The following is a 144,179-nucleotide window of genomic DNA, read 5'->3' on the forward strand; positions in this document are numbered from 1 at the left end:
TCATTCCAACAACTTCAAGGCCTTTAAAAATATTTTAAAAAAAAAAAAATCTGTACATCTTTCCCATAGAAAATTTTGTGTTGGAAGAGACCTTTAAGAGTCATTTAGTGCAATTCTCCTGTACTGAGCAGGGATATCTTCACCTAGATCACATTATGCTCAGAGTCTCATCTAGTTCAAAAAGAAAAGCAGATTTAGTTAAGACACTTACTGTGTGGCTCATACTTAACTAAATAAATAGATATCCAGGAACTTGTGTGCATACACAGAGGCTTCCTAGGTATGCAAGTAAGCCAAGAAGCATGTTCAAAACAGACCAAGGAATTCAGAAGAAGAAAGGTGTCTAGGTAAACATATGAAGGTAACAGTAGTGATAAAGACTATTTTGGCATCTGGCCCACCAAGGAATAAGACAAAACATTCAAGAGATCTGAGTAATACTGTTGACATCACAGGATATAGTCATACTCACAAAAATGAAGTGCACTTAAGCCCAGCCCTTCTTTAATGAATATATACAGTTTGGTCAGATAAATTAGACCCTACATCCACTGAAATAATCTTTCCCTGTCCCACCTCTGTTCAGCAGTTGGACCAGAGATACTTCCCTGCATCAGAGGCTTTTTCAGCTCCTGCAAATCCCTGCTGCCAGGAAGCTGTGTTTATTCCACTTATCCAAATATTGCTTCATTTACTAAAGCTGGAAAGAACTGAGATTACCCCAAAATCATCCTGGCTAAGAGCATACAAGACAACAGATGCAGAAAACATGGGAACAGCAGCTTTCCAGCTACAGTGGCTGTAATGAGGCCATCTCATGGCATCAACCCAGCCATTTTCCCTCTATCCAGAATGCTGCCAGGCCTTATGATGACAGGACAGAAGGTGCTCTTCAATGGCCAGATAAAGCCTCGGGTGGAAAAGGCAGCTTAGTTTTAAATAAGAATTAAAGAATTTGCAGATATGCTTCCATGGGTGAGGTTTGAGAGATTTGCTGACGTGCTTGGACATACAGCTCATAAATAATAATGCCAGTTTTAAAGAGAAGAGGCTAGATTAGGGAATTAAAGCAACCTTCTGAAAAAAATATGATTCCTGGAGCAGCATAACATACCTTGCCAGGTGCAGCTCAGTCCCACTGAAGTTGCTCATCTCTAGGACCAAAAAAAAACCCCACACCACCACCAACCACAGCTTGGAAGAGGTTGGATACTACAACATATATATGAGCTGATGATGTATCCAACACACCCATCTCAACACATCCATGAAGCACCAAAACACCTTCCACTCACTTGTTTTGCCTCATACAGCAGCAGGAAACCTTGTGGTATTTGCTGCTGTCCCAGCAAAGGTTGACAGCATCTTTCACCTTTCAAATCACCCAGACTATTTTTAACCTGGTAGCCCCAAAACAAAGACTTAAACAGAAAAACCCATACACCATGAACTAAGCTATACGGTGACTTCAAGGTAGTAGATGCCCCATCCCTAGAAAAATTTAAGGTCATGTTGGATGGGGGTCTGAGAAACCTGACCTAGTAGATGCCCCTACTCACTCAGAGGGATTGGACTAGAAGAGCTTTAAAGGTCCCTTCCAACCCAAACCACTCCATGATCCTATGATTCTATATTAACTGGAGAAGTCTTCCACTGGATCTTAAGAGATATATCAAACACCTTTTTCCCCTTACACAACTGAAATGTCTAACCAGTACTAGCCTGACTCTACATCTCATGGCATCCCACCATGAGTGACTCCTGTTATGCACAAGAAGACTCCATAAGCAACAATTAAGTTGTATCATAGGAGAGGCAAGCCCCTCACAGATGAGGAGGAAGGGAAGGCTGAAAGCAACATTTGCCAGGCTTTGCTGTCAGATTTTCTTTTAATCCTAAAAGCCAACGATTTTCATGGAAAATTTTAACTAAACCATTTCTTCCCTCACTTTTGGGAACATTTTCCCCTTCAGGAGAGAGAAATAAAAGATTATCCTAACTCTAGCAACACACTGCCTGTCCACAGCCAGTCTTTCTGGTTGCTTCCTTAGGCTGGTCTGAATCAAAGATACCATTCATCCATGACCCGCTCCCGCACGAGACCTGGGCATACTGATCCACCATATACTGGTCAGAAAGGACATAAAAATAAAGCAGATGTTATTAGCATTCAGAGCACACATCCACTTGCTAACCCCCCTTTCATAGCCTTGTGTATGCCTTGAATCAGAGGGCTAACAAGACAGAATGCTATGAATAAACTCTGTATGAATAAGGTATGAATTCTCTCTATGAATAAGGTCTTGGAGTAAGTGTTCAAAAACCCAGTGCCACCCTGAAGCCTTCCAATACAGAGAGGAATAAAGGCAGAACAAGAGTGGCCCAGCAGTGCAGCAGCCACAGCTTGCAGACCCTCCTGCCAAGGGCAGCCCACTAGCAGAGACTGTCCTGCCTAGCAAACACACAAGATCCATCAGTGGGTAACTGGCCTCCCATCTCCAAGTTACCTGCTAAAACCTTAATAAGCCTGACCTAGATGAAATATTTGCATTCTATATATCTTGATAATTCATCATGTGACATACCCAAAGCCCTTCATGGTTCTCCACAATCCATTACACTCCCTATTGCCACTTGTAAATTTCCCCCACCTCAGTATTACAGCAATACAGCCTCATCCCCGACCTGTATCATTTACAGTTACTGACAATTAACAAAATGGTGGTGCCTGTAGCTCTGTTGGTGCTCTACTTGATTCCGACCTTCTCCCAAGGCCAGAAACCTTGGAGCCATCCTTGACACTCAAGCCTTCTTTCCCTCTCCTGTTTTCCACATCCATGAATCTGCTTGTCGCCACTTCCAGATCATGGACAAAGCCCATCCTCACCTTGACTCTGCTGCTGCTGAAATCTCTATCCAGACCATAATTATTTCCCATCTCGATTACAGTAAATTCTTTCCCCATGTTTTATTTTTAGAAACTAAAACACAAGCTCTCTAAAGTTTAAGCAATCTAGATCCCAGCTCCACTCCCCTTCCCAGAAGGTGGGCTCACAGCCCTGACAGAGCTGCACAAGGGTGAGGTTGCTTGTCCTCACCAACAAGAATTGAGCTGCTCCATCTGCCTTACAGGGTAAGGACTCCCACAGGTGCTGGTGCCATGCAAGCAATGTCCTTCATCCCTTCACCCTTGCCTTCCCTATGGAAGTTTCTCCATGTGCTCACAGCTCTGGACAATTTGCAACGGTGCCAAGCTAGAGAGGATGTAAAATCATCACTCAGGGAAATGAATGAAAATTAGATTAAAGTTTAAAAATAAAAGAAAATCACAAAGCCTGGTCTCAATGATTGAGCAAGGATTCCCACTGGCAACCTGCCCTCACAAGCAGTGAATCCATAGGCACAAAGCAACAAGGCAAACCATGATAGTGGAACACATACAAGGCTTTGGTGAGCACACCTGGTTCCTTGATACTGCTTTAATAACAAAACCTCACAAGATATATACAGAAAATGAGAATGAAATGAATATGGTGACTGAGAGACTCCAGGAGAAATGTGAAAGGATTCCAACCACTAGTTTCACAGGAGGACACAGAAAGAGATGAGGGCAGAAGTGGGAAGAGTGCTGGTGACATCCCAATGGGTCTTAAGGAGTCTGTGGGGAGGTAGCCCCGTCCTTTGCTTCCCATCCTATGCTCACAGTCTAAGAGTGATTAATGGCTTAAGCAGGGATCGATCCAGCTTGACGAAAAGCATGGGATTTCCATTTCTTTAAGAGGGGCCACCTGGAGAAGCTGAAATTTAGAGGACCTGAAGTAATTGCATTTCTCTGTCTTTTCCTTGCATTTTTAGGTACTGATTAATGTAGAGCTTGGGCAGCCCAGGGAAATCAATAACCTTAACCCTTAGGAAGTGTTTGCGTTTATGTAGAAGATACTGGATGTGTGTGGATTGGTTGGGGTTTTGTTGATTTGTTTGGTTGGGTTTGGGGTTTTTGTTGTTGTTGTTGCTTTTTGGTTTTCGTTGGTTGTTTTTTTTTTTTTTCCAAGTGAGACAGAAAGTTGAAGGGGTCTGCCAAGTCCAAGCTCTCTGCTCCTGTGGTTTTGGGGGATGCTGGGGAATGGAACCCCCCCTTTCCCATGACTATCCCTCCAGGGTTACAGAATGAGAAAATTAAATTAAAATTAGACCAAAATAGGATAAAAAAATAAAATCAGAAGCACATGGTGTTTTGGTAGGGGGCTCACCAGGAGTGCCACAAGCGCCAATGGTACAAAGCAACACAGCCTGTCCCCGCCGCAGCATCTTTCACTCGGGTGCAGACAAATTGATTTGCAAAGGTTGAGGCTGGCAGCTCAGCCTGCTTTGCATAGCCAGCGCTCCTCGGCCACACAATAAAAAGTAGCCTGGCAAACAGAGGCACGCAGCGGGAACTGGCCGGTTCAAAGTCCAAACCCCACACCCCCTCACCCCAGTCTGGTTTGAAAGGTCACTGTGTGTCTGGGAAAATAGTCTCAGGATACGATCCTTTATTAAAGGTCACTATTTTTCAACGGCACTTAACACACGCTTGCACACAAATTGAGGCTGGAGGAAAAAAAAAAATAAAAAAGGGGAAAAAATAAAAAGAAGGAAAAAAAAACCTGGGGGCTGCCTCGCATTGTACATTGTGCTCACAAGATTTATGTCTTGTGGTCACCAGCAGTAAACACACACTGCTTCAGTATTAAAGTTCACATTAATCCACCGATTTTTTTTCCCCCTCCTTCCCCTCCTCCTTTAAATCAGCCTCTCTCTTTGCAAGGCAAACAGTGGCAAGGCAGGACTTTAACTAATCGCTTTTGTTTTTCCTCCCTGCTCTAGGGGTTTTACCTTCCCATGGGGGTTTTTTCCTATGTTTTTGTTTGGGTGCTGCGTTTGGGTTTATGCCTTTTGTGGAGATTTTGCTCCGGGGGCTTTGTGTTTTAACCCAAGGATCTAGACAACTTATTTCTATGCAATAAAGCAAATGGAGTATTTATGCTTTAGTACAGATATGGAAGGAGATTGTTTAACAGGTTGTGTCTTTCTTCCCGAGTCCTACAATCACACGTTACAGTGAGAAATACAGTGATTAAAACCAGAAAGTAGAAAGCTTTTTTTGTTTGTTTTATCTTTGTGCATGAAAATACATTAAAAGCAAAATAGTAATTCCTGTTTTACCCCCCAAGTGACAGAGATTTAACTTAGTCACACGCACAAAAAAATAATCTTTAAGTATTTCTGCTTTGAATTAATAGAGGAAGCAATTTAAATTATTACACTGAGAGTTTCTAAATCAATTTCTACAAGTACTGGGTAAAAAAAAAACAACCATGAATTTCAGCTAGGAAGCGAATCACACAATATTTTGTGTTTCCACTTTGCTAAATAATAACTAAATTTTACAAAGCTTTGCCAATACCATATTTCCAACTGATCAAAAGCCCATTAGTTTTTCTGATTAAAACAGCCAGGAAAACACACACCTGAACTGTGAACTATTCTAATATCGCAAACATGAAACTTTTTCTGTCAAGTACAGACTAGCAAAAACTACAAAAATTGCACAGAGAGCACTGATATCCTGTCACAAAACAACTTCATTCCCTTTGTGCATGGGGTTTGCACCTCTCCTGGTCTGAGCTGTTAAGAGAGAGCTGCCTTGTGATGCCTTCAGCATTGCTCCCTGGTTATTGACTGGGCTCTGTTAACCCAGCCAGGCTCTAAAAAGGGCTAGAAAAAGCACCAAGTGGGGAGGTAAAGGGGAAATGAAAAAAGCAAGGTAGAAGTGAAACCTTTTGAAACAGATGAGCCCCAGAAAAAAAAAAAGAAAAGGTTATTTTCAGAGGTTATTGTGTACATGGGGTTCAGTCATCTCAAAGCCTCTGGGCAGAGGATGGGAATTTATAGGAGCTGTAGATATACATACATACAGAGAGAGAGATAAAAATAAGATGAAAATACACAGATAGAGGTTCAAACTCCAAGGTCCCATGTCTCACCTCTGGAGCAGCTTTGTTTCCCACAATTCCACTAAAGTGCTGCTCAGGATTGGGAACAGGTGTAATTATCTACCAGGTGCCTTCCCCTTTATTGTCCTCCCCAGGACAGAAGTGGGTGGACTCAGGGTCAGCATCTTTGCTGCACATGCCTTTGCAGAGTATTTCAGTGGGGTGTGATTAAGTGCAAATTCTCTGGCACCATGTGTCACAGCATTACTGAATGATAGATGTTGGAAGGGACCTCTGAAGATCATCTAGTCCAGCCTTACAGCCAGGGCAGGTTCATCCAGAACAGCATCCAGGTGGGTTTGGAAAAAGCACTTAGTGGAGGACCTGGAGGTTGCACCTATTGGTGCAGAGGCTGGAGATCACCACACTCAGGCACATGTAAACTCATGGTAGAGCACTATGAGCCCCTCCATCTCTGTAAATGAGGCTTTTAGGACAGCAGAGGATGAACAATTAAGGTTCAGGAAGAAGCTGGAGAACCATTACTGGAAGATTTGCTCTTCCTCCCCTCACATCATCTCCAAGCTTGATTTTTTTTTTTTTTTTTTTTTTTTTTTTTTTTTTTTTTTTTTTTTGGTGCCTTGTTCCCTCTTCCACATGCCCTGTGATTTATTCCTGGGCTCCAGCATTGCCTACAGTGACCTGTGTCAGTCATGTGATATGCAATGCCTGGCTTAGCATGATTTGGGAGGCATTATTGGTGTCCCTTCCCAAAATTGAGTGAACATGATGGGTCTCTGTCAGGCAATGCTGCAAGTACCATCAGCTACCAAAATGCCATGAGGTCAGCAACAGGGAAAGATGTGGAGAGCCACAGTATCCCCTGCACACACCAATACAAACCAATGAGTACTTTCCTATAGCCCCAGCACCAGGAGCCATGGGACTTAGATGAAAAAGTTGTTGGATTTATTTTTTTTTTTTTAATTCCAGCAGATTTGGTTTGCTACAACAACTAAATTATTTCTCAATCTCCTGAAAAATCTGCTCCTAATCCTTAGGACATTTCCAAAGAGAAAGTGTCAATAAAAATATTCTTCTCCTGTTAAGAAGACCTTCTAGCACCTTTTTGTGCATGCCCTCCCCAAACAATGACAACTTGGTGGCCTCAAACATGGACCACGCAAGAAAGCTGACACCTGATTGAAACCTCACTGATGTCAGGATAATCATGACCATGTCTGCCCCTCTGCAGTTAGTGGCCTTTCTAGCCAGCCTCCATGGGTGCAAACTCCTGTGGTCTTAAACAGAAAGAAAAAGGACCCAGAAGATGCCAGCTCTTCAGCTCACTTGCCTTCCTCCAACAATCACCAGCACCAGTGGGTTGGTACAGCAGTCATTACATCAAATTTGAGAACCTTTGGGTGTGGTGTGGAAAGGACCTGTCTCAGAAATGCCCAAGCAGCAACATTTGAGGTGCCCAAGCATTCTGCAGTGAGACAGGGTGAGCTAACCCACCTGGGTACAAAGAGACAAATCCCCAACCTCTTGCACAGCTCTTCTCCAGCAACGATCAATAGATGCTGACATAACCTTGTCATGTCTCAACAAGGGTACAGCAGCTAAAATGCCTTGGGGATGGGCAGCATTGCTCATAGGGATCTTAAGCAGGATGCAATCAGCGACTGCCAATCCTCCCTTGATCCCCATGCTGCTTTTAGCATCCTCTGAAGCAGTTCTGCATTGGCAAAGCTCAAGCCTCCTTCAGACCCTGGTGCAGATCATTATCATCAAGGCAGTGAACAATCACCAAGATACCAAGAAGAGCATCTGTGCCAGAGGAGAAAGGTGCCAGAAGCAGGCACCAATAGGAGCATTCATGTCCCTGTGCCTCCAAAGTCTCCCCCACCTCCTTCCAATATCCTTTCCACAAGGATGTTGCCAGTGCCAGTTTGGTTGTGAAGTTGGAAGTCCCTGGGTATTTATGAATGGTGCTTGCCTACCTGGAGCAAATCTGTTACAGACATGAATCAGTGTCCAGAGCTGGCCTAAAAATCCCAAAAACTTGGCAAAAGCAGAGCAGAGGTATTTGGAAAAATGAGGAAGCCTTCTGATAAACCTTAGCACCACCAAATTTGTTCCCCATTTTTTCCTCCCTTGAGACACACTGGCTGCAGGGAAGGGAGGATGCAGTGAACAACCCAAAATATCCCTCTATCTGGCTTTAGTGGGTGAAGCCACCTCAGCCTCAATTACAACAGTAGCATCACACAATAAATTGCACCAGGGACATTTACCCTGGATATTAGCAAAAAAAATTCTTACCCAAAAGGATTGACAAGCCGTGGGATTGGCTGCCCAGGGAAGTGGTGGTGTCACCATCCATGCAGGTATTCAAAAGACATGTAGAATTAGTGCTGAGAAACATGGTTTAATGGTGACTTGGCAATACTGGGTTAGCAGTTGGACTTGATCTTAAAAGGCCTTTACCAACCAATATATGATTCTATAATTCTAAGAAAAAGCTTTATCCTTAAAATCACTAAAATACAGTCTACATACCCAAACTGGGATCTCTGGAGGGAGATGCATAACAGCCCAGAATTTCACAGTTTCAGCAGAAATTGATTCAGAATGAAAGTATCCTGACAGACAGCCAATTAAAAGTCTCCTCCTTACAGGTCAGTATTGCTTCTAGTAACGAGTGAGCCTCTTGCATCCAGACCAAAAACCTGCATCATCTATCTTTTCCCATTCTTAGGCAAGCAAGTAGTTCTGAGTGAATCTGTAAAAGCCTTTCACTATTTGCATGGTGCTTTAGACTTCTGCTGGTGCTTTCAACAACAAACAAACAAAAAAAAACCACATAAAAATTCAAGCAAAGAACAAACAAACACAAACCACAAACACCACACTCCTACCTGACTCCTCTAACCTGAATTTAGAAAGAGACAAAGAAAATTTGGAAAGGGACTGTGCCTGCCTTGTCTCGGTTGCGGTGTGGTGGTTAGAAGAAGGAACTACAGGGTTCTGCCCTGTTTTCTGTCCCAGTCCAGGGACATCAGCCAGCAGCAGCCTTCCCAGAGCAGAGACAGCTTTAAACTTCTCCAATACAAGAGTGTGTTGCTGGAGGAGGGTGCATGCACATGAACACTCTCTTCCTCCCAGGAGGCTGATTTATTCACAGAAACACACCATTTTTCACTTGTTGGAAAGACTGGTCTTGATATGTAGTTCCTACAAGGGTTGGTTCCTCAGACACAAGCCAGTTACAAAGAAAACTCGGTCTCATTTTTGGCAGTAACTCAAGATCTTGGACTCATCACTTTGCTTCTCTGTTCCTCAGTTTCAGTTTTTGGTAACAACTTCTCACCCTCACTTAAAATGCTCAAAATTTGTTTGACCCATTGCACACTTCTGTCCAAAGATGCCACTTTTGTGTTAGAATATAAAGTATCATATGATGTATTAAATTCTGAAATGAAAAGCTCTACTTGAAATAAGCTTTACAAGGGCATCTTCCAAAGTGCTAAGAAGAAAGGAATGTTCCATCAGAGACATGGAGCATGACAGGATCTTCTTGCATTGCAGGTGAGAGGCTCGGTGAGCGATTCTCATGAGCAGATCCATACACGAGACTAAAAATTAATCAAGGGAGATAAGATCAGTGGATCAGCCCTGCAAATAAGGCAAAAGAAATGCTAAGAGCTGCAACTCTTGGGATTTGCTGGGGAAAATAAAGCTATTGTAGGATGTCCATTGCATCTCAGCAAATTGCAGGCAACTACTGAACAGGCTGAAATAAAATTATAACAAAAAGTGCTGTTCCAAATAACTAAAAGCTTAAGTTTTTTCTCATGAATCAACCTGCTTCTGGCATACATATTTCCAGTTACATAGTTATGAGCTTTTACACATTTGTGTTAACTTTATTCCATTCCCTTAGAATATGGGCAGTAATTACTCACTGGCAAAGATGACTTCAAAACCATCTGAGGTTGCATGCTCTTGTAGGATGGGGGAGAAGTGCTGTCTGAGGGAGCTTTGGGGTTTTTTTTAATCTTTCTGCCTCCATTTAAAAAGTACATTTCCTTAAGCCCCACTTGACTGAACACCAGATCTTGAGATGAAGCATCAGAAGCCAGTCTCTGCCAGAAACACAGATACTATAAATGGCCAAAGGTCTGATTTGGCATTAAGCAAGCCCTGAAATATCACTTTTAAATTGGCATCTATTTTCAGGCATGCTTCTACACCGCTGTAAGAGAATTCATGTCACGCTGTTGGTGCATTTTGCTGGCTCAAGCTCAGTGCCAGAGCCATGAAACTAAAAAAAAAAGTCCTCTCAACTTAGTGCAAGTCTGAGGTAAATGAGCACAGAGCCAGAAGCTCTATTCTTGGCGAGAAAAAAAGATAAATTTGCACTGCAAATCTGTTTGAAACAGCATCCACTTCTCCCAGCATCTTCTGTTTGAGGAGGCTGCTGTGGTCCAGCTCAGTCCCCAGCCCCTGGCAGCAGTATTCAGACTGACAGAGTTATGCCGGGGCCAGGCAGCAGCTTTTTAGTCAGACTACCAGCTCTTTCTCAGCTTTCACTGAGAAAGCTGAATGAGAAGCTAAAGTGCAACCCTTTGGGAGATACAAGAGATGTCTCAACTGTCATGGGAGTCAACCCAGTCTCCATCTCAGCACTGTTTTGTGATGCACTGGTACAAACCCAAGTTCCAGTCTGCACTCTTACTGTCCTGCACATCACAATTACCATTGCTGGAGTCTTCACTAGACAAATTGCTCTCAGAGCCACCCATTGCAGCCTGCACACACTGCCCATCACAGAAGACAACTTCCCATGGGTTCATATCTCATTCTCATCCCATGCTCCCACAAAACCTGTAGAAAGCCACTATGTAAGCCGCAATGTGAGTTCTTGACAGGTTGCTGTTAAATGTTTGCTAGCAAACAGGAGTGCTCAGTAGCTATCAAAAGCATTTCAACTTACTTTAGGTGCCTTGGTCCCACCTCCTAATTCTTTGGGATGCAGCCTTGTGCTTGGAGGTCACAGTCAGCATTGTGAAGTACCAGGATTTGTTTAAATAACTAACTTTGTGGCAATTTGCTACTCTTTCAAAGCAAACTTGGGAAGAGGGGGAAAAAGTTCAAAATCCTTAGTTCTGTATTAGGGAGAGGGCAAGAAAGGGGTTTTGTTTGTTTGAAAAGTACACAAGTCACTATTTTTCTCACAACAGCATGGAAGTTTTCCTACGCAGCCCTGCTGCAGACTCCTGACCTTCCCTAAGGAGCTGGCTCTCAGGGACTAGCCATCTCCAAAGTCATTAGCCCCTCCTTTAATTTACCAGTGGGGACCAGTTGTGGTAAGTCCTTTTATGACCAGTGATCAGGCAGGAAGAGTGAAGCTCTTTGGACACAGGAAGCAAATCATCTATTGCACAACAATAATTTCTGGTCACTACATCTATAAACTGCATTTGAACTGTCAACCTCCAGCAAGCAAGACAGTCCCCTGAGCCCCCCAGTTCCCTTTTTATTTTACCCAGTGACTCTCTGCACGTCTCAGCCCTTCCTCTCCCTGTCACTTTACGTCCCAACACTGACATATGGTTGAACCGTTATCCTTCCTCCACTTCCTTTCTCTTTGCTAAGTGTCCAGTAGCATTGCACAAAAGCACCCAACAGGAAAGGTCAAGCTGAGTTTCATGCCTGGGGTCTAGGATTATATCAAATTGTAAATGTTCCTCCATCATGCAAGCATTTCCCAGTTCCAGACTAGCCATAGTCAAAGTATTTTGGCTTGATTTTGTCCTAATTTTTCCTCTAAAAAAACCACTAAATAATTCCCATACTCCCATAAGAAGTACCCTGAACCTGAGCTCACCAGGTCTGCACAGACAGAGACCTACAGAGCTGCCCAAGGCAAAATTAAGACTCAAAAAGATCCTCTACATCTCAAGTTTATAAACCTAAAGAAACAAACCTGGAAAAAGCTTTGAACACTTCTAAATAGCTAGGAGAGCTGGCTCTGATTTTCCAAACTTTGAATGGAAATCAGCATAGAACAAACAAACAAAAACTCCTACAAGAGCACAAGCTGTTGATGAAAGTGTTTCAGATGAGATCCAACACAAAGGAATTTAAAGTCCATGCAGTGATGACACTCTAAACTTGCTGATATGTTTAAGTGGGTCCTAAGTATCTTGCAAACATTAATGAACTTATCTGTACCATCCTCTCACAGAATAAGCTATACACCAGGGTTTGGACCTTGGATTAAAACTTCTCCATGTCACAACCCTCAATTAAAATCAAGAATGAAGCCAACTTCTCCAATAAATGCCTTACCCACATGTAAACCCTGTTGAAGCAAGCTGAACCAGAAGCAAAGTGCTTCCATTTGAATTGCTTTACTTTTCTCCAGGTTGAGATCTTGCTCTCCCCACACTCGTCCTGTTAACTGAGATCTCCACAAAACGCTGATCAGAGTGATCCCAAAGCAGAAACATTAAGCAATCCTGCACAAGGAACACCCACTGTGTTTGCTTTCTCTACCTGCTTCCCCAACCACGCCTGGAGGTACTCCCAGGGGCTTTGCACCCCTTTGGACACAGATATCAGGATTTAAACAGTATGACTTCTCACGAGAGCAATTAAAGCCTTTCAGATCTTACCTGCGTTTCGTCCTCTCATTAAAACAGCTACTCAGATGTTCCTGAGCTCAGAAGAATGAAGATTCCAAGGAAACAAGTGACCAGATTTTTTTCTCCTTCCATAACAAATGAGGTGTTTAAACACAGATGCAGCTACTGTTAGGGCTGCTCATGATATAAAGGGACCATGATCTAAGCAGGATCGTCACTTCAGATTTAATGGGGTAATAATTGAAAGATCTCCACCCTGCCGTCAGGTCACTCAGTTGCCATGTTCTCCTTCCATGCAGGCTGAACCCAGATCGGGTGGCAGTTGGCTGAGCAAAATAAGCACAACCCAGTGCTGAGAAGGACAAGCTAAAAAGGTCAGGCCCGGTAAGGAAAACGTGGGTGTCACTCCCATCTTGGCTTTAGCTGGAAACAGCTCTTGGCTGAGGACAGGAACTCACCCCAAGGAAGTAAAGCAAAATACTCATGCAGAATTAGGGGCTAAACAGATACACTGTTTACAAAAGCTGTTTAAGATGCTAAAGGTACCCAGGAATAAGCATAAACACACATTCAGACTCAATCCTGGCCAGGCCTCCGGACAGGCCTCAGTAAGTCTGAAGCGGCCAAGCCTCTCGCTGCCCTCCGCCAGGGCAGGCCTGCCGGGCCGCAGCTGAGCAGCCAGAGCATCGCCTGCGTTCAGGGCCTGCTGCCACACAGACCACACGGGTGGGAGCGACTGCGTGCTGGGGGAGAGAGCGGCTGGACAGCCTGCTCCTCATCTAGGGAGATACAGGGAGAGAATAACAGATTACAGTACCCTGTGCCTCTCTCTAAGGCTTTCTAGTCTCTAGAGGGGTCTGCGGTTGTGCCAATCAACCCTAGGCCTACACCACCCCCTTCATCCTCCAGCCACCTGGCAGAAACTTCCAGAAGCTGCAGGAGTTTTGGCAGAGACTGAAGCACCTTTGGCACCTGCAGTGCTTCGTCCAGGTCCAGAGTCCTCAGCAAAGACAAGACATGGTCCGAAGGAGGTCACAGATATGATTAGAGGGCTGAAAAACCTCTGCTATGAAGAAAGGATGGGGGTTGGAGTTGTTCAATCCGGAGAAGGCTCAGTGGAGATGTTGTTGTTGCCTTTGAATACTTAAATAGGGACAGATCTTTTATCAAGGCCGGCTGCAACAGGACAAGGGGAGATAATTTAAAACCAACAGAGGGGAGATTTAGACTAGATAGAAGAAAGACTTTTTTTATGTTGAAGGTAGCAAAACACTGGCACAAGTTGCCCAGAGAGATGATAGAACCCCCATCCCTTGAAACATTCCAGGTCAGGCTGGACAAGGCTCTAAGCAACCTGATCACAGAACCTTAGAATCATTAAGGTTGGCATAAACCTTTAAGATCATCAAGTTTGACTGTAACCCAGCTACCATGACCACTAAACTATATCCTCAAGTGCCACATCTACACACTTCTTGAATACCTCCAGGGATGACGACCCCACCACCTCCCTGGGCAGCCTGTTCCACTGCCTCACCACTCTTTCAGTAAAGAAATTTTCATAATACCCAGTCTAAACCTCCCCTGGCACAACTTAAGCCCAGTTCCTCTCATCCCCTCACCAGTTACTTGGGAGAAGAACCCAGCATAGGCCTCATTACAACCTCCTTTAAGGTAGTCATAGAGAGCAGTAAGATCTGCCCCTTAGCCTTCTCTTCTCTAAACAACCCCAGTTCCCTCAGCCACTCCTCATATGGCATGCACTCCAAACCACTCACCAGCCTCCTTGTTCTTCTCTGGACACCCTCCAAGACACCAATGTCTTTTCCACTGTGGCACCCTGAACTGTGGGTTGAGGGCCACTCAAGCTGTGGCCTCACCAGGACTGAATACAGGGACACTATTATTTCCCTACTTCTGCTGGCCACACTGTTTTTGATACAGGCCACAATGCTGATGATCTTCTTGGCCACCTGGGCATACTGCTGGCTCATGTTCAGCTGGCCATCCATCAGCATCCCTAGCTCATTTTCCACCAGGCTGCTTTACAGACACTCTGTCCCAGTCCTGTAGTGTTGCTTAAGGTTGTTATGACCAAAGTGCAGGACCTGGCACTTAGTCTTGTTAAACCTCATCCCACTGGGCTTAGCCCATCAATCTAACCTATCCAGATCTCTAGTTGAAGATGTCCCTGTAGAGTAGTTGGACTAGATCTTTAAAAGATCCCTTCCAGCCCAAACCACTCTATGATTCCAGGTGTTCAAGTAACTGCTGTAGCAAAGGTCTCCTATAGCACTAGGAAAGAGGAAGCTACCTACAGAAAACTTCTGCAGCAAGTTTACTTGTTAAGTACTGAGAATACAGGACATACAATGTTGAGTCAGAATATTACAGGATTACAGAATGCTCTGGAAATACGAAACGAGCATATACTTCTTTATGTAAAAAGTTTAGTGTAACATTAAACCTTCAGTGGATAGTGTAAATATCCTGCCAGACAAAGCAAAGACATACAGCCACCAAGAGTGAGCAAGATCTGTCAGAGAAGGACCTTCCCAAAACTAAGGTCCAGGCTCTATCCCCTCTTCAAGCTGCAGACTTGTCCTCAGAGGAAATTCTTACATACCCCCTGACCTAGGAGGCATTGAATTGCCAAAGAGAACAGCTCAGGAGTGAGTAATGCCAGAATGATTTTCCCTTATCTTCACTAGAGAAGAGATTATTCCTCCCCAGTGTAGAGCAGCTTAAATAATGAAGACCAGGGGAAGCAAGATGTAGCACATGCGCTGTTTTAATAACTGCATGCAGGACACAGTGCATTTGCTTGGTGTTCTCAGCCTTCAGGGTTCTGATGGACCCCCCTGGCCAGTGCTGTATGGACATCTGAGTCTCTGCTTCATCATTGTCTTTTTACTATTGAAGATTTATTGCTGCTTGAATATTAGCATGAAGATCTAATAACTCTACTTACAATCATCTTAAGATGGAGAAAAGGCAGCAAGTACCTATTTTAAAATCTGGAAGACACTCCTACAGTAATCATGCCTGGGAAAGTTGGACTAAAATGCACAACATTTAAGAGGTGATCAGCCCTCAAAAGAAGGTGCTGTCCTTACTGCAAATCAGTGATCACTGGGCATACAAAACAGCTAGTGAGGAAAAAGCTGTGGCTACAAACCAGTGCTAGGGCTGTGCCTTCCATGGCCAGGCACTTCAGGCTTGCTCATGCAAACACAAACAGGTGGAAGCTGTCAGAAATGGTCAGTAGAGCATCACTTGTTGAGTAGCAGCAGATGCTTGCATTACCCAGGCATTGAAATAAGGAACAGATACATCGAGAATGCCTGAGCATCCCACAGGTAGTCACTGATAAACCAACATTTTGCATCACCTGAACCAAACAAATATGACAGTCATTAAGCTACTTAAAAGTAAATTTAAATAAAAGTTTGTACTTTAATAGTATCCTGGTTCAGATTCTGCTCTGTGTGGAGAGGAGCCACATAACCCTGCATAGCAGGTTATGAAAGCACCAGGAAGGCAAGGACAGGGAAAGAGCAACAGAAAAACAAAGCTCTTGCATCTTTCATGTAGAAAGACTGGATGGAAAATAAAAAGAAAGATTTGTGGTAAACATGGGCTGGTGAGATTGAGTGTTATTACTTAAACAATGGGCCTAATCCTGGAATGCGCTGAACATGTCTTTAACCTTTCCCAGCTGCTCTAGTCAGTGTTAACAGTGTTGAGAACCAAGGAAGACGCGCTTCGCACAAAGAGAGGATGCAGTTCAGACTTGTCAAAGATTTTCCCATTTAAGCTCCCCCTGACTGAGCAGGGACTTACCTAGGGACTGTCCAAATGGGTCAGCTTTTTCTTTTCTATAAAAATAGGGGGGAAATTGCTTAAGAAGCTGCATAAGAGTCATCATCTCACAGCCAGCTCTAAAGGCTATAAGCAAGGAAACTATTCTTTCAGTGAATATGCACTGAGCTCTCAAAGCACTGGAAAGAGCTAGAAACTCTTCTTATGCTACAGATACATTAGGGAGATCACGACAGTTGTAGGCATAGAAAGGGCCTCTGGGGATCATCTAGTCCAACACCCCTGCTAAAGCAGGTTCACTTTGAGAAGGCTGCACAGCATCATGTCGAGGTGGGTTTTGAAGACCTCCAGAGAAGGAAACTCCACAACTTCTGGGAAGCCTGTTCCAGTGCTTCAGCATCCTCATAAGAAAGAAGTTTTTTCTTAAATTTAGGTGTATTCCAGCTTGTGCCCATTGCTCTATCACTGGGAACCATTAAAAAGAAACTGAGCTCATCCTCTTGATCAACACCCTTTAGATATTGATAAGATCCCCTCTCTCTTTTGTCCAGGCTAAACAGTCCCAGGTTTCTCAGCCTTTCTTCAGAGAGCTGCTCTAGTCCCCTCGTCCTTATAGCCCTGTTGGGGCTATGCAGCAGTTCTCCATCTCTTTTGAACTGGTGAGTCCAGAACTAGACCCAGTATTCCAGATCCCACCTCACAAGGGCAGAGATGCAGTTGCCTAAGTAATAAGTGAACCCATTCCTAGCAAATAAGATATGCTATTTTATTTAACAGCTATAGAAGTCACAGATCTGTTGGTCAAGAGAAAAGCATCAACAGTAAGAAATTAAAACATTAACCTTCTACAGATCCAGGCAACAAAAGGCAAGACCCACAGCATAACTGAGGCCAGGCAAACTCCCAGTCCACCTTGGAAACATCAGTGGGTTTACTTTCTCTTTGGATGAGTTTCACCAAGAGAATCTTTGCAAAAAAACCAGAAACTATTGAAATGAGAAATGTATTTAAAAGATTAAAGAGACTTGTCCCTTCAAGCCAAAGCTCCACTCCTGGGAAAAAAGAATTCCAAAACCCTCACCAAAAACCCTTTATATTTAATTTGTGCTAACCTTCCTGAAAACTCAGCAGCTGCTAAAACTGGGAGGGCTGTAGCTGCAAACTCCACAAAGGAGTAAGATCATGGTTATAAGCTTCTCAACCCATCACCCATTGTGTGATAAAAATCTTCCCAAGCAGGCACTCTCCTTTACCCTCAAGCACCTTCTTTAATTGTGTCTTTGACTAAAAGCAAATTACTCTGCCTCATAATATCAAGTTTGATTAAGTTAATCTTGATGTGATATCATGAAATAATATTTACTGCTCTCCAATAATCTATGTAAATAGCTTCCCCTTTCACCCCAGCTGCACCAGATGACAGGTGATTCAGTGCTACAGCTCCACGTGCATATCTGTGGCCCGCACATACACCTTTACACTGCTGCAGAGCACCCGGTGGATCAAGCCATTGTGTTAATAAAACACCTGGCTTGATGATGATGAAGCCTACCTTTCTATTCAGCCAGCCTGCCCTGAAACAGTCATTTTAAGTTATATTTTTTTAGTAAAAAATAATTATTATTGTATTTAATGTTGTGTCCTGCTATTCAGTAAAGAAAGCACAGCACATAAAAGGATGGTGAGCTACCACAAGTCATTTCCAGCAGGCTGAGATATTGCACTTGTTGACCTGAACTGGAAACAAGCACACTCTAACAAATCACCACCACAGCTACTACTGCTCCTCTCAGGCTTAAGAAGAGCCTGAATTCAGTATAGACAGGATAAGGAGAGAGATAGGTGGAACCACACACAAGTAAAGAAGCTGCCTGCAATCACAAATGACTTGCCAAAAAGGAAGCCAAAGCCAGACAAACTACTCAAGGCCTTACACTAACAGCTGTGCTCAAAGATGTGTATGGTAAAAGAAAGTGACCTAAACTGTACCCTTAGAAACTGAGATCTGCAGGGGAGCTGAGCTCCACCACAGCTGAGCTATATAAACAAGCTACAGACATCTGTGTCTCCAAGGTGTGTCATAGTTTTCAGTAAACATGATGCTTGGAGACTTCCACTTGTGTAAAAGATCCTTCACCTAACCCAAGGCTTACATAGGGTCACAATAACCCCCACAAGCAGGTGGCTGGGGTTATAGGAAGAGGCAGGTAAAGGACTGCAATAAGGAGGGGGGACTGAACAGCTCTCACACTTTCCTCTGTGAACTGGGAGACCATGACAACTCTCAGGTTCTATTTGAGCAAGGTTTACTGTCAAGAATAATCTCCCCACCACCATGTGGACATCCTCTGTGGCACCAATCATCTCCCATCTCCATATCTCCAAGTGCAGAACCCAACTTTGCATGATTTCAAATAACATTTTTGATTATCATCAAGCCCGTCACAACCACAAACACAGCCACCATTACATACTCTGCCTCTGAGCAGCTTCCACCTGATCACCACTCAGAATATGCACTACTTTTTTTTCTTAAGTTGCCTTTTCTGGGCATGCATTTACAAGACAGGGCACTTCGGAGCAGGCATCTATTGACATGTGGGAAGGTTAGGAAATAAGCCAGGGGGGTAGTAGTGTGTTTTCATTTGTCTTACTTCATCTACAGCAGCTCACATCCCTTGATTCCTTCTTTTGAGAGTGTTTAAGGCTTGTATAAGATTGCTGGAAGCCTGAAATCCTTTATGTGCACAAAACACACAACATTGCTGCTAAGAGAGTTTTTCCTCCTATTAGCCCTTCTACACACTGCAATCCATATCTTGTGGAAAGTCTATCTATAACCACTCATAACTTGTCTTTGCAAATAAGGATGCCAGTTAGTGTCTGGTACAACAGTGATGCATACAACCGTGAGGAAGAAACCAAGAGAGGACAGCTGTCCCCTAGAAACTTGGAGATTACCTACTCATTAGTGCCAGACCATCTAAACAGCTACCAGATGGTAGCAACTTCCAGTCAATAATGTGACATGTTTTGCAATCACCAAATCCTTTTGCAAAAACAGGGCAGGACAAATCTTATCACCTGAGCACCTGGCCAAACCCATGAAAAAAAATGAACTGGAGAAGCTTGACAGCAGCTGTAGGCAGGGTTTGTCCACACTTGTTCAGCCCTGTAGCATGGAAGCGAGTCAGGCAAACATACATGGAGCTAAATCAGACTGGGTATGTTCAGACCTAACTGGGTGTCTTGGAGAAATTCACATCCCTCCCCTCTCACATTGTGCTCCACAGCAATGTAAGTTTAATGGATGCTGTCTGTATTTTGCAGAATATTCTTAGCTCTGTGGGTGAATGTTGTTACAGGCTGGATTTTGATCATGTCACAGTTAATCTAGTTAATCTAGAACAGCTCTCAACTTCAGTAAAAATCACTAGAAGTGTCCATCTTTCCACTGCACACAGATGCAGCACTGTGCAGGTAACAATGCATTAGTAAATCCAGCTGCAGGGAGGATCTGATCTAAGAAAGGCAACATCCAGCTCATGCAAAGGTTTGCAGTAAAGCACCATGTTTGATCTTCCTCCCAGCTCCACAGTATTTCCCATCATTTTGAATACCACACAGGACAGCTGCTTTAAACTGAGCATCTTCCCTTCCTGTGTGCACATGAGGAAATTTAACTGGATCACCTGAAAAGCAGTTGTTCAGAGCAAGCATAATCTCCATGAAAAAGCCTTGTAATACTGAAACCCTATTGAGTAAGTACTTTGGAATAAACAGAAGAGAAAGCTTCAGAAAAGCAACTGTGTCACAATTTGCTGTTTTTTTTTTTTTTTTCTTCTCCTCCTCTTTTGACTAAGGCTAATCACAGCCTTTCTGCATCTTATCTGCATGTTCTGACTTTTTATTTCATTGACCTTTCAGAACTCAAAGGACTAAAGCAACACCCAGTAAAGCCAGTAGAAAAAATTTCAACATCTTCAAGAAGTTTTGTATCAGGACCTCAGTGTGTAATCTATATATAAATACAAACAGAGAAGGGCACAACTATGTGAAGACAAATCCCATTGGATCTTCACATCCACTCAAGAAAGACCACTTGAAGAAAGGCAAATGTCAACTCTGAAGGGGGTTGTTCCAAACCAGGCTGTGGGGCACCAGGCTCAGAATATCACAGGAATGAACTCAAGAGGTCTTCCAGAAAAACCCAGGTCCTAACTGTGTAACTTGATTAGATGTTAGCAGCAATAGTGGGATCTCCTAATCAACAAATGTGTTGAACATGGGAATGAAAAACAATCAGGATGTTCTGTATATCTAAACAATGCTTCCTGCACATGTGCTTTGTACCCAGAAATATCTAAATATTAACTGCAATAGTAAAAGGTAACATACAGCTCACTGCAGACTCAAACTAAGCACAAGTCTCTAACTACTGCCTTTAGGAAGTTTTGATTTACTTTTCTCTTCCCTGATGAAATTTTAAAAACTTGGAAGGGGCAGGAAAAAAAGAGTAGCAGGGATGCTTTCTGCAATGTGCTTCTCAAAAAAAAAAAAAAAATCAAACTGCAAAGCCCCCCAAAAACAACCACAAAAAATTAATTATCCCAGATATCTCCTCCAAATAGAACACAAGAGCACCTCCCCCCCCCATAGAAAGCAGATAAAACTTTGCACACACCAATATTTGAAACCACTAAGCCAATGAAGATTCTGTGAAAGAGTACAGGCATACTTGACTTTTATGTTTGCCCTTTAGCATGAGTGGGTTTGGGCCACTAAAATTCAAGCTGCATCACAGTCACAAGGGCAGGTAGAGTGGTAGCTCCAAGAGGGTCTAATCCTGACCTCTGGGGAGCACATCACAGAACCTACCAGAACTCCCTTGTGACACAAATAGAGTTGCAGCAATAAAGACCCCTGCCTCACAAGCAAAACAGCATTCATGTCCCAAACACTGCATCCAGCAGTACTCTAATTAAAAAAGACTAGGTGCTTGGTTTAGGTGCAAAAGTGTCACTTAAGGTGGTACAGAGCAAGATGCAAACATCCCATTCTCTGCCAGTGTGGAACAGCACAAGCCCAAGTGTCAGAAATGGCAATTGCCCATGCAAAGGAAACCTGAGGCAGGGCCATGGAACAACCCCAGAGAAGCCCAGACTGTGCTGGCATCCCCCTTGTAGGCACTCAACTCCAGCAGGGTTGGGATCTTGCCCCATAGCTTCGGCTGCAGATACCTCCACATTTGTTGCAACACAAGGTAGCACTTATGCCAAGGTAGCCCCATGAAGACTCATACCACCAGAATTTCACACAGCAAACAATTGCTAGCCAAGCCATAAACCTCTTTAAAAAGCCACAGAGCTTCACAAAATCCTTCTCTTAATAGATTCTTTGCAACAGCCCTGCAGTTTCAGCAAGTGGCATACTGCAATAAAACCCATTCTCATGCTATTTCAAAACTCCTCCTCAACACTCACTGCTGCCCTGCTAGGGTTTTATTTGCCACCTTACCAGAACAAGGAGGATACGTTCCAATTGCACAAAACACGAACAGGGAGCCCTGGGCCATTTTACTGCCCACGCAGTTAATTACACCTTCGAGAGGCAGCCGAGGGTTGGGCGTAGAGGATCCAAGCTCTCCCATGGCTAGCAGAGACATGAAGACCAGTTGGCACCAGGATTCACATCCCACCAGTGCCCTGTATCATGCTGGAGAGGCCCAAGTTAATTTTTACAGATCAGGTATTCATAAGCCTTAATAAAAAGTGAAATTACACACACACAGAGCCCCCCAACTCCTAAAGCTCCCATACACCTGGACTAGATTCCCGCCCCCCCAGAGGTTGCTTTGATGCAAACTTGGCACACAAAAAGGTTGTTAAGCTTGTACTGTCAATGAGCTGAAGTTGCACCAAAGAACTTCAGATATCAGTGAGAACCTCTCCGATAGCTATAACCAGGTTTTGTGATCAGACCGTTTATTCACCACATTCCTCTTCCCTTCCCAAGATGCTTCCAGATGAACTTTTGCCAACCCTACTGAGCTTAAAGGCAAAAGTAATGCCTGCCATAGAGAAAGAAAAATAAATATTGGCCTGCCTCAAGCCTATATTTATGGTGCTTCTAAGCTCTGATTTTGGTGGTCAGCTCCCTTCCACTTCAGCTAGCTTTCTCCAAATCATCCCTCTCCCAATCATTCATCTCAGTCTCACAAAAAAAAAAATATGCTTTATTTGTGTTTTCTATACAGCATCTCATTCCAATGGAAGGTCAGCATGCCAGCACAATTTTCTTAAACCATGAATGTGGAGGGCTCAGCAGAATTAAGAAAAATATAACCCTTCTAAATGAGAAGAGCTACTTTATTAGCTGCTAATTGAGAACGACATGGCTCTTAATACTGAAAATATATTTCTAATAGTGTGGGGGATGCTAAAGCCCTTGTCAGCTTGGCCTTTAAAAAAAACCCACCACAGTAATGTAGTTGCTTTCTGCATACAGAATGTTATAGCCAAGGAAAAGAAAAGACAATGTGAAGTTCTTCTGAACTTTTACCTTGGCTGCTTGCCACTACTTGTTGAGGTTCATGTGTGCTTAGCTGTTATTGGGCTTGCCCTCTCTGGCAGCGGCTTGGGGAGTGGTGGGAAGAGATGATAGGAGAAAACGTTGTCAGCTACCCTAAGTCTATAATTGACTGACACAGCCACTTACTGAGTGTTACTGCTCTAAGAAGAGTGTTCAAGGTAAATTGGGTTACTTAGAGCAAGCTAAATCATGGGTTATTCACCATTATTTCCCTCTTTGTCCCTAACTGAGCAGACAGTGATCCAGCTCAATGAGCCATCTCATATTGTGGACCACACCGTTATTTCCTAGAGCTGTAGATCTGTGCCTTAATGTCTAGGAAACATCCAAAGAAACAGCAAGGAAGGAAAAAAAGGTCTAATGGACATCAGTGGAGCATTTGCCATCGTGGCTTTGATTTTAGAGTTGATCCTCTGCAGAGAGATAAGCTAAATGTTTAAGCCCCCAAGCTTTATGTTCGATGTGCTTTGGCTTCCAAACTAACACACAAAGTAACTCTTCCTAGATTGGAGATAGGTACCACAGTCTTTGTTAAAAGCTTCCATGGATATGTACAAGGAGGTTCCCAATGCTGAAGGCAATGGGTTTCCATCACAAGCTACATCCAGGGGTACTGAAGTCAAGGAAAGTTTTACCATTATCAATTTTAGACTTCTTTCAAGGGTTACTCCTCAAATAACATAAGCCTATATGGGGCAAAGTTTATTTTTTATTGGATGTCTAGAAAGAGGCATTCATGTAGTAGTTTAACCATCTAATCACCAGATAATTTCTTTGTGTTTGTGATTCACCTCAAGTGAGATCAGCACCCAAAATATTACTCCAGCTCCCACAGTTTCAATTCAGCATGCAGCTAAGCGTGATCCTGTTTGAGTACAGGATTTGAAATAACTTACCCACCCATGTTTTGAATTGAAAATCCACAACGAGTATAAGTCTAGAGGAATCTGATGGATTGAACTCAGATTTCAACACAATGCTTTATGATGTTATTTAAAAAAAAAAAAAAAACCACAACCACCCAACACCAAACTCTGAGGGAAACTTTTTTCTTGGGGCAATTCCTCAGGCTCACTGTATCACCAAGAAAAAGCAATTCATCCCAATCAGAGTTGAGACTCAGCCACAACATCTTGAAATGGATCCAGATCTGTTCCACTCCTCCTTCAGGGGTGCTAAAATATGGGGGTTTGCTCTGACCTGACAGACAAGAAGGGGCTGAGGTAGCATTCAGATGTAGGCTTTGCATCTCCACTCTCCCACAAGAAGGATGAGGTGTTTGCTCGAGAAGCACTGGTCATGGCCACCAGTGAGCTGCCTCATGCACTGCTCTCTAGGCTATCACTATGCGCTCATCCCATGCATTAAAAACATGAGTAGTTGTGCATTTCCAGACCTCTGGATACTTGCCTTCAGCTCAGTATCACTTTCCAGCCTCTATAAATCAAGCAGACCCCCTATTCCTTCCCTAATATTTTATGAACTGCATAAAGTTGGAGTATTTTTTGGCCCAGCAACCTCCATCTGCTATAATAAATGCTTCTGCTAATGTTGCTTTATTTTATCAATATTGCTAGACTTCTTAACGAGACTCTAAGCTCCTGACTAACAAAATATATTATCTGTCATACTCTATATTTATTTTTCCCGTGAGGAAAAATGATGCTTTATCACAACCAGAACAAGATGGCAGGTCAGAGCCCCTTAAGTGAAAAAACACATGGGCTGACCAGCCAGTCTCACATCCCAGTGGATTACCAGGACCCAATCACCACTTCCTTGGGCTGTGAGGTACTCCTGTAAGGGAGGCTCAGACAGGTAACACCCCCTTTCTCCCCAGTGGGAAACACCACCACCCACCCCCACCCCTGGCATATCACACAGCATGTTATGGATGAGTTTTGGAGAAAGACATAAATATCATCTCCAGCCAGGGTACTGCAAGGTTGGCTTGCCTTCAGGAAACGCCTGGTTGTATGCAGCAGCTGTGGTGCGAGTAATACAACAAATTCACTTACTGAATGACAACAGCTTTATTGGCAAGCCAATTCAATTAAAGCCACTGCAACCAACAAAGTCGCAGGCAGTGCTCGCCGCATAACGAATATGGAATCATGCCTGCGTTTCCCCAAGTGCCCTCAGCCCTCCCTGTCCCTCTGCATGAGAGGGAAAGGGATGAATGAATTAGGCTCAGATGATGGTAATTAATGGCTTGGCTGTCAGAGAGGCATTTTGTCGGCCCGGCAGTTGAAAGCTCCATATTACAGATAAAGTCCCAGCACTGCCCAGACAGGGCAACCCGCCTCCCAGAATGGCGAGAGCAGGAGAGGGGGCAGAGCTGCTGGTTTGCATTGATCAACGCAGCGCGGTATTGATAGGTAAATAATATGTTCATTTTTCATCTTTGCAAAACATATCCTTCGGGCTACAGTTACAGCAGCTCTGACATGAGCTTATTAAGAAAAAAGTATCCTTAATGCCAGGCTATAAACAAAACAAATACTCTTATAAAATATACATAAGAGTTCATTTTAGCCCTTGGTAAAGTAGATAAAACCTGGGCGTTTCTTCCTTGCAACGCTAGAAATACGCTACGGCAGCATTTGACTTGAGACCTCACACACATCACAGAATCCCAGCACGATGGGATTGGAATGGACCTTGCTTGAGAAGGGTCACCCAAAGGAGGTTGCCTAGGATCACATCCAGGTAGGTTTTGAATCTCTGCACAACTTCTGTGGGCAGTCTGTTCCGGTGCTCAGGCACTCTCACAGAAAAGAAGCTTCATGCTCAGATGGAACTTCCTGGGTTTAGTTTGTGCTCATTGTGGCCATCAATGAAAATAGTCTAGTCCCATTCTCTTGACTCTCACCCTTTAGATATAGAGAAGCATTGATAAGATCCTTTTTCAGTCGTCCCTAGGCTAGACAGCCGCTGATGTCTCAGGCACAAGAGAGATACTCCAGTCCCCTCAGCATCTTTGTAGCCTCTGCTGAATTCTCTGCAGTAGTTCCTGTCTTTCTTACACTGGGAAAACTGTACCCAGTACTCCAGGCATGGCCTCACTAGGGCAGAGTACAGGGTAAGGAGAACCTCCCTTGAACACATTCTTAAAGTACCTCAGGATACCATTGGCATTTTTGGCCACAAGGGCACCTTGTTGATTCATGATGAACTTCTTGTCCACCAGGACTCCCTGTTCCTCCTCTGGATAGCAGCAAGTCATTCCCTAACCTGTACTGGTTCATAGGGTTATTGCCCTTAGATGCAGGACTCTATACTTGCCCTCGTTGAACCTCTTGAGGTTCCTCTCTGCCCAAGTCTCCAGGCTGTCCAGGTCTCATTGAATGACAAAGTATCAGCCACCCCTCCCAGTTTTCTATCAGCAGTGAACTTGCTGAGGGTAGACCCCATCCTTTTGCACAGGCCACTGATGAAACTGTTGAACAACATGCACAAGACTGATTTTCTACCGTTGCTAAAATTACCCAGGTTTGATTGTCTTCTGTTTAGCCTGGAGAAGAGGAGGCTCAGGGGAGACCTTATTGCTGTCTACAACTACCTGAGGGGTGGTTGTGGCCAGGAGGAGGTTGCTCTCTTCTCTCAGATGGCCAGCACCAGAACAAAAGGACACAGCCTCAAGCTACGCCAGGGGAAATTTAGGCTTGAGGTGAGGAGAAAGTTCTTCACTGAGAGAGTCATTGGGCACTGGAATGGGCTGCCCGGGGAGGTGGTGGAGTCACCGTCCCTGGAGCTGTTCAAGGCAAGGTTGGATGTGGCACTTGGTGCCATGGTCTAGCCTTGAGCTCTGTGGTAAAGGGTTGGACTTGATGATCTGTGAGGTCTCTTCCAACCTGGGTGATACTGTAGCACCACAAGTCATTAAGTGGTCCTGCCCAGCTAAAATGACAGAGGTACTGCTTCCTCCAAAATTTCACTAAGGGAAGAATCAAGCCTTCAGTCCTAAGCTCTCAAAATATCTTGCAAGGTTTCTAATGTGAACTCATTTATGAATAAAGTTTTTAAAGCAATTTTTCAAATGGGGTACTGAAACCTGCTGGCAAACCTCTGTTGTGCTGACGCCACAGGGAGGTTTTGACAAGGCAGTGCTGGGGGGAAAGATCATCAGCCAGCCCCTTGCCTCCATAGGTATGTGGCAAGCCAGAGCAAGCGTCACATCTGAAGCAGGTCAGCTTTACTCTGGGCTGGTGGTACCCTACACTGCAGAAGAGAAGCCCAGGTCTCACACATTCTCTTTTTTTCCCTATGGAAAAAGGAAAAACTTTACAGATGCCTTCTTGCTCTCCTTTCCACACCCACACTTCCAGAGATCCAATGCCAGCTCAGAGGTGCTCAGTTACAGCCCTAAGCCCCACAGCCTTTTTTAATGTGGAGCAGAGGCAAATTGAATTCAAAGCAGCAACCAAGAAGCACAGGGTTCTTTCTGGCCCTTTTGTCAAGTTTTCCCTTCTGAAATAAAATCTCCTCTTTTTGAAGCATGCCAGTGTAATTGCCTGGCTGCTTTCCGTGTCAAAGTGACCAATGCTTTCTGCGCCTCTAGGAACGTAAAACTGAAGAAAACACTTATTTGGACATTCATTATGTCACTCATTGTACATTAAACATTTGTATCCTTGAAATAATGGCCTTGCTATTGCCAGCCACAAGATTCCCACTCCTCTCTTCGTTTCAAAGAGGAGGGCACTGCTGGTGACACCCAGCAGTTCGAGGGCTGTACCACAGCGGGAGATGTTTCTGACACCCAGCAGAAGACACATGCCTTCTCATTCCCAGACAAAACTTCAATATCTATTAAGCAGTAGACTGATGGCATTATCTTTAATCACTCCAATCAGAACTAATGAGAGCAGCTCAGGGTCCAAAGGAGTCAAAGATGATATTTCAATGGATGAGTGCTGACCTCACAATCCTTGCTGCTGGACTTACTCAAAAGCTTAAGTACACCATACTAGAGATGGGAATACAAGGGAAGAGAAAGGAGTAGCCAAAACAATTTCAACATGCCTTTGCTACAGAATCCCAGCATAGTAGGGGCTGGGAAAGAACCTCTGGTAATCTAGTCCAAGTCTTCTCCTAAAGCAAATTCGCCTAGAGCAGGTTGGTCAGGAGTGTCTCCAGGTGGGTTTTGAATGCCTCCAGAGAAGAGACTTCACAACCTCTCTGGGCAGCCTGCTCCAGTGCTTCAGCACTCTCAAAGTGAAGAAATTTGTCCATATATTTAGGAAACTTCCTGTGCCCGTTGCCCCTTTTCCTATTGCTAGATACCACTGCAACAAGATATTTCCTCTAAGCTAGCACTGCCAATCTCATCCTGGATCAAGCCAGGATGCTCTGGGGCTGGGTATATAGTGGGACTTAACAGTGCAAAGTCACACTGTTCTTGCAAGTGATTCATTGCCTGGGAGAAGTAATCCTGAAGCAACCTCCCACAAGGCTGCAGCCACCACCAGACATTTTCAAACCAGTCTAGTCAGTCATAGTGTGGGTTTGCCAAGAAAATGAATGGCCTCTGCTGGGGGTTTCACAGGGAAAGAGCATGGTTTGGATGGGAGGAAATAGACCAGGGCTGTGGTGCCTTCATGTACAAAGTCATGCAACCCTACCAAGGGAGAGATTATAAAGCTTGGTGGCATTGGAGACAAAACCTTGTGTCTCAAGGGAGAAAATGCATCCCTGGGGTTGAATCTCTTGCCTGGAGCCAAGCCTAGGAAAAGGGTGAATGGAACAAAAGGACATGGGACCAGAGAAGCTAGTCCAGCCTTGCTGTAGTACCAGCATCTGCTGCACTTTCTTATTTCACCTACACCAGTTACAGGCAGGACCAGCTGCAGAGGTCCCCAGCCTCAAATCCTGCTACCTACCTCCCTCCAGCCCTATGACAGTGCTTGCAAAAGTACTTAGGGAGGCCATTTCAGTGGCAAAATCCAGCAACCTGATGTATTTTTTGTGTCCAGTCACCACATTTGCTTCTGCAAGGTCTCCTGCTACTTGGTAGGGGGTGGAAGGGATCTCTGAAGAACACCTAGTCCAACCCTCCTGCTAGAGCAGGATCACATAGGGTAAATCTCACAGGAACACATACATCTCCAGAATGTCTCCAGAAGTGGAAACTCCACAACCTCTCTGGGCAGCCCACAACTCTTATACACAGGGTGGTTGTTCTCCAGATGGAGCAATCTACACTTGCCCTTGTTGAATTGCACTGTAACTTCCCCAAGGTAAAGAGGAATTAATCTGTCATGGTTTCATTCCTGACTCACCCTGTGAGGGAAATGCTAGTCATGGTACAAAGCTGCTCAGAGAGGTTGAACATTCCTTCCACTTCGTCATTTACAAGGGAAGCTGATGTCCCCAAGAGATGCAGTCTGGCAATTTCTGTTAGTTTAGAAATGCTTAAGGACCTCTAACAAACTTCAAACCCTCAAGATAAACATGCTAGAAATTTAGTCTTCTGCCCACTGCAGCACTAAAACAGTCCTTTCCCAAAAACACGGATTGTCAGGCATGGGAAACAAAAAATATCTTTGTGCCAGGATAAGGGAACAGTGCACCTTCTTGCAATTGATACGCTGGCATAAGCCATGTCCCCAGCTCTAAAGGTATGCCTCCAAAAAAGCACTGCACAATCTTGCACACTCTTAACACCCAATACGTTTCCCTTGCATTGATGAAGGGCTAAATCGAGCCCACAGTATCAGAGACCATAGAGGCTTTCCAGTAATCTAATGCATAGTCCATGCTAAGCTTTCCCCTCAGGCAAACGTGGGAGAAAGACGGTGTGATAGAACATGTATTGCAGATGCCATGCTGTAGGCACGGGGAGATCCTCAAGAGATAACATGTCCTTGCAAAGAGCTATGATTCTAAAGTCAGGGTTACTTTAAAGGGAGTAGAGCAGCTCCCTGGTGAACATCCAGTCCTCATCAGGAAAAACTCAAGGTGGTCACACAGGCGAGCAATTCAAGATGAAGCATTATCAAAGGCTCAGCATGAGCATGTGTGAAGTTCAATGGGAAGTACCTTGTGAAAGCCTTCATCTTCCACAAGCTTGACAAGGACGTCCTCTGTTTTCTCCCGCTTCCCTATACCCAGAGCATGCTGAGCATCTGCAGTAAGCTGGCACATCTGAGCACACCTATTGACAGTCCAGCAGCTTTTTTTGAGTCTAGATAGATGTTTTTTTCTGAGCCAGCCAAAGACAAAGACCACAAGCATTGGACCACAGGTCCAGCCAAAGAAAAAAAAAGCCAGCTCAAGCACAAGGCTGCACTGGCCAGTGCAGACCCTGGTTGAAGGCTGGTATCACAGTGTTGCTGGCCAACGCTGGGAACCTGACACATACAGCTCACTCTGTACAGAGGACCCTCTTGTGACATCCAGAGAGCACTGAGACCAGTCGAAACCTCTTACCACAGGAGCACCACCAGCTGCTTCTCCTTACAAGCTCTGCTCCAGCTCTTTGCTCCTGTCATGGGTTGAGGCAAATCTGCTGATGGGGTTCCACATGCACGTGAGGAAAAACTTTTGCTGCAAGGGTGCCAGGGTGCTGAAACAGGCTGATTAGAGAAGCTGTGGGGTCTCCTTCTCTGGAGAGATTCAAAACCTGCCTGGACACGACCCTGCTTTAGCAAGGCAGTTGGGGTAGATATCTCCAGAAGTTCCTTCCAACACCCACCCCCCCATATCATGCTGGGATTCTGTGATATCAATAAAGCTTCACAAAAGATAGACCTCAATCAAGCAGTGGGAAGGACAAACTCCTTCAGTCCAGAATTTGCACTGTGTTCACCAAGGATTTACTTTTTTAAACCACCACCGTTGATTTACCACCAGGCTGTATGTCACAGGGATCTAACCTGGTGCATGTGAACTGGTACATCAAAAGGAAAACTGGACATGAACCACTGGTGAAGTGGGAGCTGACATCTATTATGACCTCACTGGGAGTCCTGCAGTGTGGCATGACTTGCTGAACGCCACCACCCTGCCTCTTGTGCAACTGCTGAGTTTCAACAGCACAAGATTTTGGCAGAAGGTCATCAATAAGCCCTCATTACTTGACTCTTACTGAAAGAGATCTGCCTCAGCTTCAGTTAAGGGAAAATGGACACCTTACATGGCTTCTGCAAAGCTCTTCTTTGTCTTCACCTCTCTTGGCTCCTAGTTTCTCCCTATGTCCATCCACAGCCTGCAGACCCAGCATATAATTATGCATTAACCAAACATCCTCACTTCTCAAAAAGGAAATGTACCATATACATATGGTTTAGTCAAAGTTTAAAGGAATTCAAGGTCTGAGGCTCTGAAATTACAGGAGACATTTATAAAAGGCATTTTCTAAACTAAAATTCCCTGGGCTTTTAGCAATCCTCAAAAGGGGGCAGGGGGAGGAGGGCAAAACGAAAAGGCATGCTGAGGAAACATTAATTTTTTACATCAGGCTCTTGTGTGTGCCAAGTTAATATAAAGCCTCCTGCACTTTTACTTAAACAATGTGGGTAATGAGGGACCAGCTCACCAGGCTCAGCTCTCCACTGGGTTTGGCAGGGGGCTGGATTCCAAGAGGCCGATGGTTAACCATTGCGGGCTGAGCATCCACAGGGCAGAGCCAAAATACCCCAGCAATTAACGATAGGTTAATCGTATTTACTGCGGCTCTGGTGTTCCCAGATTCTCAGACAAAGGCTAAATTCAGGAAAACTTAAAAAGAAACAGATCTTCAGAGCTGATTTATTTGGAATGCAATTAGGATGAGGGAGGGAATCTAATTACCAAGTACTCTCGTTCTTCCCCCCAGCTGATTTAAAGAGGAAGCTCTCAGTGTAATAACCACTTTCTGGTTGACTTTACTTCTTAGCATGGCAGTTGTTGAAACAGCTTCAATGTTTTCCCAGCTGCATTTTTATGTCAATACTAAGAATGGGATGAAATGGTTCGGACATGTCAAAGGAGGGGAAAAAGGCAGGGGGAGGGGGAAGACTGAGGCACTAACATGAAAAAACACCCCCAAAATATTTCAGAGGAGCTAAAAATGCACCTGAGGCTGCAATGTGATTGAGGAGAGGCCAGAATAACAGGTCATACGTGTGGCTGTCCCTCTGCTTCCCAGAAGTGCACGTAGGAGAGCGCTGATGGAGTGCCAGGACGGTTTGCCCTCAGGTCTCTCCCATGCAGATACATAATTACAATGGGAACCAGTGGCACAAAACCTCATGTTTAGCCCAGCTTGGTGGGATGAGATCGTTAATCTGCAGCAGACAGGGTACCGGAAGGCACAGCCTGGCTTGGCACTGGGCGGGCAATAGCCTGGCTGTAAGCCCTGCATCGGCAGAGCTGGAGCTGCAGTGATTAATGCACATTAAATAGTAATAGGAACACAAATGCAAAGCATCTCTCGCATGCAAGAGGCTGCTCAGCTGCAGATCCTTGTGGCCACCCCAGACTCCTGTGGTGAGAAGCTCAACCAGCATGATGGAGTGTCCATCTACTGCAAAACCTCTTACAATTTTGTGCATGCACCTTTAATTACTGCACGTTATCTATTTCTCCATAAGCCTCGGAGCTCTGATTCTGAAAAGACTTAGATGAGTGTTACAAAGAAATGTGGCCCCTTCTTTGCTCTTGTTCTGCTGGTATTATTCTTCCAAGTATGGCAATACCTATGTGAGTGGATTCTTACCACTAATACACCCCATGAGGAGAGTGGAAATGGGGTGTGTTACTGGCCCCCACTGGGAGTGAAACCATTAACCTCTTTGGAGTTGAAGCGTAGTTCTGAGGAGCTGGTGGGGACAATAGGACCAAAGACACTTAGCAGAGGTATAGGGTGGGTTGCAGGCAACCGCTTAACGTTCTCTGGCAGCTGGGCAAAGGCAGAGCCTAACGCTGCTTGCAGGGAAACAAAAAGGAGAAAAAAAATCCAAACATGCAAGAAGACACCTTAAAAGCATTCCCACAGCCCTTTGCCAATCCACTAAATCCTGACCTGGAAGAAAACACCCCACCTTGTCCCAGGCTCTAGTGAGTCATGCCGAAACCTGCCGAGCAGTGCGGGGTGAAGGGCCTTGGCCCCAGGGACTCCCAGTAGGGCAATGGCATGTCCCAGCTGGGGCCATCAGCAGAAATCGTCCCCTTCCCAGCTATGCCTCCCTGTCTAAGGAAGACTCACCTCGCTGCACTGCAAGAAACACCACCCCAAGTAAAAAAAAAAAAAAAAAAAAAAAAAAAAAAGGGGGAAAAAAAAAAAGAGTCCTGCAGTATATTTCCAGGAGTCCCACTGATTTTGAGGCTACTTGCTGCTCTTTCCCCCTCCTAAATCCACCACAGTGCAACTCAGGAAGAGCTTTATCCTTTCCCTTGAAACAAAAGAAATACAGGTATGCATAAAACTGAGATGATATTGAGATAGCAAACAGCTTCTCCAGCTCTGGGACACATACAAAGGGAGGCTGGGTGGGGTTTTTTTTTGCTGGGTTTTTAATTCAAGGGGCTGTTTGGCAAACACTATTTCCAAACACAACTAGATCCATGCATGGGCACAGAACCCTATTTAAAGTCCCAGGAAGATTTTACAATCACTTTCATAACTTGCTCACCATTAGGGTTTTGCTTTCTGATACATCACCCCTTATCTCAGCCCAGCTGCAGGAGAGTGAATCTGAGGTGGGATGCAGAAATATGTTTGTTACTTTCTACACCGTAATTGCAAACCGCACTGAAGAACATCCTTCCTCATTTCACAGCTATGAAGCTGAGAAACCACAACTGCCTTCCCAGCGGTGATAGCTGCCAGCCACGGAGCAGCACGAGCAGGATATCCCCCGCACAGATGTTGGTCCCTGCCACCCATGACGTGGTTTTGTAGAAAGAAGCTGGGCAACCTGATAAAGCATCTGGGTCTGGAAGGATTTATGAGGCTCCTATTCCTAAATGGAGGGGAGTGGGATAGTTTGGGGGTGCACAACAAGATGGGTAACAGCGTGGAAAATGCCAGTATGCCTGGCTGAGAGATTATCATTGAGGTTTGGCCATGAGCTCTACATCAGCCTGATATTCACCCTCTGTCTTCCCACAAATTCACTTCATAAAGAACAACTGAAATTCCCTGTCTGTATCTGCAGCCGAGCAATTTTTTTTGCCAAGCACAGACATAGAATTCTTTAGGTTGGAAATGATCTTTCGAATCATAAAGTACAACTTAATACATATGGTTAAAACATAGCATGCTCCAGGTTCTCCTGTGTGAAAGAACTCTCATAAGCCACCTCTTTTTATAGATATCTGTGGAGGAATTTCCATAGTATGCCCTGCTCTATTGGAAAAGGGTTTAGGGTTTTATTTTGGCAAGTGCTTAACAGTATGTGTAAGAATTTCTGAGCCCTGCTTGGTGATGACCCCACCTAGGATTGTTGAGTGATTGACCCATCAGTACTTCAAGCCTAGCTAATTTAAGGCCCCATACAGCTGCCTAGCCAGTCCACCAAATCCATTACCTGTTTAATTCATGGTTACTAAACAGAGGAAGGATCTAGCATGTTTCTTTGAAGGGAGAAAAAAAAACAACCCAAAACACCAAAAAGCTACAAGCAATAGATTTGTATTTCTAGAGATTGGGCCAGCCCAGCTCCTGAGAGTGAGTATCATGTACTACTGCTTTATGGTTCTTCCTGACTGCATACATCCACATAGCTTTAACAAGAAGCAACATTCCTTCTAAATAGTTGTTTGGAAATAAGCATTTGATTGCCAGAAAGGTAATAGGAAAGACAGCCTTGGGATGAGAAACAGGTTTCAATGCACCACTCAGACAGAGTGCATTGAGATTCATCTGGAGACAGGGCTTTTCCCTCAACCGATTAATGCAACAGGAAAAGCCCTCTTATTTTGTGAGTCAAACCTGAGGCTGTGGCAGTGGTGTGGAAACGGAGCCCAGCCCCAAAGCCAAGCTGCAGGGCTGGAGCTAGCAGTCCCCATCCCAATTTTCATCTTTGTAATTGGAGAGATGTTCTACAGCTTCTCAAAATAGATTAAATCACCTAATCCCTGGGTTTCAAATTAATGTATTTACCTGGTCTCTCTGTTTTACTCAACCCTTGACCTCCATGCATTATATAGGAGAGCTGTGTAATGCCTGCTTGAAGGGCAGTCTTTCAGGGTAGGGGTTTTGGTTTCTTTTCTGTATTTGAAAAGAGAGTTCCAGCCTCCCAACGGCTCCAGCATGCAAGGTGGCTCAAGGTGGCTTTTTGTCCTCAAAGCTGTGAATTAAAGGTACCCCATTTTCTTTGCTTTTTTGAAAAACCTTAACCTCTGAACTGGGTGGAGAGCAGAGCCACTACTCCTATGTGCTCTCCCTTTGATCCCAGCTGTTCCCAGCTCGCATGCCAAATTCTTCTCCTGGCTCAAGACTTTAACTTCATGCTTCTGACAAGCAGCAAGGGCAAGCATCTTCCAACTTCAGAGAGGGAAGAGGAAATAATAATTAGGAAGAACTCCAGGAAGCAAGAAATGGCCAGGAAAAACAAACTCAGCAGATACAGTGAAGACTCGGATCGCTCCTGGCGTGAATAAGTGCCTCAAACAAAGCACCCAAAAACCCCATAGCCCATTTAATCAGTCTGTATGTTTTCTATAACCCGTAATGCTGCTGGCCACATCCTGGCAGCCAAGGCAGCCCAAAACCAAGATGCAATGCCAAAGGCAGGGAGCAGATTGCCAAGAAAATCCTCCAAACTCAGACGGGGTCCCAACTAAACACTTCTTCACCTACAGAGCACCAGTGTTGGCACCAAGACATGTTCAGGGACTGAGGCAGCTACTCCAGAGATTAAACTGCACTAAACCCCAGGGCAGGTTCAGACCTCATGTCACACCCTCAGAAACTCACCATGATGTGGCTTTGGCTGCTGTCTGCCCCTCAGATTCCAGTGTGACCACAAACTCTCCTGCCCACAATAAACACTTCCAATGTGATAAACACTTCTTCCAGCACCCAAACCACTGCTCTGTATCCTCAGCTCTGCCTTAGCTGCTTCTTCATGGTCTGACTTACTTTCTTCATCTTTTTAAGTACACAGCATGAAAAACCACACAGAGGCCAACTTCAGAGCTATTCCCACAAGAAAAATTAAATACTCATAATGCTTTTTTAAAGTGAATTGGGCCCCTTAATTTGCATCTTATAATAAGGATGTTATCATACTGGTTTATGGTTCAGCTCTTTAGTTTCTATCTCTCAGGGGCTAGATTTCCCCTCATGAGTTCAATAGATGTCTGTGAACTAATGTAATTTTTTTTAAAGGCTTTTCTTCTGCATTAACATTACCACCTTTATGAGTTCAAGGTTTTACTTGCTGTATTGTGAGGCATATTGGCATTCAGAGGCCAGGCATCGTACCCACTGGCATGGCCATGGCAGATGCTGCAACCTGGGGTTAGTCCTGGGCAGCAGGTGAAAAGCTTCCTCAACTCCTCATGCTGAACAGAGCTCTCCAATGTCCTCTGTCTCTTACACTTAGCTTAATTATAAAACATTGTCACTCAAATATTAAAATAATGTTTAACACACAGAAGGGAATAAGCCAGTCCAGAAAAATGCATAATTTCCACATGCCTGCCCTGCTCGTCGCATGCGACAAGCTCCACTCTTTTCCCCCTTTTTCCCTTGCCTGCTTCTTACAGTGATGATGGGAATGCACTTCCAAGAGCCTTTTACAAACATTTAAAAGCCAGAGGGGCTTTCCCCACCACCAGCCTTTCCAGGGATGCCCGTCCTCTGGTGCCATTGAGGAAGCAGAGCAGGGCTCAGAGAATATTTGTCCTCCTGTCCCTTTCCAGCCCCACATCCATACTGCAGCACTGGAGTCTCTGCAAGAAGAAAAACAGCAACAACTTGACTAAATCCCAGAGGACGTTTTTAAACTTGCCCAAATGAGGGCCTGGGGGCGGATGCTCAGCGTTTCAAAACAGCCGGTCTCCGAGGTGCTCAAACACGCCGCAGGTAGGAGCGATGTCGAAAATGCCAGCCCCTGCTTTAATATACCCTGGGATCATTCATCACCTCCACACCTTATTTTATATTGCCAGGTTCTACTTTTAAAAAGCTTTTCTCCCCCCTCCCCTTTAATCACTACAGCTGCAGAAGGTGCTATCTCTTCTGCAGGGGAGAGAGGGGAGGGAAAAAATTAAAAGGGAAAAAAAAGGGGGGGGGGGGGGGGGGGGGGGAACAGCACAGATTTTAGGCAGCAAAAAGCCAACAGGAGCAGCCAGGTGCTGCAAAGCAGCTCTCCAAGGGATGTTCTTCCCCAGAGCCTCCAAATGGAAAAGCTGAATCCCAGGGGACCATAATGGGATGCAGCAGGGAAAAAGGGCTCTTGGAAGGAGAGTGTATCCAAAAAAATCATTTTATCCATACCAGAATTCAGGGTTTGAAGGAGAACAGGGCAGGCAGACCTCAACATGCCCAGAGACAGGGGCTTTTCTGGACTTCAGCTGGGGAACAAGGGCTGCCAGAGGACAACCTCAGCTCACAGAAAGGAGACTGAAATGTCACAGGCACTGGGCTTTGCTCACCAATACAGGGCCGTAAGAGGAGGTCAGGGAAAGGACAGACTCTAACATAAAGGGGGAAAAAAAAAAGGTTTATTTAGGGCTGCATCCTCTCTTCCCTCCCTGCCCAAAGTGCCCCAGGTTTGCAAGGGCACAGCTATTTAGACAGTCTAATGTCATCCCTGTAGGCACTATGAGCTCTGCTGCAGGTACTCAAGAAGCAAGTTCCATTTTCTGCTGCCTCTAGGTGCATTTCACAGGAAGCTCTTGGCCACCAGCACCTTTGCCCAACCTCTTGTGCTGGCTGGGGTAGACAGCCAGAGAAACCCAACAGAAAGGGTTAAGCAGACTGAATGCTCCGCCTGTGCGCTTCCCACCTGGAGCTGCTTCCACAGCTGGGAAGCATTAAGGGTTTAGCATGCACTGGTGTAGGTGGTACAGCTTTTGGCCGCAGGCTCTTTGACGCATTGGTCTGGACAAGCTCTGGGGATCTTCTGCCAGCCCATAGGAACAACCCAGAGAGAGGCCACCTCTTGCTAAGGGGATTTGGGGCCAGCCTCTCAGCAGCTCCAAGTGGGCTGGGCAGAGGCCTTATTGCTTCATCTAGACTATCTAACTGAGGAAAAACTCACCTTGCCTGGATACTGGAGGAAGCTAGACCTAGCAACAACCATGCTGGGGGAGGCAGGGAGCTCTGAAGGTGTTACCTTTTCCTTGCCATTTAAATTAAGATGTAAAATGTGAAAATAACTTGAAAGGCAGTAGCCCTGTTTTATTAATAGCAAGTATTTATTAGCCTCCTTGATTTACAGTAGGTTTCTGAAAGTCATCAGTCCATCACATTCTTCAGCACAGGGGCTGACTTCTTTTTTTTTATCTTGGTCAACACAATATGAAATATAGATCTGAATACGAGAAGCCAAGTACAACCTTCATTTTGCATGCACATATCCCATCAATAGGAGGCCCATAAATGAGTCCTGTATAGCCCTTAGACACATGCATTTGCAGACATTGGAGGAGAGGTGGGAGCTTCTGTACATCACCACTAGAAACCCAGAGAGTCATGGAAACCAGGGAAGAGCTGTCAGGGATAGAGCAACCTCAGAAAGCATCACACACGCCCCAGCCACCAAAAAGAAAGGCCAAAATCCACCTTGTGATCTTGCTTCTGGGTCTTGACATCCATCTGTCCATGGACCCATCTCGCTGCAGTGTTTGAAGCTCACACAGCACAGACATGTCCACCCATCCACTGACATCCCTATTGCCAGATTCCTCCTCTTTCCCCCACTCTCAACTGCAAGGTTGTGCCTGTCCTGCTGTCTGCAGCCACTTCTGCCCACCACTACCACATCCCGCTGGAACTGTGGCTGAGCCAGCATCTCCTAGGGATCACACTGTGCTCATTATGGAGGGCCAGACGAAATTAAATTGGGGCCCACTGGTTCTGCCATCTGAACTTCATCACCGCTAAAGACGCAATAAAAGTAATAGTAACAATGAGCAAGCCTCTACCAGATGTGTAACTCTATCCAGTGAGATTAAGGGCCCTCTTTTGGGGTTGGGGGTAGGTTCTTGTGTTCCCACCTCTCCATCTTTCACTGGGAATAATCAATTAGTTAGACCCCTGTAGAAGATGAATGTTAAGAGTGTGACTTCTAGGGGGAGAGGAGGTTCAGAGGGTGTTGGGATGGAGAAGCAACAAGGGTTTCTCAACTTGAAGCAGATACAACATACAACTGAGTGATGATTCCTAACTATAGCCAAAATGGGAAAACTGGGAGTGGGAGAGAGCAGGAAAAAAAAAAAAAGATAACCAAATGAGGCACCACTCTCAATAGTGGGGGGTGGTTGTTTGACTCGCTCCTTGATAATTTATAGTGGGATCACATGAAATACCATAATAGCAGAGTGGGGAGTCCTGGAAAGGCAGCTAAGTCCAGTGGGTCCTCCCTCTCACCACCAAAAATCTACCAGTAAAGGCTCATCCCTGCTTTTTGCCAGCATCCAGAGGGTGCTGAACACACATAGTTAACAGAAGATGTGAGATGGAAAACAAAAGTCCCAGGTAAACAGCACAGTTGGTAAAATAACCTCCAGCAGCCCAGAAAGGATGGTGCTTCCCTCCGCCTTCCCCCAGAGCTCACAGTTGCACTGCCACCCACCACCATCACAGTATTTCTGAGCCCAATGCTGTTGCTGATCCCATTAATCTTAGTGAGACCCAACACCAAGCTGGGGCTGGAAAAAAACGCTGGATTGGGACTGTTGCTGGAAATCCTGTCCATCGGGGTTTAGATCTGTTTCAGGTTCCCTTCTAGAGAGGCTGCACTCAGTAAGTGACCTCCAACACATTTGTTTCATCCCTATCTTCACAGAATCACAGAATTAACCAGGTTGGAAAAGACCTCTAAGATCATCAAGTCCAATCTATCACCTAACCCTTCTAATTAACTAAACCATGGCACTAAGTGCCTCATCCAGCCTCCTCTTAAACACCTCCAGGGATGGTGACTTCACCACCTCCCCAGGCAGTCCGTTCCAAAGGCTAATCACTCTTTCCATGAAGAACTTCTTCCTAACATCCAGACTAAACCTGCCCTGGTGCAGTTTGAAACTGTGTCCTCTTGTTCTGTCACTGGTTGCCTGGGAGAAGAGACCAACCCTCACCTGGCTACAACCTCCCTTCAGGTAGTTGTAGACAGCAATGAGGTCTCCCCTGAGCCTCCTTTTCTCCAGGCTGAACAACCCCAGCTCCCTCTCCTCGTAGGGCTGTGCTCCAGCCTCCTCACCAGCCTTGTTGCCCTTCTCTGGACACATTCAGGCTCCTCAACATCTTTCTTAAATTGAGGGGCCCAGAACTAGACTCAAGGTGTGGCCTAACCAGTGCTGAGTACAGGGGCAGAATGACTTCCCTGGTCCTACTGGCCACACTGTCCCTGATACAGGCCAGGATGCCACTGGCCTTCTTGGCCACCTGGGCACACAGCTGGCTCATGTTCAGTCAGCTGCTAACCAGTACCCCCAGGTCCCTCTCTGCCTGGCTGTTCTCCAGCCACTCTGTCCCCAGCCTTCATGCTTTGTGAAAGTCCACAGCCCAAATGTATCACAAATCCAAAATATGTATGACTTTGAAAGAAAAATGTGTTAGACTTCACAAAAGACTTGCCCTCTGCTGCATTTTAGTGTCATGAAAGTGTGCTTAGAAATAAAAGACGACACAGTCAAATCCCCTTCAAGACTGAAAGTGGCTTTAAAAAAAAAAAATCAAAGCTAAGCTAGATAAGTCCCAGGTATCTTGCTCAGCTTAGTCCCTTGCAATAGCAAAGAGAGAGATTTTCTTTTGCTTATTAAAAACTCCAAAACTTTGGAGCTTTGTTTTCTTCTGTCAAGACCAAAAGTACTTCATTTCTCAACTCTGATATGCAAACAGACACATTGGGAATATGCCTAAACACAGAACCTCTAAGAGCATCTTGCATCAAAACCAGAGCAACCCCAGGCTTTGAAGCTAACAGGTTTCCAGCTCTCTGCCTGCAGGAAACCCTTGACTCCTGTTAATTGGCAGAAACTCATTAAGCTTCTGTAACAGGATGGCTGGTGATCCTCTGCACACCAGATATGGTAGAGAACTTTGTGACAGCCCAGGCCTGGCCCGACTGAAAAGGATCCTAACAATACCTCTAATTAAAGCACACGGCAGCCCAAGTAGCATGAGGCAGTGGCAGCCCTTGTAGCTCCACCACTACCTTGCACTGGAGCTACCCTGTTGCTTTACGAGAGCCACATGGACGGTGGAACTATGAGCAGGACCAGACCCTGCAGCACAGGCCCCCAGCAGAGAGCCTCTCAGTACAGTCATTATATGGATTTCCAGCTTTAAGGCAACACAAATTCTGCAGATGTTTTACTCCTCAGAGTTGGGGAGCAGGCCGGGGGTATATTACATACTTCACCTTACCTTCAACAATCCACATAAGGACAGGTCTAACTTATCCTTTCTGCTTAACAGAGTAGGTTTAGCTATCACCATTACTTTCTGACTTTCATGGGACAAACACCTACCTGACTTGTGCTGGAGGAGAGACAGGCCGTGGCTGGAGAAAGAGGAGCACATTGCACTTTTTCCACGAGGCAGAACCAGCTTCCTCAAAAGCCATCCACAACCCACGCTCAGTCAAACTAAGTGCAAAGACACCCAAGCCCGGTCAGCACACTCAACAACCCAGCTGCCCTTTATTTAAGCATTACGAGCCTGATGTAGATACAAACAGGTGAACCCCATTTTGCAAGATGGAGGAGAACACAGAGCAACCTCCTTTGCAATTAATAACCCTAAGAGCCTTGATCTGAGATATCCCAGAGCAGGAGCGGGTGTGGCAGCAGCTAATGAGAGCTGCTGAGTCCTTTATTGATAGTGCATTTGCAATCAATCAGATGCTTAATGCAACTTGAGTCACAATTCCAAGACAAAAAAATAAGCAGATACAGAGATGGTAGCACAGACTAGGTCAGGAAGAACCTTTAAAAACATCTAATGATTAAAAAAAGCATAGAACGTGTGCAGACCTATGCATCATTGGACCCCATATTACCAGATCACCTTAAAAGAAGCAGCAATAGCTCCCTTTGGGTCAACCCATATCTGTGCACCCACAGGGACTGCCAGCTGCACCCCACAGCCCTATGTGGAGGAGTTTCTGCCACCTGCCCCAGCCCATTGCCCTGCTTTAAGATAGCAAACTGTCTGTGCTAGTGCTATGCCCTGGTCCAGAGAAGAACTACAGCTTAGGGTTTTAAAGAACAAAAGAGCAGTCACCATCCATCAAAAAGGTAATGTCATTTTCCCTATGGTCATTTTGCCAGGAGGAAGTCATCCTGGCTGGCTCACTCAGATTTTAAGGAAGGAGATGAATAAAACCAGAAATTAGAAGGAAGCTAATAGAAGCAAATAAATCAGCTGCCCCCTGCCCCCCAGCTCAGCTCCATCCCACTGTGACCAGCATCTCCACTTGCTACCCAGCTGATTTCTTTCACCAAATAAGGTCCATTCCTGCTCACCAGCACAGTCTTGAGTAGCTACAGCCTATAAATCCCACCAGAGACAGCATACAAGCACACACAACCCATCTTCTGTTAGCAAAGCACTTGGGGCCCCAAACCAGCAAACTCCTTGAGTGGGTTCTCAGCTCTGAGCAAGAGGTGAGGGGGAAAAGCTGTACAAGGGCAGGAGTGTTCAGTGGAAGTCATTGAGACCCCAGCCTCAGAGCACCTCCTTCTGGTACCCCAGTTTGGAGGAGGGCTCTGCTTCCCCTAGTACTGACTCATCTCCGCTGCAAGACTACAGCTCCTCCTGAAACCTGCCAGCCAACCTCACTTCTCTTTGGACAGGCACTAAAGGATGTTACAGATCCCACCAGCCCCAAAAGTATGTAGTTTAGCAGCCGAAATACAATACAACAGCCAGGATTCATCAAGAGGAGGCAGGTGATGGAGGAGAGCTGGGAGACCCCCCCCACTTCAGCATCACTGAATGCCCTTGGGGATTCACCACAACTTAGGTACTAGGGCCATAGGCCAACTGACTGGTCTAGCACTGCTGGGGCTGTGCAGCCCCTCACACAGATGCCAACCCTGGCTTTCTCTCTGTAAACTCAGCACTCGCGTTTTCCGCAGCAACAGAAAGTCACACAGCTGCCTGGCCCTTGTTAGCATTAAAAATTAAAGACAGAGCAAACAAAACCTAAAGCTCCAACATTTATTATGGGAATTTCCCACCCAACCAAAGACCTACACTGTGTTTTGTTTTATTTTTAATGCATCACATTAGATGTGCCTTCCAAGAAATGGCACACCATGGAGATAACCAATGGGCCGAGTTGTCCACAGAAGTGAAACAGTCTTTACCGCAGAGAAAGGAGCTGGTTGAAGCCATCAATGAGCCCTTGACCCTGGTGGGTGGGTTTGCTTTTTTTTGTTTTTAGAAAATAAAAAGAAAAAAGAAGATACTAACAAAAAAAAAAAAAAAAAAAAAAAAAAAAAAAAAAAAAAAAAAACCAAACAACCCCAGAGAAGTTTTGTACTCTATTACAAAATATAAATACGATAGTCTTGCAGGCAGGAGGGGCCCAGGGAGTGCTGCCCTCAGTAGGTGACTTCTCAGGCTCTCCCGGGGACATGGCAAGCCAGCAGGACAGAGGCCACCTCCAGATGCCGAGACGCTGCCAGCCACTCGCCCCAGCTTCACCTCCTTTCAGAATTTAAGTGCTCTTGAACTTCCATCCGAAAACTGCCAGACGTCCGGGGCTCCCTGGGCACTGCGCCAGCTGGGGGCGTACGCCGAACCTACAGAGAGCATGGGGACAGAGGAAAGAGAAGGTGTGACATGGCCCACGGTGCGACTTGTTCTCTTATTTTATGTTCTTTCGTCTTTTTTTTTCTCTCCCCCTCTTTAACAACTAAGGCAACGAGGTACAGCAGGACACAGCCCTTCCTCCTCTCAGGCCATACTCTTGTATCTGGCATCACTTGGCACCACACAGGAACTATAGAGAGTATTTAGGAGGAAAATCCTCTGGGCTTTACTGAGAAATAAGCACCAGGAGCTCTGTTTGGATAAGGATCAAGACAGCCTGTCTGAAAATTTCCACCTATTCTTTCCCCAAACTTGGAGACTTCTCCCAGCACCCACGGTGCCGAAGATCCTCTCAAAGCCACCAGTACTTTTAGTATGCCATGCGGCAGGTGGTTTAGAGAGGACTCTCTCCAGCTCATTACACATTGGGTATCACACAGCATGCAACACACTGCAGCCTCAAAGCTCGAGATGCCAAGACCCAGCGAGGTGTGCAGGCAACTCGCCATTGACTCACGCGACACGGAATAGAGTGCCAGGACAGCAAACATCCCTGGCTTTGCTCGCACAGAGCACTAGAGGGGCTGTAAGCCCCCTGCTTAAGGCCAATCACCAAGCCTTACGCTAGCCCAAATGGCAGACTAAGGGCCACCCTGCAGGTGGAGAGGTGGTGAGGCCCCATCAGCACACTACTTGAAATCCACCTCTTCATCCCAAGTGGGGAGCCTGTTTCCACAGAAACTGCTTCATTAATACTTAATAGAGTGTTCGAAGCGCTATGGGCAAGCTGCAATCAAAACTAAGTAGCTACTAGGCCATATCTGCACCAGATGCAATCTGGGGTGGCTCTTCCAAAGTCAAGAGCACATGTCTGATTTGTCCCCAGATAGGGCTTGTTACTGCTGCTGTCTGAGCCCCATATATTTCAGGCTGACCTTACAAGCGACCGAGAGTTTCAGGGAAGAAACGAGTGCCACAGTCGTCCCAGCCAAGGGCCTTAGCAACACAGTGCTGCTGCAAATCGTACACCCCACCAAGGGGAACAAAACCCAGGGACCAGTGCCTCCTGCCACATGGCAGGGAAGGAGCTCTGTGCCTGTATCCCTGAAGCTAGTTTGAAACTGGGTTCAAGGAGCAGTGGCTCTTCTGTGACTTCAGCAAACAACCCCTTCAGCCAACACCACTGTCCAAGTCCATACTACAGTTTGCCCATGCACACTCCGTAACGGTTTTCGTCCGATATAGGAGAAAAAAAAAGAGAGGGAGTGAGCTAATAGTGCCTGGTATCTCTTTTCTTTTTTGCACAAACTGTGTACTTAGATAAATCCCCAAACTGTATCTCATCGAATGCACCGAAGCCTCCTGAATGTCAAGCAAAGACATATATCACTCGTTCCTGGATTTATCGGAGATAAATATGAATATTTAATTACAAATAATGGAATATGAAACTAATAAATATGAAACATCTGTAGTCTAAATTCTGTATACTGCTGCAGTGCCTTCACTACATTAATCATTCAATTTGGAAGAGATTAAAAGCTAACAGCAAAGGGGTCCATGCCATAAAAACAAGCTCCTCCTAAAATGTTGATAGAGGTGTGAACAACAGTAACACTCTCACTCAAATATTCCTCCTATTTATTGAGACATCTTTTTGCACAGAGCAAAATTTGTAGTGAGCACAGGTCACAGGTGCGCAACACACTAAATGCAGCTGAAGAACACACAATGGGGCCTCAGGCATCCATGCCCCAGCCCAACCCATTTCAATGGGTTCACCATGCTATGAACACATCACTGCTTGCAGAACGCATCACGTTAGCGAATTCCGATTTGGTGTTGAGGTGAAAGCGTCTTGTCACTCACAAGCTACACTCTCACTGGCCAGATGTGTTTAGACAACTCCTTCAGGCAGAGCTGCTACTCCTGAAACTCCTCCAAGCCACTCTCCCTGCCCCACGTGCACAGTTCCAAGTCAGTGCAGCACCCGAAGGGCTCCTTTAGCTGAAAGCTGTAAAACAAACTCGCTGCTGCACAACTGAAAAGAAAAAAAATGCTGTATGCTTTCCACCTTGCAGCAGTGCATGGAGCCCAGATCTACCTAGAGATGCCCATATACAGACCTGTATACAGATGCCTGTATCTTTGCCTGCACATATGATTATTTCATATGAGACATAGGATAGAGAAAGACAGTGGAATGGCAACCACTGTAGGATGACATAGGGTTCACTGCTCACCCCAAAAGACAGCCAGGTTACACTCAACCTCAGGCAGACCAGCTAACACAAGTCCTCTAGACAACATCTCGAGCACAGGGGAACAACCAGCAATAAAAATAGTGAGAGGGAGGATCCACTGGAATCCGTACAGGTGTTTTGTGGCACAGGATCAAAAGCTCTGTGGATGAGGCAGCAGTAAAGTGCTCCCTGCATACACCAAGCACTGCCAGGAATGGTCACCACATCCATCCCCTTCACCTCAAGCCCACTGCACTGGGGCCAGACCCAGCCTTCTCTACACTGTGCTGGGCATCTCTCTAGCAGTGTGCGCATCTGGGCAGCTCTTGCTTTGGCACGGCATCTGCCCTGGAGACAACTAGGGGATATGAGCTTGGTGAAGGCATGCACAAGTAGGGGTTGCTGCCAGTGCTTTTCTAGACCTCCTGCACGCTCAGACAACACAACCTTCACTCCTCCTGTCGCAGGACTAAAATGGAGTTTTATTATTTCTTTTTGTCTCTCTTAGAAAAGAAGTTCACATTTTTCTTTCAATATGATGTCTTTCTGTATTTTTTTCCATCCCAAACTTTCCTTTCAGAAGGCACTGAGTAAAATACAGGCAACAAACAGTGCCATCACAAAAAGACAACAGAACAATTCAAAGGTTTTACAGGAAGGGAAAAAAAAAGGAAAAGAAAAAAGGGAAAAAAGTATTAACTCCATTACACTAGGAACAGCAAGAGACAGTATCACAGTGGTACGTGCTTTAATAAAGTAAAGAGATGCTGCAACATGCAGTATTTGTCAAACTGACAACATATACAGATCCCTGAGGAGGGAGTTGGGGGGGTGATCTGGATTCTGGATTTTAGAGACAATGCACATAAAACCTGGGAATCCCTCCAGGAAAAAAAAAAAAAAAAAGCCCATGGGAGAAGGAAAGGGAGCTCCAGCTCCTGGTGCTGGGAGCTTTGGCCATCAGTCATCCCACAGCCACGGCGCATACTCCCCCCTGCCAAGAGAAATCAGCTCCTGTCCGCACCAGCAGCCAACTTCACCCCACACACCCCCAAAACCATCCAGGGATGGAGGACTCTCAAGGAGGGACTGCAGAAGGTTTGGTTTTTTTGGCTCACCTGCCAAAGCATTGCCAAATGGGGAAATCCCCGTCGGAGACTGTGGCTGCTAAGTGAAAGCCAGAAATGTTGCTGGTTTTCGGGATGGGAGGTCATGCTTAGTCCTCAACTAACAAGAAAAAAAACCCAACCCCAAAGCTACATGTCCAGACTGCGAATGTCTTCCACTGCCCCAGCAAACTAACTCCTTAGCCCAAAAATCCCCTTCCTCAGCTTAAAGACAATCTCAGGCGGCAGGCGCTCCTTGGGGTTAAGAGCGTGCACCCCACAAACACTTGTTCTCCTACAGCCTGCTCCTGGAAGCCACCTACAGCATGTGTCAAATGAGGACACGAGAAGCTGACACTGTGTACTTTAAGGTTTTTTTTTTATTTTTTCAATAAAGGGACAAAATGGGTGTATGAACAGGATAATGCAGACAACTGCCAAAAAAACACAGACAGTGGTTTTTCCAATAGAACTTAACAAAGACCAGAAACAAATACAATAAAAAGCCAGGTTGTAATGACCTTTGGTCATCCAAATAATAAAAAAAAATAATCATCCAAACTAAAAACAAAAAATCTCCCCCACCACCCCCCCCCACGAGAAAAAAAAAAAAAAAGCCCAAAGAAAAATAAAAGATCAAATTAAGTGCCTCTGTTTTGAACAGAGCACATAAGCAATAATAAATAGTGACTCCCATAGTAAAAGATAAAATTTCAAGTTACGACAAACAGCTTTCAGTACAGGAATAGAAAAGGCCAATAACAAAATATTCTGCATTGCCATTTACAAAAAAGTATTGACTCAAGCGGGCTTTCTCTTTAATATGCTTTGCATATGAAATTCTTCCCAATCTAAATATAAAGCACCATTTAGTTTTTGGCAATGAAAAAAACTGCAAAACGGTTTTATCTTCTTTTTTTTTTTGTTTTGTTGTTGTTGGGGTTTTTTTGTGGGGTTTTTTTAAATTTTTTTTTTTTTTTTTTTTTTTTTTTACTGCATATGAAGTTAAGATGCTGGAATGTTGGGTGATAGAAGGAAAAGGGACATAAAGCACACTACATAACAAACCAACGTTATTAGCTTGCAGTACTGCATACAGTATGGCAGCAGGAAAAAAGAACGAAAAAAGATATGTACACCCCTCTGTGACGGCCAGCAGCATGACACCTGAACAGCTTTCCCCCCAGAGAGCCATCATATGGCCTCGGATCTGTCCAGTGTCACACTTTTTTTTGTCTTTTTTTTTTTTTTTTTTTTTTTTGAAACATACAAATAATTTGCACTATATTATCCTGCCAAATTAAAAAAATATACTGTGGCAGCCTGTGTGTGTTTTCTTCTTTTCTTTTTTTTCCACTACCAAAAAAGGTACATTGATACCTTTTAAGAGAACAAGCAACAGTTAAAAATACAAGCTTCAATATAAATACTATAGTGCCTACACTAGATGAACATTTAATTCAAATACCATTCTAGAAATACAGAAAAAAGAGACCATAAATGTGTTTTAGCATAGGAATCAACATGAGTGTGCATTTTCCTATATTTAAGTACTATATAATCTTAAACCTTTCCCCAAATGCATGTTTGTTTGTTTTTTTTTATACAACCTGAAGAGCTGTTTATATCCAAGGCATAGAATTTCCACTACCATTTTAAAATGAGTAACAAGTCTTGTACACCACCAAGACAATGAACCCTAAAATACAGTTTCCCCCTAAACATAATGAAGTGTCGTGGTTGGTTGTGGTGGGGTTTTTTTTCTCTTTTTTTTTTTTTCTCCTTAAAAAAATCTTTTTCTTAACATTTATATTTAAAAAAGTTGGGGTTTTTTTCTTTTTTTTCTTTTTCTTTTGTACAAAAAAATTCCTTGCACGGTAGGAGCAAAAGCAAATCATTCATTTTATGTGAGTGTAGAGTCTGTTTCCATTCACAGCGCTGTAACGTTGCGTCCGAGAAGATAAGCTCATTAGTCAAGTAAATGGCTGGCAAAGTTTGTGGGGTTGTTTGTTGTGGGTTTTTTTTATGCTCATCAATGAAACTGTTTGATTATTTTTTATTATTATTGGGTTTGTAGGTTTTTTTCAGCATTCTTGCAACTTTTCCCTTAAACTATAGACCTGTAAACTGGGAAAATTGTACAGTGCACTTAATTGTCCTATCTGAGCAGTCTTATTTTATACTCAACCTCTGTACCTTTGATTAAAGAAAAGATACAGACATCACAGGCAGAGTCAAGTGCTATATGAACACCAACCGGGGCAGGCGCTAGCTTAAGAATAAAACAAGGAATCCTCTTCCACATCAACACAAATAGCACATAGAGCAGGTGTGGGGGAAAGGGAAGAAATGGACAACTTGTAGGGAGCACAGACAGATACCGATACTCGTTTTGCTTCCCCCCCCTCCCCCCCCCCCATCTTTAATTTTCCATCACTTCTTCTAAGCGTCACATTAAAGGCAAGTCTCAATAGTTCGTAGTTAATCACCACTGTGTCGATATTAGCTTATACACCTGTTCTAGTTTAAAATGGCAAACAGTACCACGTTGTGCTAATAAATCACCTTTTATTTAGAGTTTTGCTCCTCTATCCGATACACTCAGTAAAATATTATTGCCAGTCTTTATTTTATTTTTTTTATATGGTATACACGAGGTCTTAAAAGTTTATAATTTGATTGTCAGCTTGACAACCAAGTGGCTCTGGATTTATTTGTTTTGGTGCCAGAATCAATAAAAAGATATTATTAAAAGTAAATATTCGTCACAAAATGGATTTCCTTACTTGTGTATTTAATGGCATTGAAGGGCCTCTGCGCATTTCCCATTCTATTTAATCATCAATGGGGATGGGAAATAAAGGCCGGGGCAGGGGAGGGGGTGGTGTGCAGGGAGGGTAAGGTTCTGTATCTTGTTTTAAGCTCCCTCTAGGAGAGAAGCAGGTTTTTAGACTGGTATGCTCAGTTTGGTTTTAAACATAATGAAACTAATAATAATAAAAGGCAGGGGAGAATGATGATTAACTAGGACTGAGCAGGCAATTTCTTTCTCTTTTTTAGGTTTTTCTTTCCTCGTCGTTCTTAGGTAGCCGATGTTGTAAGGGACACGAGACAGACTCGCACACTCGCTGGGAAGAAGCTCGTTGCTGTCACCGACGTGGAGACGAGCTACGCATGGAGGACGAGCAGAAAGGAGCCATTGGCATTGGCCGCGACAGATCCAAGGCACTCAGATTAATTTTGTGTGAGTGTGTGTGTTTGTGTCATTTAAACCAAATGCTAAGAGAAATCTACCTCTTGCTGACTGGTGCCAGTCAGCTACCTCCCAATTAAAGGCTTTCTTTTTTCTCTTTCTCCAATCAGTGGGTTTGCTCTTTTTAAGAAAGCACTTTAGCTAAAGCAATGCTTCTTTAGTGCTATAGGTCCTGTCCATAGAGGGTTACCCAAAGCGTGTTTTCCTTCGTACGTCACAAAACAAAACTGTACATGATATGTATTATAGGATGTATGCAGCATGGTCGGTTTTGTTTGCTCTTGGGTTTGGTTCTGTTTTGATTTTCTCTTTTTCTTTTCTCTCTCATCTTTTTTTTTTTTTTCCTTTCCTTTTTTTTTTTTTTCCTTTTTTTCTTTTTTTTTTTTCCGAACGGAACTGGAAACAGCGACGTGTTTGCTCAGCAACTAATCAGGGACAATTTCAACAGCCATAACATACCATACATGCTGTCTAATCAGGAAAAAAGGAAAAAAAAAGAAACAAAACGAGAAACAAGGGGGGGGAAAACAGCCAACAAAAAAACCCAAGGAAACCAACCAAAAAGAAAACAAAAAACCAACATACACAACATGTAAATTATTGCACAAGAGAAAGGCTCAAAGTTTGCGTAAAATGCAATAGTATTGCCCCGATACAGATCATGCATTCAAACGGTGAGAACAAAAAAGAAATTAAACAAGGTGTGCTGGTGACAAGCACTTTCCAAATATCCTTAGCTTCCATGATTTCCATCACAAGGGACTAGAAAACCTCTACGGGGATGTGGGATGGGGGAGGGATGAGGGTGGGTATAGGGCACGGGGCAGGGGTGTGTTACGAATATACCTCTATTCAGTTTTTATCTCGTTATTCAAGACTCGATCACTGTGCCATTTTTTCATGTGTTTCTCCAGGGTACTGTACACGCTAAAAGGCATCTTACAAATCTCGCATTTGTAAACGTCCTTTCCCACCTGCCCGTGTGTTTTCATGTGCCGGGTGAGCTTGCTACTCTGGGCGCAGGCGTAGTTGCAAAGCTCACACTTATACGGCCTCTCGCCCGTGTGGCTCCGTCTGTGGACGGTGAGATTACTACAGTTCTTGAAGACCTTCCCACAGTACTCACAAGTGTCGCTGCGTCTGCCCTCTTTTGAGCTGGGCCTGCCAGGGCCCGGGCCACTAATATGGGGGGTGCTCCCTCCGCTTCCCGTGCCACTGCGGCCTGAGATCCCTCCGTCCAGCTCACCCGGCGGCGTGGAGAAGCGCAGGCTGCCATTCTCCGAGGAGTGCTCGGAAGAGGAGGCGAAGGGCGATTGTCGCGAGTCGCCGAAGCTGAGGAAGGGGTCCTTCAGCTGCCGGGAGGCGGCATAGCCTGCTAGCCACTGGGAATAAACGTTCTCGGTGTTGGGCATGGCAGCAGGCGGCAGGTCGAACTCCTTCTCCAGCTTGATGCGTTTGGAGAAGGGGCTCAGGGAGCTGGGGCTACCCAGAAGCAGCTTTTTGGAAAGGCCTCCCGAGGCAGACTCCCCTGGGGAGCAGCCCCGGCCGTTGACCGCCCCTTCGTCGATGCGGTCAGACTCGCCAGCCACCGAGTCTTCATCACAAGTGTCCCTGTGCACCTCGGGCTCGGGGAGGTGGCCCCGCTTGTGTTTCTCCCCCAGGACCTGGTGGAAGGCCTCACTGAAGTGCTGCATGGAGCTCAAGACCATGCCCTGCATGACATCCGGCATCGACCGTCCCTCCTCACTGGCCCGCGAGTTGTTCTCATGGTGGCGGGCTGCCTCCAGGCTCATCCCAAAGCTGTAGTCCGGCCTGTCACTCTCATTCAAGTCCTCCTCCTCTTCCTCCTCCTCCTCCTCTTCCTCCTCCTCCTCTTCCTCCTCCTCCTCATCCCCATTCTCAGGAATCATGTTGGGATCATTCTCACTCTTGAACTTGGCCACCACAGACTTGAGGGCACTGCTGGCGCTGCCCACCAGGTCACTGGTGCCCGGCTCAGGGGAGCTGGCAGTGGAGAGCCCATCATCTGACTTCACCGTCATGGGGGAGGACTTGTGCATGTGTGTCTTCATGTGGCGCTTCAGCTTGCTGGCCTGTGTGCAGGCATGGTCGCAGAGGTTGCACTTGTAGGGCTTCTCTCCAGTGTGGCTCCGTCGGTGGACCACTAGGTTGCTCTGAAATTTGAAGGTCTTCCCACAGAACTCACAGGACTTGGACTTCATGGGTGGCTGAGAGGGAGGAGGAGCAGACTGCAGAGGAGGAAGGGGTGGTGTGGCCAGGAATGGGGGCTTGTTGCCAGGCTGGAAGGGCTGCAGCAACCTTTGCATAGGGCTGGGCCGACTCGGGGACAAGGGTGGGCTGGAGGTGTTGCCGGCCAGCTCCCGCAGCCTCCGGGAGAAATCCATAGCGGGGGGCTCCATTGCCATGGGGTTCAGTCGCAGCACCCTGTCAAAGGCACTAGGGTGATGGGTGGCCAGAGCCATTTCTTCCGCACCCAGGCGCTCAATGCGATGCGGATCCAAATGGTGCCTTGGGGGAGGGCTAAAGAGGGGCGGTGTGGGTGGGAAACGCCCTTCTCCCAGCCCCGACGCCTCCCTTGAGACCGAGCCGGGTATTCTGAGCAGGTTAAAAGGGTTATTGTCTGCAATGTGAATCCCATGGAGAGGTGGCTGGGAAGGGCACTCTGCACCTAGTCCTGTTGGGATACCAACCCGTGGCGTCAGGGGGCTGCCGTGCTCGCTTTCTAGGTAGATCCGTAAGCCATGCGTGTTCTGTGCGTGCTGCAAGAGGAACCAGGCGCTGTTGAAAGGCTGTTTACAAGTCGTACACGTGTAGCTGCTGGGCTCGTCTTTACCTGCAAAATAACACAACAAGCAGCGTCAATCTCCAGCCATCCACCAGCAGGGTGAGAGCTCACCTCCCCCCCAAGATGCTCAGCTCAGAGTTAGAGAAGGGATATCCCAGCTCAGGCACAGGCAGTGGACAGCGGACACAGGAGCAGGCAAAGGCCACGATGGGGACGTCCAAACCCACCCAGTGTGCACCTACTTCCTCCCATCATCCCCAGCCCAGGGATCAAGACCAAATGCTATCAGGTAATTGCGGTTAAAAAAATGCATTATAGAAAAAACTAAGTCAGTGGATGGCTGCTGCAACTCCCAGCAGATGTTATGCTGCAAGAGGCTGCTAATATTTAAACTGTGAATAAAAGAAATAAAATATGCAATACAATACAATAAGTAAAATAATAAATACATCTTCCTCTGACAAGCACTGCAGAAAACCCCACGCATGGGTTCAAAGCAGCAATCCAAAGCAATACAACTGCTATCAGGCTGGGCATCATCATGCTGTTAGCCTCCTCCTTATTTTGAGAAACTAACAATGTGTGCAGAATTGGGCGGCATGTCCTGCTCCTTAGCAAAGATTCATCTTGAGGGCAGCGGGAGGGAAAAAAGGGGGAAAAAACGCAATAAACCAGAGCATGGGACAGAGAGAGAAGAAGACAGAGAGAGCAGCAGCACAGCCAGGAAAAGAGCTGGAGAGCGGCCAAGAGGCCTGGCCGAACGCCCTGCCAGAGTCGCATTATTTCTCTCACACTGAAAAGAAGCTGAGGACGGTAAATGCCACTTTGGCAAGTAGTGAGCTAACTCTATTTAATGATAATTTATTTTTGGAGATAACACGGACATTATAAAAGAGCAACCAACTAATAAATAACTAAACAAAAAGCCAGCTAATAATGATAGCAGAGAACAGTCCCTCCTAATATATGGTAAAACAAGGGGGATGAATAACTTTTTGAGGGCTGCCCACAAGGAAAGAGTGGTGGTGTGAGATACAGCGAAGGTGAGCTTTGATTGATTCCTCCAGTTTTGCAGATAATTCACTGCTACACCCCTACATGGAGTGGTTTGTTTTAGGAAATGCTGCTAAACTTAAACCAGGGGTAAGAGGAGGATAACATTTTCTTTCCAGTCCTGCCCAGCAGTTCCTTATGGAGCCGCTGCTTAATGTTATTAAAAAAAAAATGAAAAGCCACAATATGAGGTTTGCTGAGGGCACCTGGTATCTGCCTGCAACACGTATTCCTGCCCTGACCCAAAATTTACTTTATGAGGCACCAGCTCCACGGGAGCCACTCCTGGGTAAATCTCTTTATAGGCTGCACTGAGAGTCACCCCCAATGTTTCCTCTTTTACCTTATATGCAGAAAACCGAAAGAAAAAACAAATTAGGCACATTTGGGAAGAAAACATTGTTTTCTCTGCACCCAAGACTGGAAAGAAAACGCTGCACCTCTCTTGCTTCCTATCTCACTCAGGATGAGGGGAAGAAAAGGCATTTTCAGTCTACAGCAAGCTGAATGATGATCCGAGGACACCAGAGGCAGCTTTCCTCCCTGTCTCCCAGCTCCGCATTATCCTTCATCTGGCCTAAGAAGCTGGATTGAGCAACTAAAACAAGACTACATCGTCCACAGAAGGCATTTAACACTTTAATCACTTTTAAAGCCCTTGGAATAATATTTAACGTTTCATCCAGGAGCCAGCATTGAGACAAAACGCACCGTGCTGTTTAGCGTGTGGTAGGCACACGAGCGCAGATACACACTGAAATCTGCTCGAATTAGAGGGAAATTCAATTGGACTTCCTCATTCCTATGCTCATTTGTGAGCTCAGAAAAAAAAATCTTAAATGGGAAAATTTCATCTTGCTTCACCATAATGAAGTGGAAGTTTTTAACACCACGGTAGGAGCTAACAATGTACCACTACCTCGCCTCTCTACCTTATAGATCAGGTCAGAGAAAATAGCATTTTATCCTATAATGAGGAAACAACATCGAGCATTCGCTACCGCATTTTAGCACTCCCATCAACTAGATATTCCAGATCATAAGGGCAGCTCGTGTAATCATAATGTCAATGAGAAGGGCTGTTACGACTAAGAGTAAAGATTACATGGAAAAATCTGCTTTGAAACTAGTAATTATTACCAGTCCACTAATAGCAAATGATGCATTACAGTTTCACCGTATAATCTGTATTTCACTCAGCTCCTGCCAGTACAGCCCTTATTATATTACAGCGCTCACAAATTCTAAATTCCTAAACTACAGTCATCAATAAATGTGTTACCTGCCATAATTTGCAAAATTACTTTGTTCATAACATCTTCAACTGTTATAAGGACCAGAATTGATTTCCTGCACAGCAAAATTAGGGCTACATTGATTTAGTGGAGTGTAAAATGTAATATTATTCTTCATTTGTTTGCCTGAAAAACAAGTTTTCAATTCACCATCCACACTTGGTAATCAAGATAATAATTTACATTTACAATCATGTTTATGTACCAAATTTCCCTAAACAACCCACCATTTTCAAGGGAGCAGTGTTAAAACCAGGCAATAAAATAAAGCAGTGAATCAGTTAAAATCCACCTCCTGCTCTGGAGAGATGTGATTTCTAATGTGTCTATTAGTGCTTGATTAATTATGAAGGCTATTGACTGACCATATCACCACTCAGAGATACGTTCCAGTCTGATGCAGACTTGCCAAACTGCAAGAATTATGGCACTTATCCACGTTGCCTGCCAGTGGTGAGATGAGTCCTTATGCTGCCACAGCAACCCCTGGTTTTCGAAGGGACTTTCCTTCCTCCTGTCCCACCACCGTGCTGTGGTATGGCATTCAGGTCCCCCCTGAAGCCAGAGAGGATTGCAGGACCCAAAGGCTGTGGATCCACTAATGTCTCCTAGCTATGAGCGACCATCCTCCACATCCACATTGGCTTCCCAGACAAAGTATCTGGGCAAGACCACAGTAAAGCAGGGAAAGCATAGTGAAGTGATGCAGTAGCGGGTGCTGGCCAAGGACAGAAATGGTGAAAGTCCCATGGGGCTGTTTGTGCCTCATGAGGCACTGTGTTGGAATGTGTTACTCAAAGCAGCATGGTGATGCCACTGGGGGGATCAGTTGATTTCCAAGAGAATAGGAGGAATCCCCAATCGAAATGCCGAGTGGTCTCCACTGAGCCAGCCCTCCTTGGCTACCAGCAGGAGCTGGAGCTGGCATCCTCAGCTGCTTCACATCAATGAACTTGAGGTGAAAAGTTCCCATTCTCTGAGCTTTCCTGCAGTACACATCTCTTATCTGTCCTACATCATGACCAACACAATATATCTGGCTAAAGCACAACTTCCTCCAACCCACAAACCATATTTAAGGCAAAGCATGAAATACCAATGGAAATCATTCCAACCAGTTCTGAAGGAAAGCATGGGCTGCCTATCACCAGTCAGTTCCCACAGATAACCACACAGATAATGGAGTCCACCTGAAGTTCTCTGGCTCAGATCTCTACCCGTTCTCTTTTACTGTTGAGGGGTTTTTTGGGGGGAGACGAACTGAAGAGTCCTCTGGTAAGCAATGTGCCCCCATTCCATGCACCACAGCACACTCTGGAATTCTACTATTTTTCCACTCTGAAGCTACCACTCCGAAGCTACCACTCCATCGTTTTCCACTACTCAAGGACCAGCCTAGCCCTTTCACCCCACCAGTATGCCAGGAAGGAGCTGGCTATCCTCTAAGCCTCCTGCAGAGCTGCTGCCCTCTGCAGTATCACACCCCAGCTCTGTATGCTCTTCTAGCCAGAAATCACATCAGGCAGCTTGCAGCTATGGTCCCAACACACCCTGCTCGACAGTCTTTTCAGATCATACCATAAACCCACCTTTATTGCTTCTCACCCATCCTCCCAGCTAATTAGCCACAGTTGCATTTGCACTTCTAAATCACCAACAACGTCCTAACCACCACTGAGGCTCCCATCAGTGCCTGCTGACCCCTCCCATCCACTCATGCTTCTCCAACTAAGCCCCCACATTCCCAAAGCTGTTGGCCAGCTCTGAATTGTCTGTGCCAGCTATATCACCCAGGACTTGGTCTTCTGATATGCTGTCACACAGTGCCATATCCAACACGTTGCAGAGTCGATTTCATCTACATTTATCAACCACAGTTGTCATCTGGAAGAATGAAGTCAAGTTTATTTGACAAGATCTATATTCCATAAATCTAAGCTGAGTGGCATGAGTTATATTTCTAGCCTTTAATTCTTTATCAATTGAATCTTATATTGGCTCTTCAGTTATTTTGCCCAGAAGAGATAAGAAAAGTGTTGCCAACTCTCCCCTGGTTACCCTGACTAGCTCTTGACAGCATCTTCCCAGTCCATAAGCTTCGTTTAAAACCAGTATCACAGGTCAACTTTTTAGAGATTCTTGGGTGCAACCTGTTAGGGCCTTTTCATTTGAAAATATTTATTTCTGTTGTACAAAACCCTTCTTGGCTGCTAATGAGCTAGAAAAAAATGTCATGATTCACATAACGTTGCTGCTTTCCTGGTCTACGATAGAAATATTCATTAAACATTTCTACCTTACTTCTTTCTCCCTCCATTACTTCAAGGGTTTCTCTTTTCTCCAGGACTCTGATCAACCCTCCTCCCAGTCCATGCCAGGCACAGGTTTTCCTCAGCATCTTCAGCTTCCCTCACTAGTTCTCTACCCATTGTGGTTTCTGCCTGTGATTGATTGCTATCTATCCTCAATTTTTTTAATTGTCATATATTGATTTTTGTAATATCTAATTGCTGTTCTCATCTCACCACTGAAGCGAGTGAAGTGGCTTTTGGACTTAGGCCAAAGTTGCCTTCTCCTTCCTGGACAGCTCATCAACACTTTACAAATAGCTTCTAATTACCAGTTGCATTTTTGCATGTACATTTTTCCTCCCGGTCAATTTTGCTGCTCCTTTTCTACACATTTAGGAAATTACCCCGAGGCAAAATACCTGGGGGATACCTTGTACCAAATAAAGATGTGGGGCCAATAAGAAAACTGACTGGTCTCACCCTCTGTTATGCATTTATTCCATTTCATAGCCAGCAAAGGACTAGTGTTAGGGCACAGCATCTCACTACAGCACCAATGTTTAGTGTTTCTCAAGTTACTGGCTTCTGCCTAAAAAGCAGCAGAACAGCTCTTGCCTGCCATGCCCCCAAAAGAAGCAGTTTATTCAGTGACACACGAGTGACAGATTCAGCTTCTGATCCGAAAAACGTTAACAAATAAGTGGGATGGATATTGGCATTTGAGTGCCTTTAAGGGCAGTTGGCACAATTACTCAGTAAAATATGAAGAGATGGTTGCTCTCAGCATAGAGGGCTTTTTTAATGTTTAAAAAAAAACAAAGCTGGCTCTTCTGTGCTGTGCTCACAGATACACCCGGTGGGCTCAGAGTCCAACCAAAAGCAAGCCAACACCTCCAGGCACAATATAGCTGGCTCCAAGCAAGATCCACAACCATGTCCACAGCCACCAGCAGCAAAGCCAGACAAGATGCTGGGGAGAAGACCAGCTGGGAGGAGAAGCTGTCAGATAGATGCCACTGCTGGGAGGGGAAAAAAATAAAAATAAATGGATTTCTGGAGCTAGGCATGCAAGTTCAGGCATTGCCAAGTGAGTAATGGAATAATCTGCACGAGTGTGCCAATGTGCTTTGGAAGAGCTTCCTTCGTTTCTCAAAAGTCAGGGCTGGATCCAGGAAAGCTGCTCGCCGGACACAGCAGCGCTGTACAGGAAAGTGACACTGAAATACCCCCTGCAGCAACCTCTCAGTGCCCCTGTCCAAAACAGGCAGTCCATGGCACAGTACACTCCTGGGGAAGGGCCACTGGATTAAGGAGCAGAAGTTTACTGTAAGGTGTGTTTCACCAGAGGGCACCGCACAGGCTGCACACCAACACGCAGTATTAGAGACCCCTCAGCCTTCCCAGTGTTTTCACAAAAAATGGGCAGTGTAAGCAGTCACTGCACGCATGCCAACACTGTTTGCAAGGATTTTATTCACAGCTGCAGATTTACTCTCTTGGAGAAATCCCCATGTCAGAGAAATCTCTGAACACACCAGATTTGTCCCTTACTGCCTGGACAGTTCGGCAGCATTGGTCCGTGAGTGAGCACCACCAGCCTTGGTGGCTTAGCTCGTGTGTTCTCTTTCATCTTCCCCAAAACCCTGCAGGTTTAGGAAAAGCCAAGGTGTCTTTGGGCTATCTGCACCTACAGAGCACATACATACCTTCTGCTACCAAACTGCAGAGAATAGAAGTTAAAAGCAACTCAAATACCTGCAACCTGTAGTAAACACTCTCTTCTGTTCAACACCAAACAATTACTAGAGGAACATCCCACGCCAAACACAGGATCTTCTTTATACAGCTTTAATGTCAACTGACTGCTTGATTTTTGGACTGATAAATTTGGAGTTGTTAGGGTATTTAAGCAGGGAAGGGGGAAGAAAAAAATTGAGCTAATTGTTACCAGTTGTACTCGATTCAGTTCTTCTCCATCTGTCCTGTCACATATCTCCTTTTCTTTTTTTTTTCCCCTTCTCTCTCTGCCTTTCTCTCTCTTTTGGAAATCCATACTGTTGAAATTCCTTTCAACTGAAAACTAAAGTGAAACGGTTGGGTCACAGGAAGCATCACAGGGCCAAGAGATAAGTGGGTCCACTCCATGCTTGAAGCAGCCCACTTCTCCCTTATAAGAAACAGCTGCTTTGGCATGACTCACCTTTTCCTGGTGGTTGGTAGCTTAAGTTTAGATGGGAAACTGTAACTGTCCAAACACTTTTCTTGCCTTCTTGCACTAATTCTTCCTCTAAATACTCCAGTGCTTTATTAACCTAGTCCATCATTAACCAGTTATAAGTAGCTTTTAACACTTATCATTAGCATTGTCACTGTTGTTGTAGTAATAATTATATAATAATAAATAACAGCTGTCGCTGCATTTATGTGCAACAGGAGGTTTTCTCTCTAATCTTTTCTCCTTTTCACTAAATGAATCAAATTCAGAAAGACTGAAAAACAAAAATGCCCCCCCAAACTCTCTAAGAAGTGACAGAGGGTTTCTTGTGAAACAAGAAGCAACACTGCTGTTGTGCATCTGAAAAATGAAATTCTGCAAATCAAGCCCACACTGTGATGAACAGAGCTGACAGGAAGTCCTGGCACCAGCTGAGTTGTGAAAATGTCAAAAACCTAGGAGATCTTTTGCTTTGTGAGACCTTCAGCGCCCCATTTGCCATCGTTACCAGCCTTCCCTGATCTACAGCTTACTGATAAAAGACTTACTGATATGCCTAAATATAATTCTTCTCCCTGCATATTAAAACTCCCTGAAATCATTGGAATAAAACTGGGAAAACATTTTCTAAGATAAACACCAACAATGTCACTTTTTTTTGTGGCAACTCCTTTTAAAAGCCCCTCTTTTAAAGAAGAACAGGGCCAAAACAGTAACACCCAAACTTCAGAAAGAAACCAAATAACATCATTAATGAAAACAAAGGTACAAACTGCCATTGCCTTGCCACATTTGGGGAGTCAGACCAGAGCTAGGAACTCCAGGAATTCACCTGTTTCTGTCAAAGCTAAATCTTCATCATGTTTTGCAGCACTTCTCAGGTTTCAACCGTGTAAAGTTTTTTGAGCTTCAGGAAAGAGCAAGTGGGAAGGCAGGGAAGCAGGGAGGCCAGCTCCTCTCTGCAGAAAAGCAATGTGCAGCATCCTTGAGTGGCATTCAGGCAGAAATAGGGAGGACTCTATAACACGGTAATCCTGGAGAACATCAGGCCCTTGCAGAAGTGCAAACTTCATGAATGACCATTTGGATTATAGCCTCAATATGTTTTCATAGAATCCTAAAATGATTTATCTTGGAAGGCATCTTAAAGACCACAATGTTTCAACTCTCTGCCATGGGCAGAGACACCTTCCACTAGACCATGTCTCAAAGCCCCATTCAGCCAGGCCTTGAACACTTCCAGGGATGAGGCATTCCTCTGGGCAACCTGTTTCACTGTTTCACTACCTTCACCACGAAGAACTTCCTAATGTCTAATCTAATCTGCCAGTTTTCTTTACAGTATCACAGTATCACAGTATCATCAGGGTTGGAAGAGACCTCACAGATCATCAAGTCCAACCCTTTACCACAGAGCTCAAGGCTAGACCCTTCATTTTGTTTATTTACTCCTTCTTCTAAGCTAAACCGAATTTGTAACATCTATACTCTCTCACCAAAAAGTATTTTGTTAGTAAGCAACAAAACCCATGGTTTGCTGGCGCTTCAGTGGGGAGAGATGGGGGGCTGAGGTCTCACCAGAGCACACCAGTGCTGCCAGGTGTAGCAGCCTGACCTCAACATCTGTCACCATTTGCAAGGCGATTGCATTTGGCCACCAAGAAAACCTGCTTCAAGCTCCAACTTGGCAAGCAAGCTATCAGGCTGTGATTGCTTTTGTGCTTTTTAAAAGTTAAGGGGGGTGAGAATCTGTTGCGGTTTGGTTAGCAAGGAGCAGAAGAAACCTGCCATCAGAAAACAATGGGGTGCTTTCAGATCAGCTTGGAGTGAAGTTTAAAAGGAAATCCATCAGGTGAAGAAGAGCTGTTCACGCACACCAATACACTCTACACGCCAATGCCACACGGATGGAGAAATAGGTGATGCAGACTGCAGCATCGCATGGGTAGTAGCTCCATTAACTTCAAACACCAGTGGTGAAACCTAAAGGATGAACTACACAGTGCTGTCAGCCCTGCAGCAGGAACTCCTCGCTGGTACCACTCATTCCTCTAAAAATATCAGTAGCAAACTAACCAAAATCACAGAATGCAGGGTTTCCTCCTCACTTCTCCTAGGCTACCCCTCCTGAGCACAAGCACAGGATTTGTAAGTGAACAGGCTCAAACAGGAGTGGTATTGCTGGGAAGACACCTGCTAAATCAGTTCCTCTGGACGTACCTGGCAGAAGGTCCTTTCTGAAAGCTCCACCTGTCCTGTAGCCAATTAAGGACCAAACTCTACCCTGAAAAGAGCACCAAGGCTCTTTGAAAGGCAACCTGACTATCCAACAAACAAAACCTGGTTCAAATGGTCTATGCTTACACATTTACCCAGTGTCTGCCTGGAAGAACCAAGTCAGTAATACACTTCTCAAATGCACTGTTGTAATTATATAGCTATGAAGATATTTCAAATCATTTAAACCACTCTCATACATCTATGTTTAACAACGGATTCCTTTTTCACTGTTTTCTCCCCACCTGGCAGCATTTGTAGAAAAGGCAGAGTGCCCTTCAAAAAGTTTCCTGCCAAGGAAAGAAAGGAGATGCTCTAGCATGACATCTTCAGTCATCCTTTCTGGTGTGGGGTAGGATGTGACACAAGACTCCTAAGTCCAATGGTGGGGTGTTTCTCCTGGCTTGTTTCACAGTTTCAGCACTTCATCATGCAACTATCACCTGCACAGGTGAATTCATGTCATGGAAGCTGCTCACCCAAGCACATTGTACACAAACTCATCTCTTACAAATAGAGCCTCTCAGCTGCCATGTCAGAATGCTGCTCTTTCAAGGTTGCTTCTCCATCCCCTTCTCTTCTGCTACCACTAATGCCTCATGCAGGGTGTTCATGGAACCAAAAAGCTCCAGCCCTCAGCCATGGACCTTGAGAGCCTTATTCTACCTTTTCCTTCCCCAAAATGGATCCTCTTCAGACTCTCTATTTCCCAGCCTTCCCCTTTGGCTCACTTTCCTCTTGCTTTCAAATTAATGCTATTTAGCCAGCAGCAAAGCATCTTGACAAAGTGGGTCAGAGGAACTGCAGGTTCCCCCAAACAACACCTCTGCCTGCAAATCATCTGCCAGGAAGGCAAAGGTTTATTCTGTCCCTGAGCAAGTTCAATGTCACCATGGAGCTGCAAGCACAGCAAGTGCTGAAACAGATCCTACGACATTTAGTTTCATAACTTGCACAAGCAAGTATTAGTGGAACTGACAACACATGTAGTTTTCCCTCCTTGCTTTGCAAATTGGACCGAGAGGTACTGTAAAGTTGTCCAGCCTTCTCTAGCTATTCTGTCTTCCCTCCATTGCTGAGATATCCTTGAAGTTGAAAAGCATATAATACTTGGAATATATGCAGTTTGGAGGGTGTGGGGCATGCAAGAATTGCTACAGCTTTATTGTGTTCTAGGGGCACCAAGAGTATTTAGCATACATATATCAAGTAAAGGCATTCAAAAAGGGCATAGGAAATTCTGCCACTTCAAGCTTGGAGTTTAAATTCCCAGAAAGGCAGAAAAGAAGAGTTAACTTTCTTATTTACAGATCTGCAGATGAAATCCAACAAAACCAGACCTCCCCACTACGAAAAGCCCCTCCCTTTATGTCAGTAAGGCTGATTCAATTTCCAGGCTTGCAAGGTCTCCTCTCGCCAAGTATTACTCGACCCCAATAACACGCACTGTTCCAAGGTTAAGATCTGTTTCCTTACAATAATGCAGAAAGCTGTTGTTTCAGTCATGGCTGCAGAACTCAGCTTTGAAGGACAGGTTAGTACCACACTACATTTAACTGGATTCAGTTCATCTGATTATACAGCGCCTTGCTTTCTGGAATATGTAATCATCTCTTTCTGATGACATTTTAAATATCCAACTAGACAAATAATTGCAGCAATAATTGATAGCTGAGTCAAGCTGGAAGATTATTGATTGGCACAGTACCCGCTGAAACAAATGTTCATCTTTCAAACATTACAGTGAAGATGCTTAAATCTAACTTTTGCTGATAAATGAGAAAAATGTGATTTACTGATAAAACCACCTGAACAGAATATGCACTTTGGGATTTGATTACCTGGTGAAATTTTTGGAAGAAAAAGTAGGCATCAGGATTTATATGCTATTTCAGGTGAATAATTGCCAAGATATGGATAAGCGGCTGAACATAAACACATGCAGAGAAGTCTTAAGGAGCTGCTGATTAACTCTCTACCTTCCTCAATGGTATTTATCTGTTTCTAATCACTGCTTACGTAGGAATTTATCCTGCCACCTTCCTAAGGATGCCTCGCGTGGGTCTCATTACCGACGACGGGAGTTACGCATCGAGAAAGATCTCCCCTGTTGTTTTCCCAGCAGCTCAAAGCCCTTGGTTTAAATGTGCATATTCTTACTCTGCTGTGACTGCAGCTGAAACAAGGGTTTGATCTCATTTGCTGTGGTGTAAATCAGGAGCACCAGTGCCCTGAATCTGCTGCACTGCATAAAAGCAGCGGGAGGGAGGTCAAGATCAGGTGCATTTGCAAACTGCATTCGCTGTCTTAAAGGGGGAGGGGGGTTGATACAAATACATAAAACCACTTTTCAGCTCTTATTACACAGAGGTCTGTTTAAATATGGGTTTTCTTTTCATTATGATATTCCAAATCCCATAGCACTGCCTGTACATTGCAGAGGAGAGAAAGGAGGAATTTCTGAAACTTACTGATTAGAAAGTGGAGCGAGCGGCCACGGCAGAGAATCGCATGCAGGGAAAGGCAAGCGATGAGCTGCCAGTTAGGGTAGAGGAGCCGTCGCAAGGCAGAAGCCTGAAATTAAGGAAAAGCACCAGAATATTTGAGCAGGGAACAAAGAGCATAAATTCCAGAGTAAGAGATGAAAAATGCACTGAAACGTTTTGAAACGGAGCCATTAGGAGCTGATTGAGTCTCAGAGCTACTGTTAAAAATCAGCCGCTTGTTAGATACGGCGATCAGCTGAGCCCTGACACTTAAGGCATAGAAGGGGGCTTGTCGAGTGGCTTCACTCTAATTTAGAGATGCTCAGTTAATTAGAAAGTCCTCAGAATTTCTGCAAATGCAGAGCACTATTGATAGCCTGTGCTTTTGATGCTTTCCGGGTTGACAGTTGCCAGACTGACCTTCACAGTACTGGCAGGGCTGCCCAGACCCTTGCCATGCCGGGGAATTCAATCACCGCTGCCAGCACCAGTGGGAAGTTACAAGATAATTCCATTCCTACACCCCATTTCCTCCTCTGAAAAACACTGATGAAATCTGAATTTGCTTAATGCTGTACATTGCTCCAGCTTTGAATTATTATTATTATTATTATTATTATTATTACCATTACCTACCCCCCTCGCTTCATCAAGTGGATGTCACAGCCAGCCCAGGACTTTGGGGTCAGCACACCAGCAGAGGTTGGGAGAAGTCCGTTGCAGGGCACAACCTGCTCAAACTGAACTCACAGCCGTGATTGTGGGAGAGTAACCTCCCTCTGAGGTATTCATTTGCCCTGATACCTATAACGAGTAGCAGTGGCTGCCAGAGATGGAGCCCCTGTCAAGAGGACAGTACTCCCAAAGCTCCCCCAAGCACTCGGCACATTCTAACCACAGGGACGCCTCTCCCAGGCTCAAGACCTGGTGGTGCTCTCCAAGTAGAAATCACTGATAATACTAATATTGCAGGACAAATGCTAATACAGGCAACCACCGAAGAAAACAAGGCTTGTTTGGAAATGCAGGGAGATGAGTGGAAGTTACAGTGACAACCCAAAGGCAAGATGACAGACCCGCAGTCACACAGGGAGTCAGCGGCAGACACTAGAAAATTAACTCTCAGGAACAGTCTAGCATTGGCAGGGAAATGAATGAGATGATCTAAGAGATATTTTCCACCTCTAATAGGATTTGATGATGATTTTGCATAGGTCTTTGTGCTAGCCTGGCTTTTGATAAAGGCATGGTGTCTCTTTTCAACCCACATGCAAGAGAGAGATTAATAAGTTGCAGACTCAGCCCACCTTGGCTATAAATTGTTCCTATGCCTATAGGGAAAAAAAAAAACAAGCTATGACTGACAAAAAAAAAACCAGTTAACTGAGAGCGCAACATACTGCTTTTAAACCCAAATCTTCAGTTATTAAGAGATTTAGAATGCGGAGAAAAATTCTTCTCCAGCATCCATAAAAACATTGATTTAGTACCCAGATAGGGCAGTAATGTGGCCAGTTTAAGAGCATTGGATTGAGACCCTTCCAGAGAGAGCCCTGCTAAGGGCTGCAGAACACAAGAGGAGATCAGATGGCTCCAGTACATCTGGCAGATCACTTGTCCCCCATGTAGAAGCAGAGAGATACACTGGCAGGTGAGCTGAGCATTCATTTGTGAAGACCTGGCATGGAGACTTCTGTCCACTCACAGCCTTGGATCAGCAGAGGGTAAAATCAGAGGATTTGCCTCAGAGGATGGATTAGATAGCACCCACGGTAGAAGAGTAAAATGGAAACAAGAGGTTTCAGGGTATGAAACAGAGAGTAGAGAATCTAATTTTTAAGCAAGGTAAGCATTTTTTACAGGAAAATACAATTAGATGTTGCAACTGCCAGCAGTTAGATACTAGCAAGAATGACTGAAAAAACCCTAATCTCACCTGAGTAATTTAATAACCTTCTATGTAGACTACACAGTTGTACCACAATACTACACTCTTTCTTGGGACAAATGCCATGCCAGCAGTACCTCTACATCCACATACATGGGACAATTCATCTGGGACCCATTGGCCAGTTCTCACTGGCATCCCCACCCTCAATGCCAACCCAGTTTCCCATAGGGCAGCTCTGCTTTTCAGGAAAACCAACACACAATGTAGAAAATGAGCAACCAGCTACAACTCCACACGCCTGACCATGACTTTCGTCTGCAGCAAATACTTCAGGTTCAAGGCTGCTACTATTTGCCTCTCAGCCAGGTCCAGCAGCCACCACAGGCGACCAGAGCCCTTCAGAGCACAGCACTGCCCCTAGAGATAATGAAACGACAGCTCCTGCCCCCAGAGCTAGCAATTATCATCACTGCTATTATAGCCTGATGAGAGGAGCTGCCAGTTTAAACAGGCTACTGCTTTGACGCCAAAGCTTCCCGCTCCTTGGGCTTAAGAGCGCTGAATATTTCAGAAGGTAAACGGCAGAAGCTGCAATTCGCCCAATTCCTGCCCCGTCTCACAACACTTTGGAAAACCACAGCAGCACATTTGCGGTTGGAGTGAAAGAAATTGGCCTCATGTCATTTTTTAGCAATAATACAGTAAGAGTGTAATAACATTAAAAACAATTAACACCAAGATGTCACACCCAACCGCACCTTGAGTCCAAAAGAGCTCAGCATGCTCTGCTAATGGCTGTTAATGACATAAAGGCTGTTCAAGGAGTGGAAGTGTTGCCTGTGGTCCTGAAAGGGCATTTTCCAGCCACTTCCCTCTGGGTCATCATTTTCTCAGGGGTAGAAGAAACTTCCACCAAGCACCAGGCAAGTACATGGCTCACACCTGCCATATCCAGCATCTTCAATCCCCCATGCCTGACCCCCTACACTCCCCAGGAAGAGTTCTGGGCAGAATGGTAATGGGCAGCAGCTCCATAAAAGATGTCAGTAGTCCTTGACTCATCACTTTACCTGAATGTTTTATCAGAAAACAGCCCATTCCGGGGCAGCCTGGAAGATAGCCGAACATACAGCAGGTCTGAAACTGCCTTCGGCTTCACCTCAATCCTTTTCTGATGTCCTTGGCCATCCAGTTAAGATCTGACAGCATTTAAAGATGACAGTGCTTGAGGTAATGGGACAATGCCATAACAGGATTACAGGAAATGTGAAAGAAAGGACATACGTACATAATGTCATTTAGGTAATGTCATCTATGAACAGGTTCTGCTGCGATTTTTGCTGACAAAGAAGTCAGTCTCACTTATACAATTCCTTTTAAATTCTGTTATTGCCATAAATAGTTTACTTCTTCCTGAAAGCAAGCCACTTAGACACATCATTGCAAATATTTTGTTCAACTTTTTGTCACTGGTCTGAGACAGAGTATTCTGGAGGGGTAGGGAAAGCAACAGGAACCAGCACAAAGTGACAAGTGGGGCAAAGCAGTAAGATCAAAGGACACCCCACTGCCCTCCCAACCTAGCTGCAGCACCCAGACTTTGTGAGATCCTCCCAATTAATTTTCACCCAGCTATTTCCTCCCTGTGCCCTTTTTCCATCAGTATTCCCTTCCAGTCCCACCACAGCTGCCCCCAAAACAGCTTCCTCATTGTCCCCCTCACCAGAAGTGGTGTCTGTGTGCCAAGCAACTGACCGCAAACAAAAGCTTGTTTGACCAACGCTTGTTCTGAAACAAAACCCCGGCTGGAGAAGGAAATCCCGCAAAGGAGCTGGGGGGGGGGGGGGGGGGGGGGGGATGTTGGGACAATTTGGAAAGCTAGCCCTGTGCACTCAACCCCCGGGGACTCACATTCTTGCCAGACAATGGTGTCTGGCCTCCCCATTCACAGCCTGCCTCACACCCCTCCCAAAAAAAATACCCCCCTAAAATCAATATCTGTTATACAGTCTGATGACTGGGAGAGATGCTGTTAAACTGAGCCCACAGCCACCTCACATGTGCTGCTCACTGAGTCTCAGGGCCAGCAGGTGGGCAACAGAAGCAGCTTCTAAAGAACGTGGAGAAGGGTTTTCAGAGCTAAACTTATTGCTAGGAAATATTGGGATGAGTTGATTTCCTTCTACACTGGATGGTGAAAATTTATGGTCAAGTGGGTGGCTACCATGTCCCACTTTCTTGAGGAGCATTTTACTCTTTCTGACCAAAATGCTTCTTCCGAAGTCCCCAGCCTTGCCTCAGATGACACCTTCCCCTGAGCCCAGGGAAAGCGGCTGTTACGAAGAAGCCAAGTCTTCGCCCCCTGTACATCTGCCTGCCATTGGCATGTGAAGTTACCGATTAGAGGAAACACCCTCCCTGGGCAGGCAGCCCCCTCCCTTGATAAGTACAGTTGGAAACCACAGGAGTTGCACAGGCCAGCTCACACGCCCTGCACTGGCCTGACCATCTTATCCGTTAATAAACAGACGTTCAGGTCTTCATCGCATTGAGCAATGTTGACATCTGCCTGTTTAGGCAACGCATTGGGCAGCAGCTGGGTTTGTGGCTGGGTGGCCAGTGGGGTTTGCCTGAAGGCTCCCTGTAGGCTTTGATAGGAGCAGGATCCTACTCTGTCTGTCTGTCCAGGCACGTGTTGCTGGAAGATGCTCGTAACAGACACAGACAGGTTCAAACCCCTCACAAAGTAGCAACAGTCGGCCTTTGAATAACACACGCCAGTCATCACTGAGCTGCCCCAGGAGCACAGGTCACTACTCCCCACACCGCACAGAGAAATTGGCTAAAGCAGCTCTCGTCCATCCCCATGCACCTGCACTCTGGTCACCATCTAAAGAGAAGCAAAGCTTTTGCCATGATTAAAAGCATTTGTCTGAAGCACATTTACTGTTCCAATGCTGAGGCCACTCACCGTGCTTAGTAAATACATGTCTGTTTGCAAGCAGATGTGCAGCTTTTAATTTCTACATCGCAGAAGTGCTTGTGTGGGTGCTGTAATAACATATCTATGGCATAGGAGCATGCAAGGACAAACCACAAACCTGAGGTGTAGATTTTGGTACTGTTCACAGAATGCCAAGGCTACAACCCAAATCCTGGGGCAAACAAGCAGCTCCTTGTTTTTGCAGTAGGACATGATACTCTCAACACTGTCTGTCAGGTTTGCTGTTGTCTGAGCTTCCAGCTCTACAGAGATTTTTCCAGAGAATGTTGGAGGATACTAAAATGGGACCTGAAAAGTGGGACCTGTCCCCTTCCAACAACTCCAGCAGCATCCTACCCACTTCAGTAGGACACATGACTTATCAGGATCAGACCATGCAGACTGTAATTGGCTGCAGGGCTACAAACGTAGCTGATGTGTATGTGTCTTGTGCTGTACATCCCACATTTTCAAGTAGTTTTAAGCAGTTATGCATTTACTTTAAAGCCCTCCAAACCAGCATGTCCCTACAGTTACAACTTCTAGGTCTTAAGATCAGGATGTCACATGTCACCACACCACTCCAGACAGGGACAGAGCTGCTGCTACTAGAGGAAACTGCAAGGAGTTGCAGGAGGCTGCTTCAAAACCTGCCCACTCCAGTGAGGCTGCTTGCAAGATATCAAACGAAATACTTCTGGTCATAGAGCTTCACTATACATGGAGCAGAACACTACACGCCTTTTCTTTACAGTTTTGTGAAATTAATAATGCCACCTTCAACTTGCCTTTAGTACTACTGTTTCTGTCTGCCTCCTCTGAAGCTGGGATGCTGCAGACACAAAGCACATCCCCGCTGGAAGCTAAGTGGCTGCCAGGGAAACACATGCATGTCTCCCAAGCCAATTAAGCATTTTTAAGGGCAACCCTACTACTTCCAGAAAACCAGCCCTAATTGTTCTTGCCCTGGCAAAGCCTCTCTGAGCACAGCAATGCCCCACAACAGCTGAAATAACTGCACAGAGGGAGTGAGGCTACCCCATTGCATCCACAGCTGGGCATGGCAGCAATCTGCATCTCGTGATCAAATGAGATGATTCTCACATAAGGTGTGCAGGTAAAATTTCAGAAAGGAGGCTATTCCCATTAGAACCCAACCCAGTCACCAAAACAGAATAAAGGCCCTTGTTATCTGGCTAACCACATTGCTGCGCTTTGTGTGGTCCATCCAGCAATGCTGGGCGGTTGGGTGAGCAAGGATGCTGCTGCATCAGGAGCTGTACGAGCAGGGCCAACCCAGCAGTCTCAGTGAATTTACCAGTCACTGTGGCATTATTCCTCACCGGGAGCATCAGGGAGGCAACTTACACAATCCTTTTCTTGCAGCTCCTCTATCCAAGCAGCATGTTTTCAGCAGCGGAGGGAATCCCTGCAGCTGAGGATGTGGATGAAATAACCTCATGGCTCTGCTCTCATGGCACAGCAATGGGTTTCAGGTGGGGTGCCAGACACTGCCCTCTGCTACTCAATACAAAAGGCTGCTGGAGAACCAGCCGCGGGATCAGATATTTTGGATGCTGTTTCAGGAGGCCAGAGCTGAGGCATTTATAAAGTATATACCACTTTTTTTTTTTTTTAAATACTAATAGGCAGAAACACCACTGCAATTTGCTTTGTTTCTTTGATCATGGGATTGCTAGCCTTCTTTCCCTAGGGAAAAACATATCCTAAAACCAAACAAGTGTTGCACTGGAAGTAAAGAGCTTCGAAATCTTGCCGCTATTGAAAGATACACACTCATGCCCAGAAAACCAAATTTGTCCTGGGCTGTGACACTGCAGGACACCAGGAATTTCACAGCAGCCCCAGACTCCAGTTCCACAAACTTAAATGTTCTTCAAACTCCTAATTTTACAAATAAATGCACAAAAGAACATGCACCACATCAGCATGTGAAAACACGGGGGTGAGTCTGCTACTAACGCGCTCTAAGCTTGCTGCTGGACAGTCACTTCTTTCCACTGGCCCTCAACTGTCTCTGCTTCTGACTCAAACTCTTGTTAGTTTTGTAGATCCGAAATAATCCCTTGGGCCTCGTAGCAGCAAGCTGTGTGAACCTTGCCTGTGCATATTAGATCTGAAGTGAGACTGAAGTCCGATTTTCAAGTTTTATCCCAAAGTGCCAGCAGGATCCCATAATTTCAAGGCTCCAAGATAGCTTTAAGAAAAGGCACGGATGCAGTGAGAACTGCAATCAAACCATTCACATCAGCAATGCCAGGCTACCTACATACATGGATATTTACATTAACTTTGGGCAGAAAAGGCACAAGATGACTTCTCTTCTATACTTAGTCCAAATACATTTACACCTGGCTCTGTACTCCACCTGTACATAAAACACCACAGTGTCTTAATCTCTCCTTTTCGGTGACAGCTGTCATTTGCCTATCTATACAGGGTCTGATATGATGTTGAGTTGATAGGAAGCCTCCCATCATCTGCTGCAGATCTGGTGTCAGAACACCTGCGAGCAACCATGGAGAGGAGCAGCATACCAAGGTAAGGTGGGAATTTGAGCCTGGCATTAAAATACAGCTCTCAAAGGCAGGGGGCAGGGGGTAAACATCACCCATCTTCCCAGGTGGCCTTGAGCTTGTTCAGCCCACAATCTCACTCCTGCGGCTGCTCTGAGTCAGCCTCGCACCACACGACTGCATAAATGCAGTGCTAAGCCTGAACTAATATACCCAGGCTCTCTGCGGGGCTTATCAGCTCGGGCTGGGTGCTGCACGGGCTCGGCATCTATCCCGCTCCCGGCTGGGCGATGGCGTAGGTCCAGCCGGCCCCGAGTATGAGCAGAGCTCACTAGCGTCCGCTGGCAAAACGCACATGAGCCACAAGACGCACGCCTGGGAAACGCTGGAAATCTGACAGCTTTTTGTGTTGTAATAATGCAATTCAAAAGACTATCGGGATTGTATAAATATTTGTACAGACACTTATCGCTGCGGCGGTCAGACACTCGGTCCCCCTGAATCGGCTGATCAGCTTCAACTCCTCCTCTGCGCTTGCAGAAGTCTGCTAACCAAAACTGTGCAACCCCAACCTAACTATCAACAGAGTGAAACATAAATCCTCTGTTTAAACAAACAGCTCCATCCCTTACCCTCCCTACTTGCTGGACGGCTGTCAGCAAAATAAAATGAGAAGTGAGATGGGATTCGCAGCCCACTAAAAGAACACAAGCAGGGTGCACATTTTAGACAATGAATCAGTTATTATTAATGCAACGAATGCTCACTAGGAAATGTTTGGACTTTGCCACTGTAATTATTGCCAGCCGTGTAGCTCTCTGCATTCACAAATTGGTATTGTATTGCATGGTCCAGTTTGGAGGGGGTTAATAAGAAAATACTTTCACACTGGATTTTTTACTTTCCAATGGCACAGAAAGGCAGAAGGTCTCTTAATATTCACATCCATTTCCCTCTCTGAGCAATTATAAATATTTTTTTCTTTTCAGCAGCATATTCAGTTTTCATAATGAAAACTCCTCTGCTGTCTTTGCTCCAGTATAAGCTTGTCTGGGTTCCAACGTCCTTTCTCATGTGAACAGGTGCCTTACTCTAACGCTTCAGCTATTCCCATCCTTGCAAGCTAAGCCAACAGTTTCTTAATGAGTAGGCACCTATGCAAAGCATCTCACCCAAATCAAAAGGAAACCTCACTCAAGGGAAGAAATCGACCACAGTACAAGGGCTACAACATCTAACCCTAACAAAGGCCCAGTTTTTAATCCTTTTACTCAAGGTCCATCCACTCCAGCCAGAGTCTCACCAAAAAAAAGTAGAATTCAGCCCTCCATCTCCATGGAATGGTTCAAACAATTGTTACTAATTTGGAAAGAAAGCACCCAAGACATAACATAATTCCACTGCTAGATTTTACTGCTTTTACTCACAATGAGCAAATACCAGGGGAAACACCAAGCAAAGGGCTTCTCACCTGCTCAGAAGGAAGCTAGACCTGGCTCCTACCTGCTGGAGGCACCATCAGGGCTATACAGCCCTATCTCCCCACCTGGGTGAGCTTCACCTGCCTCATTCTTCTTGAGAGGCAGCTCAGGTTCAGGGATTTCATTTTAACCTCTCTACCCTCAGATGGACGCACACAATTGCTCCATTTTGGCATCCCCAGCCTTTGCTGATTTAGCTAATGCTCTGTTCCAGCAGGAAACATCTTAACTCTGAAGATCTTATGATTGCCCCAGCAATCAGCTGTTCAAATAGTTGAAAATTAAGACTATTGCACACAAAGTAAATTAAGTAATTTACTACTCTCCTAGGGTCTCCCAAGTCTATCGGCTTTCCCACGACCGGTACGTCACACTGCCTCATTACTGTAAAGAAAATACAGCTCCATGAGTCCTTTAAGTGGACTACCCTCAAAGACTTGCACGGGGGGGAAATCTTTGTTAAACACAGATCCCACTGCAAATCAAACAAACACAATCAGCAGAATATGTGTATCTGCTCCTGTGCTCAACTCTCACACTTCAGGCTGCATAAACCTCTGTGAGCACCAAAAAGAATGTATGCAGCCTTTCTCCGTGACACCAACTTTGGCAAAAACGATGGGTTTGCTCACTAGGATGCCTGCAGAATCAGAGGGTGAAGAAAGATGGCCATCAACATAAAAATACTGAAATCTGATCCTAAAGCGGGTACCACTTCAGTATCCTTAAATACAGCAGACCTACTACCTCTAGGTCTCCTTCCTAAAATAAGTAAGCAAGGCAGCTTTTAGGCAGTCACTGATCACTTTTAAACATGGAGTTTGAACTCAGCCTGTGAACATTCCTGCCACAACGCTATGGGCTGGTCTGTTAGCTTAAGCCATTAAAACAAGCCTTCAGTGTGGGGCCAGCGCTGCACTGCTGCCTGCTGCTTCCTGGATCCCTTTCCCCCTGGCTGCAGCATCTCAGAAAAGTTACGTTCACGAGCCCAAACGAGCTGGAATCATTCCCAAGTGTTTGGAAACCCTGAACTCAACAACAGGCACTCAGCATAATGGTGATCACCTGGTGGTAGCTGCTGTAGCTTCACTTTTAGCTCGCAGCTTTCAGTGAAACCCTCTGGTTTTGGACTATTTTTTTCTTTGCAGCAGAAACTCTCCCTGGTTGGTTTTAAGACAGAGGTGAGCTTTCATAAGATTAAAAAAAAAAAATCAGTCATTTTCAGCTCCACTGACAAGAATTTTTTACGGCAGTCACAAGCTACCAAAGCAAGGGACAAATGGGCAGCCCATGTTCACATGCAAATCAGAGCCCCAAAGAACAGACACTTTACAGGTTGATGGGGAAAGTGACAGGAAATGAAAGTAAATGCTATTAACAGTTACACATTTTTTCTATATGATTCAAAGTGTGCCCAGTAATCATTTTGCACTCTCTTTCTTCAGCAGAAGCTGGCCCTTCAGGCCAAGCCCCACCATGGAACTCCATCGGGATGCATACCTTTAATCTGTAAAATGGAGAAGAAACTGGTTCTTCCATCCTGGAAACTTTCTACAAAGTCTAACTTTCTAAAAATGCCACCTACAATCACCTCAACTGCCAAGTTCACTGGGAGCACCTTGACTTGAGAACCCATGTTTCAGTATCATTTGTCCTTTGGCATGGGGTTGCAAGCACCTGTCAGTCCTTCAAGACCAGGGGGAAGCAAGAGGCGTAGTGTAGCTGACAAGGCAAAAACTATCAGAACTTGAGGAAGAAGCAGGCACTCACTGCTCATGTGGTGAGTCCAGTCACGAGGAACCATGCTAATGCTCCTGTGAAGTCCTTTCACATGCCTCTTTACCTACCAATTCCTCTGGTTTGTGCAAGCATGGACCACAGCATCCCCTTCTGCTCTGCCTGTACTCAAGTTTTGCTCCACTAGTGAAGCCATACTCCTGAAAACCTCTCACACAGGCACAGAAATCTCCCTGTATCAATAAATTTCACCTAGTTCTCACAACCAGAAAAATCTCTTCCTTCCATCTGTGTATGTTTTGTGCATAGTAACACTACTGCCCATATCTACACAAGGATTTTCATCCAGACGAGATGTCTCAGTTGGCCCCACTTGCCATGTTTGGGTTCAGTGCAGTGAAGAGTTTGCGTGCATTTGGCAAGGGAAACTAAACGGGAGGCATCACCCCAAAGCATGCCAGACATGCTCCACGCCCCACTGCAAGCGCAAACTAAGTACACAACTGCAAACAACAAACACAACTCTGCTCCTCAGTCATCTGCTGCTAAAACCTTCAGAGAAGGTCTGCAGTGACCAAGACCTGCAGGTATTCTTGCGTCCCCAGGCCTCAGCCATACCTTGTCTGGAGATAAGTATCAGTCTGGAGAGACCACATACCCTGTGAAGATGTGATTTAGGGGGGAAAAAACATCTCAGCTGACCATCTCAGCCCAGATAAGCACCAAGGAGAAGCTCTGAGCCTCCGCCAACAAATGCATGGACAAAATGCACAGAAACAACTCACTGCCAAGCCTGGTGCATTTTCCCTGGTTTGTTTACAATACAAGACCCCAAGGGCCAAAGGCCTGCTTGCCACCATCTTATTTCTCCTGAATGCTTCCCATTGCCTGGGTGTTTACGTCTTGCATATCCCCCCTTTTCCTCCTGCAGCCCTCCCAGCATGCAGGCACCCAAAAGGAGACTGCCCACCATGGCACAGGAATGTTACACAAGATGTGCCTTTCCTCTGGTTACCCCTTATCTAGCCCTAAGCCCTGATAAAAATCAACCTATGACCTCCTGCTCCTTTCATTTATATTACTTGTTTCTGTTGAAATCAGGCTTCTTCAGCTCTCTAGATCTTAAAATGGAGCTGCAAAAAGCCCAATCCCACTCCCTCCAGAAATGTCAGGATCAGGATTTTCTTTGGAAACGAGTGCATGCAAAAGCCACTGCTTAAGGAAAACCAAGCAGCACCAGAACGGTTTTCACCATACTTTCCTAACCAAGCCTGCTATTCTTGGGCACTGTCAAACTGAGGAATTTTCCCTCTCCCTTTCCTGACAATACACCATTTGAAAATGTTTACACTGAGGATTAAATCCCCATCCGAGCTGGAGAGCGTGGTTCATTCATAGCTTCTGCTCCTCGGCAGTGTTCCTCTGAGCTGGCTTTTAAAGGCTGCTTTGCCACTCCCCGGCTGAGGACGGCAGCCCACGGCCGGAGCCTGCGGGTACAATCCAGCGCAGCAGCTTGCGAGCCTGGGAAACTGCTCAAGTGCACGACCGAGAGGGCTTGGTTTCTGTCAGACGGACATTTTCTCCATGTCGACTAACAGAGGACTCTCTGTGCCCCTGCACAGCACCAGCTCACACCTTATCTCTCCATCAGGACTTACATGGGCGGCTCTTTTTCCAAACCCACCGTTACTGGATCAAGCCACACATCAGCTCCTGCCACAGGAAGGGACACCTACGGATGTTCACACGAACAGCTGGGACGATGCCCAAATCCAAACCAAGGGCGAGTACAGGTGCTTTGGTCCTTCATGATGATATATCTCATTTCTCCCTCAAAAAGTCTTATTTGCCCACCAGCAGGCTCAAATAACATTTTAAATGCCAAGATTTATATGCAGACACTTACAAACGTATTCCATTATGGCCTCTGAAAAACTACATTTCAATGTAAACAATCAATTAATGTAATTAAATTGCTACCTGGTGGTATTATCTAATTTAACTTCGGATCTGTGCTATTGAAAAGCATGTGTCTTTTAGCACTCTGACTGGCAAGGCATGTGATAAACAGACCTATAAACATGTTGGCTCAACTGAGCTGTTTAAAAATAAATTAGCAAACTATAAAAATAAACAGTAACATACATATGTACTCAATTATGAACTAACTCTAATTTTTGTTCTGAAATACTGTCTTTGACCTTAGTCATAAACAAGCACTATTAAAAAAACACAGTGCCTCAACAGACAGAAGGGCAGGGATTAAACGCTCATCGAGTGCAGCAGAACGTAAAATAGGGGTTGAAAAGAAAGAAGAGAAGAAAGAAAAAGGAGGAGAAAAGCACTCACCCTTTATTAAGCACAAAAGCCTACACCCACCACAAGTGCATATATGTTGAGTGAAACAGCTCAGATTAAAAAAAAAAGTTCAAACCTCCTGAAGTGTAAATGGCTAAAATCTTTTGTACGCTCTGGGAGAAGGAAAACAGCGTTTGAGGCTGCAGTGTGGCTCTGGGAGGGGGCTGCAGTGTGGGTCCCACAGAGTCACCTGCAGCCCTCGGCTGCTCAGGTGCAACCCTCTCTTACCATCCTGCAAGCATTCAGCTATCCGAAAACATGTGGCACAAAGGTGGGAATTGTCCTCACATCAGCTGCGTCAGACAGAAGGAGAAAGAAACCAACAAATAGATTTTTGGAAGACTGTAGCGCAGAAATGTTTCTGCCATTACTCCAGTGCTCCCCTAAGACAAGAACAAGGTAACATGCTACAGCTACTAGCACTGTTTGATTCTCTGTAAGAAGGTAGGCAGAAAGGAAGCAAGGGTGAAAAGCTGATGCACAAAAGGCACATTTTGCATGGAGAGGGAGAATTTTCAAGGCCTTCATGCTACATGGGGTGCACTGATGTCTGTCCCCAAAACAGAACCCATGCCTCCATGTGCACCCATGAGCAAAACCTCATGAGAAGTCCAAAATCACACTCCAAAATCACCAAAAGTACCTGAGCAACCGAGAAGCACTTTTTCATCCTGGAGAACCAACGTAAACCACTGACTACTGGTGGGCTGTCTCCCCCCAGAAAACTTCTTCTAAACAAAAAACAAGAGGCAGCTCATGCTCATTGACACACAGGCTCAGAAACAGGCAGAGGTGTGGGTGGAAGAAAGGCTTCACCCCAGCCCAGCTCCTTGCCAACAGTGAGACACACAGACCCAGCCACGCAGTCAATTACAAGGTAGGGTCTGACATTTCAAGGAACAGGAAAGGCTGTCAGTTGCTGAAACACAAACAAAACATCTGCAAAGGATAGAGGGGAAGGGTCCACAGGAGCTGGTGACAGCATGCATCTTTTCTTTTTCCCCTCTGAGGACCTCTACGGTAGCATAAGCAAGAAGTCAGCACCACACAACGGGGGAAGCACCACACAGTGGGGAAAGCCCCATGGGTTGGGAGAAGAGGGTGGAAATAAATATGGGCTGCAATGGGTCTCAGAGTTATTTGGGAAGACCACGAGGAAGTCACTTCCAGCTATCAGCACTGGCATATGTTGCTGCTTGGCTAGGAACAAGCAATGGCTCCTTCACAGTCCGCAACACTATCAGAAAACTCTGAAGTATTTTCCTTCATTTCTGGTGAAAGTACTTGTTGCTCTCCCTTCCCACGCCCCCCTTTTTCCTCTGTTTTGTCATTTTTGTTTTAACTCTGCAAATAAATGCCTACCCTTCTCTTAAACGATTGTTGGATGCTGCCACTCAGGAGTCAATGATCAGTTAAACAGAAAACAGCAACACACTGATGCAAATGGGGGCTGAGCTCAGTACTCTGCCTTTTATGAGATTTGGCAGCAGAAACATCTCAAACACCCGGATCAACCAGCACCATCCTGGATGTTACCCTCACGTTTTGCTCCATGCTACAACTATCATTTAGACTTCTTTTAGTCAGGTATCTCACACACTTTATAACAACAAACCAAACCCTGTCCAGTCTATTTGCTCCTTTCCTCTTTCTCTGGCAAACAGCTGGTACCTGAAGCCTTGTCTCAAGGCTGCCCCCCAGCCTGGAGCTCATGCTGACTGAGAAGACATCCTCCCTGACAAGTGATGACAATAAAAAGATGCAATTAAAGCAATGTGCCAGTTAGAAAACGAATTTCTGCCCACCCTTCCTGCTCTGTTACCAATAAACCACTTAAAGACACTATTCATGCAGACATAAAGTGCTAATGGCTACCTGTTCACATGTTTCATCATGCTAATATTTGAGCTCTGATTTTGACAGTTCTCTTTTTGTTATTTGAAGCTAAAGGAGCTCTAATCTGGGTTGGCACAGAAGGCTATAAGAATTACACTCTACATAAACACCATTTCCTTCCCCTCTGCACCATTTTGCAGACATAGCCTTCTTGCAGCCAAATTCTTTTTCAAGCTCGAAGAAGCCAAACATGTAGGAGCATAGAAGTAGCCTGGGAAGGTGGCAAGATGTTACTGGAAAGTACCATGAATTCTTGGCCAAGCCCCGTTAGGTTTGCAGAAAGGGAACAATGTGGATGCCAAAAATCCAGCGCACTGGGAAAATTACTTCTAATACTTTCAAGAGAAAAGTTCCACGGCCATTTTCATCTGACCCCAGGGATGAGCCTTCAGGGCTAAAACATTTGGTGGTGTGAATTGGCCAGGAAGGTCCAATCTGATTTACAGGCCAAGTGTTGCCCTAGATGTGGTTACAGATAATTCCCTTGCTCTTTGAATGTGCAAAGAACAAAACTGCCTGGGTATCAGCTTATCGGTCAAGGGCTCCAGATGGAAGTCTGCACAGGTACCCAGTGCCTGACGTCTTCCACATTCAGAGATGAATTTGGCACACATCCCCACTGCCTTATATGAGCAGGCATTGAGAATACTCCTACTGACGTCCACCCAGTTGCACCGGGTGAAAATCTGCTTGTACCGAGGAAGATCCTGGTCCTCTGTGTCAACCACCAGCATCGGTCAGAGCTATGATCCAATTTTCCACAGAGCACAGCAGCTCCTGAGCTGTCACAGCCCCGTGGAGTTGCCCAGTGGTTTTAAACCTACACACAGGGACATTTCCTTTCTTTGCAATTGTTCATTCTAAAAAAATTAGAATGTTAACAAGTCTTACTGGAGCCCACTGCATAAAGGCTAAGAAACATAACTTACCTGATGCAATGATCAATGTGATGTAACCTCCCAAGCCCCAGTTCAGGCAAAATACATGCACATAACCAGGGTGGATAAACAAAACCTCGAGGAAGTCAGTGATGCCCCAGTCCAACCCCATAATGCCAGAGAAGAAAGACAAAAAAGCATAGCAGGTGATGGGTAATTCCCTGACTGATTTACATTCCTGCTCCTTCCAAGGGCTCTCTCTCAAGCCAGACTAGAAAGGACATTGGTTTGCACAGACACTGCTAGTCTTCCTTTTTTCATTAAAAGACTTCTTTACAATACAAGTAGGCAGAAGATATTTTTATTTGCTGGGAGGAAGTGTAACCATGGGCAGGCTTCACCACCTACACCTGGTCATTTGATTGCCACTGCTGCAAGGGCAGCACCTCAACTGGTCACAGTCACCTTATATACATACCCCATGTCTGTATATACATGCCCCACTACAGGTAGTGAAGTGGGACAAGGCAGGCTGTTATCTGATATGTTTTCCCTCTTGTGGGATCACTCCTGCCCAGCACACTGCAGTCTTCCACCCTCTATAAAGCTCTATCATTGGTGTGCTTGGTCTGCAAACAGGTTTTGCCGCTTTCCTTGCAGCTGCAGACTTCTCCAAGCTTCAAGAAAGAGGCTGCTCCAAGCCACCTAAATACAAGCCGAGAAGAGGGGCCTGATTAGGAAAATAAAGCTCCACATTTCTAAGGCTGCTCCCATGTTGACCTGAGCTCAGTTAATGCTATGACCAACAATGTTACCTGGAGGTTCAGCCTCCTGTGGCAAGTCATCTGCACTCCCAGGATCCTGACTGCGACAAGAAAATATAGGTCTCCATGGGAGTCATTAGTCAGAGGATGTTGACTTCGTGAGTCCCTGTTTTGAGAGCCCTGAGCCTTGCTGCAACCACTAGGCCAGAGGAATTGAGAGTAGTGTGCTTCTGCTGGGAAATTTCCACCGCAAACCAGTTTGGGAGTCGTTGAAAGGCAGGAGAGCAGATAGCATTTTCGAGGGAATATGAGATAAGAGGAGGTGGAGTTTCCCGATAAAGAGGATTTCCCTGCTCAAATATCAAAGGATTCACACTAAGAAAAGGGAGGACAAGGGGAATTACATCAGTCTGAGGCACACTTTCTCTTTTAAACTCTGACCTTCTATTGTCTGTCTTCTTGACTAGGATTTAAAGGCCCTTTGTTGGGCTATGTTACATGGTGTGATCTAGAAAGCCGTTGCAGATGAGGCACCATGGGTTTTGAGCTGCTCTGACACTCGGGCTACCCCCTTGCCTACACTGGACTTTCAGAAGGCGTGGAGCCAGCTCAGATAAGTCAATATGTTCTATCAACACCCCTTCGAAGCTGAGCTGCAGCGTGCCCTCCCAGCATCCCATTCATACACCTCTTCCAGCATGGCCAACACAGGCCTGCAGAGATAAGCTTCACGCTAGTGGAGGTCCCAGTGGGAAAGTAGGCTCCTGCCTTGTGCCAGCCTGCTCTCACTTTCCCCAAGCCCTCTCCAGGCTCTCCTGACAGAATCCTTTCCATCCCAAACATAAGCAAATGACTGAGGAGAGGTGACAGAAGCATAACAGATGCCTAAAATGGTTTAGAGTGATCTATGAGTATCTTTTGGTCATAATGCTCCATTAGTGTGACATTTATGTGGGGTAATAAAATGCTGCTCACTCAAGAGCACCTACACCAGCCAATTAGGTTTCCTGCCTACAATGGATGAAGAAGATTAACAGGAGCATTTCACCATGGCCAGGGATCCCATAGATGGGGGTACAAGGCACAGAAGGTGCCTGTGCTTGAAGAGGATGTGCTGGGTACCACAGCTACTATTCCAGGGGTAGAGGAAGGCATGGAACATTAAGCAGGGAGAGGACAGAGCAGTGCCTCAGAAGGTAGAACTAAGAGAGCCACAAATGGGAAAAAAACATGGCTTGAACCTACAAAGCCAAACAGCCCCTCTAAGGAGAAGAGGAAATGCAATACCTGAGGAGGATTTGACCTATTCCCAAATGTGCAGCCTCAAAGCCATCTCCCAGTGAGCTGCAGTGTAGTTCAAGCATCCACCTGATTTTACAACAGCCAGTGCTACACTTTGCCTCTAAGTGCACCTTTAACATCACACAGGCCTAACAGGGGCTCCAATTTTGTTACCCTTATTTAAAAACATTGCTGGACTGGGATGGAGAAGGGACTGCCTCCCAACTGCCAGCTTTTGCTGTTCCCCATAAACAACTGAACTGCCTCATTTATTTTGCCCCTGCATTTTGATCATTCATCTAGTCACTTCCTCATGGTGCTCTAAGCACTGACACTTTGGGAAATGTCTAAAATACTGTAACCCTTACACAGCCACATGGAGGTGAAAAGACTAAGGGCAAGTGCTGAGTCTTTCCAGAACAAGGGCAGGATCATCTATCTCCGTCCTCCTCCCCATCCTCTGCTTCACCACAGGCACTGTTCTCACTCCAGCGTATTTGAGTAAAACATGACACAAGGCAAGACGCAGCTGTCTCAGGATCTCCGAATGTTGAAGGCATAATGCAACAGCCACAGCCTGTAGCCAGTGACCCAGGAGGTCACTCTCAGTTGTTTTGTTCTCCTGTGGCCTCTGCCCATAAGAGAAAGTACCCAAGAATTCAAGAGGCTGTTTGAACTCAGGCTGTGGCAATGCCATCCAGCGAAGAGTGGGAAAAAGGCAACTGGCACACTGCATCTCAGGCAAAAGGGGAAGGAATGAAATGACAAGGTGGAGCTTGATCCAAAACCCAAGTCAACAGAAAGAGTTTGATGGATTTTTGAAGTGTGTTTTATCATTCAAGCGTGCACTGGTTAGACAGTGAGCAACCAAAAGCATTTCCCTCTGCATACCTAGCAAATGAAGATGACAGCTTCCAGCATTTAGGAATAAATGCAAGAAGAATCACAGGGTGTTATCACTGTAGCCTTTCACTAGACACCCAGAAATCCAGAAGGAGCATCTAGTGTCACAAGGAAAAAGCTGAGAACACAGAAAGTATCACTGAAGGACAAACAGTCACACGCAGGACAAACACTGAAAAGACTCCTACCAACAGACTAAAATCATGCCACTGCATTTTATCCACAGCTGGCATTTTGCGCTGCTCAGGTACCTTAAAATTCCTGCAGCAACCAGAGCCGCAACACTAGACATTGCCAGGCGGGAGAGCTGCAGACTGAAAACATGTTGCAACACTTGCTGTGTCCCATGCCAAAAATGTGTCTCTAACCTGTAGGAAGAGATGGGCGTGGAGCTGCCGCTCACAGAAAGATCAGGGCGCTCACATGGCAGGGCGCTAGGTCCCGATCCTCGTTTCTCTCTCGGGAGAAAAACAGTGAGTAAAAGATGGCTGTTCTGCTTCCTCACGTTTTTAGAGAAGTACGGCTGGATGGGAAAACAAGGTGGGAATCAGAGAAACCCCGTGTGGTCTGTGAAGGGTACAGCCACTTCGCCGTAGCCTGATACACACTGCTGCTCTCGGTGCTCACTGAGCACACTGCTTGCTGCTTTTTGGGAGACTTCACTCACGGGCTCTGACTGGAGACAAAAACGTACACAAAGCCTAAAAGCATTGCATTGGAATTGAAGCTCAATTTACAGCTCGCTAGACTCAAAGGTGTGTTTGAGCCGTTCTTTGTTGCAGGGTTTTGTCAGGGTATGTTCTGACTTGTCCGCTGCATGGCTGTGCGGTAATTCTTGATACTGATAGTCAATTACTTTGTTCACGTCACTCAAACACTGCCTTTTCCCCCCATTTTTTCCTTTCTCAGCATGGCTAATCCGGGAAAGACAACACACAGCTAAATCACCACTTCGAAAGACGTTAACTCCTGGCCAGGCCAGGCTGGACTCCAGCTTTGCCGGGCACCTTCCCCTTAGCCAGCACAGGTAGAAAAGCAGCCTGCAAAGAGCCCTCCTTTATCCCTCTCAAAGTACGTGTGGGTCCAGGCTTTGCAACTTCCTTCCCAACAGGATAAACACTTACCCAGGTAATCTCATTATGGCCATTGTTCTCTGAAGGTTAATAAATACTTGGTTGGATGAGTGAAGGCTCCGCAATCTGACCCTAGTGTGGCAGAAATGATTGCTTAGGGCCAAATTTTCATACTGTCATTATGCTGAACACCATATTCCTCTGCTAGTGGAGCAGCATTAGCACCAAAATAAATGTGAATGCTTGCAAATAAGGTGTTGGCCCCACTTTTGGCTTGAAATTTTTATGTTACCATCATCATGATAGCTCTGAAAATTAGCAGATGCTGCTGGTTGCTAACAAATACATTACTAAATTATTCTGAAACAGCAGCAAAAACAAATTGTACAAAGAATAATTCAAGGAGATGCCTTTCTCTCCAATTCCAACATGTAGAAGAAAATAATTACAGGGTATTGTTAATTTAAGGAAACACTTCACTGTTTCTCCCATCAGATGTGAGGTGTGAATTATGCAAACACAATTCCAATTTGACTGGGTTATTTACACACTGTAGTCCTAATGACTAATGTAAATTTGAGAGTTATGGAATCACAAAGCAGGTTTCCAAGAGTTTCCTAGAAAGAAGAGCAGCTGCCACAGTCCTCAAAGCCAGGCCTACACAGGTCCTCAGCAGACCCACAGGACACTAGGAACATCCCTACCCAGATGGAGAGCAGAATGGTCAGCACTCAGTAAAAGCCTCCTCCTAACTCCCAAACTCACAAAATGCCACTGGCAAGGAAGGATGTCCATACCAACAGCATACATTACAAAGAAACACGACAGTTGGGTCACTCGAGACGATTAAAATATGTTATCCACTTAATGCAAAATTCCTATTGGCGAAACATATAGTTGAGACAGACCTTTAAATATGTCCAGGAGTCCATGTGAAACCTCAGGCCTGCACAGCCACACTAAACAAACTTGAAATCAGACAAGGCGAGCAGATAGTCGCTTTCAGTGGAGCCTGTCAAACTCTTGTGAAGTCATTAATAATTTAAATCTAACCCACTTCATAAGAGGTCCACACCCTAATTACTGCAGGACACAAACCAGATTTTCCATTTGGTTTCCAAACAAAAAACTCAGAGGGAAAAACTGCATGGAAACAAAATGCTAGATGCTTCGATTTTGATTCAGTGAACAAAAGTTTGCTGAATTTCTCTTTCTTTTTTCTTTTCATCTTTTTTTTGCCAGCCAAAGCTGTACCTTAATTCCCTCAATCACACCTTCCAGCAAATATATTACCTGCCCCAAAAAGGTTCTCATTTTTCAGATGAACACAATACCACATGCTGAAACTAAAGAGATCAAATCCTACCACCCCTGCAACTAAACAAACATGATGGCAACACGAATTATTTCTGACTCTCCCAAAAGCCCTCAGGGAATGAGGGAAACCACCAGGACCAAAACTTTGTTAGACTTACTGCAGGTCCCTACTCTCACCACCATCATATTGTAAGGTGACAATTTTAACCTGATAATCACAGTTGTCCATCCCAGTGCCAAACATGGTGCTGGGTATAGAAACTGAAGAGGTGTTCCTACAAAACACTTGCCTCCAGAGCCTGCAAGACCACATTTTCCTTCCGTAGGTGTAGAGACGCCCATGGAGCACCTGTGTATGCTCCCCTGAAATGCACCCTACACACACAAACCACAGCTGGAGAACTCACCCATGCCGGGAGGCAATTAAATGGGAAAGACGGCGATGAACACGGGATGCGGGATTCAAGGGGAAGCAGGTCAACCTGCCAGAGCTGCACGCCAGCCAACACCCAGATATACCAGAAAAATGTCAGCTTAGGCCAGTCGTTGAACCCAAAGCCGTGAGAAAAAGACACCAGTAAACTCAAGAGGGGGACTGCGTTTTAATCCAGCAGTTACCTTTTGTAACATCTGCTTTTTCCTGCTAGTTCCACCCAGCTTGACTCAACGCAGCGTGCGGAGTGGCTGCGCCCACCAGCTCTGGGCTGAACCTCGCTGTCCCGCCCCACGAAGCCCATCGCCTCAGCATTTTGGGGTGATGACTGGTCACTTCAGGAGGGCAAGGTGCCAGCCACCCCGAACAGCATCTTCCTGCTAAAGAGAAAAATATATCTTGACATGAACAACCTTGCTGAATAATGGCCTGCTACTACCCTTCCCTTCTTGAAGAAGGTTATTGAGAAAGTAGTTTTGGAGCAGGGCCAGCTGCACCTTGATCTTCCAAGGTGTCTTTGGTCCCTATCAGTCTGACTTTAAAGACAGAGGCGATATTAGATACAATGTCTAAGAATGCCCTTCGAGCAGATGATGTTGGAGAGAGGTCTCCTACCATCTCTTTTTGCCACCTACAGCTGTCCCTGAAAAACCCAGTCTCTGATGCCAGCCTTGGCTTTGAGCTCCTTTTCCCCACTTGGCATGACCACCCCTTGTGCCACCCACCTGTAATGACAGTTGGCAGTATTGGTGATCCCACCTCTGACGCATTTTTTCGGACCTGACCTTGACCTGGTCCAATTTTGGGAAGAATAAATATGCGAGCAATCTTCTTGTAGGCCTGACACTTTTTAGTCAAAACCGAGTAAGACAAAAACACGCCCATCAGCAGAACAAACGGACCCAACCAACTGACCCATCAATAAGAAAACAGCCTTTATCAAGGGCTTCACATTACAGCCGTTGGGCAGACACACAAGGCAAGCACTAGTTCGGTGTGTGGTCTCCATCTCACCATACATTGGGTGGGAGCAACACAGGCTGGCACTGAGCTCAGGACGCATGTGTCCATTCTCCAAGGGATGCTGTTTTAGGTACCCACTCCCAAAACAGTCACCCGCATGTCAAGACTCTCCAAGCCTGGACAGAGGGGATGACCAGTCAGGGCTCTTCATCCCTGCTGGTGCCAGATTACATTTCCACAGCAGTTGCTTCTTTTGTCTACACCCAATAAAGCCAAACCAGTCTAAAATTTAATTTAAACTGCTGTAAACCCAAGTGTCAGGCATTGAGGTGGCAGCTAAAAGCACCACTCTCAGATAACTGAGTGACACCAGCTAATAATAGCCTTTGCATTAGGAGAGTGGAAGCGGACATTTTGTGTAACCAAAGAGGAACCTGTGCCTGGGAACAGCCCAGGGTGGCGGGTCTCAGCCCCACCAGCAGCAGACAACGCTGTGCGCTGAGCCCACCCGCCCTCTTATGTGATTAGCTGCACTAATACCACCGGTGACCTCGCTTTCAAGCTCGGAGGCAACAATAGTCCTGGCTTTTGTTAGTGGCAGAACAAAATGCCACCTTTTTACAGCTCTGCAATCATAGCTCGATTCTCTTTTCATCTCCCAGAGGTTCAGCATCAGACCTTGCTCGCCGGGGAGGCTGGTTAACCCTTCCCAGGCAGCCTGGCCCCACTAGGGAGAGGTAGCAGGGTCCTCTGGCTCCTCTTCTCCCACATGTCTTCATTTTCATGGAAAACACCAAATAAGTCCTTCCTTTCTGATGAAGGATACACATGTGCAAGAGGGCTCTTCTCTGCCAGATGTTGCAGTATGCAGCAAGTACCAGGCCCCTCCACTGCACTGCAGTGTCACCAAAAATCACGGCTAGCTCTCCACCCTCACCCTGCCCCTGGGAATTGCCTTGATGTATAAAATGCACCTGTTCATCAGGAAGTGGTTTAATTTAGATTACCTTCTTTCATTCAGTCTTAAGAGCAGTATGGAAGGAAACCAATATTTTTAGAGCAGTGGTTCCCAAAGCTGCCAAGGCTCAGCAGCTCTCCCACAAGAAATGGTAAAGTCACATCTCACAAAAGGATGCTCTTGCCACATGATGCTGGGATGAACATGTATTTGGGCTTCTCTGGGAGGCTCCTCCCAAAGAAGGGATGGGTGGTCAGAGATGTTCTCTTCCTGAAGCCTCTGCGCTGCCCATAGCAGGAGCAGTAATTGCTCAAGACACCTAGGGAAGATCAGCATTCATCCATCTTTGGATGTCCGAGAGACCAGGGCACCTCATCCACCACAATACCCTCCCCTTCTCCTTCTTCCCAACAAGGGCTACAAGGAGCACAGAGAGCTTTCTCCTGGGGCATGCAAAGGTCTTGGATGCACAGCTGACTGCACGTGTCAGTTATGCTCCAAATGGGTTTTCACAGGTCAAGGTTCTGCAGGCAGCAAGAGCAAATGCTATTTTTAGACAGGATAAGGCCACGGTGCTTTTAGAGACAGTGAGGTCTACAATAAAACCTATTGATCAGTCTCTGGAACTAGCGCTCCGGAGAGACGCCTGGATTGAAACAAAAATTGCCTGGCCGTTTTCTCTATAGACTCGATGGGTAAAAGCTTGTTGGACTCCGTCTCTTTCAGGAGATAAAATAAGTAAGGAATCCATGTATGGACCAATTGTCCATTTAAGTGGATGCACAGTGGGAAGAAAGGGAAAGTTGGACCCACGGGAGAGACCAGACAGAAGCTTTGAGCATACTTTTGCCATGGTGACAAGCCAGGCACCCAGAAGGCAAAGGTCGTCCTTGCTGTGCCCATGACTCCAACCTGGGCAGCGTGCTTGAGATGTGAAGGCACTAGGGCAACCTTAATTTTTCACTTGCATCATGAATGGTAAGGAAGGTCTTTGAAAACATTCAGCATAAGGGTCCCACACACACGCGTTTGGCTGTATTTTGGTGATGTAGATCATCCAGCAGACACGTGGAGGCTCAACAACAGAAAACAGACCAATATCTCAGCAGTATTTATCTGAATAGTTCACACACTTCCAAGATTTTCACAAGAAATTCCAAGAGTTTACGTAGGTCACACCAAAAATACCAAAGTGGTTGGTTGGCTGGCTATCACACCTTCGAGTCCAGCCACAGACCTAAAGCTTAAGTCTATTACAGGCACATAAATACCTCTCCATCACAAGAAGCTCTTTATAATACTGGAGACTTGCGACCACAGGGACTAGCGTGAAACCACGCAGTATCTTCATTCATCATCTGCCCCATTCCCACAGCCTCGCTCACAAACAAAACATGCCATGGTAAACATAATCCATACATCACACCCTGACATGAGTGACCCCATTAGCAAGCCGAGCCTGTCCTAGCCAAAGCACCCTACCATACATTAGCAATACAATGACCGACGTATTTGTGGGATATAATAATAGTAATAATAACAGTAGATAAAGAGTACTGAGCTATGGAATGCTAGTTTGGGTGATAGGATACGTAGTTTAATTTCAGCTCCAGAAAATGAGGAGAGAGACACACTCAGCTGCTCAGGTAAAAGCAGATGATGCAGGAATTAAAGCACTTGCAAGCCCGTGGTGTGGCTCGCTCACCATTCCACTGCTAGGTCAGACTGTAGCTTACATTTCTGCATAGTAGAAACAACAAGATGCAAAATCACAAACACTTTTCTCTGTATGGTGACAGCACTACAGAGGAGTCACAATAGAAACCGTATTTCGAAGCACTACAGTTATAATGCTTCAGGGGAAAAAAAAAGAGAAGACAGGCTAGGCTGATCTTTCCAAAGATACTGCTGTTAGAAAAGCCAAGATAATTATTCCTTTTTTTGGGAAATCAGGCTTGGGTTTAGTTTGGTGTCTTTATATAAAAGGTCCTTAGGCTTGTACCAGCACTTTTTACACTTTTATCATTTTCTTCCTAAGGCCCTGCAACTCCGGGACGAAGTTTGAGATAGAATTATTACAACAATAAGGAAAACTTGCTTAGGAATTAAGGACACTGCTGCAGCTACTCAACTGACAAAATGAATGGAGCTTTAGTGGAATAGATGTCTAAGAAATATCAAAGCTAATTTTTAATTACCAATACCATACAAGCACCCTTTCCAGAAAGCCTATTTATTACCCTGAAAACAGACACAAACGAGTTCAATGAAGCCTGTGCTAATGCTCACATTAACTGCCATGCAGTCAGATTTTCACCCCATAGATGTATATGGGTACAGACACACACCCACACACATCATTTTTGACAGACATCACTTGCATCTGGGCTCATGTCGTTGCCTGCCAAGAGTTTTTGCCTAGACTTCAATGGATGTTACAGAAATTCTTTCTTAATCCGAACATAAATAACCATACGGAATTGAACCCAAACTCTTTTACGCCTACCAAGTGGCTGCAGGGGAACCGCTTGGAATTGACGCCAAGGTTAACTCTAAGCAGGATCTGCCCCAGCAGACACTTTCCTCCATGCCAAGGACAGAGAACACAACGTCATGTTTCCCTAAGCCACCTTCATCCCTCAGAAGGGAAAGGCACGAGGGAAAGACACAAGATGCTGAAGGACCCAGTTCTTTTCACAGTGAGGGGGAGGAGGAAAATAAACCTCCAAACTTTAAATTTTTGTCTTTTCTATTTATTTTTGAATTAGTATTCAGCATCTGACACCACGACACAGATAGCTAAAAATGTGTGTGCAGATATGTCATCCACAAACAAAGTGGCTTATGTTTGTTCTTTATTATTTAGGAAATGCACATTAATTACAGCAAATTTTCTCCTATACATATACTGTATCTCAGACAGAATTGCTGAGAAGGTCTGCAGAATAAAAATGTATGTGGTAATTAAATGGATATTTATAATTAGAACTTAATAATTTGCATCAGGGACAAATGAGCTCTGATTTCAATCTGTAGTGCATTTAGATTAGCCTGAAGATAGTGTAATTTGATGTTTTATAGTCCTCCTCTCAGATTATGAAACAATACAGTGCCTTTAAAGCAGCCGTGTTTGTGTCAGGAGTGTGTTAAGAAGAAGCCACAATGAAAATGTTTGACAACGTGAAAGCAGACATAAATTACATGACAACTGTGTAAAAGTCATGATGAAACAAATAAAGGGCTGACCTATAACGCATCTGATTCAGCACCACACCCGGACCGCTCAGCACTCATCCCAGCGCCGTGAGCGCATCCTTCTGCACACAGCTACTTAGCACCGAGAAAACTGTAAATTATCACTAGTCAACAACATTGATTTTTAGTCGACGTTTCAATCAGTGTGAAGTAGAAATACTACACCGCTCCCCAGCAGCCTCTTAGCCAGCCGACTGCTCAGCCGTAGCCTTTTCAGTCGCAGCTCTGTTACAGCCCCATTGTTCCCACTGTACAATATTTATCGCAGGCTCTCCAGACGCGGGTACTTGACCCAAAGGTCTCCTGGACACACAACCTACCTGTGCCACTGACTTGTTTACCCAAATGTGAGAAAAAGCCCTGCAAAGCTCACTGTGTCCCCAAAGACATACAAGGTGAATTTCCCCCAAGGGGATGGAGTGTTGGGTGGCCACATACAAGCACCTTCTCCCCAGCACCTGAATCTCCATAGAGCTTGAAGACAGGGCAAGAGGTGAAGCAGCCAAAGAAGCGAGGTGGACAGAAAGGTTTTGGCAAAGAGCAGGCTGGTTTGAAGATACCTTTTTACTCCCTGGCTTTGGAAGTAAAATAAGGGCAGCACAGTGGGGCAGCGCAATGGGGCAGAACCAGGCTTTTCTCCCTGATCTGTTACAGCTTTCCTGCCTTACCTGAGGCAAGTCACCCCATTTGTGCTGTGCTGTAGAACCGCGGTTGCTTATCTCACCCCAGTATGGTGAGGGTGTATTCATTAACATCTCCAAGGCACTCAGGTCCTCATGTAATGGATGCAGTAGAAGTAAACATGGTGATCAGCAGATAACAGGGAGTGCTGTGCAGGCATTACAGAGGAGAGTTGCACACGTGTGTAGGCAAATGCCTGGGGTAAAAACACAAGGATACCAAGTTGCTGGGAAGTTCATAATCAAAGCAGTTACACTTTGACATGCAATGCAGAAAGCAAGGGAAGAACCACTTTCAGGAGGGAGACTTCCAGAGTCCTGGCACCCAACACTGTGAAGCTGTACCTCACAGCCTTTTCCCAGCCTTTTGTACTTTGCCCTCACAGAGCAGAGCTCAGCGTGCCACAAATCATCAGCTGCTAGCTAAAAATGCAGAGGGGAAGGTGAGGAAACAAGGAAACCACCACCATAGTCTGAAAATCCCCAAAACAAGGACTCACAGGCCTGTGCTGCCCCACAAAGAGTGGGGTGGCCAGTAAAAGTTTTCATCAGGAAAGGCCATCTTGGCACTTTTTCCCTATCCATCAGGGACGGCCACCAAAAGCAAACCTAATTCCCAGTGAAATATGATGCTGGCAGCCGATCAAAGGGGCACACAACAGGCGGGTGACCTTCTCCTACCTGTGTTTCTGAACATGCCACCCTTTTGCAGTGGAAGGGAGCCTGTGCATTCCCAGCTATGCCTTTTCTGTGCATTTTGAAATCCACCTGGTGTCAGCAGGATGGAAAACAAGGCACCAAGATTTTCCTTTGAAGAGTTTCGTGTTTGACCAGAGTACACGTTATTCAGACGATCAGCTGGAGTGAAACGCACTTAAGCTGCTGTTTGTTCCAGCACAATGAGACTGGCCTGTTAAAAAGCAAAAATGTCAGGATGTTGCAGGCTCAGCCTCCTGCCAAAACCAGTAAGTAGCTGAACAACTGTTAGACAGCATAATCAGAAACCAAGAGGAAAAAAAAAAACCAAAACCAGCCCTGAATTCAGACTCTGTTGCCAAGTTGTCAGTGCACTGGGGCCACCTACGCTCCATTTGGGCATTCCTGGGAAGCTCTGACCAGGTGCTCACATTGCAAAAGCTCCCAGGTAGCATCCACTCGAGCCTCACTTCCTACACCCCTGCCAAACACACCTCTTGCAGAGCAAGTAACTTTAAGAAGAAAAAAACCTCAAAACACAGTACTACAGTAAAGAGCCCAAATCTGTCTTTATTCATGCCACCCTGGCATTACAAGAAAGCACCCTGACATTGTGGTCAGCCCAGCAGAATTTAGTGACAGCTGCAAAAAGGCTGGAAGCGCAGTCAACTCCACACCAAGGCCAGCTCTGCGTTTTTTTCTCTTATTTATTTTGATTTTAGTTATTCTAATGGGTTTGAGCTACTGTGTAAAGGTTCTGTCATTCACTTGCACTCAGCCTGTCCCGACATTCATTCACCGTCCCCAGGCAGGAACTGGCTTACAGATGGTTTTTACCCCCAGATTTAACTCCTGATATTTGTAAAATCTCCCAGGCACATACCCCCCCTCCTGCTCTCACATACTCTCAGAGTTTAATTTGCCTCTCAGAACACCAAACCCCTTCTTTTTTTTTCCTCTCTGTCCTGGGCCCTCAGGTTACTGGCACAGTGACAACTCTTTTTTCCCAACAGCAAGCCAGGAAAGATGATAGAACCTGCGTGCGTGGCCAAGGGACTGGTCTCAACTGGCTCAGAGGGGAAAAAATGGAGCTGTGTCTTTTCTCCCGCCTTCCCCTCCTGCCTTTAGCCAGAAGACCTGGGAGCATTTGCTGTACAGTCAGCAGGTATTTAAAAAAAAATACTGAAAAGGCTGGCCGACTCTGGGGCTGTGACACTCTCTCATCAAACTCTGGACTTCAGCCAAGTTCATCTGTTAATGGAGCGCCAGCAGCACACACACCCCCACCACCATCCCCCTCTCCCCTCCCAGCCCCACTCCCTCCTCTACCTCTTCCTCCCTCCTAAAAAACTAGACATCGATTATGTCTGTGCTTTTCCCTTTCTATTCAAGATAAACAAAGTGCTCCAAGTTCAGGGCACACCCTGGGACCCTTGACAAAGCAATCTATCATCCTGTCTGCTAAACCAGTCTGGCCACACCACCGCGGAGGAGACTAATGCTTCCAGTGTACAATTTTCCCTTTGTGCTGCTGCCCTATTACTAGTAACCTCTTTTCTTCTCTACCTTCCCAAGAGCAGATGTGCTTGACCACTTTGCCTAAGCCCGTCCTGGCAAAGGCATTTTTTACTGAAAGCACCTAGAAGACTTAAAAAAAAAAAAAGCCTAGCGCCAGCCACCCCCTCCTCTTCAAATCCCTACGTCCACCAAAGAAATCTAATGCAGAGCTTGATTTTGCCATCCCCACTGAAGACTTCTTTTTAAGGAGTGGGTTTGAGTTTAAATCATATCCACTAATTCATACTGACTTGCAATTAAATGCAAATACACTTTTATAGCCAGCATGGAGTGTATTAATTTTAACAGCAAATGACAAAATAAGAATACAGTCCCTCCAATACCAATAATGAATCACACCATAAATCACGATAGTGGTCACATTCATTAAAGGTTGTAAAGTGCTTTGAGATCTGCGAGTGCAATGTGCCATCAACCTATGAAGCAGCATCAGCCCACCCAGATCTTGCTGCCATCACCCAAGTACCGCAGACCCTATTCAGTGCATACAGACAGTTCCCTGATCACACCAGGCACACCCCACAGACTTCTAGGGACCCAGATCCACTCCCTGTCCCTCCTGTCAGCATCCCAAGAAAGCTGTTGTTTCCCAGGTAAGCAGCAATGATAGGATTCACAGCCCAGTACTGAGGTTGATTCTCACTGCAGGCCAAACCATTCAGACAGGGAGAACTTAGGTCAAGGGAAGGGCCAGGCTGGGTGCTCTAAAAAACAAGGCAGTTATAAAAATTAATAGGAAATCACAAATGGCCATTTAAGGTGCACTTCCTAACAGCTAGCATAGCTTTTCCCTAATGCTCCCAGCTGCAGACAGCTCCTATCCCTTTCCCCAGGTCTACACGGCATTGCATTTGCTCATCAGCACTAAGATCCTTTGCACAATGTATTAGCCAACATGGGGGAAAGTGAGGATTTTTCTGGCTCCTTTGTTTTGTTAGGACAGCTGTGTGCCATTCCCACCCCCTCTCACCCACCCTCTCTTAAAGAAATAATTAAATCCAATTAGGACCACAAAGTAATTTACATTTTTGTTCTGTGTAAGATGGGAAAAGGTTGAGGAGGGGAAAAAAATCCCATGCAATGTGTTGCAATGAAATTTTGGTTTTTTTGCTACTGATCTCTCTGCTTTTGCCTTTGAAAACACCTCAGACTGCTCTTTCCCTCTGGTCTGCTCACTGCTTTTACATTTCAGTGCACGGACCAAAAGGAAGAAGGTGGAAGAGAGAAAACTTGTTCCTATTCCCTGTTCCATGAACAAGACAGTTCTGCTGAGGTGGCCCATCCTGTTCCTGCTCCTGCTTCTGCTTCTGCTTTTGCTCCTGCTCCTCCCCTGACCGCACCGAGGGGCTCCTCCACCACGGTTTACTGATTTACAGAACCTTGGTATGTGAATGGCAAAAATTCCTTGGCATAAGTATATGTTTGCTGATCACATTTCAGATCATGTGTTGTTCATTATTATGACTTGCTCAGAAACAGTTTGCTACAGTTATGTGGGTTTGCCTTGGATATTTTTTCCTCTTTTAGTACATTGAAAACAGCAAGGCAGGGGGGAAGAAGCAAATAGGAAAATACTTTTGTGTCTATACATTACCCCAAATGGCTATTTTTAAAAAAATATGGAAAGGAATACAGAGTGTTCCAGACCTGGGAAACAGTGGGGCAAAAGAAGTAAGACTAACAAATAATTTTGTAAAGACCAACATAACACCAAACTTTGAAGTGGATTTTTTTTCCATTGGATGTGTATGGAATTATATGTGGATTTGGTATTTACACACTTCTGAACTATCTAAAAATACACCAACTCAAACCAATACATTGCATTTAATCTGGTGCATTATTTAAGCAGCTAGAATACAAGGTCCTTTTGCCAGGAAAAGGACCAGTGTCAGTACTATCTGAAGCACAGGGCAGCAAATCCAGGACACATTTACTTCTAAAAATACCACCCCCTTGCCTTGTGTCAGGGGGTGGCTTTTCTCCCTGAGACCACATTCTGGCAATTAGAACAGCCAATACAGAATCGCCAAATGAAAATTAAACAATACTTCCAAACAACGTGAGTGTTTTGCTTTCACCTGTGTTGTAGAACTCTAATTACAGAGAGTTTGCTCTGAGGTTCTCCAGCAAATGACTCCATTTTGGCCCCTGTGAGATGCTAGAAGCGGGTTTCCTCTCCCCATGTAGATAACCTGGGTGCTCTCCTCCCCACACCCAGTGCAAAACATGAACATTTACTTTTTTGTCATTTTCATATAGTAAATTATCCATTAGATTTCATCATATCTTACTAAAGCAATTACATCAAGAAAATGATAGCGCGTGTGGAATCAATTATGTATGCACTTGGCCAGGGACCAAAGGCTATGAAGTCGGAGAGGGCAGAATTGTTCAGCACACACAAATAAAAAGCCCCTGGATCTTGCAGATGGACCCCATCAGTTCATCTTACTGCCGAAAAAGTTCATGCACTTAATAATTTATTTGTGTTCTGGATACTGTTTCCCAGCTGAATATTAACAACTTTGAACTGAACCATGCTTTTAGTGTGGTATGGCTGGAAGTCATGGAAGGGCAGCAGCAGGTCTCATCCGAGGTTAAGATTATACTTCTGCTCCTTCCAGAATGGTCATTTTCCCACTGTTTATTTTCCTTCATTAAGTAGTTCCTTTAATCAGGGTATCAATTTCACCTTTCCAATTCACCTCCTTACCAAGTGATAAACTCTCAAACCCAAGCTGAGCATCAATTACCAAAGACATGCAACTGAATGGATCAGGCAAAGGCAAGGGCCTGATTCCACAGACAAGGGTCATAATGCTGCTGGCATAAGGGCCAGACAACAGGGACTCAAGGTCAAAGTCCCAACCAGGCAGGAGAGACAGTGGACAGCCTCTAGCAGTGGCCAGATGGGGAGGCCTGGGCAGCCTATAAGGGCCAGGCAGGCGTCTAGCCCAGTTTCCCTCCCATCTCACAGCAACTGTTAGACAATTAACACCGTGCCTAGGCAGGCAGAGGAAAGACCCTTCCTCGTGATGAGGCAACAGGAAGACTTGATTGGAAAAGGCGCAGTGCTGACAGCACAACTTGTTCCTATCAATGGGGTGCTCCCTCCCTGGCACAAGTGTCCCCAGACAAAAAAACACCACCTCAACACCTACAACAGCTTTGCACACATGTGCAACACAGGATCAGGCCCGGGGCACCTGTCTTCATGACCAGTCATGCAAAGAAGAGTTTGAGTCCTGCCATATCTTGCCCTGCTGCCACCTTTCCCCTCTGACCAGGCAACTCCACATCACAGCAAACAATTCTTATCCATACATAGGGATTTCTTTTTAAAAGGAATGTCTCCCCCAAATGGGAACAATTTCCTTCTACACTTCCAACCAAGTGTACTTAACATTAAAAGAGAACTGATAGAACATATTTAATTACTCAAGGTTAGACTCCTAATTCCTCAATTCACTAAAGGAAACTTGGCAAGAAGATGCATCATTTTGCTGCTTTCTACTAGAGCATCTGAGGGAGAAGAGCCACTGAGGCAGCTAATACACAAAACATGATCAAAAGTGATTAACAACAGCTTCATATGCAAATTGCATTAATGAAGGAGTGCAAAGTCATCATGTAAATTAAATATGTCAAATCTCTTGGTGAACTTTCAATCTTGAGAAGAAAAAACACTGCTTTAATTTTTTTACATCATCAATTTTCCAAGATTGAAAATCTAAGAATCTTGGTGCTATAAAACAATTTTCACCTTTTTTTTTTCTCCTTCAGCAGCCTGACAGGCTGGCCTGATGTGTGCCGAATGCACATGTTAATAGGCCAATCAAAAATGCAAAACAATTCGCAATTACTGCAAGGACCTAATGGTCATTAGAATTTACAACTAGGTAATGAACTAAAGTCTGCCCACACCATGCATATTCATAAAGCAATTTAGCCTTTGAAGATTAAAGAAGTGCTTAAAATTCAAATGAGCTTGAGCAAATTATCAGTAAGATTCATCCAAAAAGCAAAAGGGTTTTTCTTCCTGTGATTTCCTTATTTTTTTAATGCAAAATTGTTATATCTTCCAGACCGAGCTTCAACTAAACACAGGGCTCCGAGTCAAGCCAAAGGGGCTGGAGACAAACAGAGGCAGAAAACATTGTTATGGACTTTGTTCAGAAAACTAAGCCCTTAAGAGCCAAGCCTATCTCTAAACATGGTAATTTATCAAAAGCAGCACAGACTTGCTCATAGGCAGTATTGTGTGCTGCTCTCCGAGAGCAGATTAACAAGATTTCCACCACCCTCCAAAAAAGCCTTCTTCCCCTCAAGTCACATCTTCCGTGTAAACATCAAATGTATTATAAAAACATTATTTTCATCAGAGTGCGGCAGCATTAATTTCAGGAACTTGCTGCAGTGAAAAAAGCCAGGCGGGATGCAAAGATCTCCGCACCAGAGCGTGCCACCGAGAAAGTCGCTTTGCTCTCGGGGAGCCAAGCCGGCGAGGAGGGAGCCAGAGGAGTTCGGGGGGGATCGCTCAGCGCCGGCGGTCACTCACAGACTTCGCTCCGCTCTCAGCCGGCCCCGCCAAGGCCTGATCCTGTCAGCACCTCCCGCAGCACCCCGAGGCATGCAGAGAGGAGGGGGGGCTCGGCTTTGTCAGCGACCCCGAGACCGGGAAGAGATCGGGGAAGTAAGGCTGTGCTGCCTGCCTCCCTGATGAGTGTTCCAGTAATTTCTGTTTTCACGTCCCCAGCTTCCCCAACCTCCTGGCTTACCTTACCTGTGCCCCCACAGAGCGAAGAGGAGGATGCTCGAGCCTGTGCTAACTGCCCACGTTTTTAACATGTCTTAGGCAGAATGGAGCCTGGTGCCGCACAACAGCCACACCACCAAACATCTGTATCGGCCCTGAGTCCTTGGGTTTGAGCCATGCCCCCCCAACGCCAACGTTACTTCACCCGGGCACTGTTTACAGAGGGGCCACTACGGGATGTGACAGCATAAATTGGAACTGAAAACAAGAGTTCAGCAACTACCACCAGGTCACCAAGTTGTCGAAGGCCGTGTCTTCCAAATTGCCTTCAAGTCAGTTCCCCCAGTAGGAGATATTTTCTCCCCCTCTTTCGTTCACTGCTCCTGGAAATGGCACACAGATGTAAAAACCGTACCAGTGGGTTTGGAGTATTCCTCAAAATAAAGCAATTAACTTATTTCCAGGCTCCAGCAAGCGATTGTGACAGCCTCCCCCCCGGCAGAAAGTGGGAGCCGTGGTCCCTGACCCCTGGCCAGCACAAAAGAGGCAGCACAGGCACAATGCCTGCTGTCAGCAACTGAATTATTTTTATACAAGAATTTTTATCTCTATTGTACAAACAAGTATGTGTCTGTGCTGACTTGTTAAGCAATCCACTTGTATGTAGAATAAGATTTTTTTTCCCTGCTAACAGTCACACAGCTCTAAGATCAGAAGAAATACATACTCTTTGAAGCGCCTCAAATGTTTTAGTTAAAAGGACAGCAGTTGTTTCCAAAGATCCAAGAGTATCTTTATCAGAATTTAATTTTTCATTATTGATTTTTTTTTCTAAACGTAACACAAATTTAACACAGGACAGTTTATAGTTTATTACAAAATAACACAGCCTCTAAATAATCTTCTGGGGGATAATACTCTCTTTTTCTAAATGCATCCCACTGTGTTTTAGAGAACAAGGCTTCTCAGCGACTTTTTCCTTTCGCACAACAACTATTTCCTAAACACAAAAATCAGCATAAAGAACAGAGAACACACTGAAAAGCCCCTGGCTACCCTTACAGAGCAAATGCTCCACGTGCTTGCAGATGCCCTGGTTGAAACACGACGGTTTTGCTGATACATTCTGCTACTTCAGAAAGAATAAACTCAGTAGCTAAAATGCAACAAAACCCAGATGATTCATGCAACATCCAAAAAAAAAAAAACCCAGCTGTGATGCTGTTGCAAAGTAACGCTGGGTGATGAATTAATTGCTGTGAACTTGGGAAGGGGCGGCAGGGATATTTTCATTTTTGCATTTCATATTTCACTGCCTGCTAAATCAATTAAGCAAGAAATTAATGCAAAATTCAATTCCTTGCTTCCTCAGGAGCAGGCAACTGTAATGAGTGTTTATTTTTTAAAGGTAATAGTTGTAGTAATAGCAGTAATAATAATAATAATAATAATAATAATAATATCCACAACAACAATAAAAACACCACTAAAGGCAGGGTGCTTCTTTAAGCCTTTGTTGTTCAGCAGCAATTCCATTGTTTATTTAGGCAGAGGTTTTTCTATCTGAAGCTACAATCAAATTGTAGGTGTAATTGTTGAGCACTTAAGGCAAAGCTGAAGGAGGACGGAAGAAGAAACTCCTTGGTTTTGACTGACCAAAACCTGCTCCCCAGGTCTCCCTCCACCACTGCACCCATTCCAGTGCCAATTCAGCACCCTCTGAAGCTGCTTCAGATCTCAACAGCACACTGACAACACCTACCTGGAAAGGCGAAGTTGAAGCATTGCTTCTCCTCCAAACTATTTCATAGGGATATTAAGCCTCATTTCCCTGACGGTAATATGGTTATTTGGGTTTTGCTTCTTTTTCTCCAGTCTCGGTGGCCTAGCTATTCAACGGAAAACACAAAAATGTGTGCTCAAGCTGAGCTCCACACCCATTAAATCGGGAAAGCAGTGGGGTTTTGAACAACAACCTGTTTCAGGTAAAAAGTTCCAGCAGAACTGCAGCAGGGAGAGGTCTCCTGGGAGAGCAGAGAGAAGAAACACTTTGGTGCACTGTCTGGAAACCCAGAACCCAGCAGCTTTTTTTGGCAGCCGATTTGTTTCAAGTGTTTTGTTTCAGGAAACGTATATATTTTTCTTTGTGCACTGTGTGGATTTACTACAACTGCTCCTGACAGCTGTTGATTCAGTTAAATGAGCACATTATTAAAAATATTCTAACAGAGACACACTGAAAAACAGGTATCTTTGGATGGAAATGAAGACCTGAACCTGGACAATGCATACGAAACCTCTGTGAAAAGGATGTAGAGCCTGGGCTGTGCCTGCAGCCTTAGGGGCAAAGTGGGCTCCAGCCCGCTTGTAGCAACTCCATTTTCTTTGTTTCAACCAGACCCAAATATTAAATAAGAATGAAAAGCAAAGCAAATAATCCCAAATAGAAAAAATAAATGTTTGTTAATACTTGGGAAAATGACATCCCCAGCAAGCTGGCATTAATGTGGTTCAAATAATTCTGCACTGTCCCTATACTTTGTTTTCTTTCCCTACTTAGTAGCCAGTTTTGCAGAGGAATAACACCTATACACAATGAGGAGAGAAAGAAGTGGATGTTTTCATTTTGCTTTAGATCAAAGGCAAACAAGAATGCAAACTGTGGCACACTGAGTATTTTTTGACACTGCTGTCATTCACACTAGGCTATCGAAGTTTTATCCAATTCCCAGCTCGGCTGCATATTAAGCTGGCTGCATACAGCTTTATTATAGCGTGGTGGGGAGGAAACATTAATATTCCTGTGTTGCATCTGTCAGGACATTTACATGCGCCCATCTGAGCTCACACCTGAGAGCTGCTCCAAGGTACAGTAGCTGTGCTCCGATTGTAAAGGCAAATGAAGAACACAAATTCCCTGCTGGGATTGGGGCTGACCTCACCACACCCCACACCGCAAACCTTTCCCTTGCCAACCCGAGGAGATGCCACCTCCGAATGAAGAATGAGACGGGGAGCAGCCACCAAATTACCAGCCCACATGGAAGAAGAGTGAAAAAACTCACTGAGAGATTTTAAAGATGCACAGCGAGTGCAGCTGTCCAATAAAGGTTGGGAAACAAACTCACTGAACCCCATGCAGGATGTATTGCATACTAAACCTGATTACAAAGACCAAAAAAATTATGTTTATGGGCTTCAAAATGGGTTTGGGATTAACACTGGAGGGTTTCAGAAAGGTAAGCATTTGCTCTACCTCTCCATGAGGGTCCGCAGGTGCTGGTCCAGCTCCTTCAAGCATTTAAGTGGACAGAGGCTGTTCAGCCTGTGTCCTTTGCAGGGCAAAGTGCACTCAGAATGGCAACCCATAAGATTTTAACAGAAATTCAGTATGAAGTAGAAAGTAATCCCAAGCGCTTGGACAGTTTGTGGGTCCACTAACGTGCCTGTTATTTCAAAAAGCAATCTATGCAACTTGTATCAGTCATCATTGATACCACTGCTATGCCCAACGTTACCAGAAGGCAGGCTGGAGCTACTGCATTTGTACAAAGCAGTATGTTCATTAGCCCAGGGGAAAAAAAAAACAACAAAACCAAAACCCCCACAACCAATGGTTAATTTTAGAGCCATGTTACCAGTATGAACATATATATAGGTCTTAAAGTATTAAAATATATGAGCTTGGTGCATTTTATGAACTTGTGCTAACATGTAAAATAAAGCCCAGATGGATACAAGCTGCATTCTGATGCTTGCCAGGCTGAGATGATGACCTCCCTGGACTCGTGAGATCACTGGCAGCAGCACAATCAGACCAAAATCACAACAAGCAGAAAGGTAAGGAGAGATCCTCAGCAATTAGCTAAAAAAAAAAATAAGACCACAAGTGGCAACATGCCAGGCCATGTCCAGCTTGATGCTAAACACCTTTTATTGTACACAAAGCTGGTACTATTTGATATAAAAATAGACTGAAGCCTGAGGGGAATTTTACCCCCCCTACCCAAAAAGAAATCTGCAATGAGGATGAGTGCAGGCAAAATAGAGGCTGAACTCCCCACTGCCTGTCACTACCTTGCAAGGCTCTCTCATCGTCTGTGCATTCATTCCACACATTGTTTTCAAAGCTTTGAGCACATGATGCTAACGTTCACCTTTGCAGATCTATACAAAGTTTAACGCATGCCAGGCTGCCTCTTCAACGACCACAAACGTTTTTGGATGCAGCAGTGCTTCTGCCTAGGGTGAGCTCCACAATTACATGTCCCATACAATAGGAGAAAGAATGCCAAACGTGCATCCCAGCCTCTATACCAGATCTGACTTGCAGGAAACAACCGACTAGGATTCACGGCAGCGCAACACCCTCATGCTCCCCAGGAAGAATCATGACCAGGCAGAGGAAAACTTTCTATCCTGCTTCTGTGCTTCGAGTGAATTCATATTTGTCTCAAATAAAAAGCCATTTTTACATGAGATGTCTGTAACAGCAGGGAGCAGGAAAACTAACACAGTCTTTACCTTGTACAAAAGATGATACTGGCGTCACGTGTTCGTTTCTTTACAAAATGTTATTTATAAAAGGTAACAGGGAAAGCAAGGAAACTACTGACTCTCCCCCCCTTTATCCCCACACGAGCAGCATTAGAGCAACTTTTTGATCCCCTACATTTTTTACATTCCCCCTCCCCTCAAGAAATAGATTTCACAGCCACACAGGCCACCGCCTTTAATTAAGCTTTCAAAAGTCTTCTGACAATGCCAACAATTGCAGGACACTTCTAGAGTTCAATCATGCAATCATCCTGACACTTCTATTTACAATTTGTCTTAGAAAGAGTTTCTCTGACATTGTACTTTGACAAAACAGCAAGCTGCTGGTTCACAACCTTTATCTGTCTTATTTACAAATATAGCTTGTACACAGGGCTCCGAATTGCTGGAGTGGGAGCCTTGTGGTAGCACCCTCACTATTTTTCCTGCCTGTGACTCTTTTCCCTAATCTGTGCTGTTTCTTTGTATGGGGAAAGCAGACATTGACTTCAAAATTTTTCCATATACCCTTTTTTCACGCCTTTTTTTTTTTAAACCTTCAATGCTAATTAAGGCAGGCGTCAATAATTTGTCTCCACAACAAAACAAAATCATAAGGAACTGCAATTTACAAGCCGCAGAATTATAATGGCAACTACAAATAATCGCCCAAGAAAATATCTGTGGTGTAATGACTACTCTAAGACACTACCTCCTGAGAACTGCAATAATCGAATGTACTTGGTGCAAAAAATTTGCACTGAATTGTGTCCACCTTCCCCCCACTCCTGCAGAGAGAGGATTTTTCTGTTATTTTCCTATGTATTTTATTTGAATGCCACAAGCAGATAGAGAATAAAGGATTCTAGCAAGTAAAAATGACATCCCCTCCTCCTCCCCTCTTTGTACAGTAAATACAGCATCTGCAGATACACATTCGGCATTGTAAAGGGGAATATGCAGCAGCACTCGAAAGTGTTCCTACCAACTGAATCCAAGTTACATTTAAGATCCTTCCTCACTCAAAAAAACAACCTTTCATTAATTCCCTCGGATTTATACATTCAACAAACAAACCGCTAAAACCTGACACCGGCAGCCAATAAATATTTCTTCAGCCTTTTCAATAAGTGAGCAGCAATTTTACATTCACTGATCTCCAGATACTTCAGTTAATATTTCCCCCTATTGTAAAATATGAGAGCGGATAAGTAAAGCCCTGCCGTAGCACTCACTGCAAATCACGGGCTGCCGGTATCTGGTGGTGAGGCTTTGACATACATATTGATGAAAGCTGCCTCATTGGACCCACACAACATATCCTATTAATTTTCTGTTAAATTTATGACATTTCAGCCTCGGCACTGGATCAGCATCACTCAACATTTTTATAGTAAGTCACAGTCAAGACACCCACACGGAATGGGCAGGTACGCATGCCTGCACCTCGGTGGATCTCACAGCTACTGCATGGGTTGCACACACATACACAAGCTCTCAGAACCATCCCCGTCTCTGGAAAATGGTGAGGACAGAGGGCAGCTTATCAACACTTAAAATAGACGCTATTTCTCCCAACACCATTTCTCCCTGCATTTGAATGACTCGATGTCTCCTTCCTTGTCTAGAGTTAAGTTGATCCTTAACCATTACTTATCTTCAGATGATCTTTTACTGGAGCACACCAACCTACTGGCTACAGAACTGCAGACAGAGCACATCCAACACCGAGGGCCTATCTACAACCATACCTCTGCATCAAAAGCAAACCTGAAACACCTCCTTCAGTCCAACAACCAACTGGGGACATTTTTACATCGCACACTCTGGTCTCTTACCAGACAGTACCAGTGCCCTCAGCTCCTGTACACTGTTATAAAGGCAGCCTCTATCCTGGTTTTTTCTCTTTTTCGATTACACACTCATACAGTTTTGGATTTTGCATTCTTGCACAGAAATCAGAAATAAAATGCCAGAACTGAAAGAGGTTCACTGCAGGGGCCTTCCAGAAACCTGAACTCCACAGTTCCCTCCAAGACCCCTGCTGGGAATATTACTGCTAGACTCCATAAACTCCTGGCCACAAGCAATGGGTCACTCCAGCTACAGCCATGCTTCTTTGCTGTAAGAGGGAGCTCAACTCAAATGAAAGAGGAGATGAAAACACAAAAAGAAGAAGCAATGCCAAGATTGTAACTCCTGGTGCTCCATACCCTGTCTGAAAGTCGGGTTATATTTCCCACCACTGGGAAGAACCGGGAGACCTCACTGCCTCAACTCCCAGTCAGGGAGGTGCAGGAGAAGACCTGCTGCTTTTGGACCTCCTACATACAAGCTCTGCTGGGCACTACCGTGCAGAAAACTTGGTGCAGGAGACACCTGGACAGCCACAGCTCAGTCTTTGCTCACAACAAGTGGGAACTTCTTTACTGTAAGGGTCACAGAGCACTGGAATGGGCTCTCCAGGGGGGTTGTGGGGTCTCCTTCTCTGGAGACTTTCAAGGCCTGTCTGGATGTGTTCCTCTGTGACCTGAGATAGATCGTACGGTCCTGCTCTGGCACAGGGGTTGGACGCGATGATCTCTTTGGGTCCCTTCCAGCCCCTACCGTCCTGTGATCCTGTGAACAACACGTGCATCACAGACTGCCCCCCTGCACAGCAACGCAGCTGCTGCCAGCTCGGCCCACTGCAGAGCAAAGGCAGACATGTAAGAGTGAGCAAAATAAAGCCTCTACCCATGTGCACCTATTCACACTCACTGCTCTCTGCTCCTCAACTACTTAAAGTCAGTTAAAACCAGACACTTTACTGAGTTAAAATCCTCATGACATCGCACAAGGCCAAATCCTGCTCCAAATGACTTCACATCACCTGCTCCAAATGACTTCACGTCACCTGCTCCAAATGAGCGGCAGGGCAAAACCCTCAGCTGAGGAGTTTCCCTCACGAAGATCTCCTTAGTGTGGCCATCCCTTCAGCCTAGGGACCTATTTGGGTCCATGGGGCAGGGAACGCATTTAATTCTTGCTTGACAGATACTGTGTTTTGTCTTTTCAACAGAGCAGCGCTGTACGTAAATACAGCCTTACATCACACCGCCGCTCCTCCATATTTGGTGATTTAGTATGGCTCCAGCGCTCGGAAGACTACAAATCCCTTCCACCAGGCTCCCGCTTCATTAATCATGCCTACGTTTCTGCTCCTTTTCCATCAGATTGCAGGCAGCACATGGAAATGGGCACTGCCCTCTACCACTCTGGGAGGAAAAAAAAAACCACCTTTAACATCTATGTCTGAGAAGTGCAGCGTGTGGGATTATGAGGATTTTTAAGTCTTGTTTAAAACACAGTGAAGCAGCAGCTAAGCCTCTTTCTCCTCTTAAACGCACATATATATACATGCATTGAAAATAATACCTAAACTCTGCGGAAACAGGATATATTTGTTCACAAGGTACACAAGTGTACGCAGATGGCTTTGCACACATGTATGTACACAGAAATACATGCGTGCACTGATACTTAATTGCTGCCACCACAAACCCTTCTAGCTACAGCTCTCCAGCGTTGATTTACTGACCAGTTTCGAAGCCAGGGAGGCTGCAGAAGGATTGAGCTGAACCTCCCAGCTCCTACTGCCCTATTATGGTTTAACTTTGTGGCCAAAGCAAGCCCATGACAAGCTCCAGCACATCATGTGATGATGTACTGTGCCTCTGACAACCCAGAGCAGTCCTATGGGCTCCCCAAAGAGAGATATCAGCAGTGCCACAGCCCAGACATCGCTGGGAGCGGGGGTTCTGAAACCAGTTCAGGTATTTATTGGCATGGATATTCTGCAGTCTCGTCGTCTTTGACTGGTAGTACTGGCACCCTTTGAAGTGATTTGCAAGGTTTGTTGGAAATGGGTAGTACTTTTGTTGACTAGCAGGATTTCAAAAGCAGAGCATGCCTTCTTACACTCCCAGGGCTCTGGGATTTTCTCTTACATACCACACTCTCTCTTTTTAACCTCATTTGTGAAAATATCTGCCCAGTGAACAGCTAACTGGCTTAACGGGGAAAAAAAATAGTAATTATGTTAAGAAACGGAATTATTTACTCTTTTTGTTAAAAAAACCTACATTTCATATTGTTTGTTGCAAAAAACAGAACTCTGCCTTGGACATTTGTACGGCTGACATGTGGTTGTGTAAACCACAAACAAAATCAAGATACATCTGTCAAAACCACATCAGAGACAAGAGAGAGCACAGCGAAGCATTTATCATTTGGCTGAGGAGGCAGCCTGCAGTGAGCGGCCTTTCCTGTCAAACCAACCTTTTGAAATTTCCAACATGCCCTTAAACTTTTCGAATAAGCATGCCTGTGCGCTTCAGCAACTGCCCTCTCTACTCTGGCCTGGCCAGTTGAAAATGGCATCTTAAAGTCAAGGTCGGTGGTGTCACTTTGCCATGGGGCTGTGTTTAATTACAGTCCATATGCTGACAGCCAATATGGAACCAAGGCTGGCTGATGCTCAGTTAACTCTTTCACCCCGATTTTGCCAAAGACTCGCAAGCTCCTTGCTGTATCACTCAGCAGGCTATGAAATCTCCTGCAGCGCTACGGCAGGCAAGACACTGGGAAACGGTGACTACAATACCGGCAAATCACGAGAGCAGCCTCAAACAATACCGTGAGGAACACCGGCTGGCGCGGCACGTGCCTGTTGATCCTGCCTCCGTTCAGGCACTAGGAAGAAGCACCAGTCCTGTGCTCACCACTAACCAAAGGCAGGGTATTTAACACGTCGGCAGTCACAGCAAGCAGAACAGAGACAGACAACGGCAGTTTACAACTGTGAACATGCTACGTTGCAACTGAAACAGAAATACACTCGCAAACACTTCTCCTTGTTTTAATTTACCTGCTATATGTTCCTGTTTAGGGCAAATTCCTCTAGATGACGTTGATAAACAATCGTCATCCTCTGGCGTAACCTGGATGCCAACCTCCACAGGATTGGATGCTTTTTTCAGCTCACTTGGTGAGGGTGAAGGTGGCTTATCCACAGCCTTCTCTAAGCAGAGACTGCCATTGCATTGTTTCCGTTTGTGCTCAATAAAAATAAGAATGTCCCCCAACGGGAAGTTCATCTGACACTGGCCACAAGTGAGGAGGTCGTGGTCCCCTTCTGGAGCTCCCAATGTGCCATGTTCAGGTTCGTCATCAGTGAGAATGGCTTCAAGAGGTTCGGCTGCAGTTTGAGAAACAAAAGGAAAACCGTTAGAGCTTGTGGGGAAAGGCACTGGGTGCGGGGCGGGGGGGGAGGCTGAGGAACGCGCAGAGCCCCCCTCTTCATGAATATTACACCCCGCTCAAAACATCCGCCTGCTCCCCCCCAACTAAACCCATCCAACACAGCTATTAGCACGGCAGCGAGGAGATGAATTCATCAGTTACAAGGAAGACGTTCTGCAGAAGCAGCTGTAGCATGCAGAACTCAGAAAGCAAGCGCTGCAACCCTCTCCGTGCTCCTAAATGAGGACAAATTTCTGACTCGTCTGAATGGTTCGGCGCTAAAATTAAATGAATAGGTTGGGAGAATACACTGTGAAACTCTTGTGGTACTACAAAGAGAAGTAAATACGGTGTTCTACTGCCAGGTACACTACTCATGTATATGAACTCAAGACTAAAAACACTGAACACACTCTCACACACACGGATGTGTATTTTCCAACAGCCAGACCTACTTTCTGAAATTCAGAAGCCTGAACTACATGGGTGCAGACAAAAGCTGTTTCAACATATAGATACTGCACATTCCCTATACAGGCCATGCAGGTAGCATGTGGTAAAAGAAAAGGAGAGCCAGATTGCATGACTAACACACCCAAGCAGCGATATGCAGGGCACATACAGCTTTATAATGCACGTGTACATGTATATGTATGCATTTGCGCTACTGTGCCAAATCAGCCAGTGTTAGGTTTCCAAAGTAAAAAGTCAAAAGGCAGGAGTTCTTCTGGGGGAAGGAGGGGATGGGGCAAATAAATAAATGAATGGCAGAATCCAAAATGATAAGCAAGTGCAGCAGAAATGCCTACAGGGCAAGGGGAGGCACTTCTCACTTTTCAGTTACTCCTTGGGACTCGAACATCAAATTCATGATGGAGTCCACCCCAAGATATTAGCTAAATGGGATATTTTTTTAGTACTTAAGGAAAACAGGCAATCAGTCAGTTTTTCATTTTTATCCTGAAATAAAGGAATGCCTAAATTACCTCAAATGTGTTGGTACTTGTGGCCCTCAGCACCTAAAAATCATCATGGCCAAGCAACTGCCACATTTCCTCACAGCAGTGAGAAGCGACTTCTTTAATCTGAAAATACCTTCCCTAATGTTGTCAAAGTTGACAAATTTCCTGAATGAGCTCCAAAAAGCTACATTATGAGGCTATTTCTGTTCACAGAATTGTCAGTAGATGCTCTAACGAGGCAGACGTGGCTCTCTTTTCTCTTGGCTTTTTTTTTTTTCTTTTTTGGTTGGTTGGTTTGGGTTGGGTTTTTTTGCTGCTAAGTCTGCAGAAAAATACCATGGCAATCTGTGTGCAGCCTCCATCACTACTGCTTTTCACAACAGGAAAAAATATAAATACCAGCAGTGTGTTGGTATTCCTCTCTCTGTGCAATACACCACCCAGGCTAACAGCAGCGAGCAGGAAAGGGTACTACAAATACAACCCACCTCAAAACACTGCCAGGTATCGTAGTGGGAGAAACGATAACTCCTAAACAGTTAATCAGTCTGACCTTCTTTAGCTGGCTGCCAATTTCACATTTAATGAACTTAAAGCCACAGAGAATCAAAAAATAGATTTTAATTTGACAGCACGATATTGGAACTGATTCTGATAAAGTGCAAAAATCCAGTGAACTCAGGTTAAATTTATTTCAACCCTACCCAGGCTGCATATTGAGGAGGAAGATCTGGAGTAGCTCCCAGTTGTGCTGGGTAAAATAATATTGAAAGAGCACACTACCTCGTCGTACCTCAGCTCCAACTAGGACACAGGGATCCAGCCCATCATTTCTTGCCTCTAGTACTACTTCTAATTTAACATAAGGTCAACCACAGGAATATGAAGGTTATATTCAGATTAATAAAAACAACGTCTTAATCGCTGGGGTTTTCTTCTGAACTTAGAGACCGACATGATAAGACGCACAATGTGCGTTCCACACTCCTCGGGAAGCCGGGAGCGGACCAATGTGTTTCTGCGGGATTGCTGGGCATGGCATTTTTTCTTCTCAGCCATTCCTCTGCGTTCACACCGAGGGAATAAGTTATGGCAGGGCTAATTCCACCAGCAGCTCACCGCACACCACAGACAAAGGTATTTTGCAAAGCTAACTTCTAGTTCACCAACTCTCGGCAGCAAAGACACAAAATAAACCGTATTCCCCTTACGAGTAGCTTAGTGAGGAGCTCTGCATAATCATTGCTCAATTACAATGTTTTCCCGCGGCCTGATTTCTTTCTGACACTGTCAGTATTATTTAGCAGGGGAAGGCAACCCACTGCTTCGACACCAGTCAGTTAAAAGAAGCACTAAACAAAAATAGACTTTGCTAAAGTCTATACTGGCTGGCCTGATTTACAGTCCAAACCAGGAAATGAAGTGGTAATTCAGAGGTTGCTGATTACACCTCCACATTTCACCTAATTAATTTTATAGGAGGCAAAGTTCTTGAAAATAACAAGATGATCAAATGTACAGATATAAAACCTGTAACTTCAACATTTTCTATGCTCTTAATGTAAATTATTGCTAATTAACAAGAATTATATACTAACGTAAGAAAAACGTTTGGCACCGTCTTCACTGCAAAACATTTGGCTCCTCACGCAGGCAGAATCAGAAAAAAAGGGGGTTTATTGTTGCTGCTACTTTTAAATCAGTATCTAAACCACTGATTTACAGAGAAAAACGACAAAAATACAGTTCACCTGGTCTAACCACTGATTCGCAGGATGAGCGTTTTAATTCTGGGGCAATCAGAATTCCCTGCCTGGATCCCTAATCATCCGGCCCTATTTTTCATGCAAATTGCCCTTACACCAACATGCTTTTTTTCTTTGCCCTCCTACTCCCCTCCACCCCCCTTCTCAGTCACCCGAACAACCGCACCGTCTCTCCGGCAAAAAGCGGGATGGATTTTGGAGAGAAAGGAGGTACGGGGGGTGATGGGGAGGGGAGGTGGGATGCCCCGACACGGCGAAGGGAAATGCCCCGGCAGCGCAGACACGCTGCCGAGGCACTTCCCTTCGCCGTACCACGGGAAGGATGTTAAAGGGGCTGTTTAATCCCAAGTTTATGTCCTGGGATCGTGGAAAGGGGATAAAACTTGTGTGGTACAATAGGAACCAACAGGTTTGGGGAGTGGAGGGAAGAGTAGAGGAGACCATCACTGCCTCCCGGAGCAAGCAAACTCCGCACAAAATTAAGAACAAAGGGGAAGGGGGTGGGGGAAGTGGGCGCCCTCCCCCCTCCCGCCGCCGGCCGGGAGGCAGCACAGGAACCGGCCAGGTTCAAGTTCGCGGGGCTGCCCGGTCCTTGTTTGATCTCGCTGTGCCTCCTAGCGACCGAATCGGGCAGGCGGCCCCTCCGCCGCACTGGCACCGGCATCCCCCCGCCACTCGGCTCTCCCAGCTCGGCCTCCCCCTCCTCCTTGCTTCTCCCAATCCACTCACACCTCCCCCTTTCCCATCCTCAGCCCCTGGGCGGCTCTCGCTGAAGGGAGCCACACACACCCCCTTTCCTCGGGACAGGCCGAGCCGCCGCCACTCCCGCCTTACACGTGCGGAAACTCCGCGCCGGACCGCGGGTATCTCAGCGGGGGAGTCTCGCCCGTCTCCTCTGCCCCCGGGGACGAGTCCAGACTCCTTCCTCTCCATAATGCCTTTTACCCACTCGGGAAAGCGCCCACACATACATCCCCATACACGCGGGAGGGGGGGAGGGTGTCGCACATACCGTAAGATTGTAACCCGCACCCTAACGGGCAATTCAAAGAAAGAAAGAAAGAAAGAAAGGGGGTGGGGGGAAGCCCTGAGAAATGAAAGAGCAAAAGGGGCGAAAACGGCGGGTTGGGGAAGTTGAGAGACTGAGTCCTTTGATTTCCCACCTCGAGTTTTAGGGAAAACTTTGGGCAGGGCAGAGCTCCCCAGCTAGCAGCGTTTCGCTTAGGGGTGCATCATGTGCGAAACTGGCTAGAAATGTCTCTGCAGTCGTGGGGGGAGAAAACCAGCGTAAAGTTTGGGGTCCTTTTGCAAACGGAGAGAGAGACTGCAGGAAGAAATTGCCCTGTATTTTCTCTGCCATCCCTCGAATAGAGTGAAAGTCAAGGAGTAATAGGGGAAAGAGAACGAAAAAGAAAAAAAAAGGGGGGGGGGGGGTTGAAAGAAGCGAGAAACATGCAGCATTTCGCGGCCCCCTCCCCCCCGCCGAAGGAAAAGGGGATTTGTTGTTGTGTTTGGTTTGTTTGGGGGTTGTTGTGTTGGTTTTTTTTTATTCCTCTTTTCCCACCCCCTTCGTCCAAAACCTTTCCGGCTCGAGTTGCCTTTTGTTGTGCAAAGAGCGCTCCCGCTTATCTTCAATCTAGCCCTGGTGTGCGTACTGGTGGCTAGAGAGAGGGAGGCAGCCAAGGAGTTTTTGTTGCGAACTATGCACGGTGGGGATCGGGGGTTTAGTTACTCGCCTTTTCTTTTTGGTTTTTTCCCTCCTTCTCTCCCGGAGAGAGGGGATTTGGTTTGGGGTTGAAACGCGCAGGGTGCGAACAGGGCCGTTCGCGGATGCGAGTGTGTATGAGCGTGTGCGTGTGTGTGTATGTGTGTGCTCAGCCCGGGCTCCAGGCTCGCCTGTGTTTGTTGGCAGGAGGCTCCCCGCACACGCGGTGCTTGTAAACATTCAGACACGAGATTTTTCCCAATCAAAATCCACTTCCACTTTTTTTTTTTTTCTTTTTGAAAATCTTCCAAAAAATAGTAAGCGAGCGGCAGAACGCGAAGCGAAGGCGAGGAGGGAATCCCTCTCAGCACGGCTCGGCTCGGCTCCTTCGCCTCGCGGTTGCCGCCCCCCGCCCCATCCAGCCCCGAGCCCGATCGGCGGCGGGACTAGCGCGGGGTGAGGTCGAGGCGGCGGAGTCACGCACGGTGCCGGGCCGGGGACGGCCACCACGCAACCCCGCGGCGGGAACAAAAGGGAGGCGACTCAGTTGGGCTCCCCCCCTCCCCGAGAGGGTGGCCGCGGGGCGACAGGGTGAGCCAGCCGGTAGCCGATGTGCTACAGGCTCTGGACGTAACTCCTCTCTCCCCTAGTCCGCACCTCCCACCCTCCCGGTCAAGTTGTCCGGTATCCATCCCGCCGCTCCGGATGGAATTTCTTTACACTTTCGGTCGATTCTGACTCGCGGTAGCTCCGCACCGAGCCCGCGCGGAGCGGCTGGCCGCCAGTACCGGGGCGAAATCCACCGCGCTTGCCGCCAAAGAGCAGGGAAAGCGGGAGAGGCGGGGAAAAGGGAGCGCAGTGCCAAGAGCACAGGGTAAGAGAGAAAGAGAATAAAAGTGATCAAGGTGATTAAATCAGAGAGGGAGAAATTAACCTGAACGCTGAGAATCCCGAGATGGATGAGTTAATCCTTTTCCTCGACTCGCTGTTACTTTTTTCTTTCTTTCCTACCCCGTTTTTTTTTCTCCCTCTATCTCGCTCAAATTAAAAATTAAATACATGGAAAGGAAATTAAATAAATTGCTCTCCGGGTTACTTACGTGAAAATTCCCGTTTGCTTAAGTGCTGGGGTTTGCCTTGCTTGCGGCGCGACATGGTGGGTTGGTGGCTTCGGTGGCTTGTGAGTCGCTTGGTTCACATCGGGAGAGACGGGTTAGAGAGGAAGGAGACTCCAGAGAAAATATCTTCATCAATGTCTTTTGACATCCAAAATAAATTAGAAATAATACAAAGATGGCGCAGGGAAGATGAATTGTGGGATAGCAGTCATGGTTTTTTTTTTTTTTCCTTTTTTTTTTTCTTTTTTTCTTTTTTTTTTTTTTTTTGTGCAAGGGAAAAAAAGAGAGAGAGAGGGAGAGAGAGAGAGAGAGAGAGGGAGAGAGAAGGAGAGAGAGAGATGAAAAAAAATGGCAAAAGCCCCCCTGAGCTGCAAGTTCAAGTGCGGACGTGACGTCCCTGCGAACTTGAACGTCAGGAGCCTGGATGGACAGAGACATACAAAACATGGGCAGGGCAAGCCGGGGAGAGGGGAGGAGGGAAGGCGAAGGCAACACCAATGGACACTCATCAGGGGCTGGACATGAAAAAGAGAGCAGGACAAGCCAATGGACAGTGATCGTAGGGAGGAGAGGGGAGGGGGGCGCGGCGGGAGGGGGTGCACCGGGCGCCCGGCGCACGCTGCCGAATGGGGCCGGGGGGCCGGGGGCGGAGGGGGCGGCGGCTGGCCCCGCAAGTGGCCGTGGAGAAGCGGCTGCGGGAGGGGAATGGAGAGAGGGGCGAGGGGAGGCAATTAAACATGCTCACGGGGAGAAAGAAGGGAGGGAAGAGAGAGGGAGAAAGCGAGCAGCGGCGGCACACGCACACACACCCCCGCTGCAAAAGCAAATACATCAATGAAGCAGCAAAAGCCGGGCGGGGGGGGCTGCGGGGCACGCGAGCCCCGGGATGTTGCCGGGAGGTGGGAGAGTTGGGGGACGCCAGGTAGGACCGGAGACCACCCAAAAAGCAGGGGGAGGGGGGACATGTGGCTCCCGGCTTCCCCACTCATATGTGTTCCCCCCCGCCTCGAAGCTGCCGAGTCCCCTCCTCCCGGGAGCTGCGGCCCGTCCTCGGAGGACGGAGGCAGAAGCCCCGGGGGGGGGGGGGGGGGGGGTGTAAGTGAGGATGGCGGCACAGACCAGCGGGAAACTTCGGCCTTGCCCCGCCGCCTAGCTATGATTCTCGCCTTGGGGGAGAAGCGAGCGGAGTTTGGCGAGCGGGAAAGCGGCAAAGAACAGAAGGAGAAGCTGAGAAAGCGAGGCGGGGGGGGAGGGGGAAGAAGGGCGGTGGGACCGCGCAGCTTTCCCGGTGGGCTTCTCTCGCCCACCAGTCCGGACACCCTCTCCGTCCCTCCCCCGTAGGAACTGCGAACCCTGCTTGCAGCGACAGCCTCTTAACGAAAGCGAAACGCGGGGCTGCCGGCGGCGGACTGGCAGTCGGGGAGGGCGTGGAGGGGGGAGAGCCGAGTCGGCGGGAGGCACCGAAAAGTGTCTAGAGTTGGGAGGATGCGGCGGTAACAACCGGCTGCAACTCGCCCCAAACACCCGGAGAGACGCAGAGGCTGCCGGCACCGGGAGGGATCAGATTGCAGTAAGGAGCAAGCATTGGACACGAACGGGCAATTCGGAGCAAAATGTGGCTGCGAAAAGAGTGCGAGGGGTGAATGAGAACTGCCCGGGACAGAGGCGGAGAGACAGAGTGGCCCAGGAGGAGAGAGCCCGACGCGAGGCCGGGGCGGGGACGAGGAGCTGCCCGCCGCTTGTAAGAAAGATTGGAACGCGCCGAGCTGCGATCGCCTGGACACTGCCCTCGGAGCGCGGAGCAGCGGGGCTCGGCGAGCCACCAAGGCTCAGTGGTGGACTGGGCTCGGCGGGGACCTGTTGGGGAGGCGAGCCCAGCCAGAGCTGTCAGCCCCGAGCGAGTGGCTCCGGCATGGAACCATTTCAGCTTCCCGCCAGCAGCTCGCCCACACCCCCCGCCCCGGCTCCGCCCGCGCCGGCTAGCCCCGCCGTTCCCCTCCCGCATGCGAGCCCAGCCACGGCTGTCACCGCAGCCCCCGGGGGTGCCAGGAGGGCATGTGGAAGGTAATGCCTGTCTACGTGACTTTCCAGGGGGAACACACACAGGTGACAATGCAGCTGCGCCTGGGTTTTGCCTTTCAGGTCTGGCTGCCGTAGCCAGGCATACATATGTTCCTGTACGAAACGTACAGAAACAGGCAGATGGGTGTACCGGAGAAGGAGACGGAATTTTATTTATATCTAGTAGCACATAGAAAGATTTTTCAGAGTGGCTACAATGTAAAAAGTAATTATTTTACTACCCGGAAAGATTTTGTGGTTCAGTTAACAGTCCCCTGAATTACAATTCATTAGGCAGTTGTGCTAACCTGTATCAGAATCTCTGTGGCAATTCCCAATAAATAACAGGCAACATTTCATTGATTTTCTTTACTAAATCATCGCAAATTAAGCACTTAGTTACAACTAGGTCTGTTTTATCATCGTACCGTGTTTGAGATTCCAGAGGTAACTTCCCAGACCACATCTTCAAACCTACAGTCAGGAGCTAATTTTACAGATGCTTTCATGAATGATAGTGAGTACGTTCCAGCACCGTAAACCGCCTCGAATTAAATGGGAACTCAAAGCCTTAAAGCCAGTATTTTATCCCGGCTGAATAATTATTAATATTGGCATTTCATTGCAATAGTGCTATACCCCCTACCCCCCGTGTATATCCCCCTCTACCAGCGCTTCTTATTGTCATGTGATAGGAGTGAGATAACCTCAAGAAAGAAAAGGAGTTAGAAGACATTTTTAACACGGCATAACCACAGATTAATAATGCAGGTGGGTTTGTATTGTATTTTTAGGAGAAGGGAACAAGGCTGTTTAATGAGCAGTTGTGGACGTGACGTAACTGTATTTACAATCCTTGATGTGGCTTTCGGTGGGTAATAAATTATGACAATATTAAAATTATTTTCTGGCAGCCCAGTTAACTGCACTGGGGACCGTAAAGCCTTCACTGATTCCATTTATGCCTTGTAATTACAGTCCACGAGCTCTCCCTAAACCCTTTAGTCTATATTGTGTGTAAACTTCCAGCTAATAGACCTTTTTTGAATGGAGGGACTTTTCTTAGTACTTCCTGCGATATATATTCTGCCTCTGATCTCTGTATGTAATGGCCAAGTTCTGGTGTATGCTTTATAATGTGTTGACAAGTTTTCTAACAGACTTTCTGAAATAATGCACATATATTCACGTCGGTTAGAAACTCCACAGTATTTTTAGAGTCGAGTAGATCTATATCCTAATGCACTGAGAGGGAGTGTAAATCATAGAGGATTTCATAGCCCTTTCAGTAGTTTTCTGTATGAAGTATGAGCAGCGTGGCCTCCAGACGTAACCTTTTAGAAAAAAAGACAGTGCTTTTATTTTATGGTGTAAAGTGCTTTTAGCTTCAGGGCTCGGAACGTGAATGTGGTCAACAAACAGCTCTTGCGAGGGAGTTTGCTGCAGCCTCTGCCCCAGCGCCGAGGCTCTGCCTTCGTAATGGGGAGAGTTACGGGGGCATTTCCAAGCCGCAGGGCCGGCCTCGACCTCACCCCGAGACAGACTTCGCGCCTCAACAAGCCTCGTCCCCCCAGCACCCCCACAAACCGTCTGATGCACGCCTCTGCCCACATCCTACCCCCTCCCCCCCCAACACACACACCCGGAAAAGAGAGAAAGGGGGTGGACGGCCCTCGACGAAATCTGAGGGAGTGTTGATGGTGTCGTCAGCCCCACGGGGACTGCTCCCGGTTTGTCCGGGGGGTTGAGCGGTCTCCAGGCTGGTACCGCGGCCAGTGGCGAAGACAGGGTCAGGGTGGAGAGCTTAGGGGCAAGCTATCTCTTTATGGCAGTCGTGGGATAGAGGGCGATGCCGTTTCCCCACTGCACTTCATGGCTGCTTATGCACTATCCCCTCTGCTCCCTGCTTCACGCACAACCAGCACCACAGCTCTGACACAGAGAGTGCATCGTTAGCCGTGTCTGTACCTGTTAATACAGCAGTGTCAGTGGTTCATCGACCCATTTCAATGAATCCAGTGAGTGTGGCAATTAAAAACAGTCAGCAGTGCTCAAATAGTGACTGCTAACACCTAGAAATGCTGGCAGGTGAAAACACACCCAGGCCAGCACTAAAAGGCAGGCTACTAATCAGGCTCTAAGGATTGTGTCTCACCTCTTCCTCCACAACTTTCCTTTGCCCAAGCTGTGGAGGATGCCCACAATTCTGCTTCAGCAGTTTGAGCTGCTGTCATCTCCAGTCATCTTACCTGCTGCTCTCTGGCTATGGACTCCCAGCCCCAAACCAAAGTCAGAGGAAATGTAGCCCCAGATCTCTGCTGGGTGTGATCAAGCTACAAGGCACATGCTGAAACCAGGGCCATGGAGGTTTTCAGGCTGTATTCAAGCGTAAGGCAACCTTGGAGAAGGATCTGCATGGTAAGATGAGTGGCTGTCCCATCTTGAGCTGCCTAATGCCAAACAGAACACCTGGGAACCCAGCTAACACCCTGGAGCAGCTGAGGGCAGACATGGGCATCATATCCCATTCTGCCATTTCAGGGCTGGGGCAATAACCTGCAGCAGCAGGGCAAAGGGTCCAGGTAAGAACACTTGACAGTAAAGATTAGGTTAACATCTGTCCCCTTCCTCATGCCTCAGCTCACTCTGAAAAAATAGTGTGATCCTCCTTCCATTCAAGCACGTTAGATGCTTCGAGGTTGCCATAGAAAGGGACATAAAGCTGCCCATAATTGAGAAGTGTGGGCTTCTTTCATCTTGGTAGTAGGCACGCGGACCTCCTGCACCGGACTGGGACCCAAAGGCGCAAAGGAGTGTGACACGGTTCACACAACGCACTGCTGTCCCTGCCTATCTGCTAATTTAGTGACAGACTTGGCAATGGATGAGTTCAGCAGCTTCAGTGGGCAAATGTTCCTGCTTTGAAACTCCAACTGTCACTCATTTGGAGCAGGAATCTCACTTGCCAACTCCATACAGAACATTAGGACCAAACACAAATTCCAAAATTCTGCCAGTTCTCCAGAGCTGGGCTGCATTATGTAACGGCAGAGCACACAGGGTGCTTTCCAACACTGTCTTGGTAGGCTCAATCAGGCGGAGGCAACGTGGGTGGAACTCTTATCATACTCGGCTGACTCCCCGTGAATGAGTAGAGGACTTGCACGTTCTCTAAATAGTATGTACATTAGTATTTCCACATAAGAAACTTGGGCACACTGCTTTTCCTTTTCTCTTTTTTTTCCCTTCCCTTTTAAATAAAGGTTCAAAATAAACTCCAAATCCACAAGTACTTACTAGTGAGCACAGCAGCAAGTCTGTGCAGGATCACAAACATCTGAGTGCCAGGTGACAGATTTTGTTGTCAGCTTGCCCTAGGCAGGACCCATAATAAACCCCTGAACTAAGGGAGGATTTTTTTCAGCAATGTCTGGGATTTTAGCCTGCCTTTGCTTGCATTGCACCAGCACAACGGGGCCCTGGACCTCAACTACACTTTCTGGGGATGACTATGAAATACATGGCAAAAAGTGCTCAGGAAACAGATTTAAGATGCAAAACCCCTCCTTTGAAGCATGCACACAGTTTTGCATGTGTGTAGGCAGGCAGGGGGAAGGCACTAGTAAATGCCCAGAAAACATTATTTTAATCAAATGCTTGATTCAAACTGAGTTTAGTTTGTACTCCTCTAGCACTTACGACTATTTGTCATTTTGTATGTTTAATATGTATATATTTTTAATAAGGAAACATGTAACTTGCCCCTGACAGATTCCATCCTAGTTTTCAAGCCAACGTGATTTAAACTATGTGCATTTAAAACCTCCAGGAACTTGACCTATAATGTAAATCCATACAGTCTTAATTATAGCAGCACCAGCAGCCACCACGCAAGTGAAATAGTTGAACTTTCATTACTAAAGAGACACAGTAGTTAAGGTCTGTCAGTGTTCCTGTTACAATCCCCATCTTGAAGAGGTTATAACTTGGGCTGTGTAAATTTGATTGAGCTGAAACTTGGGACTTAAACTGTCAGTCCATATAGGGAATTATCTGATGAATAATTGGCTAACCCATTGCTTGATTCACAGACCTTTATAAAACAATTTTTTAATAGGTTTTAGTGCTTTTTTTCTTTTACTGACATCTAGGGTATGAACTCGGTACTTCTAGCTCTTCTGAAGCTTCATACCAGCGTGTAAGTACCCAAGTTAAAGCTACAGCTATCCAGAGGAGTTCACGGGCCATATATGCTACTCTTCCCCGCCTGCATGTAGCTATACACAGATAAAAGAACACAAACAAGAAATGGCCGTTCATTCTTAACAGAGTCTCCTAATAGAAAAAGATGATAAGCCCAGGGCTAGAAAGATAAGCCACAGGCCACAAACAGATTGCTTTCATAGAGGCAGACCCTGCAAATTCTCCATGTCCACCTCAACAGTTACAGAGCAGGAACACCTTGCTGCACATCTGAACTCACAAGCAGCATCTCCATCAGTTTCAGGAATAGTTTTGACCAAGCCAAGCTGAAGCATCGGTCTCTCTCACCGCAGGTCTGTTGTGTGCAGGTCATTCTGAAACAAGGCACTGTGAGAAATCAGACTTTCCTCAGCAAGGTGTTCCACACATCCCAATTCCGTGTTCATCAGGGCCTCACAGAAACTGATGATACCACAACCTTGGAGAAGTTGGTGTTTTAGAGTCACTGCTGAGATCCTAAGTCATTTACCTGAGCAGGTCACAAACTGCAAGCTGGTGACCCATAAGGAGAACAGGTCAGACAGTGCAGGCCACGCAGAGAAAGCACCCACCAGCACTGAGACAGCTGAACTCAGAAGTGATAAGCAAGCTGCTTGTATAAGAAAGATTAAACTAGGATCTCAGCCTTGAAGAGGAAAACTCTTGGTAAGGTTCAAACCACTTACAAACAGGCTGTAACTCAAGGTTTAAAGTAACAGCATGTCCAACAATGGCACACAGTCACACTTCATCTTCAAAGCATCTGTTCATCAGTGAAGAAGGGCAAGAGAGCTGGGCAGACACAGTCTTATCCTGACCAAATATGTGGGGCGTCTACTGATCTTTTGGCACAGCAGTTGCTTTTCAGTACCATAAGGAGAATACTGTCACACTGCTGTGCAAGATTATATCCAAAGGAATCAAACTCGCCCTACTAGGAAATCTGGAAAGCTTCACTCTGGATGTGGCAGGTGGGAAAAGGAAGGACTGCAAACATGCTGTCTTGAAGAATAAACCCAGCTATACCTCAAATGTTTTTGCTTTATTTGGCTTTTTTTTTTTTAAAGTAGAATAACAAAACAAACAAAAATCTCTGATCTAAGAAACTCACTGTCAGCAATAAAAAAAAAAATGTTATTTCCATGGAGAAATTTTGCAGCACAGGGTGTGGAAAAATCTTGTTATTTTCTTGTATGCTGCTGCTTCTTAGCACACTCGGTACAAGGGACAACAGAGAAGGACAGTGCAATAAAAAGGGATTTTTCTTCTCTAACCCTGCTTGATGTATCCCCTACCATAAGAATCTACTTGGCCTACTGCACAATTCTTAAGCACCTATTTCTCTTCGGGCACATCAGCTGTACTTACTTACATGCTTGTAGTAAGCATGGACTCAAACATGCTGTTAGATTGGTGCCTTAGCATCTTCAATAAATAACTTCTATTGCGTTGCTTTTTAGAGATTCAGCTTTTAGTCACTTAGAATGCATTGAGCTGAGATTTAACACACACAATCATCATTCTCTGTATTTGCTTTACATTACTATTTCAGGTGACATTTAGGTTTAGCTTTAGCAAGGAAAAAATGCACATGCTTTGCAGAACGTGACTTAGTTTGAGTGAGGATCCAGAGGAAAAAAGAATTAATTGTTGAGATAGCAGAGCTCTGTTTATGCATTGAAAAACAAGGACAGATTTACTGTGGATATTCTTTCTGGCCATATTTATTCTGTGCCGAATTTCATCTTAATTGTTAGAATGCTCACAATAATATTTTAATGCAACTCTCTGTATACAGAAGAATATTACTATACAGCTCAAAGCTTCACAGAAAGATGCAGTGCAGAGTGGTAGCTGGAGTGATGGTGAATAAGCTGTGATAACAACCCACTCCTTTGAGCAGTTTGGATAGTTTTGCAACCATTTGTTATTGTCAGCGCATATAATTTTTACTGTATGGTATGAATCCTGACTGCCGTGAAAAGAATGTGGTCTACTACCAGTACGAATAAGATTTCACTCAATTAAAATAACATGCAAGTATATTGTATATTGTGACATAGAAAGCTGATGCACATTAAGTATGAATGCTGGGGTTGGGGGGAGTTATTGTACTAAAGCTATTGTTCAGTGAGCAACAATTCCTTCAGCATTTAACAAAAAAAAAAAAAAGGCAGTGGAAATTAAATACAGAAATCAGAAATATGTACTGAAATCAGAAATACATACAAAGTTTGATATTACCATACTGGAATTAATGTATTCACAATTTAATTTGTCCTATCGTAGTAGGTTGCGCAGCATCCGTGTGCCTGGAAAGGGGGAAATCAATGTAGACATGTGGAGAGAGATCCATAGGCTGCCCATGCTGAAATCCACCACCCTCAGACATTATGGTGATAGGTGCTCCAGGTAAGTAGGGTAAATACCGGCCATACAATCACACCCTCTTAAGTGCTATTTCCCACCACCAGCAAAGAGAAGTTTGGTCTAGATGTGAGTTAGAGCAACGTGGTCTGCTGTGAACCTCGCTCCTGAACAGCTCCAAAGGGCTCCTCAGCACAGGGCTAAGGTGAGCTACAGCCCTTCAGGCGCCCAGGTTCATGCTCCTCAGAACCCCAGTACTGAAGACACCTCGACATGTGCATACATGGGGACAAAAACACAGCAACTCCTACGAAGGCCAGAAGTGTCTTGGAGCCGAGGTGTAGCTTAGGCAGCCGTTGTACTTGGAGCCAATAAAAATGAAACTATTCTCTACTGAGACCTAATTAGCTTTTATATTCAAAGCCTTACTGCACATTTGTACTTTGCTTATGAGTGGGACTAAAAAATATATGTACCATGACACTATACTTTTAAAGCAGTCTATTGAATGCTTTTGCCGTTCTCCAAGGACTGCCTCCTCCTTGGATGTATACATTCCCTGAATATGACGAGACTAATTATTTTTTTTCCCTGAAACGATTAATGCTTTTCTCCAGCAGTTTGCACAGAAGCACGGACCTCGGAACTTAAAAACCACCAAGAACCACGACTGCGTTCATATGCTTTTTAAAAAAAAAAAAAAAAAGAAAGAAAAAAAATGTTTGGTAAACAGGTTCCCTGCCGGGGGCTTTACAAGGCTTATTCTTCTATCAGAGCCCATATGCACGTATTTTAGTGTGTGTGTGTCCCCTTTTTTTTTAAGCGAGGGTTCTGTATTTTTCTGCTACCTTTCCTGCCTGTAAAGCAATCACGAAGAACGGCAGGAGGTACCATAAATATGCAAATTGCTGCCAGATAACTGGTTTCGCTGGTTCCGCCTTAGGAAGCGGCACCGCCGCCGCGGGGGGGAATCCGCGGGGCCCCTCTGCGGCCGAGTTCCCCCTCACCTCCCCCGGCTCAGCCTCCACGGGGGCCCCGGAACAGGGCTCGGCAGCGAGGAGAACGCTCCTGTGATTCCCACTCACTCCTGCGTGCGTTCGAGCTCGCTGCCACAGCGGTTTTGGGTGCGTTTGGGAGCTTTTCTGCTTCATCATCTCTTTGGCAAAGGGGATTTGAGTCCTCTTTGTTTACTTCGAGAAGCACTGGCAGTTTGATAGCATCTCTAATTATAATGTCAAGGTTTTCATGTATCACATCAGCTCACCTGAGAGGTACCCCTGGGAGTAGAGTGGGGAAAGGAAGGACAAGCTCATCCCTGCATAGTATGGCAGACCTACTCGGGAACCTCTGAGGTCGGTCAGTTGTGCATTTTTAGGTCGAAACACATGCCGACACCATCTAAACCTCAGTTTTTGAGGGATTAAAAGGAACCACTGTTTTCCAAATGAAAACAGAAGTATAATTCACAGGTAAACGTTCACGTAAGTATGAGGGACCAGTTTAAAAATCACAGTGATAATGGTGTGGACTCTGAGTTTCCTCTTCTGGTAAACTCAAAGCAGAGTGACTTCTTATGGCAACCTTTCAAGGGGTATTTATTCATCAAAACCAGGGGCTGAGCATTTGGGCGTTTAGAAATCCACCCAAGTAAACAAGACAGCTAATTTCTAAGTGTCCAGATGTACAGGAACTTGAACACAAATATTCCTATCAGTAGGGCAGTGGCCTCACATAAGACAACAAGGCACAGTTCAGTTCTGTGATAGCTTGTTGAATACATAATATGCATTTTTTAAGCTGCCTGGAAACATGTTCATATGGTGAAATCCAATCATTCAGGTGTAGCTTTTACTCTTGATCAAATAACAAAAATTGTTAGAGACTACTTTGTCATCTTATTGCCCACCAGCCTACATGAGGACTGGTTTATGTTCCCCTTAGTAACTCAGACGGGAGAGCAAGAAGGAAGCCATAAACTACGTAAGAGTTACTACAGACATTACATTTTAAGCCAGGAAAGCAAGACAATTGAGAAGGCAAGCAAGGGAATTGCCCTCGTCACTATGCACCTACTGAAGTCCTGTAGCTGAAGCTATAGGACCATATCAGGACAAGATTGTACTCCCCAAGCACCAAGGGATGACTTAGGTAAGATGTCACCATTCTGCCTCCAGAATCCCTTTTTTACTGTGTATTTAGGTCTGCCAGGGAAGAGGACTGGAGTGGACAGACAGCCAGAGACTGTGGACAGATTAGAGTGGCAGTGGGATGGAGTGGGTGGCTGTGGCCTTGTCTGCAGAGAAGGAATCTGAAGTGCACAGTAGCAATACTAATGGTGATTACTATTAAAGTGTGAAGATTTTCATTACTGAAAACTTCAAATAACTCTCCTGAACTATATTTGAGACAGTTTTTTGGGTTTTTTTGGTTTTTGGTTTGGTTTTTTTTAATGTTAACTCCAGGTTTGATTGCTGGAAAAGGTTGACCACTAGAAAAGGAAAAACAGTGCAGTGCACAGCAGTGGGGAATCGAAGCCCTTCTTTACCAGAACCCCTGCCATATACATACTGTCACTCACCTTCCAGACACTCAGTACAACCATTCAATCTATTGAATCAAGAGACTGTTTGATCTTATCTGCATCTGTGAGCTGACTGTCAACCTGCTTAGGCTGCATATTAAATCATCTATAGTAGCTGTATCAAGCTGAGATGATCTGTTAATTCTAAATTTATTAACCCTTGGAGTGCAGTCATTGTGTTTAATCTAGTGTAGCCAGCATTTATTTTATAAGACTAAATCCTTCTTTAAGATATAGCTGTGCTGTAGGTAATGTGGAGGAGATGATGAATGGGAAGAGCTCACTTTGATCTCTGAAAGCCAGCTGTCAGCATCACCACTCCAAACATGTATGTATGTGGGTTCTTGCATCATGTTCCCGTATCCATCTGGGGGGGTGCACATATGTATATGTCTAATAACATTTCTTCAGGGGGTTTTGCCTGAGACAGGAAAGAAAAAGAGAGGCCTTGAAGCAATGTCCAAGCCCTATGCCTCCACAAGGACTTAAAATCACCAATTACGGTGACAGCACAGTGCCATGACACAAGTTGAGGGTGGATGCAGGCAAAGCCCTGCAAGGAACCACCAACAAACCTCTCATCTGAGTCATCTCTCACTTCTTGGTCTGTAACTGCCATCCAAACCAATTAACAAGCATCTTGAAGCGCTGAGTACCACGGCCACTGCAGCACTTGTGCAAAGTCGAGTGCTGCGATCCACTGATATACAAGTATACCCCCTCACAGACGCGTATACAAGTAACACAGATACATACATACGCATCAATATGTTAATCTGTTCATTACACACACAGGCTCTCCCTGCCCCTCTCTCCTGTTATCTATTATCCTTGCACATTGTAGATGGTATCAACATATTCACAGCTTTTATTTCAGTCACAAACTGCTAGGCATGCTTCCTTTTTTGGTAATCACGTGCCTAGTATCTCTCTAATGTAGCCTAATAACAATTTTAGCATTCAGATGAAGCGATTTCATTCTGTGACTGCCTTTTCTATTAGATTTGATTCTGAGAAGCCCCAGTGGGTGCCTCCGAGGCAGAGATCTATCTGTGAGGCTGCAACCGATTCAATAGCAGCCTGAGCTAACCTTGACCTTTCCCTAGACCCTGCTCCATCTGGTGCCAGCCTGGACCCCCCCCTCTCCTCCTCCATGCTTCACAGTCAGCATTGATCAAGGCAGAATCGAGCGTCTCTCTTCCTCCAAGGGCTGGGCAGTCGCGGAAAGGACAGCACATTTCAATATATGGAAATGACCGAGCCTCTTATGCAATCATAAATCTGCATAGAGCCTTGTGATTTGATATTTCATTCACCTCCAAAGAGTCTCCCCCTCCCTCCTTCCCACACACACACTCCCCACCCCACCCCCACCCCCGGTAGGGATTTATAAACTCTAAGACAACGGCTTTCCCCAACACCTGGAAATTATAAAGCTTGCTGTTTATCGGGAATGAAAGCCTGGAGCTTTCAGCCGGTTTATTTCCAACTCCCCGTGTTTCTCCCAGCATGCTTGGGTTATTTTGTTTGGGTTTTGGTTGGTTTGTTTTTTTTTTCTTTTACGGTGGGTCCCCTCCTGCCCCGTTTCATTCTCAGTACAGGGAACGTTTTGATGTCGCCGTTGTTGCAGTCCCCGAAAGAAGGCGCAAGGAGGGCTGAGCTGGGCGGCTTGCAGCGCGGGCTTTCGGTACGGGCCCCCCGCCCCAGACCCAGCCCCTCTCCACACCGGGCGGGGGCCGGGACCGCTCAGGCGCGGTTCTGCGACTGGAACCGAGCTTCTGCAGTCAATCACCACTCGCTACTACGACGATATTGTTTTTCAGATGGGGAGGGCGTTTGCGGGGCCGGAGGGACGTGCTACTCCCAGCAGTGCTCGGGGACCCCCGGGCTGCCTGCCCCCGGCGCTGGAGCAGCAGCGATGCTGCCAAAGGTGCTCTTCATCCCTGCTAAGGTGTGAGTTACATGTTCAATAACAGTCAAAGTGGCTTTTAGCGTTGAGACAGACCCCGCGCTTTAATATTCCCGTGTGATCCTCCATTGCCAGGGAATTTACCAGCACTGTTATTATGTTTCTTCCTGAGAATTCTGACAACCACATTTTTTTAAATCACATACCAGCCTGCAGATTATATAACAGATTATGTAAAATTATAATTACAAGAAAAAATATGCAGACTAATTATTATATAGGGTTCCCTCTGTATCTATAGCTAGGCACAGGGCATGTATGCTAAGAGTTGGTTCTGCAGTGTTTGCATAGTCAATTTGGGCTCTAGATGCAGCACTGAAAACGAATGGAAGATATTTGACAGTATGAGGGAGAGATATTACTTAATGGGAAAGGTACCTGGAAATATATTTCTCTCTGCTTTGAGGCATTTGTTTTTTTTGCCTTATCTCCACGAGTAGTAAAAAAATAATAGGAAGAAACTGTGAATTACATTGAAAAAAATAGATATATTCAATTTGTCGGTTTAATATTACGCTTCCTTTCCACAGCACTATGAAGATTTAGAACGTTTCCAAAACTTTCAGCTCTGATCTGTGTCTCAGGCTTGTTTTGAAAACCTGCCACCACACGCCAGCTAAAAATGAGTGTCAATTAATAATAACAACCACCCTTCCTTACTTCTGCACTCATCTAATTTAACAGGTTTTGATAAAACCACAGATGCAATGTTTTCCAATGCACGCGGTATTAACAGTTTTCATTCTAAAGCACCAAAACTTCCTGAAATAGAATTGCTGAGTATTTCTTCGCTTTTCCCAAGAGCCATCTACACATACACATAAAATATAAAGAATATTCAGACCATTAAGAAGTGTAGTTTGTTCTACCAGAAACATGGAAACAACCTAAAATCTAAGCAGTTATACTAAGCACTCTATTATCTGTGACCTCCAGAATTAGACACAATTTAAAACAAGAAGGAGGGGAGTTTTTAAGACTGTTTTCCACTGCATGAGAAGTAAACAGAAAATACTTGAACTTACGATGTAGCAAGATTCATAAACTCTCTGCTTTTCGAGCTACCTGAGCAGAAGTGCCTGAGCGTAGCTTGTTGTTGAAAAGCATATTGTACTTATTAGTAAAATGTGAAATGGCTTTTAAAAAACAGTTTGAGCTATGAATTGCCATCTGCTCAATGGGGAGAAAGAGAAAGTAACTGAATATATTTTCTCACCTTTTTTATAGTAACATAAACAACACTCCAGAACACTATAAACTTCTGACTATATGAAAGGCATTGCTACAGTTCATCACGCTTCAGGTCAGGACTTTGTCCACACTGTTAAACGTTGTTTATTTTAATTATCTGCACATGTCCCAGTGTATATTTTTTTTCCTCTATTAAATAAGATGTCCTTTTTAATTTCAGGGATTAAAAACTTAATCCTGCTTCCCACGTGATACTCTGGAAACTGCCTCTGATAGAGAGCTAGGTCTCTGTGTGCCCCAAGATGCCCAAGTAAAGCAGAGTATACAACTTGCTCTGGCTCTCTGGTGGGAGGGAAGAGGGAAGGGTTTATCTTACCCAGCTTTTAAGTAGCACTTCACATCACTAGCGTCCATCACAAGATAAATTAATCTTTGTGTCCTCTCTCTCCCCCACCCCTTGGAGAGAAAAAATGAGGAACCCAGTGGGATTGCTTCCTCTGGTGTGGAGCTTTGCCACTGCTGACAGCACATTCCTCCTCTGCCTGGAAACTCAGTGACTTGCCCAAGCACTGCGGGGTCAAGGCTCCAAAATCAACTCGATGCACAGGGAGGCCTCTGCCCATGTCAGGAGAAAGGCCCCACAGCAGGGCAGTGTCTTCTCTAGTCTGCACCAGGAGCTGGACTCCCTGCAAGCACTCAGGGAAACCATCCATACTAACAGCTGCTGCTCCCTGAGCTGCGGCTCACCACACAAACACTACCACGAAAAGAGCAAACTAAAATAGTTTGGGTTTTTTGGGTTGGTTTGGGTTTTTTTTGTTTGGTTTTGGGGGGTTTGGTTGGTTGGTTTTGTTTGTTTGTTGGATTTTTTTTTTTTTTAATCTACTTAGCTGGAATTATTTCCTTGCTGTCCTTCAGCTTTATGCACCTGAGATCCCAGACTTTTTAAAATCTGTTTATTCCATTTCTTGCAAACAGCATCTCAGCTGTCCTGCACCAAACACACTGCTCCTACCTGCCATCAATCAGAAGGGAGAGCATTTCTGGAGAGCAGGGAACCACTCAAAGCAAAATGCCAGGTTTGGGCACATGAAAGACAGGAACTGGAGTATCTTGACTTGGAATGAGTTTTGCAAGGAGCACGAGGACAGAAGAGCTGTGAATCGTTACAGTCCGACCCCACAGAAACAGCTTTTCTGCTCCCTTGGAACTTGGCATAAGTATAAATAAAATGTAAGAGAAGAGCCGAATCAAACACAAAAATAGGAAAGAAAATACAATGGTATAAAAGTGTCCTGTGCCTCTCAACATTTGAATTGCCACCAATGCCTTGGTGGGGCTGGGCAGAGAAAACACCTCAAGATTTACATGCAAAGCGTGTGAGCTCATTGCGATAGCTGCATCATAGCCCACACCTCAGTATTGTACCCCTCACATACAGATCACCCCATAGCATTAAGATTCAAATCACCTGTCCTCCATCACTAATAAAGATGAAATATATTAGGGGAAATTTTAATACAGTGGCCTGACAGAGCATGTCATGTCTCACACATGAAAAAATGCTACAAGTGCACAACTGAAAAGTAGCTGCCCGTTTTTGTGGTGCAAGATTTTTCTGTTTCAAAAGGAAAATACGTGCTTTGAGACAAGGCAAGCCTGGATCCTTCAATTGCTACAGGCCCTACAAGCAGAGTGTAGGGCCATTTCAGAAGTCTCTGCTATGGGACTTAATTTTTCCTTTTGACCTCGTTTTCAAGTGCACAGAATGTAAACAAAGCACAAGATTTTGAGTTGTCCTTCCCTGATGGAGAAATTGCCACAGCACAATACCACCCTATGGTGGAAGTTCCCATTATTGTGATGACATTAAGGGTTTATCAGCATTTCTTTTCTAAACCTAAGCCGTTCTGCAACCTTAGATTTTACTAAGGCTGGAAAACAGTGTCAGACAGGTAGATGAGCACATGTCCTGAGACTTGTCAGGGATGGTGGCTTTTCCAGCCTGCCCTGGGCTTGCTTTTTCAGGAAAGCAAGAAACTAGTCAGACTTGGGAATGGCAAATATGAAGGACGGTGCTTTTGTGTTACAGAGCAGCTTGCAATAGCCATCTGATAAGCAATGTGCCACTCTACGAGAGACGCAAACAAAGCACAGATACTGTCATTAAGGAAGGACGCACAACAGGTTATTTTGCTCCGCGTGAATGGCTACAGTATTGACACAAGTGTGGACATTACCACCTCCTTACTAGTGCTCAGTCTGTTGGAACTGTGCCCCTCCCTTAACTGAAGGCGCAGAACCGACTGAAAAAGGTCTGTTACAGCTCTAGGGGCTGGAATCAGAAACATTTTCGAAGCTTCCTTAGTGTGCATTCATGTTCCAAAATCTGCCTCTGCTTCTAGGAAAGCAGATGCTGTAAGAAATTACCAAGAGTCTGATCCCAAGTAACCTCTGGGGAGAGCCCAACAGAGATGCCTCATATGTCTCCCATTCTGCCACCTCAGTAGGTGCTTCTGTTATTGGCTCCTCTGAAGAGACACAGACCCTGGGGTGCCCTTTCTTCTCAGTTTGTGCTTCCTAAAATCAGGCTGGTGACAGAGAAAGACAGAAAGAAAATTTCATGTGCCATTGCTTGTGCCATACCTGTGTTCTGCAGATAGCGTGAGGACTTTGGTCCTCAGGACTGTCCATCTGGCACCATTCCTGAGCAATAAAAACTCACCCACAAAGTATTTTAAAGCAAACAGTTGCTGTAATGAATACCTTAATACTCCTGCAGCTAGACAACAATACCACAAATAGTCATTCCTCTAAAAATACCCACCCAGTGAAAAGAACCCAAGTTCACATACCAGCTCCTTTGGGCAGACAGGACCCCACTTAGGCTTGTTCATTTTGCAGTGGGGTGACTTCACGTGTCACTCCCCAGCGATTCTCTGTGGCTAATCCAAGCGCACCATGACACTTCCCAAGAGAAGAGATGTTGTTCAAGCAGCCCTTGAATCTGGAGAAGCAAGCTGGCCATCAGTGCTGTCTCTTAGAAAGTAAATAGAAGTGTGTGCACACTCACAGCTGTGTGCATGGGGGTGTAGGATCAGCTATCAAATGTGATGGAAAAGAAAAAAAGGGGGTGTATGTGTGGCATTTCTATACTGCATCACCTTCCTGAATATTTTTGTAATCTCTGCACAGATTCTCTCCCTACCTTCACTTAATCTAAAAAAGCAGCTTCGACATCCAAGTACTATCTCTAATTCATCAGTGCACATCATGCACAAGAGCAATAGCTGATTTCATAAGATACCTGGGGGGGAAAAAAGCCTTTATCATTTAAGATCAGAATTTGTTTATCACGGGCATTATTTAAACTGAGGAATACAGGCAGAAATCTGAAAATCTGACTTAAAATTACTCTGTTATGATCTGCATTATTGGTCTTGTAATTCCTTCTTTTCAGGTGGCTTTATAGAAAGTAGGCTTGAGACAACACAGGACAAGATACTCCTAAGCTCTGAATTCCTTGATTCAGATTTTGGTGGTTCAAAGCCGGATCCCTCTTTTTAACTTTTGAAACTGTTTACTGTATGAATGCAAAATAATTACTTACGTGTCAGGTATATATAAGCATTGTCTTAAAGGAAGACGTAGGGTACCTGTGAAGCCCTTTTTGTGTTGTTGGGTTTTTTCTTTGTTTTATTTGGGGTTTGGGGTTTTTTTCTGCTTGTTTGTTTAGTTTTGGTTTTAGCATAGTACATTTCATTATTTATAGCATTTTATGTAATTTACCTTTATACCATCCACTTAAAATGAAAGGAATATTGATTCATAGCCTCCTTGTAGTCCAAATTATACAGGCAAAAATTAGTTGTATTACTTTTTTAAAAATTAAGTGTAACATCCACTAAACTTACAGTTTTGTTTTGTTTTGTTTTCAAAAAAGCAAATACCATTTACTGAGGGAGGAAAGGGGAAGGGATCTATTTCAGTGAAATATATATATTGAAAGCTGAAAGCACTGACTAGCCTCATTTTCTCTAGTCGTTCAGTTCAGATTAATAATTCTGTTTCCTACATAAAATGAAAAGAGAATTCAGAAATGTTTAGCATGAAGTGAAAAAAGCATCAAGAAACTGACTAACAGATATCAGCACACTGCATGTTTATTTTGTCCTGTCAATTATTTTTAAAGGATTCCTTGCTTATGAAAGAAGATTTTTAAAGGACTTGAACTATCCAATAAAGATGTCCACAAAGAGCAGTTTCTTCATTTTTCCTCATTTTGGAGAAATACTGTTAGGCTTGGTTGCTTTTTTTCTCCGTTACACTTTACTATATTTTTACAAGTACTGGAAAATAAATAAAGAAAAACAAAACAAAACACACAAAAAAAAAATATCCCAAACCCCACACTTCAAGGGTCACAGAATAGTTTAGGATGCTACAGTGACACATTTATGAAGATGAATACACATCAGCACTTGCAACTTTAGGAAATGGTGAATATCAGATGTTCTTCACAGCACTTCAAAGCAGCAGCCAACCGTAAAGTACTATGGGTGCCAGCTACTACTCCAAGTAAATCCTTTTGGAAGCCTAGATATGGAGATAATTTCAATGTGTTTGTACCCAGCCATGAACACACAATCACCTATTGAAAGTGACTTGCTTGGAGTGCAGACAGATGGAGAGCACAGAGGTTAGTACAGCCAGGCCTTAGACTGACCTTTGCAGAGAGAATTAAATCAGTCTGACCTTGTTGTGAAGCCTAAATTATATCCATAGACCCCCAAATAATGCATCTTTAATACCTCACTTTTTACGAGCCTACTTACCTCGAGGGTATCTTGCTTGCTAACTATGGATGTTAAATTGCAGCTATTTATGCTTGCATTTGTGACCTTGGTGGACATCTTGTCACATTTTTCATGAACACTTGAAAAAACAGAGAAATGTTTGTATAAAGAACATACATAAAACTAAGGTCTTGATTCACTTGGATGTAAAATAAACATGAATAGGAAAAGAAATCTCCTGCAACTGGAGGGCACTGTATTTCTTGTGTAAGTCTAAGAATAGTCATTGTGTAATTCTGAGCTTCACTATTGCCCCTAACCTATCATCTGGACAGCCTGGAAAAACAGAACGGTGCTACATAACAGGATTTGCAATGTCTTAGAAACACCTTTTCTTCTCAGATATTTTTAATATTCCAGGATTTTTTAATTCAAAATAGTACTAAGAACAGAATAACCCCCGTGACACCTGTCAGGTTTGGTAACACAGACCTCTGGACAGAAACAATACCGACTCCCTCCTGGAAACTAGCTCGGTTCAGAGCAGGAAGCGTTCAAAGGTATTTCTCTTGACTGTAACAGCAGAGGAGCCCAGTGGAAGTTCGGGGGAACTGCATCCCTTCTCACCGGCCTAAAACCCATGTGCTGTGCTTTACTGCTGCACCGTAGCCCGAACAAAAGATTCTTCGAATCTACATTCGAAGCTTCCAAGATGATTCTTAGTCCAGGATGTTGCTTTCCAAGTACCTTTATTCTAAGGTGCATCGAGTTCCTCTGGCTTCTGTCAGTATAAAAAGAAACAACTTCTGTTTAAACTACAGAAAGGATTGAGGTTTTGTTTGGGATTCTGGCTCTGCCACTGTCTTTGTAGTCTTGAGCAAGTCAGAGAGACCCACAACAGGGAATCCTCTGGGAATCTCCACATGAAAGCTGTGACTCAACAGGCTAGCCAAAACCTCAGGGGTGGCACCATACCATATCTGGGAACGCTTTTCCTGGCAGTGGTGAGCTGTTCGTGTGGCTCACCCATCTCATGGAATCACACGTGTTCACACAAGACGTACTTCCACCCCAGGTTTGGCACTGCCACCTTGCTGACCTCATTCATCTCTCTAAGTCATCAAAAAAATATTTGCTACCTTTTTCCAAGACATTTTCTGCTGGCATAGCGAGCTGTATTGGGTGATTGAAGGGAGAGGCAAGCACCAGAAACAGCACACAAGAGCACACAGCTGCAGGGCGGAGAAGAGAGCAAACCAGTGCAGAACTGATTCCAATCAGCTACAGAACCACACCATTAGATTAAACTGCTGATGAAAGTTAAGTTTGGACTAGTATTTGGCACTAAAGCAGATGAAACAATGAACATGATGCTTTCTCCTAGCTTTGCTCTGGAAAAGGAGTAGGCAGACCAGTAAGTTCTTAAACTCAGAAAAGCCCAAATCATGAGAATTCTATTTGTATTACTGAAGAGCTGCCCTCTGGGGAGATCAAGAACAGTAACATTAAGACTAGTGTATATATGGTAAAATATAAATGTGTATTTTACCTCTTCCCTGACAAACTGAAGAGTCTGTTGTCAAAACAGATGCAACATGGTAAACTCCATCCCACATTGTCCACTACCCACTCATCAGTAAGCTCATTTCTTACCCCAGAAAGGAGCTTTGGGATCAAGACAGCGTCCTGCAGATTCCTCACTAATACAGGCAGTAGGCACCTCTAATGGTTTTGCCTGCACTGAGGGAAAAATTGCCCTGAGAAAATAACAACTGTTATTTGAAAGCATAGCCTTGGACATAGGAAGAGTCATGGCTTAATTTGATGGAAACTATATGTTGTGATTTTAATGGAGATTCTTTAGCTTACAAGCCTATAGGTTCCACTGAGAACCATGTAGAGATAACCTACGTGAACAGCAGAAGTCAGTACGGTCCACAGAGCTGTGTCATTTGCGTTTTATGCCTGAACACATGCTAGAAATGCGCATAAACTGAAGTTTCATGTTGCCAAAAACACTCTGTAGAGCATGAACACCATCCTCAACTATATTTCCTGCAGATTCTTTTTTATATTTTAAGGGTCTTCTCCCTGTATTTGAAGGTACAGGACCAGGCGCTGACTAGAACAGCAACAAATCAGTCTGTGAAGACCCTCAAAGCCAGGGTTACTGCTGCTGTTGCTGCCACAGAGTGAGTGCTCAGGGTAGCTGCTGCAGCCCAGGTAGGAAAAGCAGGTCCCTTCTGACAGCAGTAGTCTCTCCTCACCTTCCAAGCTCTGACAGCTCCAAGGTCTCAAAGTCTGTTCTCAAAATCTCCTGGCTGAAGCAGCAAAACTCACTCTTGCCAGCCCTGCTGAGAAGTTTTGCTCCAGCTATGATCTGACTGCTCATAGTTTTTCTACTTCTTACGTTTGGTTCCCTTGCAGTTCTCTACAGGGTGTGTGGAGCAAGGACGGGGTGTGGAGCAAGGAACGGAGCCCCCAGGAAAGAGTAAATACCTATCTGTTTGCCCAGAGGTGGAAGAAAAAGTCACAGAATGAAAAAAATATGGGGAAGAAAGAGGTTGGGGGGAAAAGTCTTTGTCTTCAAAATCAATTCTCCAGTGCTGCAAACTAAAAAAAAAAAAAAAAAATTAAAAAAAAAAAAATCAAGCCTGATCTAAGCAGTTATATAGACAACAACAAACTACTACCTAATTTTTTGGCTCTGCAAAGAAAAAAAAAACCCAACAGTGATAATCATCCTGTTTGATTCTATGGTCTGATTCCTGTGTTACCTTATTTTCTGGAGACTATAGCTCTACGTACCACAACATGCCTGTCAAGATGTGGATTTACAGGTTACACTGTAGCAGAACCTGCTGGTTTTCAGCTCCAATCGACATTTGCTTGTCGGTACATGCCTGAGAGTTGCAGTCCAGATTAGGAAACATTTGTTTATGCCCCAAAATCCCCAACATATTTTTCCAGCTCTGTTCCCAGTGCTGAGCTCCACACCACTTCAGCTCTCTGGTAGTCAGCGCTCACACTGCTTCCTGGTATAAAATTGATTAGAAGCAGCATGAAATGTCATCAAGCTGACCCATGGGAGGCTGGGCCCAAAAATAACAGATGGGAAAAGTGGCCTTTTGATTAAACTTTCAATTGCCTAAAACTGTACATTTCCCCTCACCATGCTTGTGCACACACGTTGGAAGTTGAGATAAGTTTACATGAGCTGTAGACACAACAGTGGAGTTAGTATAGACCTATTCTTAACAACATTAGTGTTGCTGAAGTTAGCAGGACTCTTGCCGTCGGCTCCAGTGGTGGCAGAAAAGGGGTCCTTTATTCCACTTTTTATTTCTCATCTCTTTCTTCCTGGTGTTGCTCAGCTGATACCAGAGAGAGGATGCGAAAGTAACACAGAGCAAGCCCAGGCTGGCTATTTGTGACCTAAGAGCTGGTGGGGGGGTGGTGGCAGCTTCTTGGGAAAGCAATGCAGATATTCAGGCACATTATGAAGCCCATGCCAATGTGTTTTCTGAGTGGTGCTGGGTAAGTGCAGTTTGTACCTTTCCAAGGAGCTGTAACTGCCAAAAGACAACCAAAAAGCTTTTCTAATAGGGCCCTGAGAGATCTAGGTCCCACTCTAAGAGCCAAATGAGCCACGAAGGTTTTTGGTGGGAAGAAAAAAAGGACAAAGAAAGAAACATCTCCTCATGCACAACTATACTGATAGGAACTTCTGATAATACAAATCCCATTACATATTCATATATTTATGTCTGAGTGTTCCCATTTCAAAGAGTATTATTACCTAAATTGCTGTGAAACAGCCAGATGTGAAGGAATGAGGGAAGGATGGAACAGCAGACTTTGGAACCTGAATTTCCAGGCCTCTCTAGTTTTGCCATGGTCTTGTTTGCATAAAATTTTCACTCTCTCATACAAGCACCAGCTTCCATGGAGCTCCTAGTACATGCAGCATCTATGCTACAGATTGTAACAAAGCAGCTCAACTAAGGTTGCAACATAACCTCCCATAGGTCTTCAGGTCCAACATTTAGAGCTTGTCCCTCACCCAGATAAAGCCAGTGATATCTAGTAACAGACCACAAACTACTAACATTTTGAGAACAGCATATATCATGATTTATCACTGCTTTCCTAGACAGTTCAGTGCTGTACTAGACTAGAATCCACTCTGTAAGGTTGTGTCTGGGACACAGTAGGATCCCGTAGTTTATTTTTTGCATGTCAGCAGAGCTGCAAACAGTCTAGGATGTTTTTTGAGGTTAATCACAAGATTCATGCATTATAACAAATAGTAACTATTATTATTCCAAAAACAGGGCTTGAAATGAGCCATTGAGAGCTAACATGATCTATGGTGATTCATTCGACTTCCTTTCACACTTCTGTCACTCTTTTCAGAGGATATGGGGGCCTTTTTGCTTCAACTCCAGCTGTAGTTCCTCAAAATTTGAAGAGGGCAGCTCCACTACTACCCTATCACTGTTTTCCTAAACTTTTTCTATCTCACTGCCCATCATCTTCAACCACTGAGATTGTAATGTGTACAATAAATTGGGGAAAAGGAAAAAAAATAAAGTACTTCTCTAGTAATTCTCAAGGATTACCAAGTCAATTATTGAGATGGTATTTGGGAAACGACGGAAAGAAAGAAAAAAGCCACATGTGCCACAGGGCACATCTGTCTTGAACAAGGAGTCAGGATTCAGTCTCTGCAGTGCAGCTATGTGCAGCCTGCACAGCCGCAGCAATTCAAGGTAATATTTTGGTTAGCAGGTGGAGACCCCAAGTACACAGTGGCTTAAGACCAGCTTTGCCAGAGGCAGAAACTGGAATTGCATTCTAGGGCTGTTGTTTAACATTCTACATATGTGAGATAGCGAAGGAAAGAATAAGAATTATCTTAAAATCCCTGCTAAATCATGCCCTGCTTTCTCAAGGCAACCTCCAGCTTTAGTAGTTCAGACAGATTCTCTAGCTGACAATTAATATTAATGGGTAGATTTCACAATGTGGCATTATCACACTGTGAGATGGGTGGGCATACCATCTGGGTTTTGGCAGGTATTAGATGTAATCAAAGGGATTACTTGGCTCAGGGAGAAATAGAAAACCTTGGGTTTGTTTGGGCTTTTTCTTCTTTTGTTTGGCTGCAGCTCTAGGTGTACTTAACTATTTTCTCCTTATCCTTTGTTTCTTGTGATGAGCGTTTCTGAGTTTACATAAGAAATGAGAGACAGACACCCAACACGTTGTATTAGTTGAAGCCCGGACCGAATTGCCCGAGAGCCATTCTCTCCCTCGTTTTGGGATCGATTGTCAGCTCGTTTAGCGGTCCGCTGCTGCATTTGAGCAGTCTAAGCTGCACGTTTGGACAGCCAAAGAATTTAAAAGATTCAGATAATCGACCAATCGGACCTTTTTCAAGATGCAAGCTGAAGAAATCAGGTGTGTGAAGAGATGCGCACGATAAGAAACAGACTTTGCCCTCTTCTTCCCACAAAGCAAACACCAAGAGCCAACTTTCCGGTGGGTGGAGGGAAAGGGAGAGAGGGGAATTTCCTGTACCCAACCCAGTCGTAACAGGCTCTGAGCATCGGCAACACTAAAGGGAGAGGGTTAGGTTTTAAACTTTGGGAAAGCTATTGATTTGGCAGCTTTCCTCCTCTCCCGTCTGTGCCCCAGCTGATTGTAACTAAGTAATCCCCATCAATCTGTGGTAATGCAGGACCATGTTTATTGCTGTAGTAGTTAAGTTGTTGTTAATTTTACACTAAACGGTTGTTATGATGATGAATGAGTAGCTCGGGCTGCCACCCAGGGGACTTCAGCCTATACAACCAACAAAAGGGAGCTCGCAAAGGGAAAAGCCACGTGGTAACTTTTTGCAGGACCTAAAAAAACCCAACCCAAAACAAAATCGAAGAACCTGATCTTCAGGTTTCTACTTGATTTTGGATGCTCTAGGGTAAAAGTTGCTGCCTAGCTGTAATACAAATATTTTATATACCGACTGGGATCAAAGAGGGGAATGAAAGTACCATTTCCCGCCCCAGCCCACACCGGCCCGGCGAAGCAACTGGTGAGACCCTGCCCAAAAGCCTCTCGCTCACTTGCTCTTGGAAACAAACAAATAACCACCAAAAAACCCCCGCGACAACCCACAAACCCATCAAACTGCACTCCCACCCCTCTAGGTTGTTGTGCAGCCGCGCGAAGGCTCAGTAACGCAGCCGCCGGGCTGCAGGCGCTGGCCATGAATCACCGGCAAGTCTCCAGCCGCCAGCCCTGCTCTGCCCCCGGCCCCGCCGGGCACCGGTCCGGGGCGGTGCCGGCCGCCGCCGCGCGGCCTTTTGTCCTGCCGCCGCCACTCCGCGGCATGGCGGCGCCCCCATGCGGCCGCAGCGCGGCACTGCCAGCACAGCGCGAAGTGCGACGGTGTCGCTGGTGGGATCCGACGCACGCCGGGTCTCCATGAGCGGCGCACATGTAACTACCGGGCCGCCAGGATGGCCCAAGCGCGGAGTAGCTACCGCGTAAGGAGAGGGTGAAAGAACTGGGTTTGGTTTTGAAGAAATAAGGTTTAGGGGAGACCTTGTTTCGGTATTTAAAGCATGGCTACAAAGAAGGTGCAGATTATTTCTTTCACAGCTCACAGCGGGGAAGGGGTACAAGTTACGCCTGGAGAGATTTCTGTTAGAGACAAGACGAATTTTTTTCCCAATAAGGATAATCAGCCATTGGAATAATCACCCCGAGGAAGTGGTTAAGTTCCTTACACTGGATACTTAAGATTCATCTGGACTATCTTACTAGACCATGCTTTTCCCAAGAAAGGTTGCAACAGATGGTCCTTGAGGTCCATTCCAACCTGATGTTCTATGATTCTGCTCTTAACCTTGAAGAATTTTCCTCTCGGTGGGTAACACTGGTCTGAGAGAAGCACACAGAGGGGCAGCCTAAAGTACTACAAAGCTGAAAAAGCTGCAAAATCCTGCTACAAAGAAAAGTTCTTCCATCAACACCTTTTCTTGCCTTCATAGAAGTGTACCAGAACTGTATCAGCATCGCTCAGCTATATGCTGTTTCTTCCCTTCCCATTGCACCTTGTCCTTTCCCAGATGAATTCGTGCAGAACCGGAGTGTATCTCAGGGTGCTCATAGCTGAGCTCAAAGAGCCCTAAGATATTTCTCATCCTGCATTCAGATTCACAAAAACCCTCAAAGGAGACAACAGTAACTCCAATAAGTATCCACAGCCATGGCCTTGCTAGGGATCAAAGTTCAGCACTGCTGGGAAGAAACATGCTGGGAAGCCAACCCTACATCACCAACACAGCCTACTTGGACACATCTCAGACAATGAACTACACGGAAAATATCCTTGGAAATACTTGTCAAGGGGTTCTGCATAGAGTCCATGAACTGCACTCCTTAAGCCATCTGGATGTACCCTGATGATCCTCACATATCAAGAGACACTGCATGTGTTGTACAAGACTATTAAAGTTACCACAGCACTTTCCCATGCCAGGTTCCATGATGAGTAGACTGTGATGTAACTGGGATTGTGGCAGGTTATATGTTATTTCCTTGCATCCCTTAAGTCCGGTGATGGGCAGGAATGCACCATTTTTCCCAGCCATTCCCAGTCAGGCAGCTCAGGTGTATTTCCATTCTGTGTCAGTGCTCAGAGTGAGAAGAATGAAATGTAGCAGTTTAAGCTGAGAGGGCCTGGTGGGGAAAGAATGAGAGAAGCTGGGAGCTACAGAGGTCTTCTATGAGAGTTCGAGGACCAGCTCTCCAGTTGCAGAAATCTGAGGCCAAAGTCTGAACTGGAACATTATAAGTTTATCAGGTTTTTCTCCTCACCTGCCCCCCATTCTCCTCTCATTTCTTTTCTGTCTGCCTTCCTCAGTCCTTCACTATTAGGTCACAGAAGAGGAACAAAAAATTACAGCGACCTTTCTGGGTCAGAGCCAAGTGCATCAGTGGGACAGCAGAGGAACCACATTCAAGAGGGAAGAAAAAGATCCTGTTCTCCAGGACAAGAAAATAGTTCTAACTGGGGCTTCTATTTCTAAGCAACAGCCAAACATGGGAACGGTTCAGGGTAGAAGCAGAAGTCTTGTTATCTTCCATGCCAACACTCTAGAAATGGAAAATAAGACAAACAGACCTTCTGAGCACAACAAGAGCCATAACTGAAGGGCCCAGGCTCAAGCAAGACCTTGGCTGTGTTAGAAAATTATTCTAAAGAAGGTTTGTCTCATAAGGCAAATATAGGATAAAACCCCACCAGTAACTCTATCACAAAAATGCCATGCTCACTTTGCCTAAATGGTGCTTTTCCCCTGCCACTACAGCACCTTCAATATCTTAGACTCAGCATCTACAGGAGTATCTCCATAACTTAGAGCCAGCAGGGTCTCCCAGTCGTGAGAGGTGTCCCATAGCAGTCTACAGCACTGGGGTTACAGTAAATAGCTCCATTGGCAGATGATCTGTTTCTCAGTTCCACTGTTCAAACCCCAGGAAAACAGCTCAGTCCCATTAGAGTCAGAGTGGTCCAGAAGACAGTATTTCAACTTGCTCTGACCTTGTCCCAACTCCAGACAGCATTATACTTGCTCAGTAAAAGCCCTATAGCTTTTTGTTTTGTTTTCTGAGAAACCAGAGCTGGGCAGCTCAGGATGATAATGGTTCAACATGGACACATGCCCTTTGGCGTGAATTATCTGGAGAAAAGCTAGATGTGGGCAAGTCTCATAAAACAGTACTCACAAACCATTCTCAAGATGTTAAAGTTGTTCATCTATCACACAAAGCAACACATGAAACATATTGGCACATTAAATGAGTAGTATTAACTAAGTAATTGAGGGAATTGTAAGAACCTTTAGTCATGCCACCCACCCTTGTTTTCCATGGTTACTAGCATCTGCAGACAGCCCAGTAAGACAATCATTCCAACCTTTTTGCAACTGCAGCTCCAAAGGAGCTCTTTACATGAGAGCTTCAATGGCTAGGAGACTCTGTAAGTTACTGTATACTTTTCATACCTATAGTGAACACTGAGTTTGGCACACAACTCAAAGCATCCCCATGATAGCCCTCTCTAGATCCTGCCAGCCATCCCTGTGCTGAGGCAACTGCAATAGATGGGATTCTCTCATGAAAGCCAACAGAAGATTATGGATGGCTTTGAAAGCTTGACAGTCCATCACTAATCCTTCCTGCTTGCAGCCAGTATTCATGCTGAGTAGGTGAGATCCATCCATCTGGGTTTCAGACATATCTGTTGCAGATCTTGTATCCTCTTAGAACTTTCATGAAGCAACAGACTATGCCATTCTCTAGAACAGCAAGAAATATTTTGCTTATGCTGCTTCAGACAGCTAATTCTTCCTGGATCTTCCTGTTGTAGGCAGAATATTTCACAATTGGCAACACCTCACTATCAGGTACTGCCATATGGTCACCTGCCTGGCTCCACCTGACACACTTATCTTGGAGCAGGAGAGGACATGTAACAGGCAACCTTTGCACTCTTGCTCCCCAGCTAGAAATAAGGCCTCATTGCATCAGGTGCTGAGGTAAAAAAGACAACTTCTGCCACAAATGGTTTACAATCCAAAGTGTTTCTAAGGCAGTAGACAATATTTACTTCCTGTTATGATTAGGTGCAATTGGACCCCTGAAAACAGCCAGACACATCAGCACTCCTTAAAATTAATGGGTAATAAAATAAATGAGCTCTAGCTCTTCCTTATTGACATGGCTGTACCTGTTCTGAGCATACTGTTACTAAACACTCCACTCTATGAAGAACACAGCTGCCTGGAGGGAGGCTGAGGTCTTGAGCAACCTGTTCTAGTGGGAGGTGTCCCTCCCTATGTTGGGGGATTTGAACTAGATGATCTTTGATGTCCCTTCCAATGTAAACTATTCTATGATTCTATATCACATAAGGCCCTTTGGTACCCTAAACAGCAAGAGGACAGAGCTCTGCACAGTGACAACCCCTTTATATATTTAACAATACATAATTATAAGAAGAAAAAGCATGAGCTGGAGCATATAACATTCAAGTCTTCTCACAAATCTGCCACTGCCTTTCAGCACAGCTTTGAGCAATTCACTCAACTGACTGCGCTTATTTTTTTCTCCCTGATTG

The 144,179-nt window shown here is 45.3% G+C and overlaps 1 protein-coding gene across 5 annotated transcripts; it reads right to left on the reverse strand.

Moving 5' to 3' along the window:
- Nucleotides 1-43,636: 43,636 nt before the first annotated feature.
- BCL11A (BCL11 transcription factor A) lies at nucleotides 43,637-115,376 on the reverse strand. 5 transcript variants are annotated; one of them, XM_064146062.1, is made up of 4 exons: nucleotides 114,763-115,376; nucleotides 108,856-109,185; nucleotides 51,541-53,420; nucleotides 43,637-43,954 (listed from the first exon to the last, which is right to left on the reverse strand). In XM_064146062.1, the coding sequence occupies exons 1-4, from the start codon at nucleotides 114,815-114,817 to the stop codon at nucleotides 43,853-43,855; spliced, it is 2,367 nt and encodes a 788-aa protein (XP_064002132.1). In that variant the 5' UTR covers nucleotides 114,818-115,376; the 3' UTR covers nucleotides 43,637-43,852. The 5 variants fall into 5 exon arrangements, with proteins under 5 accessions (XP_064002132.1, XP_064002134.1, XP_064002133.1 ...); XM_064146064.1 differs by having other exon boundaries at nucleotides 51,813-53,420; nucleotides 114,763-115,375; XM_064146063.1 differs by having other exon boundaries at nucleotides 51,693-53,420; nucleotides 114,763-115,375.
- Nucleotides 115,377-144,179: the final 28,803 nt, after the last annotated feature.

The sequence above is a fragment of the Pogoniulus pusillus genome, chromosome 7, assembly GCF_015220805.1.
Source record: "Pogoniulus pusillus isolate bPogPus1 chromosome 7, bPogPus1.pri, whole genome shotgun sequence".
Lineage (NCBI taxonomy): Eukaryota > Metazoa > Chordata > Aves > Piciformes > Lybiidae > Pogoniulus > Pogoniulus pusillus.

Bases quoted from the DNA above. Each gene is read 5' to 3' on its own strand.
- BCL11A (XM_064146061.1), bottom strand. From the start codon at position 114,817: ATGTCGCGCCGCAAGCAAGGCAAACCCCAGCACTTAAGCAAACGGGAA. The intron at 109,186-114,762 runs GTAAGTAACCCG...CTCAAACTGCAG, and splicing joins AAGCAAACGGGAATTTTCAC to CCGAACCTCTTGAAGCCATT. The intron at 53,421-108,855 runs GTAAATTAAAAC...GTTATTTTGCAG, and splicing joins TAAACAGGAACATATAGCAG to GTAAAGACGAGCCCAGCAGC.